This window comes from Psittacula echo, assembly GCF_963264785.1.
Source record: "Psittacula echo genome assembly, chromosome: 3".
NCBI lineage: Eukaryota > Metazoa > Chordata > Aves > Psittaciformes > Psittacidae > Psittacula > Psittacula echo.
In genome coordinates, this window is record NC_137736.1 from 45,016,865 (window position 1) to 45,135,322 (window position 118,458).

The window sequence follows — 118,458 nt, forward strand, 5'->3', positions numbered from 1 at the left end:
GAACAAGGACCTGGGCTGCACAGCAGTGCAGCTCCACTCTACTTCCCTTTGCTGTGCCTGTATACCCCAATTCAAAAGATGGCATTGGAGAGGAGAGTTGCTTTGCAACTGTAGGTACAGAAGGAGCAAGACAAGAACATCAGACTCTGAAGTCTGGGGAAGACTGCAGCAGACCTGCTAATCCCACTTGAAAAGATGGGCACATGTCCAATTACAGGGTTTTTCCAATTCACTGAGGAGGCCATTACACTGATAGAAATAGGATTGGTGCAGCTATGGCAGTCTTGAAAGCATTTAGGATATCTCTGATTAAATGATATAGCGTTTTTTTATCAAAAACCCCAACATGGATAGTTTTTTAATTAAAATGAGCTAATATAGCATCTTTATTTGTCAAATCACATGAAAATGAGAAAATTAAACAGAAGGATATGAGAGCGGGAAAATCCTCCTTGTTTTCTCTTCTGGCTGATTATCACCAAACTGTTTTAAAAGTCCGTTTGTTTCCCAGTGTAATCAGGTTGATTAAAATCCTCTAAAGAAATAAAACAGCTGCACAGACCTCCAAAATCACACTCCTCTCTACTACGTATGCGTTGTATTCTTTTCAACAGCTTTGTTCTCAAATTGTTCTTTTCCCTTCATTGCTTCTGAATGCCTATTACTGGATTTATTAAAACAAAGCCAAATAAGCATGCTGAATACAGACATAGTGATTGCCTCAACGCATGTTGTTCTTGCAAGGAGTACTGTGCTAGCAGGTCTGTTGCTAGTTTGGCTTTTGCTGAACTGACAGCAGAACAAAGGAAAACCCAGCTGAAATAATGAAAGTGTTCCATATAGGAAAGCTCCATATTTTGCTCTTTTATCACATGCTGAAGAACTAAAATAATAATTATTAGCTGGAGCCATACCATGACCAGGCTAGGAGGAGAAATGTTCTTATATTGTCTCTAAAATAACCTGACACCTTTCCACTGTCTCAGCCTGGGACCAGGTGGAGGCTGCTACATGCCATTGCTGCAAGCTGACCCTTTCAGTGGATTAGTCCAGCTGGAATGGCTTGGGAAAGGGCCACACTGCTTCCTTCCCACTCCTGCTTGGGCTTGTTTCACCTAGCTGCAGGAGGGAGAAGGAATAAAGGGAAGGTGGTGGGCACACTGGAGGCACACTGCATATGTGCACTGCACATGAACACTGCCCATATGAACACTGCACATGTGCACTGCACATCCTCATGCTGCACCTATGCACATTACATATATGCACACTGCACACCCAATCCCTTATGGCAGGGCCTAGCTCCAGCAGTGACAACACGCCCACAGAGACTCGGCAACCTGCTGTGAAATATAAGGGTGGGAAAACTGATGAACCCTGGTACTTGGTTAGGTGGCACACCTCTGCTTGTGCCAGTCTTTGCACCAATGGTTGTGTGAACCAAGATGTGCCCAACTGCTAAGACAGATCTCTGTGTGCAAAGCCTCTTCCTCCTTCCCATTTGTTTTTTTCATAGGCAGGCTTCCCTAAGGAAGCAGGAGGTTTAACCAAACAGGTTATACCTGGCTGTAAGGAGGTGCTGAAGCAGGAACTGGTGCTGGAGCCGCTAGGGACTCCTGTCCGAGCAGAACAGGGGGTCCACGTTTCTTATCAAGCCCTCCTTCTGCATTGCTCTCCCGATGGTGGGGGATTTTGTTCCTCAATCAGCCCATACAGCCTTTTGCGTCATCTCAAAACAAAGGGAAAGACGAACCTGCAGGCAGAGGCAGCTCTGCAGATGCTCATGGCTGTAATATCACTGGATCATGACATGGGTGCTTTTATTGCTGTCTTCAGTCAATATGGTATCTAGAGTTTTCCTATCTATCTTCTTTATTTTCAAAAGACAGTAGATGTCTTTGTTTTGCTAGGTGGTACCATTTAAAATATCTTGGATGTAGTGCAAGGTGCACAGGGCAAGCACTCACTGCCTTCCTGCCGAGCAGCTTTTGCTGTCTCTGGTGGATCACCTGCATCCTCCCTGGCCACCCTGAACCCAGGAGGGACTGTTCCTGCTGTGGGCACTGTTGGATTCCCCCATTATTCCAGTAACATGAAACTTTTCTGTCTCATCATGGAGACAAAAATGCCTCAGTGGCATAAATAAGTCTATATGTAGTTTGATAGGACATACTGTGTTTACTTCAATGGTTAATACAGCCTCATCTGGGTAAGTCAAGTTGAAAACCCTATTTTGCAATTCTGGAACAGTGATACAGTAACTTGAAGTATTTAAAAGGATGAAAATGCAATACTTGCTAGATAAGGGTAAACAGAGTCAGTCCTATGCAAATGACTGAGGACACGGCAGATTCTGAAAATCCCAAAGGCTGGAATTTTTTTTTCTGCCTAGAACAAAACGTGTCCCAAATAGTTTTAAATCAGTAATGTCTATGTGTATTATCCAGATGGACAAAAATCCTGGCCCCACAGACGTTAATCACCCAATGAAGTCAGCGAGGTCAGAGCTCTACCCTGACACTCTATTTTTGAAAAAATAGTTCATAATTCTGACATTTTTATAAAGACTTAAATAGCACAGACTTACAGACTTCCTGTGCTGTGCCTATGTATAATATATATTCTCTTTTATAGCAGTACTTACAGTAATGATTTATAAAAGCTTTCAATGATTTACAACACTGAAGAAAAGAGTTTCTAATTTCTCTTTATTGTCCTATTCAGGGGTTACTCCATAAGTTGCTCCACTCTGTCCACTGCAAAAGACTGAAGCTTCATTCTAGTAGAATGACATGAAAACATGTGTTAAGTGTCTGATTAGAGCAGCCCTATTCCACAAAATATGTGGGTGTTTTTAAGATGGATGCAGTGGTACTGCATTGTTTTGCAGCATGGACTAACAAAGGCACCATTTTTAATTTTTTTTTTTTCTTTTAAAATGTTCTGTTTTAAAGATTGGTTGATTCATGTGGCTTATGTTTGCTTGGAGAAAAAGGACAGAAAATATGCACAAAGCTAGAATTCAGTGGCAGAATTGCGGACAAGCCTTCTCAGGGGCTTTGGACACCCTAGAAAAGGCAGATAGTCCTTCCAGCCCCCTGGCTGACAGAGTGACCTCTGAGTGGGCACAGCACTGAGACTGCCCAGACAGACTGAGCTGTAACACCAGACACTCCTCAGTGAGCTACAAAGTCAGACAGGTCTCCTGCACTCAAGTGTTTTTCCCAGCAGAAATGATCTGGCAAGTTGGTGAACCAGTCCACCCTGGCAACAGCATCTTCCACAAGAGCCTTTTTTTAATTGCATATCATGGCATATATACGTATATTTATGTTTCCCTGATTGTCGTATTTGATAAGATTTTCTTTTTTCCTGGTTTTACTCAAATACTTGTCTAGTGTTGAAGTAAGAGGATGTGGTATCAGATTTTTTCAGATTCATGTACTGAAATCTCTGCTGCTCACATCATCAGAAGGGGAGTGTGTATTGCCTATATAAACCAACCATCACTGCCATTGCTCACAGCAGTGCTGATCTGTTAAATAAACTTTGTGGTAGAAAAAATTTGAAAATTCCCGTTGAAGCCCTCCCCCAAGCTTTGTTAAACAAACAGGTCACATTTTCACCAGTTCAAACACTAGGAACTGTGGATGTGACGCAATTGTTAGAGACATTTTTAAAATTTTAAGGATGAAAAAATGAATAAATAAAAACCTAAATTCATGCCCTTGTATGCATCTACGTATGTGTCTGACCTTGTGCGTAAAGCTGTTTCAGCTGTGGTGCTTATGGATGATTAGAATTATACCACTGTATCTCTTTCCTTGATCACAAATCACGCGTTATCTTGATTCACAGTAACTTCCAACTTTGGTGTTATATTTAATAAAACATAGTGCTCTGCTGGAGAATCCGTCAGGAATCTTTAACTCCTTTTCTTTTTTAAAAAATATATATTACATTTTAAATAGGGTTAAATTGTCTTATTAGTGAAGCCTGGCTCTTGCTGTAGCAGATAAACCCTGAATTCCTCAGGGCGATCTACAGCCATTGTTAAAGCATCTTTCTAAGATGTGGGCAAGCTCAGCAATGAGAGTTGAGCATTTTCCTCGCGCTGAGGCTGGTTTCATGCTGCAACCCCAACCTTTGCTTTGTTCATTCATCTTCCTTTATGCAAACTTTGCTTTTGCCTGTAGAAATGTTGCTAAGGCTGCACAGTAAAGTCAGTGACAGAACTGACACAAGCTTCCAAAACCAAAAGGGTCCCTGCCACTGCAAACCAAGAGCTCTGTGGAGAACTGCCAGCACAAATCTATCGGCTTTGAGAGGCTGTGTTACCACAGAGCATGATTCAAAGGATGTGGCAAGGCCAGCTTCAGACAAAGTCCCCACCAGGTACAATTGCTCCTTACTGTTAACAGGCTTTGTGCTGCCTTAAGGTGGGCCAGCATCACTGCCTATGGGTATCCAAGCACTGTCAGGAAACTGGTCAGAGCCCAGAAAACAGGGCACTTAGCCTGGAAGAGCCAAGTTGGTAATATATAAGGCATTGGCACTACCCCTGTGCCCAAACAGCCCTTGAACAAATGCTTGGTCAGGCTCGTGAAGTACGTGGTGAGGAACATCAGCAAGATAAGCTACTTGCTGTCACACCACAACCCAGGAAGGCAGAGAAACTGCTCTTTTGTGCTGGCTGGGAAGAGATGTTGCTAACCAGCAGCTCAAACTCAGGCATGGCACTAGGGTTATCTTGTTGAAAACACTTCTGGAAAATGCTTAAAAGCAATTAAAAAGCAGGTGAGGCTACACGGGGTGGGCCAAGACAGCAACAGACTGGGGCAAGAGAAGAAGAGTGAGTCTGACAGGCTGGATCTCCAGCCCTCTTCTTATGCCCTGACAGCTTCTGGTGGGGACAGGCCTGCAGCCTGCCCTGCTGTAATTTCTGCATCATCCAGCCCGTGTCCACAGTAGCTCACTCCATGTTCAGCTGCCTCCAGCAGATTAGTGAGGGCAACTGAAGCCTGATAAACTCTGGCTCAAGATGTCTAGACAGCTCTCATAGGGGAGGATCTTAGCCTGTCAGGCAGTAACAGTAGCCTTGAGAACCTGGGGCTGTGTCATTATGCTGTTTATTACATTTTATAAAGACTGCATGTTACATAGGTAACATTGTAGAGTTGTACAGTGAGAGGCCAAGCAGTTTTTGCCATACTGCAAGCATAGGAAAATATTTCACCACTTTGGCTTTTATTGGCTAACAAAATTGTCTTTAAAACAATCACTGCATTACACAAGAAGAAAAATTGAAAGTCGGACTGACTAGCAAAATAAAAATCCAGATTAAAAGACATAAACACAAAAGACCTTTTAGCTGACTATACTTCTGCTCTTGATTTGTCGGGCTTTTAATATTTCTTTGGCGATATATATATAAAACATTGCTATAAAATACACTTCTAAGCCTGTAGTCTGTTGAATAATACTAAATAAAAAGTTATAGGTAAGACCACCTGATTATTTTATAAATAATTCAAACATTTAGTGTCATGTGTCATATGTACCTAAAGAATTCTAAAGTCCCCTTGCACAGAGCTTTATAATGTAGTTGGGGTTTTCGGTCCTTCAGCATCCAGACCCAGCTTGGTCACCATTTATGTACCTATGCAGTTTACACAGGTGGATGGCACCACTGCCTTTTCAGAGAGCTACTTGTGAGTGTAAAGCTAGCTTCTTCACAATGCCATCAGCAGAAATACAATGTATAAGGTGGTGTTTAGCATCTTCAGGGTTGGGCCGCAAAAAGATGGAACAGAACAGCATAGCATAGCATAACATAGTATGGAATAGCATGGAGTAGCATAGCATAGCAGGTTTACATATTTTCAGAACCCAGATAAGAGGACATGGGACAGAAGTAGAGCTTGTTCCTTTATGTCTACACAGTAGAAAAATATCTGTTCAAATTTACACAGGTAAAAGTGTTTCATTCAGGTGATCCTTACCCTCCTGATCAGTGGAACAGAAGATTACCAAGCCAAAAGGAAGAAACAATTCTCAATATCATTGCAAGTAAAAAAAAAAATACAATTAAAGGCCCTGGGAGAAGAATATATATGATGAAGGATCTGTTTGCATAGATGTAATAAGTGAGCCTCATAGGAGCACAGGAAGGCATTGCTAACATAGACCCAGTAGGCACAATAAGAAAATAAAGCAGGGCAGGAAGTCAGGCAGAACAGGAACAATGTGTAGAGCGCTCAGAAACCATTACTGTATTTTGGCTATCTATGGTGACCAAGTTTAAAGAATATGTTTAGTTACCTTCTGCTTTGCTTTTCAAATGGTACCAAAATGGCTGACTCTAAAATGAACTTTGAGTTGCATCATTGGCTGTTTGTTTTGAGGTAAAAAGAAGGCAGATGAGGCAGGCTAGAATCCTTGCATGGACATATGCAAGACTGAAGCCCAAGGCAGCAAAAACCTGAGTCAGCGGCAAGGATTCCACAAACTGGCATCCATGTGCCAGTCAGCAAGGACTTCTGGCTTTCCTGACAGAGTGTAGGCACCTCTCAACTGCTAAAATCAGGGTGCAAAATCTGGTCATGCCCTCTCTTCCTCCGTCATAGTGCATGTCCCCCAAACCCTCTATCTCCTGGTTATTCCCCCAGCCTGGGACCAAGACCCCTGCCTGCTGCAGGAGCTGCTCTAGCAAGGATGAAAAAGTTTTGCTGAGGTGCTGTGCTGTTGTGAATATGCATACCACAGTTCAAAACCCCTTGGTATTAAACATAAAAGAAGCCTAGCAAAAGTGACATTTAAGGCAGCAAACATCATGCATTTTAGAAAAAAATTGCTATCCAGTACAGAGAAACAACCCTGTAAACCACAAAATTAAAGAATCTCTCCCACTGGAAAATAGCCGTGAGAGAGGAACTCTTGGAAATACATCTCTGATCTGAGAGATAAAAATAGAAAACTTAAAACTGACTGTTGTGAAACTGGCTTTGCATAGTCCAGTAATTTAGAAAGTTTAGATAAGTGTTTGAGTTGATGTCCTGACTTTTCTGAGGACAATGACCGTATTGGTAGTACCTTTAATGGGGCAAGGATATCACCACTGCACTTTGGGCTGTTGATCCAAAGCAACCAGCATAAGTCGTGTCAGTGCTAAGGAACTTTCCCATTAATAAGAGAATTGTATCATTTTGCTCAAGACCCATTTGCTTGTTTAAGGAAAGTCTCTATACAAATACTGCCATCAAAGTTTATGTGAAAAGTACCTCCAGGAAAAAAATTTACTAGTGGCTATTCAAATGACAAAGTGTAATCCATGGAACTCAGGAACAGAGCTGGCTCAGAGGAAGCAAAAGTGCTTTTCCTCTCAAGACTGACTTTTTCAGGAAAAAATTTTAAAAAAGAAAGTCCTGGTCCCATAAAACATAATACTTTGTTTCTAAGAAGTGACAACAGTGCCTTGGGTTCAGAAATGGTTGCTTCCTTCTCTCTGAAGGGTAGCTTGAGGGCCTATCTTCCCATAAATTACGGTTCCATGATGACACCCTACTTTATAAAGAAACAGAGGAAACTAACCCCAAACTTAGCTTCAGTTGAACCTTCCTCCACCTTGACAGCTGAACAATATTTAATCAATCCTTGTAAAAAAAGATTTATCTTGTTAACTTCCTATCTATATTGATAGAATAAAATTTAAGCAAATAGAAGAATTTATTATTTTTTGTATATATCTATAAATGTATATATATAAGATACATACATAGATTTGCAATAATTAAATCAGTCTAAAGAAACTCTCCATCTGAAACAATTCTACCATGTAAAAATGAATTAATGCACAAGGTATAAATAAATAGCAGTTAAATACGTATCTTTTTCCTGGGGAAGAAAGGGCTGGTTTTGGTTTCCTTCCCTGCTTAGTAATAGTTATGTGTTAAAGTCTTTCTGCTGCAATAAAATGTTTGGGTTTTTTTAATGAATATTGTTAGAAATCAAATTAAAAACTCAACTGGCCTGCATGTATATTGTATTTAAAAGTTCTCTGCTCCTGAGCTGCTCTTTTTTATTCAGACAAGTTGAATGCTGCTGGCACTGTTTATCAGTCATATATTCTTCTTTCATTAAAATCAAAAGCCACCCTGCCCTCTCTAGAACATGAGGACAAACATGCACACTGCTAACATTCCTCTGTAAGACCCAGACACTAAGAAATTCCTAGATTAAAACTGGTATAGCATTTCAGGCTTAAAATGCATGTAGGTGAAGCTACCTTCAGCACAAGGTAAAAATCACCCCTTAGGAAAAAACTGCCCACGCTGTAAATAGGAATAAGTGCTGTAATGTTTCTAAGTATCATGGTGCTGGGAATTCCCTCTGCAAGCCTCTGATTTTCACCATACATTGATTTTTACCATAAGCAGTTCTAAAATTAGAAGAGGCTATGATCTGACAAGTATGCTTTCTGTTTAGTCCTAGCAGATGGAAACCATGAGGTGCTTTCTCAGTTTGAAACTGTTCCAGAACCTAAGGCACTAATCTGACATATTAAACCTAATTTATATAAAGTCTTGTGTGTCTTTACATCATGCAACATCATTTATGGCATGCTGGGCAGTGACAGTTTAAGTTATGAAAATGCTGCATCACACGGTAGATCAGAGCTGCTTTATAGCAGGTCTCATGAATTCCTTCATCCAGAAAGAATAAATTTTGTGTGGGAACATTCTGCATAGCACCCCTGCAGAGCAATAGATTAAAACTGGATTTTAGCATTTACCTTTGGCCCAGCTATAAATCAGGAATTAGAACTGATAACAGCAGTTACCCATCAACAGCAGTGCAACTGAAGATGAGCAGGAGTAGTTTTATGGATAAAAAAGAAAACCTATCCTCTTCCATTTTGAGTGTTTCTAGGCTCTGAATAGAGAGTGATTAGATCCATGCAGGTAATGAGCATGGGTAAGGGTGATGCATTTGATGTAACAGCTCTCCAGGTTGCAAAATGTTATTCTAAAACCCTAGCAGCGGGTTTGAGCTCAGGTGCAGCAATTACATTGCAGACTCCTCTTGACAGAAGACCTGGAATGGACGTCTACCACAGCCGGCAGGATTCTGCCCCTCGGTTCATTGTTGTATTTGTTGGGCAATTGAAAGCTTTACGGAACTCTTCAAAGTTGCTCATGGCACCGATAACTCTGCAAAGAAAAGATGGAAGTGGTTGACATGCAGGTTGTCTTCTGTTAAACACCACAGGCGTGTGAGTGTGTGTTTCAGTGTGTTGACTTCAGGTTTACTTTTCAGGCTTTCCATATAATTTTTCCAAAAATAAACTCAAAAAGTTCAGGAGAAGCACTCCCAGTTAATGTGAAGATAATATTGTTCCATTCAGTGCTTTGAGAAGCATCTTACTTTGCTAGAAACTCGACAAAACAATTACACCTTGAGGGTAATATGCCATTTAGAGCAATCTGACCCTTGGCAGCAGAGGTAGGAGATCAGCGGTAGCCTTGCATGGTAGAATCCTTCTTCCAGTACCTGTCAAAATGCTGCAGTCCAGCAAGCAAGAGTGTGTAAAGACACATCACGGCTGTGCTAGAAGTGGTTTGATTTGGCTCATGCCAGCCAGGTTCTTGTAACAACATCCTCTGTCCACCTGTGCACACACACACACACACACACACGCTGGCTCCCTGGGACTTTGCAGCCTGAAGCTGGGGGCAAAGGAGAGCAGACAACCTCTCTTGTTGGCTAGCTCAGCCTTACCTTGTGAGCATCTCAACTCCTCTGACATTTTGGAAATACATCTTCTGAGGCTTCTGCCCTGACCAGCTCTAAAGCTCTATTGCTTGCACCACAGATGGTGTGTTGCTGAAAGAGCAGCACATCACTGCCTCATGCAAGCTAGACAATGTGTCTGCACCCGAGACTGGCACTTTCAGGCATAGAGGAAGAGCTTGCTCTTTGTATGCAGTCATCCTTGGCTCCTGCTTTCATGTCTGTATTATTTGATGCTGTCAGAAGGTGTTAATTTACCATTGCTAGTTTGGGATTGTGGTGTTTGCTGATTTTTCCTATGCTTTTCAAAATCTTGGAATTTACTAACCTGAAATATGTTAGAGTAAACAGCATTCTGAGTTAAAAGCAAAGAAGTATCGACTGAGACATTAATTGTATGTCTTTTCACCTTCTTTGCTGTGCAGTGGGAAGGCATTTTTCTCCATTGCAGACAATCAGCTTCTCAGCATAGCTCAGCATGGTAGCAAACATTCTTATTATATTGATAGACTTTATGTGAGTAAGAAAACTTGCAGCCAGCTGGCACAAAAAATGTCTAAAGATCAGTTTTGTAGGTAAAATTACAAAGAAAAAAGATATACAGTGTTATTGTAACAACATTGCAAATAGATATTCAGGGACTGGAACAGCGGGAGTTGGTCATGTAGAACTGCTGCTAAAGTTGGTGGGAGTTCTGCCTGCCATGCCAGGGATTTTGCTCTGAAACTGGCATTCAGCTACAGTGAAGACAGGTTAATACTGAAAATATTAGAATATAGTCAGAGAAAGATTATAATGTGCCCACGCACATGACTTTTCTACCCATGGTTTGATACTGTCAGAGATTAACTGTGGAGTCAGAGTGGGTTGTCTGGATTTCATCCCATTGAACTACAGTAGAGACACCTTCCCCTGCACGGGTCACCCTGAGCTCCCTTGGTGGTCAGAAGAAACATGTACTTGCAGAGTCTAAGTAATATAAACTTATTACTTACAGAAAGATGACAGATACTGATATACTTCCACAATGCCTGTTCTTTTTTTGGCTGTGAAAACCTGGAGTGACTAGCTCAGATGCACAGGCCTATGCTCAGGATATGTGTTGCTCATCTCTTACAGCTTTTATAGTTACTTTTTATAATTACTTTAAAAAGGACTCTTTGGGTTTTTTGGATAGCAGGAACTGTCAATGTTGAAACTAGCCGTACAGCTGTGACACTCATAATGGTCTTGGGACATAAAGCTGAGGGAAACAGATAATATGATTTGTTAGTCCAGTTGATACGATTTGCAAGAACAGACAAGCATCACAGTTTCTCTTCATGTCTGACACAGAAGCCTGTACTATCTTATATAAAAAACTAAGAAAAAGTTTTGTCTGTATTTTCTAGACCCCAAATTAATCTGATTTTCTCTGGAATTTTCTTTCTTAGCCTGATTCCTTCGTAAGTTTTCCCCATGAATGCTCTCTCCCCAGGCTTCCCTGTATATTTTGGGATTTGCACCATCTCATGGGAATGTAGCTATATAATGATTCAGAATATATAATCATGTGCATAGGTAAATAGATCTGAGGACTTTAAAAGGCAAGAGACGGTTATTTTACCAAAGTCTTACCAAAGGTAGGAACCATTGAAAATATACTAGTCTGTAGGCTCGAGATCAGCCTGAGACTTCTGTCCTCATTGTCATGGTGTATTTTCAATTGTTAGAAGGCATGCACATTTGCACACTGCACTACATTTACCCTCGCTACAGATATTGCAAAGGTATTGCAAAGGTACAGCAGTGCAGGCTTCAATGCAGAGTTTACAAGTCTGCCAAGACTGAGCATACACATCTGCAGTGTTAGTTTATATTAAATTTGTGTTCTCATGTTTCCAGTTTCATTATTTCTTAACCCATTCTGGTTATAAGTAGCCTAAGGCATGTTATGCATGCCAATTTTATATCTTCAGCTTTGATATGGCTGTGTCTAGGGAATATTTCAGAGTACCTGTGAAGCAACTCCACAGCCCCCCTGTGAAGGCACTGTTGCTATTTCTAGTTTACCAAGAGAGAGCTGAGGCAAAAGAGTGCTTATATCACCTAAATTAACCCATGGAGAAGGTGGAATCTCAGCTCCCTCTTTAGTCAACAGAAAGCAGCAGGAATTTCCAGAAGGCAACTAGTCCAGTGTATTAGAGATACCTCCACTATGAATCAGCTTGGGAGTTAACATCCTTCCTTCAAATACAGTGGTAATGTAGCACTCAACTGAGGATGAACACACAATTAAGTAAATGTAACTAATAAGAAACTCAACAGAAACAAATAGCTCTTGGTCACACAAACTGTGTGGAGAAGCAGAGATATAAACATTGGCTTCCTAATTCTTATGTAGTCTTTAAACCTTCCCTCTTTCCCAGCCTCTCCTTCTTGGGTTTCATGGATATCTGTGGCTGGGGAGCCTGTGGGAGGACTTTTGGGCAAAGACAGACACTTTGTTATGGCAGGACTACCACAGCTCCTTCAAGCAAAGTGTATATTGAAGGCCAGCTGAAGAGTTTAATCTTGAACTGAATTTACAGGGCATGTTTTTCTTGCATTATCAATATAATTCAAGGTAATAATTTTAAAGCTTTTAATTAATTCAGGAAAATTAAATCAAAGACCCTCTTAATATATACAACTAGAATTGCACAGGGGAAAAAAATAAAGATGAGACATTTTAGATACTCAGGCCATGATTACGGAACATCACAGGGATCAGTGTGTGTTCTGATTCAACTGCTTTTGAAGGTACATGCAAGCCCTTCATTTTTACAGAAGAGCAATTGTAATAGCACTAGATAACCTAATAAAAACAGTTCCATTTCAATCTAGGCCAAGAACACACGCCAATTTTGTGTTTGCTCTTAAACCTCTCTTTAACACGCTAAATTTCTGCACTTTGTGCTGCAGTGACAGGATCTATATGTACACTGCGTAAATACATTATTTGCACTTACCTGAACTCAGGAGGGCTGTGAGCTCCAACATATATTTGCTCTCTTGCAGATTCTGGTCTAAAGGAGTTGCATCTTACCTAATGAAAGACAAAAAGCAGGAATAGGCATGTTATCTGGGATGACTTCATAAGTAAAGCAGAATGTAAAGCCACTGTTTTTAAGATGCCTATTACTTACAGAATGCACAAAATAGAAAACCACCACAAACTTGTGTTTTGTTTTACCTTTGCTAACTTGCAGGTTTCTGTTGGCATATTCTCTTGGGTTTCAAATCCTGCAATGGATCCAGTCTTCATCCACTGTTATTCTTCACCCACTCATTCCCATCATTGACTCACAGCCACTTTACTAGTTCTTTTCCTGAATTTCTCTTCAACGGTAGCTTGTTTTTCAGCTTGTGCTGCAGCACCTTATGCCTTAATAATTACCAAGCCTCCTTCTTAGTCTCAAAGCTGTTACACATAATGGTGCTTATCATGTCTAGAATTGCAGCTATGTTACCTGATGTATTTATTCCATGTTGGAATGTCAGTTCTTTGGAAATTACACATTTTTCAAGTTTATATCAGTGGTCTCCAATTTACTATTCCTGATATAATACTTGACCCAATTGTAACTGACCATAAAACAGGCTAGAGAGAATATTTGCACATCTGAATAATTCCTCTTATGCTGTATCCATGACATGAAAAAATCCCATTTAACCAGCCCCCACCTTAACTAAGCTCTGTGTTGAACGTTTCTTATTGACAACATCCCTTAAGCCAGACTGCCCACAAGATATGTAGACTTCGGTACAATTTTGCCTAGCTGAAGACAGCCCTGGCAGTTTGAATGAATCTGTTGGGTGACTTGAGCTCTGTGGAAATAAGCTGAGCTCAAGGGTAACTGGCACACACTGCTCTCACTGTGCATGTGCTTCCCATCAGAGGGTCCGCTGAACATATGATTCCTGCAGCGGTCCTGTGAGACCCCCCAGATCTTCCATATGGCTTCAAAGTTTTCTTGGAGAAAAACTGACACAGTGTGAAAGTCAACTCAGCCTAAAGGACCTAAATGGAGTCTTTCAATTGGTCAATATTGTTAAACTGAAATGGCCACAGACACGTACAGTGCCACACTGACTCTCAGCAGAGAGATGATTTTTCAGCTGGAGTTGGCTGCACTGTTTGCATTAGGTCATGCTTCTTCAGTTTTCATGATTAATTTCTTCAACTGGTGGGCAGTTTTATAGCACAACTTTTACTTCTTATATAGGGAGTTTGTCCCGACTCTTAATCAAGTAAATGATTTCTGATTCTCTCCTTTGTTCTACATGTTTGTCTTTAAAAAGAAATCACATCATTTATCAAAGTTTTGCAGTCTGTAGTGGAAGCAGTCAGAAAATGCTGCATGTTGCAAGCACCAGAAATCTGGGAGGCTAAAATGGGAAGAGTCTAAGGAGTCAATACATGCAAAAAGACTCTTGTAATGGAGGAAAGCAGCAAGAGGAAAGAAAGCTGCTCTGACAACACTAAGCAAAACCAAGAATAATTTCAGCAGTTCTGGCACCACAGATAGAAGAGGACAAAGACAAAACAAGATAAAAGAAATAATAGTCCTGGAAGAACAAGTCTCTGCTTATACCCTGAAAAGTCTCGATTTGGCTGGTGTAGATTATTGAAACAAAGCAGTTTCATCTCTGCACTGCCAGCTGTGCAGGTTAATAGATGGGGATTTGAAACACATTTGTACTACTCACATGGGCATAACTCAGAAAGAAAAGCTGGTTGTGTGTGAACTCAAGGCCTGGCAGTAAAGGCTCTTCTTCTCCTCCCCTCTTTTCTGTAATCCATCTCCTGTATGCCTGATAAGAAAGAGATACTAAGTGCCTTTCAGCAGCATGGAGCCTAAACAGCTTTTTCCTTTTTTTTTTTTTTTTTAAATAATACTATTTCAGATATTTTTCATGTACTTACCCTGAAAGCCTCTCGCAAACCTCCATTATCTGCAATGTTTTCTGCCAAAGTCCTCTTGCCTTTCACCTGGCAGAGTGAAAGGACATCAGTCATTTGACCCATTTCTGAACTTCCTCCTTGATCAACTTCAAGAAGCAGGGGAAAAAATAAAACAAGGCAAGAACGAGCTGAGCCAATTTCAACCACCATATCTCTGGTTAAGAAAACTGGGTTTCAATGTGAAAACTGTCAGTAAACAATTTTCTGTGATGAGTTATCCTGGCTCTGGTCCTAGATGTCTGTAGCACAAAAATGTAATAGATAAAATACACTCAAGAATCCGGTCCTTGATCTTTGATCTGAGCACCAGTAATTTTCCCCTGAAGACTGTTTTTATCTGGTTACTCATGAGATCCACTAGCCCCTTCCTTAAACTTTTACCTAAAAGGTTATATTTGTTTCTCTACATAACTCTTTATGGGATTTTAAAACTAAATATATTATATAAAACTACTGGCATGCTAAAATAACCTTTAAGCCATAACATAAACCAGAGTAATTAAAAATAACTGTCTGAGACAGAACTGAAATTGATTCAGTGCTCTAAAAATAGCTGCAAAGGAGATTTTCCCCAGTATTAATTCCAAAAGCAAGAGCAATAGCAACAAGAATATACTGTGAGAAGCAGAGCTATCTAAACTTTGTGAAAAAGCTAGTCTCCTGGTATTACGAAGTGCAGTATCATTATGAAGAAATCCTCATTTCTGCAAGTGCAGCATTATCTCTGATCACCTGGCCCATTAAAGTCTTAGTGTTACTAAACTGTATTTGTAAGCAGTTTTATTCTCTACTGTGCCTCAAATAAGCACAGTAATTGAGCAGAGTTTTGAGCAGAGCTCTGAAGGTCAATGCTGGCCTGCAGATCCTCTGACGACAGGGTCTCCCATGCTGCAGGGATGAGTATAGGAGGCATTGGCATCAGTACTCACCTTCATTTCAGGACAGTAAAAGGGGAAAATGGGAAGAAGAAGTAAAAGGACCTAGGGTACACCCAAGTACACGTGCACAACCCCACCAGTCAGTGCAGATAAGCACCCAGACTGGACTCAAGGCATCTTCCTCAAGGGTATAATAAAGGAGATATGGGAGCAGCAGAGGAAAGTGCAACCCTTTCCTATCAGCTCTCTCTCCCCTCAGGAGGCTGGAGATGGAGGTGGGAGAGAGGCTTTAGGATAAAAAGGGCTGGGACAGCAGGGAATACGCACACACATCAGCTGCCTTTTTTCTGGCCTACCTACTTACACATTTTTTCCCACAGTGGGCTTGTGAAGTAGACTGATCTAGAGCATAACATGAGAGTAACCTAGCAGTGGCACTTGAGCCATAGGTCATTTTAACAAGTGGAAGAAGTCTTTCTGCTCATCTCAGGCAGCTCTGGGTCAGGTATCTGAGACTACCCTGTACAGTCAGTTCATGACAGGGCTCAGGAACCACGATAAGCCCTTTATTTGATCAGATGACTTTATGTGATTATTGCACTCTGAAGCTATTTCTGTATCCACTTTTTCTTTCATTATACTTCTTTTCTGGAGACATTTTTATTGCAACTCAGTGAGAAAGAAGAAAAGTAAATAGGTTTCTTGATCCATGAAAAATATTCGTACAGGGGTAAAATACCTGTAGAAAATTGATGTAAATGGCAGACAAAAAAAATAATAAAAAAGCTCTTTCCGTGCGTAGCTCTTTATACAGAAGCTATAAAATATGGCAGAAAATATGAAGATTATTCTTCTATCATCTAAAATGTATTTTAATATATCCCATGGAAATAGGAGGAAAAAGCCTTGCAGATGATAAAGCTGTGGATAACAGGATCTCTCTAGTAAGCCCATTCACAGAGTTCAAAGGCAGTAGCTATACTGGAAGGGAAATTCAGATCTACCCCATCTCAAGAAACACTATAGAAGGTAAACAGGATGGCCAAGCCAACAGCAGGAGCCCTTGGGAAAGGTTTTAGTTACCTTCTTTAAATGGAGTTTTTATATTAACTGGTTTTGTCCTGCAGACATTCAGGAATGAGCCTGGGAATTTTTAGTTGTAAATTAGCTTATATGAAGTACTTCGAGACTGAGTTGTTGGACTTTAGATTGAGCTACAATATGGCTTTGTTATTGTTGAGACTCATACAAACAGCCTAAGGAAAGTGTTAAAATTAAGGCTAAGCATTCAGTGTGACCTCTCTATTCTTAAAAGACAAAGACATAATTATATTTCTGATTCTAAAATGTAAGTAGAGGTGGTAGAATTAAGTAGGTGGTGGGGTATGTGCTTTTTCCTGAGAATTAAGATTAAAATCATGTCCCAGCTGGGAACTGGAATTTTAGCTATTAATTTCTTGAGGTCAGGGATTTAACCTGGTTTAACTTTGTCTTAGACACTTCTATAATGTGCACATTTTCAGGGAAGCCCATAGCTCTAATAGACAATGAAACAGAAACCATTCCTTTGCAACTTCTTTCTCAATCTTTTTCTATGAGCTACTGCTCTCATACTCTTTCATTTGAGATAGAAATTGGGTCTGCATGCACACATGGAAGAAATATCAAGAGTTGAATCTGAAATAAAGTAGAGTTTATGCATCCATTTTATAGCTGTAATAAATAACAGGTGGAATTGCTAAAGCAATCTATAAAACATGATATTATGTTCATCTTTTTAAAAACAGTGACTGCTCAGTTTTCATTAACAGACCTCATCTGCAGAAGACATTTAACATGCTCACAGTAATTAGACCAGCCCTGCTGAGTGGCTTCATCCTCCTCTTCTGATTTCAAAATGATGTGATGTGGAGAAGTGGTTTAACCCATGTCACCAAGGTGTGGGTAGTGGTATTTGGCTGGACTAATCAAATCTGACAGACAATTTTTATCACAATTATTCATTTCAAAAAATGATTTGTTGTGAGAAATGAAGTTGGTAGACTAATATCCCAATATACTGAGATTTATAACAGAAACAAAAAAAAAAGCCCCACAAAAAAACCCAAAACAAAAAAAGAAAAAAATAAAAACAAACAACAAACTCCTTGTGCATCATTGCTTTCAATCACTGGTATTTTACATACATGTAAGCCAGCTCTCTTCCAGTAGTAATTACTGTACTGATTAATCATGCATTTGGTTTTCTCTTTAAATTTTTCTTCAGAGTCAGTTGTCCACCACGGGTCTAAATTTCCATTTTTGTCATATTTACGACCTTAAAAAAAATAAAATAAACAAAACCAAATGTTTTTGTAGGAGAAAACCCCATAGTTTTCCAGTTTTGGAATCTATCACCTGTACAGAAATTAGATGTTAATGTATTCATGCAAGTGTGTGTACAAAATGTAAAAGACCAGTGTACAAAATCTTGATCCCACTCAAGTCAGTGGTGAAAAGATGGCATTCTATTTATTGTCATAATTTCCATGTTTAGAAAGAAAAAAATAGCAATGACTAATGAGTTCTATGTTTTATAATTACATAGTGTAAGAGGCATATGAGCTTTCTTGTAAGTATAATTGTGAGTATTTTTCATCCTCAGCCCATATGTCTCTGTTTCTGCAAACCTGATGATAACTAATTTGTTCTTAATTAATTATACGCTTGACCAGAAACAAAAAAATCCATTTGACGGAAACTTCTGAAGTTTCAATTTTTTTTGCCTTGGAGCAAAACCAGAACATTTGAATCCTGTTCACGGAAGCAAGGAGACTACATACATCCAATTCTCTAGGCTGATGGTTACAGCAATGGCTCATGGAAAATGGGGACTCAGGTCTCTGCTCTATCTCATTTGTAGGGGAGTAATCTCCATCATGTCTCCAGCCAGTCAGACACGAGACACAAAATATGTTAGGCCTTCTTTTTGAGAGCAGGTTTAGCTGTCCATGTGGACACAGACTTGCTCTGTGATTTGAGTCTTCGTTACAACTGCAGGAAAGGGAGGTAGGGAGAAACAATAGACATGATACCAAGTACTGAAGATGTTTTCTTTCAGTTTTTTATTTCTTTAATTTTTCCCTATAAGTTCTCTTGTTCAAGATGACAAAATCCTTAGAGATGTATTTTATTTCTATATTTGGAAGGTAAGAGCCTGGGCAAGATGTAGTAGTCTGCTTAGGGAGTCAAATCTTATGCTCCTTTCTGACAGGCTGGAGACACGATGGAGATTTGATAATCTACAAATGAGACAGGAGTTTGGAAGAAGCATTTCTCCATTCTGGAGTGTTTGGTGACACAAAATGTTGCATAGCAGTGCCAACAGGATACAGATTTTCCCTTTTATTGTTTAAAAGGTCTTCAATGTGATGAAACATAAGCAACCCAGCTCACTAGTTAGGCAGTGAGGCAGAAGCCTGCTTTTCCTTAAACTCCCTATGTTTTCAGTGGAAAGAGGTTTCTCTTGACAATGAGTCACAGTGGAATGTCAGCCACTCCGAATTGCTCCCTGGAGGAGGAGGAGGTTTGTGCTTCTATCTCTCCTCCCCACCTTCGCTCTCAGGAGCCTGATTTTAAAAAGAACTTTATTGTGATAGCCAAAGTTAGATGGTGGTAATGCCCTGCTCCACCCAGTTTTTCAGGGCAGTTGATCTGACATTTTCAGACCATTTCTTTTTTCTCAATTTTATATATATATAATTTTGCAATAGGTTTTCTGTTCCACTTTTGTTCCAGTGTTGTATTTTAATATTGGTACATAATCGTCTCTTGGAAACAGTCAAAACTTAAATGAAAAATTTTCTTGGCAGTCATTTTCATCAAACAGAAGTTATCCCTTTACCCTTCCCACTCTCCCCAGCCAGGACTTTCTGAATCTTAGTTTCCATCCTAGATAAGCATCAAACTTGTGGCACAACTTACCAAAAAAACTCCATTCAGACAAGCAAGATTGTAAATAAATTTAAAGATACAACTTTATAATTTTATTATTTATTTTTTTTTTTTGACACAATTCAGCACTGTTAACAAAAAAAAAAAAAAATACTCACCGTTGCTATCAAATCCATGAGTGAACTCATGGCCAACAATTACTCCTATGGCACCGTAGCTTAATGACCTGTAACACAAAGAAGTAGTTTCCTCAGAAAGTGTCCACACTCATAAATGTTAAAGGACAGAGATCTCAGCAAAGATTACTATTTATTTAAACTGGAGGAGGGGAATGGGTCTAAAAATCATACCAACACAATTTTGTCTTAAAGTTGTTGAAAGTCGGAATGTTAAACTCATACTTCTTTGAAAGCAACCTTTAATATCAAACTTTAAAAAAATTCTTCTAAATAATACCCTTATTAGCATCACATGAGCTCCAAAATGTATCCTTCAGCTTACAGCATTGTGTGTATTCTAACTAAGAATGGGACAAAGTTACAGGTGAAATTATTCTCTTAATATCATCATGAAAAAAGAATAAATCAAAGGCTGCAACAAACAGACTTGAAATGACTGGCTCTAGTTTGTAAGGCATTAAACAGATGTCCCTTCAGTCTTAAAATGAGAGTTCAGGCAATCTCCTTGCACCTGCCCAGGAATAAGACATGATCTATAGCCAGGTCTAATGCACTGGTGAAACAGAATAGAAAGACATATTTTGTATTCCTGATTGACAATTAATTATATTTTTCTTGTTATATCTAAATAAACATACACCTGGGAGAAATAGGGATGAAAGAGACAAAGGTTCAGGCCTTTTTTTATATAAATGCAGTGGATACCATGGGGTGAAGTGATCTACTAAATGCACCTTTCATATGTTATGTTGTTCTTTGTGATTTTATTTATTTCAGCTATTAAGATGCCATACTTCAAAGTAGCTTATAGTATTTCTAACACATTGTATAGAAATAGGAGAAAGGCAGAGGGTTTTGAAGTAACATGTTATTACTGGACCTAATGATCCATAGCGTGCTAATTACTCATCTAAGTCATGCCTAAAAAGTATTATATCACTTAATTCCCCCTTCTCCCTTGACAATTCTTCACTTTTTATTTTTCTTTCCTGAAAAGTAATTTGCATGTGATAAAGTCTTTCCTGCTGTTTTTTTTCCCCCAAGTACTATTGCAAACCTTTACTAAAATTATACATTTCAGGAAAGATCATCCTTTTGTGTGATAAATTTGTATTCTTGTGTAGCACAGAGTAATAATTACCCATACTAAATGTACTATTTAAGGCTTGTTTTCCATATCTGAAGTCATTATACAGGATCTTTTGCAGCTGGAGAAGTATAAAAAGAATGGCACAAAACACATTAAAAGGTCAAGAAGAACCAACAAGCCCTAATAAAAAATATATTTCATTTTTCCTCTAGGCTACCCCGTCATCACAAGCGGCAACGACAAAAATACAGGCTAGTGCCCAGGCACTCTTAGGGTTCTCCCCGGCTCCAAAAGATAGGGTGAAGTTTGGGATGAATTCTGGTCTTTTCTTCCGTGAACCCCTGTTGCATTTTGTCCAGCAACAGTTTTGCTAGAAATGCTCCCAGATCTGTTTGTGCTCTTCACTTCTGGGGCACAGCTGGACAGAGAAGGGTGGGATTATGTGCAGCCTGACAGGTACCATATTAAAGGTGAACTTTCTGGGTCTGGGGAAGCTCAAGAGGACTACTCAGGTAGTTTGAAGTCTATTTCAATATGTCTGACAAAGAAGACTCCTAACTATGAATTTGAACGATATTTTGTTTCATGTACTGAGACGTGAAGTGATAACTTAGCTTCCCTTTATGTGAATAGATACAATTGTTTTAGAGTGATTATGCTGGAACTGGACACTAAAATGCCACTAAGTGTTAAATATTTGCTAAATTGGTTTTCCAGCAAGTGCTGATGACTTTCTGATGATTTTTCTGTTCTAGTGCCATGTACTGTTTCTTTTAAGCAGACAGAAAACAGATCCAGAATATTTCAAGGACAAAAAGCAATTTGTTGTCTGATACAAAACAGCTACATTTGTTTAGTAAATTTCATTTTGATACGTACTCAAGCAAAACCAATTTAAGCCAAGGTAACCTTTAAAGAAGAGAAATGAACAAAGTATAATTCTTTGAAAGAACCACAATTTTATCTCTATCGCAGAAGGTCAGGGTACAGAGAAATCTCTTCAGAAAGCAAGGCTAGAAACAGGTCTGCAATATGTACAGCAGAAAATAAGTTCACCTTAACAAGAAAGGACTTTCTTCAACCCCCAATTACCACTTAGAAAGTCACCTGGCTCATAAGAATTCTCTTTGAATGCAAATTCATTTGTTCCTAAACTGATGTGTCTTTCTACATATATTGCCAAATATCCTGTTTACAAGGACACATCCAGATTGGAAGATGGCAGACCCAAAATGTTAAAAAATTTTGATTTTTTTTAAAGTAAGATTTATTAAGGATATGTTTCACCATTAGCTGACTTTATATAACTGCAAAATAACTTTCAGAAACTGCTGTCAGAAACTTTTCATGATCATATCCTGCCCTGAAATTAAAAGATATTGAACTGCATAAAAGCAGTGATTTTTCAAAATTAAATACATGTGACCTATAATTATTCTTCTTTGGCTATAGTAGCGCATGGGCCTGCTCAGTCAATCACTTATGCACATGGAGATATTCTCATGCACCTCAACAGGCACAGATGAAAGGCCATTGTTAATCTTAGATATTAGCAGAAAATGAACAATAAACTCATAATAAATGGCTTCTCGGGGTATTCACTTCTGTTCAGGAAGTGTTAGTTATCTGATTTACAATTCCTTTTAATACCTGCCATATGCACGCTGCTGCAACTGCATGCTATAGCACTGAAACACATCCACTCGGTTGCATTTAATTGGCAATTCCTGAGAGAAATCAGTCACCAGTTTAAGACAACAGCAACATAGACAGCTCTCAAGGGTAAGAAAAGTTATCCCACAAAGCAGCACTTTTCAAAGTATGTTTTTTCAACAGTAAAAGCAGGATGCAGCAGGGAAGAACTCACAACCCAAGGACCAAGCTTTTCCTACAGAATGACAACACAAAATTCCTGTGCGCCACTTGTTGATTGTCTTCAGCAGCATAACCTTCTTCTCCATGCCCTCTTCTTTTTCTATACGTATTTCCAATCCCTGTTTTCCTCATTTCCATTGTATGAGATTTCCTGATGCAGTACTTACCTAGGATACTCTGTTCCCCAAAAGAAAGGCTTTTGAAGTTCTCCTGCTGGGAATCCTGCAAAATAGCAAAAAATGACAGTGAGTTCAATACAGCTGAATAATAGCTGTATATCACAAGACACAAGGGTTTGGATTTTATGATCTTTTTTTTTTTAGCTTCAGAAGGGTTTGCTAGAGGATCTTCCCCTCGGGTGGTAGTTTCAGAGTGAAGTAGAGAGGATCTTTGAGAAGAAACAGAGATCCTCCCTTCCTCAGGACCACAATAGTAACAAGATGCTGCACTGTAAGAGCTTAATCTTCTTCCATGGCTACACACATGTGTAAGTGCATGTGTGCCTGTGAATAAACACCTAGTGTCTCCTGTGAAGAAAATTCTTGGGTTGCCCTGAGATATGCCAACAGATCAACAGGCAATATATATGTAAAATACAACAAGAATTCAGAAAGTATTAGCTTAGTGAGGCTTCAGTGCAGCAAGAGACTGCTCCAAGGTATGAAAGTGATAAAATGTAAGCCTTATTCTGTACATTCTATGAAAATTAAAGGTAAAGGAACATAAACTAGTCATCTCATTATAAAAAGCTGATCAAGGAAACTGTTCCCAGGATTTACTCCATCTTGTACACGGGGACTAATGTGATGCTGACTAACCTGTAGTTCCTTGGATAGGAGGTAGGAGTGACATTTGCTTTTTTTCATTTCTCAGGAACCTTCCCAATCATCACAACCTTTCAAAAATAGCCAAGAGTGGTCTCATGACAACATCACGAACTCTTTTAGCACTCAGGTGCACCCTGCCAGATCCAACAGGCTTGTGCCTGCACAGTGTGTTTAAATATTTCCTAACCTTCTTCTCCTCCACTGAGGGTAAGTCCCCTTGATCCTCTGGTGTCAAGGACCTGGGATTCCTGAAAGCCAGTCTTACCAATAAAGACTGAGGTAATAAAGGCATTGTGTACCTTGGTCTTTTCCATGTCATTTGTCACCAGGTCCCCTGCCCCCATTCAGCTGTGGGACCACATTTTCCCTATATTTTCTTCTGCTGCTGCTACACTTACAGAAACTTTTCTTGTTGCACTTCATATCCCTAACGAGATTCCAGGTAGTCTTTGGCTTTCCTAACCCTGTGTCAGGACCTTTGGACAGTGACTCTTTGCTGAACTTTCCTCTTTCCTTACAGCTCTGGAACACAGGGGCATTTCAGGCAGCGGAGTACATCTGTTTTACTTCAAATATTTCACTCTGAATTTATGCTGATCTTGAAGCTCTGACAGCACTCTGCACAGGACTATTTTTAACTTAATTGAAGGTTTCTAGCTTCATTTTATCCGTCATGAAATTTTTGGCCTCTCTCCTCAGCAAGGTGCTATATAAGTTGTATTTCAGATTTGAAAGTTTTGGGTTTTTTGTTCAATTTTACAAGGGCTTTACTGCCATTAATGAATGCATTTACCACCTAATACCTTCATAGTATTGCATACACATTTTGCAGATGAACACCCTGAGACTCAGTGTAATATTGTTACTTCACTGAGGAGACACAAGCAGTCACATTTCATCTGTTAGTTTAATGAAACAGTGCAGACTAAGAATAGATGAAATAAACTAAAAACACATGACATGGCTCACTAAATCATGAGGAAATTTGGAGTCCAAATTAAATATGAATTCAAACTCTATAGTTCAATTACATTATTCAGTTATATTGCACGGTATTTTTAACTAAGAAAGACAAGATCTACTAAAGCCTTATTCCAAGTTAGTGCATTTACAATTTCCAATAATTAGTTGGCTTGTTTAAATCAACTTCTGACAGGCTAGGGAATCCAGTATGTAAATAATGGATATGGAAGACAGCTGTGCTAAATTGTGTGATATACAGGGTACTCTGGCTGTTGTTGTACTGGCAATTCTCAGATGTGTTCAACAGTTGTGACTTGTTTTACAAGTGTCATTGAATGAATTCAGAGGGAGAGTTTTAAGAAGATAAGATATAAGCAGAAGACTAACTGCTGGTCAGTAAACAAAGGATAGTGATTTCACATAAGGAATTAACATAAAGACAACCAGGGTGTTCAGTTACCTAAAAACAACATGAAAGGCAAGATACATTTGTTTAAAATGGTTCCACAGACTTCTGTTTGAACAACTGAATCTCTTCCCAGTGCCTTTTGACTTTGCATATCCTGCCTGGGCAAGGGTCTCCTGCAAGTGCTCTCTCAAATACACCAAAAATGAGGAAACACTACGTATGCTGTAGAGCATCTCAGACGGCTTTGAGCACCCATATGTAGGTGATTAGGATCAAAATCTCTGTCATAACATGGACCGGAATCCTATGTTTAATTTCAAGTTTTGTGGAAAATGAGGATAGAAAATATAAATTGTGTAAGGCACAGTAACTATTCCATGTTATGTGTGAATACAAAGCTTTATTTTCTGATGAGTAGGAAATAAATTCATTAACAGATAAAAAGAAGTGGTCATCTTTAAAGAAGAGGTCTCAGCAGCCTCTGGTTCACAGGAAACCTATGAAAACATGTGTTTTTACAAGAAACTCTGTCCTTTATTTCCTGAAGGAAAAAACTCTCTGGATTCCCTAGAAGAAGAAGAAAAAAACCACCAACCAAACAACAACAACAACAAAAAAAAAAAACCAAAAAAACAAACAAAAAACCAAAACCAAAACAAACAAAAAAACCCAAACAAACAAAAAAAACACCAAAGAAAATGTTCTCCTATTTTGTACATTTATAGACAAGAATCTTAGGAAGAAGAAATAAAGAAAGGAGGCGAGGATCGTGCATCATCTCACCTGTGACCATAATTAAATAAAAGAGAATATTGGTCATTAGTAAACAGGGAAATTGCAATGAAGGCTCACTTAAGAACATTTAAAGCTTACTTAATAACAGGGCTCAGAAAGTGTTCAGTCCAAAACTGTTATGTATATTAACCTCCTGGAAACTAATGACACACTTGAAACTACTTCATCAATAACCTTCCAATTAGTCTAGTTCTTAAGAGAAGACAAAGTGCCCCTATGAGCAGTTCTCTTGCCCTCCCCTGGCACAGCACCATGTGCCGTTTGCCAGCACTTCCCTGGCTCCTGGCAAGATAAGAGTTCTCCCTTGCAACTCACAGCATCAGCAAGCTGCCAGCATCAATATCTGTATGCTGCTTTCTATAAAGATGATACTTACTGGCTAATATGAGCTCTCATCTGTGGTTCTCTCTATGGATGCTAATTCAAAAGTAATTTTAGAATTCTGGTTTAGATTATATCTTCTTCCTGTAACATGTAATGAAGCCGCTCTCTAAAGGGGCCTCTTGACTTTCACTAGAGAACTGCAATACAAGCACAGATGACTTAGAAGAAGCATGGGTATAAACTTACAAAGATAATATCAACAGCAGTTAATTATCCAATACATCTATTCAAGCTTATACCTCATGAATATGTTGCTTATATTTTCCTCAGTTCACTGTAAATCACCCTTTCATTACTGTTCACAACCCACAAATGGTACTTTTTTTGATATACTCTAGAGACATACAGATTTACACTTGGAAAAAAATTAAATACACCAAATGTCTAATGAGCAATTCCCTTATATCCTTAACATATTCAAGGGCCAATATTTTAGTGCTGTAATAAAATAAAACCTTTTCTCCAACAGAAGTATGCTAGCATACTTTGATCATCACTTGTATCTATTTTCAGCACATATTTGTTGACTGCTTTTGAGTGCATTACAATAAACAGAGCCTTTCAAAAAAGGTTTTTGTATTCCATTTATCATAGTTAAAAAGATAGTATTCATGCTGCTTAGACTATAGGAAGTGCACTCAGATACTTTTTTAGAATCTAAAGGCAGTGACATGTACCTTTTTTATTTTAAGTACCCATACATTTGGGGAGAAATTGATGAGCAAATGCAAAGAAAATAAAATAATTATCCAAACTAGGATTAAAAAAATTTATTAACAACCACTATAAACATGCATGGCTGTTAATCTAAGACACTTTGTATTATGGTAAAAGAGGAAATAAATAAATAGAACTCATGTAAAGAAAACCTCAGGAGTAAGCTTGTATACTAATAAGATAAACTATATGTACCACTTTTTTAACTCTGCTCTTTCTGGCACATCTTATTATACATCTACTTATTTCTCCTTTGGAGATATTAACAGAATTGTTGCCCATTCAAGTTATCAGTAGTTTAGTAATGAAAATTAAATGAAGCAATAGCAAACATACGGCTGCTTGCACTGAAGTGCAGCAAGATTTGTTACAATTTACTGCATATGCAAGTTTTGCTGTATTCTCAAAAATCTAATAATTTTCTAAATTATCAAGTTTCTACTCTCTATTAATTTCAGTTTTAGTGAAGAAAGACTTTTTCTTTCAAGTAATGGAGTAGTCAAGTGGTCAAGTTAAAAACACTAACATTTTGCCTGTGTATGAAGACTGCATAGACTTGTATGGAGATTGCAGTGATTTCTTATTTAAAGTCTACATCCAGTGATACAGACTACAGAGGCAAAAGAGCTTCTAATCCTTCCAACAGGAGTGTATGAGAGATCTGTCTGTGCTCTGAGCACAGAAAGCAAAAACAGCTTCCTAAAATTCAGATGTGATCAGAATCTTCAAGTTCTCCTTCACTTCTGCAGATACTTCATGACAGCTCCTTTTCAGGCTCTATGACTCAAGGCACTGATGTTGTTTTTTCTCTAAACTCTTTCACAAAGCCTTCAGTAACCAATCAAGTTTAGCCTTGCTGTGTTTATGTTGATAACATCACACAGTACATTTCCATTTCCAAACTGAACAGTCTTAATTTTTAAAATCAACTTTGGGACGAAGTATTTTCCAGTTAATGTAGAAGCTGCTTTCCAGAAACAATTTTTATTGTGCATTTGCAATTTCTTGTTCCTGAAACTGTCCTTCTTACTAAACTCATTTACCAAGAGCAAAAATAGCAGTGACCAGTTGATGTGTACGGAAAGAGCGTCAGGCACCTATCTGTGAAGTAATCTTTCTACTAGTATATCGTTCTACCCTCCAGCAATCAGTAGCAGAGAGACCTGTCCTCCTGGAACAAGTTTATATCCGTCTGTTCTTTTGTTCAGAACAGAATGCCCTCTATTTCAGATCACCTGCTCCCCAGCACAGATCCTCATAACTCCTATTTTGAAAACAAGAAATCTTTCTTTCCCAGGATAATTTCCAGTTAATAGCATTGGGAAAGTGTTCTATGGAAGTAAATATAGTACATCATGCATACTTATTCGCTTTCTAAACTTAAAAAAAAAAAAAAAAAAAAAAACAAACCAAAAAAAACCTCTAATAGTCAAAAAGAGCTTTATTTTTTTCTAAAAATTCTATCATATGCTTATTCATTCTCTTATTCATTCATGTTGTGATCACAAACAGTTTCCTTCAAATAGGCTCTAGAATGACTTTTTACGCAGATCCCTCTGGACTCTCTTTTGAAAAATAGCATTGCATTCAACATGTGCCACACCTATTCTTCCTGTGCTAAGGCATAAGTGATAAGCTATACATCGAAGCTGGTTGTTTGGCAATTTCTTGTCTAAGGTCCTTTGAAATACCTTGGACAATATAATCTGGTCTTTATATTTGTCACAGTTCATTTATGAATTTCTTATAAAGTACCTTCTATTGACACTAAATTTGAATTCATGGGACTTACTTCCCATCAGAAAAACCTCCAGGATAAGAACTTCACAAACTTTTCCAATGCAAAGAATTATCTTATTCTTATGCTTATTTTAGACACTCTCCTCTTTCAATGTGTTTGAAAAAAGGTTTTATTATTATTTCTTATGTTCTTAGAAAGTTGATCTTCAAAATCTTTTTGGGCTTGCTACATCACAACTTTATATTTTATTTTATAATTTCTTATTGCTCATGCTAATTTCTTATTCTTAACTTACTCTCTATTGTAGAACTTTTTTCTGTTGTTTAGCTAGGCTTTAGAAAGACCACAGTTTTTGTAGCATATCACCAGCCCTGGCAGAACTTTGTATGTATTACTACTGAAAGCTTAGCTGCAAAACAGTAAGCTTCTAACTGCTGTGAGTGAGATTTGCCTGGCATATACATCACGCAATACAAGTATGCACGGGCTCACAAACTTCAGTTTCCTGCACTGAAGTTCTTTCCCAGCAGCATTCAGGGGAACTCAGCAGTGATGTGCTGAATATTTATCAGCAACTTCAGGCTTGACCATGTTCCTCCCACATCTGTCAGAGCCTCTTCCCTTGCAAATCACATCAGCCAGCAGCAGACTTTGTACTGTGCCTTTCTTTAAATCTTCCTCCATAATGTACATTGCTTTTAGGGCATGATTACATTTGTACCGTTCTCTCGGGTAGGAGAGGGTTTTATTGAGAAAGGGCCACCTAAATCCTTTTCCTCTTAGGAACAGTCCTAAAGACAGTGAGCAGCACTATCCAAACTTCAAGGTCAGATGGCAGCAGTATAACAAGGTCAGCAGTTATGATAGAAAATACAATTGCCTCAACACCCGTGACTGGTTACATTTGACAGCTCTCTGCTTTGTGACACTGTTAAACACAGTGAGTGAGAAACTTAGCTTCAGTCACTCCAGCCTCTGTTACAGCTTTCTCTAATGTGCCATGGCAGAGAGGCTGAGAGAGCTGAATGGTACTGAAACTTGAAAGGACCCAATATTAAAGAAGACAACAGCAACGGTTCTCATTTTGCAGTGACTGGTCTTCCTGTCTGTTCACACAGTACATCTGAAGCAGCAGTGGTGGCTGGTGCTTAGTTCAGCAGAAAAAGCACCTCTCACACTTCACAGGTACTTCTGAGCTGTGATCAGCTCAGGGAAATCTGCCTCCAGTGTTCCTTCAGATGATCAGCAAAAACGTGGCTGCTTAGTGATGGGAGCCCTCTAGTTAAGGTAGAGAGATCTAGGCCTAGAAATGAGTTTAATCAAAAGAACTGCTTAATTATCAGACACACTTTACAAATGATCTCACTTAGAGACAAAAGAATTTAAGTGAGTGGTCTGACACCAAAAACTGTTTACAGAAATTGGTAAGAGAAGATACCAGCAGACCCAGATTGCAAGTCCTCCGCTGTAACCTCTTCAGTGTGATACATTCATGTTGTCCCTGTCAAAAACTAATTCTCTCTGCAACCAAAAGAGATTCAGAAGTAAAAGGGGAAGTCACTCAACAATTTTAAACACGCCTATCATTGGGGACTGAGCCAACAGAGATTATGGCAGCTGCCTTCCAGACGCTGACAGCACAGAACTAAACACAGCACAGAACAGGCTGATTTAACTCATAAGCCTTATAAGAGCAAAGAGTGTCAGAGTAAAGATAATGCTGTTGTACATAGAAATACTGGTGTAGACTTTTACAGCCAGTTAGAAATTTCTGATGCGAAGTCCCATTAAAATAAATGGGAGTGAATATCCAAATCCACACACATCTTTGAAAAACTCAGCTCTTTCATCTCATATGCTTCCAAATCCAGATTTATGCTCTCTAAAAACCATGAGTAACTAAAATTAGCAAAGAAAGGTTTTACTGTACATACAAGATTATTTCATCAGACTCTACAGGTAAGAATTTTAAGTTAACTACAGATACCACTCCTTGTCCTTGAAGGCATTGAACAAATCCACTGGCCACCACTTCTTAGATTTTCTGGTCTGTCTCACAGTGTTCTCTAGTCATGCTTATTGCTACACATTTATTAAAACTGGAGGACTGAGGACAGCTATCACTGTATATTTATGAAGGTATATGTACACATCTTTTTGCTACAGAAAACAGAAGACAGAAACATTAAGCTTTAATAAAAATGATATAAGCTAATGGCTACTGCAGCTCAGCTGACATGTGGTGACTTGTTAAGCAACAGTAATTCAAATCTGTGAGAACCCTGGGTTTTCCAGAACTACCTTCTCACTTATTTTCAGTCACAAACACACAAAACTGTACAGACATTATCTGAAGCTTGACACACACAGTTCCTAAACAAGCACTTTATAAGGAAGCTCAGAAGTCAGATACTCACTGATTTGGTTGGTAGATGCACTATAAAAAGCATTTACAGTAGTTGGGCTTGTAAACCACCTGTAGTAAGAGCAAAAGAAATAGGCTGTCAGTACACTTACACAACTTTATGAACAGAATGAGCAAAGGTAGAGAGTGAACTCAGTGAAAAGGAAGCAAAATGTCAAGGACAGGCTACATTAAAGTTCAAGTATTTCTCCATTTCAACACGTTACCTAGATGCTTTCTGGAACATTGAAATCTATTGTTTAATGGCTTTTATTTTAAGTGCAATGAATGTTCAAGAGAAGTGATTGTTAAGTTTCCTATTACTTAATCTCTTTTAATTCTAAGTGACTGTATTGCTTGTGAGATCTGCCAGGCTGATGAGCTGAAGTTCACTCAACAGAGGCTGCAACACTGATAGCAGCTGTGAAAACTCTGTTAGGTGCCTTTCAACCACGTGTAGAGAAACTCCCTCTTGAAATTAGAGTAGAGAATTTTGAAACAAGTGAAGTGGCTTCAGGCGCTTTGCTGAACAACTACTTGAATAATTAGGATGATGCCAGAAACATGGGCAGGTGCTTTCTAGGAACCTAAATTCAAAATAAACTGATTCTGTACCCCACTCAATGAAAATGGCCATCAGCATGCTTATAAACAAATGGACCTCTTGCAAGACAAATCAAATTTTAAAAGAATGTTAGGATTTCTTCTCATAGTTAGATTTCTTGTACATACTGGAGGGAAACCTAGATTTGAATAGCAAATAAGATTTATGAATCTGCTTAGATTAACCTCATCTACACTGATATTGATTTCACCCATATGAGTGGAAAATCTCAGTGCCTTCAGCAAAATCCAGATCCCCTCAGATGAAACTCTGAGTTGAGTCCAAGATTTCACTTTGATTTTATAAGGAAGAACTGAGACAAAAGTAGTAAAATCATGAGGATTATGAGTTAATTCATAACAAATTAGAAACGGCTCAAGTAAATGTCCAAACAGGAAGATCCTGATGTCTTTAGCAATGCATTACTTGGAAGTTTTGTAAAGTCAAATGAATGGAATGCAATTGATTCGGAAAATTTCTTTCAAAGAGAAGAAATAAGAGCTGCAAAACAAAGAGTAAGACAAAGGAAGGTCTATCAGAACATGGGAAGTGTGATGTCAGTGACAGTGACACACACTATCTGTGCTTTAAAAGAGCACCATCAAATGAATGAGTTATCTGCAGATCCTGACTGGTTTTCTGGCAACTGATGTTCTCACATAAACCCAAAAAAAAAAGAGGGGAGTTTTAGTATGGCAGCATTCTGTCTTTTCTCAATAAATTTATCTACTTCTCTCATCTCAAAGCAGAGTGGCTTATTTTATAGTGCAGCAACAAGAAAAACTAACCAATGAAAGCAAAGAGTGATGTCATGTAAATATCTTAACCATCCATCACATTATAGGCTCTAATTGCCACAGATCACTCTCCCTGGGTTTTTTTACTAGGAGATTCTCAAGGGAAGGAACAGGGGGAGGTTGTTTTCTGTTTCCTCTACAATAAGGAGACTAAGTGTTAGAGGTAAGGTAATGAGTTACTGGAAAATTGAAGAAAAAATGCTTATGGTGAGGGGATAAAGTAAAAAGTAGGGAACTTAATTAACTACATATCAGTTTCAAGTTTGTTCACAGCAGCAATCAGCCATACTGTTTCGAAGGATGCAAGCCAGTCACCTGTGTGGTGGCACCTGTTCTCCAGGATTAGCAGTGGCTCTGGAGGACTCTATCCCTTTTTTCATGAGGAAAGAAAGCATCTGACACACTCAACACTTTAATTTAGATTTTACTGTAAGTTTGAACGAAGACACATAGTGTTGTGACTTCTACCTCACCCTGTTGGCTTGTTCTACTTAAAACAGCCTTTCTGTGCTCTCAAACCGCAAGTTTTAAGCATGAGAAAGGCTTCCAGGACAACAAATCCTCCCTTTTTACAAATCCTTCTCAGAACAAGTATCTTATAGGGCCTCTCATTTCCAGTCATAGGATCAGCAGTCTGAGATAGATAACAAATACTTCAAAACAGACTAATGTGCTTTGCTCTTCTCCCCACCCTCCTAGCTGCTCCAGCCCCAGGAGCTCACCACAGGTAGTTCAAGACAGGAACCACCACAAGCAGTGGTCAAAGTGCTCTTAGCTGACATGGAACACCCCTCTAATAGAACAAGTTTGCACCCATTTTTACTGAGGAGCTAACCAGTGATGAACATACTTGCCAGCAGAGGTGCACCTCACTCTACTGGAGAACAACTGCAAAGGCTGCTGCCGTTTGGTCCGCAGCTACTAAGGGAAGACATCACACCATGCTTTCATATTGTGAACTCATAGACTTGTAACTGGTAGGCTAGCAGCTAAGACTCATCACAACATTCCCATCCTGAGAATGCTTCTTTCTTTATGATCTACCACTACAATAACAGAGCCCATACTGTTTCCTGAGCTTAATATGAGCCAAAGACTGATAGCAGCCTCCATTTTCCCACTATAAAACTGTACTAAGTTCTTTCCAAGTTACTCTTTCATAATGAGGCCTCAAGAATGACCTTGTATAAAGTTTGTTATGTTTTTATGCAGCTAGGAAGAGAAGACTTAGCAGCTGAGACAAGGAGTTGGGAAGAATAGGATTTTTCCAGTGACAAGCAGAGTATGCTGCTGAATTTCATATTTGATGTTAAGACACTCAGCAAGGAGCATATTTTCAGTCCAGCATTTTGTTGTATCATTCTGAGCCACCCTCAAAAAGATTTAGGAAGCATTTTCTGCAAAAGAACAGAAATAACCAAAACTGCTTCTATTCAGATTAGCAGAACAGCTTCACCTCTCATCTGTCATCCTCTTTCGGTGAGCTTCTTGAATTGACTGAACCTTCAGTGACAGACCTTAACTAATAACACATCGAATTACTATATGAAGGTCTGTAATAAATAGATGTCACTGTTAAATTTTAAGGTGAAGCAAATTTAGAGATAGCTCTCCCATTCCTATTTGGAGTTAGGTTGCCTGGGCATTTGCTCTGGGTCTGGTTACAATTTCATTTGATCTATTAGCAGAAGGATAAAAAAAAAAAAAAAGACAGGTATAACAGATGTTAATCTCTTCACCTATTTAACCTCTAACCTTTTTAAACTAAATATAAAAACATCTAGAATTGTTTACACTGTTTTCATTTGCTATTAACATGTGAAAAAGGACAGCTCTGAATGATGTGCCATAACATTACCTATTACCTACTGCTTCAGACAAAACCTAATCTGTAGACTTGACACTTGTAAGTTTGAAATTTTTTCCTGTAGAATTAAAATCTGAAACCTGCACTGAGATAGAAAGTGGGGCAGGTACTCTCTTAGGTTTATGTTCCTTTAGGCTACAGTTTTCTCTGTGATATCTTCCTTTCCAAGTTAAGAGTATGGCATAATACATTGCCAAGTGTGAAGACGGGTGGCTAGAAACTTTTACTGTACAGGGAAAAGCTTGTTAATTTAATTGTCTGTAAAGCACAAAATGAATTTTCAAATTTTTGCTGTCAACCATTTTAATTAGAAGAAATCTCTCAAGTGAGGCAGGATTTTGTGTTCAATGTCCCAAGTAAGTTTGGGGTTTTTTAACTCATATAAGTAAAGAAAAAGAACTTGTGAGTGTATAACACTTAACCTGGTTAGGACTGAAAGGCTCCACTGATGGATAAGCAAACACCACTAAACCCCTGATTCTCCTTTATCTCTCCCTTCCACATGGCCACCACTTCCCTACCTACTGCCTTTCACCTCCCTCTGCTCCAGCTGTGCCTCACCTGGGTTATAATGGCCTTCACACCTGGTCCCCTTTCTCCCATGCTCCCCTCTTCCAGCTTCACTTTCTCCATTCAGCTCCCTCAGTTCAACCTGAGGAATATGCATCGTATTCCCCAGCTCCTGCCACAAATCCCTTTTGTACACTTCTCTCCTGATGCCTGAGCACTTCTCTTGTTTGACAGAGCCAGCTGTGAAGATGACAACCATCTCCCCAGCCAGCTGTTAGGATCACAGCTGGCATCCAAATCAGGTATTGAGGCCAGCAAATTGTACCTCCGGCAGCTGTGGTGCCCACAGGGGACCTTGGCCCCTGGGATTGGCAGAATAGGAAGCTTCAGTGCCCTCATGCCTTGTCACAGCTTCTTAGTGTCAACTGGGCCAGGTATGTCCCCCCATCCATGCCCTGAGCAATGCCTCAGCTGACTTCCTCCATACTTCTTTTTTCCTGTAAGGCAGATAACTGCAAGGATGAGAGGGAGCAGAAAAGAGGACAAGGAACTTTCATAATTACTTCTGTTTTGGGGGGAATTTCCTCTTTTTAGATTACAAAACTGTTGAATTTCCAGAATAACTGATTTCCATTTCGATATTCACATTTCCCCTTGCTTTCTCAAACTCCAATGTTTTGTATCTCTCAGCTCCTATGTGGTGTTTCCTTGGTGCTTTGAGTGAGCCATCATTTTGATTTTCCATTTGGTTGACTATGGTGAGGAAAGTGAGTCCAGTTTGAAATAATATTGCTGAGAAATCTGGACAGTAAATATAGCGGTTTACATTTTTGGAGTAATATTACTTTACTACCAGGCAACTTCTTTAAACACTCATTTTCCTATTTATCTTTTCCAGTCCACAATTTGGACAATCTTATAATATCGATCTTGAAATATATATATGCTATGCTACAAGCTATTGAACTAGAGAAAAGAAGAAATGAAGCGAACAAACAAAACCCCAGGGGTCTCAACACAGCGGCAAGCTTTGGTGTGTACCAAAGATCTGGGCGTTCTATGAAATACAAAAGCTTAAACACCACCCCCCCAAAAAAAAAAAAAAAACCCACACACAGAAACCCCCCCCCGAAAACAAAAGCAGGGAAGAAAAGGAAAGAAAAAAAGAGAAGTAAAAGCGTAAGAAAGCAGTAGAGTGCGATAGTTAAAATGTGGCAAGTACTGATATTTTTAAGACCGCATTTGACGTGCCTCAGGCCAGTGGTTGGGAATTACTGGTTTATTGTAATATTTTTTTTTAAAAAAGCCTGGAGATGGCAGTGACTGTCAGTGCCTTCACACCCCTCAGCAGACACAGAAAAGCAAACAGTGTGACACCACTTTCAGAGCCCTTTTCTATCACCAAACAGACACAAAGGTAGAATAATCTCCTAGCAAGAATAATTATGACAGAGGGCTCAGGTGGGGATTAGCCCCAACCCTGCAAAGGCAGAGCATATAGTTATGCTGACAAGGGAAAGACAGCAAAAATCCAACTGGGATCCCCCAGGCCAGAATGTGCCCTGCGGGATGACAAGAAAAGCAAGACAATGTGGATGAAGGGACTGATGTTACGTAGTCCCTGAAATAAGATGGTAAAGACAAGCATGACAAAGTGTTCAATCTTCTAGTGGGCAATCAGGTACAACTTTCATTTTTTAAGCATACCCATGCAACAGTTCTCACATTACAGCCCTTGAGGAGTACAGTCAGGGATTACCTGATAGTTAATTTCCTTACAGGAATAAGATTTCCCACTGTGCCAAGAAGCTGTGGGATCTGTGTTAGTGCTGGCCCAATGCTGTTCAAGAGGAAGAGGTTACTGATCACCATGGCTATAGAGAGGCAAGTTATTTCACTGCTTTCATGAAAACTATTGGTCTGAAGAGAATGTAATGTCACAATCTAGCCCTGGCATCCAGGGCAGAAGGAAAGGCTGTAAATTCATCCCCTGGGATTAACCATAGCAGTGTCAGAGAAGGGTGTGATAAGAAGGTAAAATTCGCAATTAAAATTATCTTATAAATAACCTCTCAAAAATAAGGGGCCAAGTTACAATATTCTAATCAGGAATCTCTTGCTGGTATCCTTTACCTGCCTCACTCACAACTCAGTTACCCCCAGAACAAGGTATAATTGATTCTGTGTTAGAATTTCTGGAGCCCTAAGAAAATACCACACAGGAGCTGAGCAGCAGCACCAATTTCAAAGTCTGTGTGCAGAAGGAATAATTTTTAAGTAGCATGATTAAACTAATTAAGTTCTGTTTAGGTTTTAATTTGCATTTTGAGGATTTGATTACCCACCAGTAAGGAAAGAGATTGATTCTCTCATGTATTTTATGACAGTATGTGACACAATCTGCACCCTGATGTTTACAAATAAATAAAAACATATGTAAATTGTATTATGCTTTATTCCATATCATTGCTATCATCAGCAGGTAACTAACAATGCTGATTATTATTCCCAATAATAACGTTATCTCTTACTCATTATTCCATTCCTAGAAAATTTCTTTCATAATCCGTGCTGTAACCATTCCAAAGTTTAACTGTGACCAAGAGACATAATCCATTTTTAATTGAGATTTAATTACCCCTTTTTTCATTAAATTAAGCTGCAAGCATATGACTACTGTGCATCAGAACAGGCATACCTAGAAATTAACAAAAAAACTACCCACATGAGTTTCTGAATTACTGGAGGGGTTCCCTGTAGGCCTTTAGTATCCTAATATGTCACTGAGTATATAATTCTATAAAACCATAAATTGTATAAATCAAATTATATGAATTAACATATTGATAGAAGATTATGTAGATTTGCCTTTTGTCTACTCACTCTGTTTTTGGAACTTCTTTTCTAAGCCAGTAGAAATCAGATTGAGCTGCATATTTGCGAGTTTGCAATACATTGCCAAAATAGTCACTTTCTGTAAACTTCAGCTGTACAGACAAAGCACAGGCATTTTTAAGCACATCCAAGGAAACAAAAGCTAACAGAAAACAAACATGACTTTCATTTTAAACAATGCAATCACCTAATTTTTTAGCCATTATGAAAGCAAGTAAAATGTTCACAGTTGGTAGGAGGAAAAAATATTACGTGAGCTTAGTTAAGAAACAGTGGCTGAACAGATTTACAAAAGGGACTGAAACATTGGAAAAGCTCTTCCCTGATCAGAGAGGAGCTGAGGAAATCAGAAGTGCCCAACGATGAATTGCAGACTGCACATTTCTGTGGCTGTTATTAAGACAACCTCTTTTCCAGAAGGAAATAGGTTTACTTTTATTTTTAAAAGTGCATTTTAAAACCACTTAAAAAAAAAAAAAAAAAGGAAAAAAGCCCTCTTTTTCAGTTCATTTTGCATTTTATTACAAATCCTTCATACTCTGTGCTCTCCAACAGTTCTGCCACTGCTTTCTTACTGTTTCATACATTAAATGTTTACAGACATAGGACTCCATGCTTCCATAAACCTCCAAATCTAACAACAACCCTTACACACGCAGACAATTAACCATGCAAGAAAAGGGGATGTTACTAGTTTCTAAGTCCAGATGATATCCTTGTCACCAGTTTCAAGCAATCCTGGGACTTGTAAGGATGTGGCACTTCAGATCTAAACTATGGTTTTGCACCTGTGATTAACAAGTGGTTTTTACTAGACATTACTACTTATCTGGGCAAAAAAATCTTCACAATGAGTGATAAAGTTGGTCACATCCTCTCTCTCATTACACTGCCTTCACAGCACCATCTTACTCTGCTCTTTCCAGGAACAAGAACTAGGTTGATAGAGTTAGTTCTTCGAAGTTTTCTGAAAAACTATGCCTCTATTTAGTGTCTGTTCATGTTCTCTGGCTAAGATGACTAGCACTTCTGTATCTTAGCAGTTCAGGATCAAGTTGTGATTCTACTTTGTCTGTAGAATAAAATTAAGGACATGCATGCCACATTTTCCCCTTTGGAAAATGGTAAAGTATATTATTATTCATCATCTACCTTCCTGCCTTAGTTAGGCTGAACAGATAGTGAGTCAGGAAGGAGTGCCTCCACAGCATCCTTGTCCAGCAGCCAGCACACTAGGCCTATACATCGGTTAGGACTTCTAGGTACAATTATAAGCAACAACCATAAAAAAAAATTTCATAGCCTGGAGAGAAGACGAGAACTTACATAGGCATCATAAATTGTGGTATTTTAAGGAAATATGCATTACTATTTTTGGAGACCACTACTTTGAGGATAAATGCTTTTGGTTTGCTTCATTTATATAAGTAATTGCAAAATTTATGGCTGTGTATGTTTAACCTTTAAAATGCTTATTAGCAGTAAGGTTCTTTGCACCCAGGCACATTTTATTCCCAGCAGGCCTCATGGTCATCTCACTTAGACAGACAGGGATCAACAATTCAGACATTAGAGCTAGCATGCTTAATTCAACATCTAAAAATAACCAGGCAAGCAGAACTCCAGATGCATGCCAAACAAAAGAGAAGCTTTGATTTTAGATAGCAGTGAAACAGAGCAAAGAATGGATGCAATATGTAAAAGATGGATGCAATATGTAAAAGAAGAAATCTGAAAGTCTGACACTTACTGTTTTGATGTCTTCATTAATATATGTGTCATTCATTATAAACTGAGGGTAACCAACTTTTGCCATAACTGCCTTTGCCTTTGAAAAAATTAAAAATAAAACAAAATGTTGGCAGATATAACTATTTCTCAGCATATGGTTTTTTTTTCCCCTCAACAGTCACCCAGAATCTTTGTGGAAACAACATATTTCCAGAAGAAAAGCAGCAGGATACAAAAGGGTAAGGCAACATACCAAGAAGTCAATATTACAAGTACAAAGAATAAATTAAAGACATGATGGACTAAAGGTAGCACAAAAGGGTAGCACAAAGCTTTTACTTTGTATGTTTTCAGGATGCTAAATATAATTTCACCTGAATTCTTTGGAATTCCCCTCTCCTCTCAGAAAGCGCTCTTCTGGAAATTTTTTCTTCAAACTCAGATGTCTAAACTCAAATGAATTTTGCAAGATGTGAAGTGCTATAAATGGACTGGTCTTTAAACTGACTGCAGCCATACCAACCAATTCTGCTCTCTGCAAGTAAAGCCTGAACCTCTCTGGGGTCCATCAACTTCTCCTTCCCTCTTGCTGCAGCAAGATCGTTCAAGGGACGATTCCCCTGGAAGATCTCCCTTCCTGCCCAATTAAATTCTCGCTCTGTTCTCCCCATCCAGACAGTCTCGATACAAGAGGGCCTCCTATGACAGCAAGAATTAGAATGTCTGTTCCATGACTGTAAAAAGGAAGCTCATGGAGGATTGCCTTCATTTAATCAAAATTATTTTGTCCCGTCTTTTATTTTTCAAGAAGGCCTCTTTGCTTCATCAAACTTCAATTTCTTAATTGCATTTCCAACACAGTGTCATAATCCTCCATTTGTGACATCACAATTAATTGTGGTTGAGATAATTAAGATGTCACAAACAGAAGATTACAACTTCAGGTAGGCAATTAGCAGCAGGAGCAGATGATCTCTTAAACAAGAAAGATCCCATTGTCATGCAAATGTCCCTAGTGATAAAACAAAAGCAATGGAAGACAAATGCTGAACAGGAAATATGAAATGAGCCAAATTAACTCTCAACAATGTTTTCTCAATTTTCCAGAAGGTAGAGCAGCCTTTCAAGATATTTTAAGTCCCTGGGCTGGGGATAAAAAGGTGGTAGTGGGTGGAAGCATAGTTCATCTGCAAGTCTGTATATAATCAAGAGTGTCTCTTTTTTTCCTGATGGTGTTGTCAGGTTCAGCTGACTGAACTTTGCAAGTAGTTTTTTGGAAATTTCCTTTTCCATTTCCAGTGTTTTAATCCTAGTTTCAACTAGCCTTGAGAAAGCAAAGAGCAAAACTCATCAGGTTTAGTTTCTACTAAGTCAGCTGCTTAAACAAGTCTGGTGAATCTCTAATCTTCTGCTTGTGTTCCCAAGTACCCATCTGAATCACAGTAGCCTTGTGTTGAGTCTACCTAATTGAGCGCCTTCACATTTTGATTAAACAGATTTAATCTAAACCCCAACTTACATGATGAAGAGCAAACCCTCTAAAAACAATTTATAGCACAACTTGTGAAAAATCAAGAGTCTTTTAAAGAAAAAGTAAGGATTATCATTAATGATTTAGCCAGTACAGTGTCAATCAAAAATTACTGATTTTTTTTTCTTGGCACATAAAAGAATATTTTTGGGTTTGAGCTGTGTTATATCATTTAAAGACACTCTTAATTTCTTCCTGTCTTCCAAATAAAAGCTATTGGACTGTCTTCCAAATAAAAGCAAATAAATTCATGCCTCACTGGCTGTAAACACAGAGGACTATGAAGCCAGCCTAGATCTGGCAGTGCTTCTTTGTTGAAAGAAGCAGAGATGGGTCCTGCCCTGAAACCCATGGTGCTAGTTGTTTGGTTGTGACCACAGTATGTCCATCTCCACTTCACTGCATGAACATTTTGGGGTCTTTGTGGAATATCTGCCACATCCATCTGGATCTCTTCTTCCACAGCAGATTCTTCCCACAGGCTTTGCATGAGGTCCAAGCCTATTCAGTCGAGCCCAGCAAACAGCCCAATTTACACAACAGACTAGTTAGAAAGCATTGTATTAAGAGCAAGTTTCTAAATTTTCATGTTGGATATCACCTGCTTACTTGGCTCTTTTCTGTTCACTTGAGTAATATTTAACAGCATTTCAAAGATTCCTTATTCATACAGCACAAAGCAAGTGGATAACTCTTCTACAACTGGCTTGCTCTTTGATAATGAATTCAGTATTTTCCCCTTGATAAGATTAAAAGCATGTTTAAGAGACTGGCCTTCCAGGAGGTATGCACATACAGGGAAAGCAAATGAAATGTGACAAATGTACAAGAACCAGCCGTGAGGTAATTGCACATGAATCCGCCGTAAACACACCGTGCACGACTTTTTATGGTTTAAAGGCTCATTTAATTCCTTTCTTTAATTTGCATATTAAATAACCATGTGTACAGGAAGAAAAGAGGTGATGGGGTTCTCTCCCCAGCTATTATTAAGTACTCAGCTTACCTTAGGCTGTCGAGTATATTAAGAAAACTCATCACTGCAGGCTTCCTCCCCTGCCACTAAAAGCAACAGGCTCTTGCAGGGGGTGACGCAGAGAAGCAGCGTGCTTTAGAGTAAGTCATGATAACAGTTTTCTATCCCAGCAGCCAGAGAGAGTAGGCTTCAAGGCAGAAGACTCAGAGTGGGACTACTCCCTCTACCGCTAATTACGCATGGAAGTTTCCCCACTGATTTCCACAGTTAGGATTTTATCATCAGTATGTCTTTTTGTCAGGATGAGAGCATTGCAAGTCAGTTTACTACAGACACAAAATAATAAATGACTTTTCACTTTTGACTTAACAACTTGCCAGCGTGGGAACGCACATGTTTTTCAATGCTACAAAGCATCCCAATTTCCAGTCTAGTTGAATTTTCACTTGACAGCCAAGCTTGGCATGTGAGCCTTCTGACAATCAGAATATGATTTGTGTATTTTATAGGCCTACTAACAACATCACTTACTGATGTATTGTACTTGCTGTAAAAAAACCAAACCAAAACATACATCTCACCCTGACAAAGTTTTATGAGTCTGACACAGATCTTCCGTATATCAACTTGACTCACAATAACTTTGTGAAGATAATTTTCAAGCTTCTAAAAATATAAAAATTTAATACAATTACAGTTCACTGAAAAATTAGCATGAAATACATTCTGAAAGCTAAAATAATTCACAGCAAAGTAATGTTCCATTTAATTACAAAGATTAAATCAGCCTTTATGTACGTGTGTGGTCTTTTCATTTTTCATTGAAAACAGATGATTCAAGAGCCATCTGCTGAAACTACTGCATAAATATCACTGCATCTATGTAGATTTTATGTATAGAAAAACTAGAAAAATACAGTGCAAAATACAGAAAAGTTCCATCACAGGGCTAAAGCTCAATCGTACAGATATCGGTAGGAAGTGACCCACTGACTTGAGTGGGAGATGGACTGGGCCCACCTTAATGGTGTGTATTATTTCATGCATTCATATGCAGGGGCCACATAAAATGTCAGGGATTTGCACATCATCAACTGCAGTCAAAAGTGAAGTGGTAACTCAAATACGAACAGTTGGCCTGAAATGATTGTTTTTAAGAGTGCCTGACCTGCAGTGAACTGACTAAGCCATACTCCAGAATATAGCTAATCATATATAACTACTTATTGTTAAACTTTGGCTTTAACTTTTCTCTTATAATTGCATATCACAATAATGTAAAGTCTGTAGACTTTTCAAGATTTACAGAGCCAGTGTTTCATTTAATAATAATTCACATACCACCACCTCACACTGCACCATAACCCTCCCCTCTGTATTTCAGTAATCGGTTTTGATGTTCTAAATTAGTCTACTATGAAGATGGAAAATACAGCTATCATTCCATTCTTGTAATAGCTTGAGGCTAGGGGTTAAAAATAGATAGATAGATAGATAGATAGATAGATAGATAGATAGATAGATAGATAGATAGACTTATGTGAATAATCACACTCATCACATACACAAAGCTGTTTTCAGTAAAATATACACTGTGGTTTTAAAAGTAGTTAAGCCCATCTAACAGCTTTGTCCTGCCAGATGAAAAGAATATGTCCTAGTCCTCACTCTTCTCCCCTGCTCTTCACATCTCTCTCCATGCTTCTGCTCACCCACAGCCTCCAAAGGCTGCCTCAGTTCTCACCACATCTTTCTGGGAGACTGTTTAGCTCACTAACAGAGCATAAATCTGTGCAGGTTCTTCCCCCAGACAGATCAATGAGCTGAATCACTCACTACACAGAGAGACCCAGCAACTGTTGGCACTAGTACAAGACAAGTGCTCAGAACATATAATGGGGAAAATTGAGGAAGGAACAGCAAATGGGTTGTGCGTTACATTAGTTACCTCTTCGTCTTCATCATCTTTTGAAACCAAAGCCTCATTCAAAGAAAACCTACCGACAAGAAAATACTACCTACTGCACTTCAGAATACCATACCATACATTACCATCCTAGGAAACAGAGGGGAAAGGGACAAAATTTTCAGAGCAAACTGTTGGTTGGGATTATATATTCAGTCTTAATAGCCACAATTAGACAATAAAAGACAATATTGTTATTACTAAGCTTAAAGTTGCAAGCACCTAAAAGTTTACTAGGACTGCCATGCACAGAAGAGTGAAAAGCAACAATATACATCAAAATGTCACTCTTCCCAGCCCTAAATCCCTTTTGCTTCTGGCTTTCAGTGGTTCAAGCACTATGATGACAATTTCACTGGAATTAAATTTTCAGTTTAAACTAATCCTGTATTTTTATTTTTTTTAGCAATAGAACTGAACTATATCACAGAAAATGTGAAACAGTTTTACTTCTATAAATACACAAATTCACTGTGAAAATTTCACAAATGTAACTCCTCAGTTCAATGCAGCAGTATAATTAATAGACCTACTCATATTTTCTCCTACCAGCTTGCTTCCAATCTCATTCTGCTGCCAGCTTTGCCTTAATTTTGCGAAGAAAAATAATTCCATTTTATTTAAATTATATTTTTCATTTATAACTTCTGTATGACAATTACCACAATTCCGTTATTTTATACATAGAATATTATATGTGGCAGACATAAATGCTGTCTTTGATGAACAGAACCACAGCTCTGTAAACGAAATAAATTTCTTCATGGCATACAGCAAATGTCTTCTTTCTCTGTAATTATACAATACATACATGCACTTGCACAGCAGAGCAGCACAACTGAGTACCTGGCAAAAGATGTGTTTAACACATAACCATTACTGTCCACAGCTCTTCAGGCAGATTTAAGGGTCTCTGGGTTCTCAGAGGAGCTGGGATCATGCCTACAGACCAGAAGAAAGGATAGTGCACAGATATGCAGAGCCTGCACTAGGTCCAGCTATGGCATCGCAGCACCATGGCAGCAGTGACAGGTCCACTGCAGCATGGAGATTTCTGCACTGGATTCCCCTCTAAAAACCTGTGGATCGCTTAGGGCATTACTATACTGGGGTGTATGTGGACAGTAGGAGCTCCTCCAGCTGCACTTCAAACAAGCCAGCAACAAGAGCTGGAAGCACAGACTATCATTAGTATTATGCCGATATATATATATGCTTCTAAAGCTGCCTTTGATGGGGCTGTAATAGCCCATGCACTCTAGTTAATACTGGATACATCCTTAGCACTTGGGAAGACTGTACCTTGTCATGCCTTTATTTTCAGGCAATCCTCTATGTTTTCCAATTAAATTTTCTCTTAAAAAGAAACCAAAACACACACACACACAAAACCACAAACAAACAAACAAAAAAACCCTCCAACAAACAACAAATCACAACCAAACACACATCCCCAACTCAAAATTCATGTATGTCTTTTGAAATTACATTACAGATCCTTACGCAATAAATTTTGCACTAGAATCCTAAGGATTTGCAATGACACAACAAAAAAGCTATCTTTAACTGGGCTTTGGCATGTTAGTGAGCTGCAGAAATTACTATATTGCATTTTTTTGTTGAAACTCCCTCCTGCATTCATTCCACTGTTCACCCCCAGAGCTTCTCATCAGTCAATCTGTACTCCCACTTTCATGCCACTTCTTGCTAGAAACACACCCACCTTGCTGCAAAATCTTTTCTGCTGTTTTTGGTTTAGCTCTGGGAAAACAACAGGTTTAACATAAAACACTGCACTGACAAAATAAAAGTCCCAAGGACCCAAAAAGCCTGGTGTGCTGAAAAGATCTCTAGCACCAAACACTGAGAGAGGATCAGCCTCAGGGACAAGGAAAGGGCAAGGACCCTCTCCCTCCCTCACAGCTGTATGGGATATGGGTAACCACAGCTTTTCCTTTGGCAGTTTTACGCAAAACTGAATAACCTGTTCCAGGGAAGGACAACTTCTGACCTTAGCTTCTGCTTCCATCAGTTCATATTAACTTTTTCAAGGTTGTCTGGGTTTAAGCAAAGGTTGTAGAACAATTTATTTCTTTTTTTTTTTGTTAATGAATAGGATATGAAAAATTCTCTTTTCATTTCTAGCCATAAGTGAGAATCAGATCCAGTCTAGATACAGCTGAGAGCAGGCATGGTAGAGACTTGTTTTTACATGATTCTAAAACTGAAATAGGGACCAAGGACCTAAACACAAGCATTACTTGGCTCAAGACTTGAAAGTTTTCTCTCTGGAGAGAAATTCCTTTTGCTTGAACAGAGATCCTGACCAGCAGTGTACCAATAAGGATGTCACTGCAGGTTGCCCATGCCTTATAATATATGGGAGAAAGCAAATGTATACATAGGCAAAAATGTAGGCTGCAGAATGTAGAAAAAACATATGGAGGAAATGCTCTAATTTCTACTCAAGACCAAATCCCTCATTATTTCCAAACTTTGCATATTTTTATTTTTTAGATAAATTATACATGTATATTTATTTTCACTTTGATGGAACTCACCACTTTCCCAGAAAACTGGGCACAAGACACTTCACGGCTCCCTTACAAAGAAGGGCAGCTGAAGAAGGCTTTATTCTTAAGCACAGTGTCTTGGCATCTGAAAGGCCTCTAAAGGAATTACCTCCTTGTGGTAAAGCACCTCTAAAAGTAAACTCTAACAATACTAATACCTGAAGCCATTTAAACATTTCACAGCTTTGCTTCAAACCTCCATTACTAGTACAATACCAGGGCAAGCTAAAGTGCTGCTCAGGCTCCTGTTCCTGGACAGCTGGATGCCCAAGGCTGAGGATTCATGTGGGAACCCCAGCCCACAGCCCTACGTTGCTGAACTTCCTGCTCACTCCCAGTGGGCAAGCAGCTTTCCTCTTGGTGGCTCAGGTGGCCTGAACCCAGGACCACAGGACATACGGATCACCACAGTCAGGAAATGCATATTCATTGAAAATAGAGAGGTAAGGACAAGTAGACACCTGGCCATGAGAATGGGTCTCACATACTTCAATATCTGTTACTGCTGAGCTGGGGGCACTACAATTTCTTTGTAATTGTTCCTTCACAGAAGGAAGTTTGACTTGGTGAAACAACAAAGATAATGAAAGCTAAAGCTGCAACTGCCTGAGACTTCAGAGGCAGCGGAGGACTTGCTGCCCTTTGGAAGAAGTAATCTGTCTTCTGGCATACCAATGCTTTCGTGTTGCTTTTCTGCCACAAAAACTTCAGATTCGCCCTGGTCCCTGGTCATCTGCAGGTGTGCCCATCCATCTTTCTCCCTCTTTCTATTTCAAGCATGAGATTTGCCACAAGTGTTTTAATGTCATGCACCCATTCTAGCCTTATGGAGTTATGGCCAAGTCTGAAAAATGACAGCTGCAAGATCAGGGTTAAAAACAATTTCCTCTCCCTTCACCTGTTTTCCACTATCTGTTTGCACGGTGTTCAGGTTATTAATGGAACTGGCATCCCTGCACACCTGAGTGAGCAGTAGCAGGAGCTAGATAACAAGGAAGAAGCTGACAGCAGTGATCTAACCCCAGAGATAAGAGATAAACAAACGTGCCATGGCTATTAGTTTCAGCTCTGGCCAGTGGAGAAGAACATCTCCTGTGGTTACTGAACAGCAAAGCCCAGTCCTCCTGAGAAGGTTATATTAAATTCAGGATGTGAGAGAGATTATTCTTTAAGTTCAAAAATTAATGATTGCAATGAAAAGTAAACATTTGACTGAAAAAAAGAAAAAAGAAAAGTGTTGTTAATCTGATGGAAAGTGAAGACCTATTTTTTATTCAGAGGAAAGTGTGGAACACTTCTACGTTAGAAGGAAAGCACATTGCATTCTTTGTATCTTCCTGGTGAAAAACGTTACTCTAAACATTGGCATTTTCTAACAGCTTCTCAGGGACAGTGTAGAAGCAGTAGCACCAATGTCCAGACCAAATTCCAAAATAGGAAAAATAGAGCAAACTTTTCAAATCCCCTACATTGTTTCCAAGCAGCACAGCTTCACTTCCTTATTCCTATCCAGTGGTTCCCTTCTCTTCACATGTCCATGCACACAGCAAAATAAAGATGAGTTACATCATGAAGATAAAAGATAGAAGCTCCTGGTGATATATTTGATTCCAAGGGAACTTTAGAAATGTAGGAAGACAGTTAAGATGTGAGTCTGCCTTTTCTGAACTCTAACCCATGTTTCAACTTTATCAGGAGACTTGCTCATTGTTCCCTGCAATGCAACCTCTACAGTACAGGCAGGACCTTGAATTTTTGCATCCAGACAGAGACTACCCTAATTTCAGAAACCTTAATTCCACAATGGAAAAGAGTGGCCAATGTTCAAGTGGCACTAAGCAGAATTTACAGTTTAGAAATTACAAGGTTCTTTCAAGAAGATCTGAATCAAAGTTTCAGTAAAAGCAGTAAATTTGAAAGTCAGCAGTCACCCCTATTGTCTTTAAACACGAGTCAAGTGCCCAAATGCCTTTCAAGAGGCTTTCAAAATTTCTCCTTCTTTTCCTAGGTCTTCTGAAGTGAGTCTGGCAGCTTCTGTTAAGTTCTCTGAGGCAGTCTTACGCTTTGCAAAGTTCTCTGAAACCTTGAAGCGAAGATACAAAGTCATCTTAAAAGAACCTGAAAAGAAATGCCATCCCCTCTTTTACCAAATGTAGTGTTCTGTCAGCCTTATACTAGGCTTCATTCTAGAATAAGGCCACTTGACATACGGGAGGCTGGTTCCTCTGTCATATTTTTGCATTATTTTACACAGGATGGGTCCACAGACCCCACAAGACACAAAAGGCATTTTTCTTTTTGTGGAGCAGCCAGTGACCGCTCATCAGATTGGATGATTTGTCATCTTTGTGCAAAGTTAGCGTGGCATTAAGCAAGATTAATTTCAGTTCTTGAAGCTGTGGTGTCTGGCCTTTTTGTCTGGGTATGTCTCAGATCTTAATTAAAAGTTATTTTTCAGAACTGTATCTAGTGCACACCCTGGACAGTCTATGTGAACAAATGCAGGAGGCTTAAATACTCCCTGGACGTATTGCTGTGCTAGCGTTATACAGAAGCAAGAGTGGGCACAAGAAAAGAACAGGCAATTATGATTCTCTTGGTTTCCCACTACAAGAACATAGGGGGAGAAGGTGACATTTTCCAGACAAGCAAAAGGAGATGCAGTAAGGCAGTAGAACTCACTGTCTTGGGAAGTTGTGGATGATAAAAATTGTGGGTTCAGAAAGTCATTAGACAAACTTACACCAGAAAATTATGAATAAATACAAAGACACTACTTCTGGCTCAGGAAGCAACTGAGCTGCAGATTGTCAGAGGCCTGGAGAGGATAGTGGAAATATATCTCTTCATGCTTGCCCTGTCCTTATGTTCATCTCCAAGCATTTGCTACTGTTTGGCCACTGTCCAAACCAGACACTGTACCTCTGGTCTGAGCAGTATGGCTGTCACGTTTGTAGTGAAATCACCCAAATGTGGGGAGAGAAAAATGATAGAGAACTAGGAAAGATAGCAAGGGCTCAGTTAATTGACTGGAGGGCTGGATATGATCAGTAAGCTCCAGCTGAGAAGAGAATGGCTTCAGTGGGATAACCTATGAACACCTACCTCATTTAAAGTAGCTATACTTTGTTAAATCACGGTTTATACAGATGGCTCCTGATTTCCTGAGGGCTATTGCCCTAAATTACACTGTTATCTAGGGAGGTTTGATGGAGCTCTCTGAAGCAGCAGAACAAACCTCTTAGGCTAAGCAAAAGTACCTAAGGCTGCCTGAGAGAGACATCTATAGCTATGGACTGTCCTTATATTTTCCTGAGGTCCTCTTGCCTCAGTTTTCAGACTCAGAGAAATGCAAAGAAAACAAACGTTGCATATGCAACTTCCTTAGAGAGAAATACAGCCAAGCAGCAGGCAAGTTCAGAAGGCAAAAAAAGACTGTACAGTGACCTTGGAATTTGTGTTCTGTGACCTAAAGAGGTTAATAATGTTACAGAAAAATCTTATTATAGGAAAAACAAGCTTTTTTTGGCTTATCGCCCATACTTTAAAAATAGTATTGCAAAGCAAAGGAAACCTCACCAACTTTTGTACAATACAGGCTATTTTACAGGAGATTTGCAAACTTTCAAAAACCAGACATTTGTGTAAAAGTTTCTTTTTCAAGCTTCCAGTTAAACCCAAGCACAAAGGGTATTTCAGGAAGGAAAAATAGTGATTAATGGCACCTGTTCAAGAAAGGGAACAATTTTACATCTCAATCTTCCACTGAATTATCCTTTAAAGAGCAGCAGCAATAAATTACTATTTTAAAGATGAGAGTCCTGATACACAAGTCATGTCAATGAAGTTTCAGTTGCAGGTTCTCCCATTTCCCTGCACCATTACAAAATGCAGCTGTCAATACCATTTGGCTGACATAGCTGGCTGCAAGCTGCGCCTCTATTGCAAGTGAAACAAAAGGCTCTCCTCTCTCTCCCACCTCTCTTCACCTGCTATCCTTCTCTGAGGCTGCAAGGTGGCCTGAGCTCACCAGGTGCCTGGGCAGCCGATGGGGGAGTCTTTCTGCACTGTCTTAACTGTGTAACTCACAGACCACATACCTGAAGGCTGTTGCCAGACACACCCTTGGAGATGCACTCATTTGAATAATTTCTCTGTTCTTTGAATGAGGAAAAATTTAATGACCCTTACAAAAAAAGAGAGGCTAAATCAGCAAGAAGATTAACCTTTGCTTGTTTTTTGTTTGTCTGTTTGCTTGTTTTAAAATCTGAGATCTCCGTTGAAAATTCGAGAGGTTGACAGGCACGGTTTAGGCAAATTTCAGATGACAGACAAATACAGAGCAATAAAGCAAGGTCTGAACAGAGCAGAGGAGTAAGGACAGGGCAGAAAACAGAGCATCACAGTGCAGAGCCGACTGCTGCTCTCCGACTCGGAGCTCGTTTGGAAGCAGCATGAGCTCCATCCAGAGAGCTAGGTGAGAACTGCACGCGAAGACAGATCAACTCACCTAACCTTGTTAAAAACTTTCTTTGCAAGATTGGCTTTCAGATGGTCTGGATTAAATCCATGTTTCGATCGTAGAAAGAGAGGAATGGACGAAGGATAGAATGAATTTGTTAGATGTTATCTCATTACATTGTTTTGTTACAGAGGGAAACTCAAACCTTAACTCCAAAGTACACAAGGGCTAAAATGACAATTCTCGGAAATCTAAACTGCAAGATAGTTGTTCCCTAAATCGCATAGATTTGATCCTTTTGATATGGTTTGTCCTCATCAAATTAGTGGTATCCCCTCTGAGCAACTTAAAACAACAGGACAGACACAAAGAGAATCACAAATGGGAAAACACTGCTGTGATTAGATAGAGCTGACAGGCTGCCTAAAGCAAAACTCAAGCATCGATTCTACCAGAGGGCCTTTTGTAAGTCCTTTGGAGGTCGATGGTCCCTTTGATTGCAAAACATCAGGCTGACAGCAAGGTATACAAGTTTGGTCTCAGCCAAGCAAAAGAAAGGTGGGCACCAGACAGAAAACAGGCAGCAGAAAACATGGAAAACAGTGAATATCCAAATCACAGAGATGATTTGCAGCTAATTCTCTTTAAAGCTTGCCAAGCCATTTGCATTACAGTGTTGTCATCTAAAGATACAATCACCATAAGGAACATAAAAGTTTTTCTAGGCAGGCTGTCCATGCTCACAGTCCAGACATCCAGATCCCGCATCGACCTTATTCTTCTTTCAGGAAATGAGCAAAAATTTTGTTAATGACCAAAATATGCCTGAAGTTAAAGAAAGGACTAATGACAAATTAAATGGAGCAGTAAACGAAACTCGCTAGGTTTCTACAGTTCCTTTCTTTCCAGAGCATTTGAAAAATTCAAAAATGCAGTGAGATTAAAAATACAGAGAAAAAGCAAATTATAGGAATCAGTTATTTCCATGAAGCATACGGTTCTGCCATAGAACTCTACTCTGCATTGCTATAAGGGACAATGTGACAGCTACTGATGAAAACAAAAACTCAAGATATTCTTTACCTAATAACTTCTTTTCTTTACTTAATTGATAATAAGAAAAGAAGAGAATAGAATATAGAATATTTCAGTTGTAAGGGACCTACAAGGATCATCTAGTCCAACTGCCTGACAATTTAGGGCTGAGCAAAAGTTAAAGTATGTTGTTAAGGTCATTGTTCAAATGACTTAATCACAGACAGGCTTGTCTAGGAAGCCTTTTCCAGTGTTTGAACACCTTCTCTGTAAAAAAAATGTTTACTAATGTGAAGTTTGAATCTCCCCTGACACAGCTTTGAACCATTCTCACACATCCTACCACTGGATACTAGTGAGAAGAGATCAGCACCTCCCTGTCCAATTCCCCTCCTCAGGAAGCTGTAGAGAGCAATGAAGTTGCCTTCATCTGGAAGAAGCCACATTCAGCATCCCACTGCACTGTCATAACACTGGCCTATATTTTGATAGTGGTCCGGAATGTAAACCTTAGAAGATCCCCCCAGAAAACACAATTTGCTTTTCAATTCAAGAATAAACTAAGTTCCTTCCTGAGTTGTGAAATCCACAGTACTTGCACTATCTTCACGGGTGTGGGTGACAAATATCGGCAAAGAAACATCACTTTTACAGGTGCATATTATAAAGTAATCATAGAATCATAAGGGGTTGGGAGGGACCTGAAAGATCATCTCATTCCGACCCCTATGCCACGGGCAGAGACACCTTCTACCAGACCAGGTTGCCCAAAGCCCCATTCAACCTGGCCTTGATTTTTTTTTTAAACAACCAAACAATCCCCACTTCCAAATTCCTGTTGCCTGTGCTGCTGTATCAAAGTCTAAGTATTTAAAAAGTGACAGCTTAAAGTGCAGGGCTCATGGGATTGAACTGGAACACAGTAACAGATTTTGATGATTACCCCAGTGAATTATCTGACAATACATTTAAAGAATTTATCTCTTGAACTAAAAACATGCCCATCCAAATGTCCCAGGACAAAACCAATATCTATCATTAGCAATAAATAGCATTTAATAAGCATGCACAAACTGCATGTCTGGAAATCTACTAGGATGTCTCTCTGAAGCCTTTCTTTCTAGCCATCTAGCAGTTTCTGTGAATTTAAACTTAAACTTATAAGCCCTACCATGTAATTGTTGGTGCAATTTCTAAGTCATCACATAACACTTGTGTCTTGCAAGCTTGACCTTGTTCTTATGTCAGTAAATGATAAAATTTTTTTTCAAGTCATTTCAATCCATTTTCAATGAGAATGGATTTAAACAATTTGCTATTTGTGGTACTATGTCTTACTGTATTGCTTGAATTTAGTTTGTCACGCGTTGTTCAGCGCAGACACACCCCATCAACTTCAGAAACTTAAAGGAGATGCCTGAATTGGGAGCAAAGTACAGAAAGCTTGCTCAGTGTGTCAACAGAGAGAAACAGGCATCTCTACCTATGAAAGATCTAACCTACCTTTTGAACAAAACTCTTCTTAAACTGGGAAAGGGAAACCTTTTTAGAAGGGTTTTTTTTAGTTTGCAGCAATGCTTGCATTGTTTCTCTGCTGAAAGGCAGGTAGAAAATTTTGAACAAAATCTTTAAGCAGATTGCTAGAAAAATCAACATCAGATGTGCATACGCCTGTAAAGTTATATATATCTGTTAAGAAAATAATTAGAAAATCTTCCTGCTCTTATTTTACATTAAATTTGTCAAATATCTAAATTAAAGATCATTATATTTCTAAGTGTATTTCTAGTAAAAATCCAAGCATAACAGCCAGTAAGAAGTAATAACTGCAGTCTATTTACCATCAGGTTAGCAGAAAATAAATGGCATCTTCCTCTTGTTCTTTTGCTATTGAGTTTATTGATGCATTTAGGCAGCTCTGTTTCATTTGCACATCTGTGAAGAGCACTGCTGTATAAAAGTTAAATGGGCTGTGTATGGAATTTAAAACTTTTCAATGATAAAATGTCTCAACAGCCCTTTCATCAGAATTACAAAAAAAAAAAAAAAAAGAAAAAATTGAAGTCTGTATCTGCTTTTAAAACAAAACACTGCTATTTTTATTCAAGCACAGCAAGCAGGAACAGCTCAGCTACATTTGCATGTCAGTTTATTCAAAGAGGCTACTTGCTAGTTCACTGGTATCCCATTGCCTCAACAAACAAGGAGACAGCCCTACACTTTGCTTTCCACTCTTCTTTGTTTGTGCCTTTTCTGACTGCTGATCTGGGGCAGAGCTCTGAATTTGGACAAGCTCCCTTGCAACTTATCACATGTTGTAAATGTAGGAGTAGAGGGAAAAGGGAGCTTTGAGTACTTCTGCCGGCCTTCGTCTTTACCTCCTGCATTTTACTGTCACTCCATCTGAAAGTAATCAGGACCTGTAATGCCATCCTTGATCATAGCACTTCATAACTGGCATTATTTTACTGGCAGATGGGTGTCAGCTGGATGGTCATTGCACTCCTGGAAGATGGCTTTCAAGGTAGGTCTTCCACCATGGCACTAGACAAGGTACAGGACGTGGACCATTCGCATATTCCCTTCTAGATTGGATCCTCCATCTTCATGCCAAATACCCTTAACTGTCCCAGATATTTTAGACACCGTTTTCAGTTTGTAGGTTGGTGTGATCCTAACATCCCAATCAAGATGAAGACCTTGTCAAGAAGAGCGACCGTACAGGCAAATCTGAAATAATCTCTAAGTATGGATCAGCCAGAGCTAGATAGGGAAATGGAAGGGAGGAAGAACAAGGTAATAAAAATAACTTCAGCAAAGAAGCAGGAGCTCAGATGGCTTAAGTTCTAGCTGTACAAATGTGGCACATGTCCATTCATGAACAAAATGGTGAGTAGGTAACTGGAACTGCAAGTACAGTTCGTGACATTCTGTTTTCACTCAAGTTAAGCCTTCACCATAACAGGAATTTACCCATTCAACATTTATATTTGTTACCTTCTCATAAGCTTTTCTCTTTGTTTCAGAGTCCATCCAGTCATTTTCCTTCTCCAACATGTCAATAAAAGCCCAGCGAATTCCTTCAGTCAACTCCTCCATCTGAAAAATATTTAGCAAAATCCTCCCCAGTAAAGCATGTCATGGCAGAATCATTATAAGAAAAGGTTTGATGCATGCAGGAGTAATGGATTTGGTTAGACCAGGAATGATTCCAAATCAGACAGTATCTGCTGTTTTTTCTTGAAGGCTAATTTGTTTTTTCTCCAGTTCTCTGGAGAAATCCAGAGGAGTGTCAAATCCAGACACTTCTTCTGAAAATAACTTTCTTTCCATTTTTCTTTTCATTTAGGTGTACCACACAACCTGTTCACTGCTGATCTTTTCATGTCACAATTGTGAGAATGTCTATCTTAAAATCATAAAAAATACTGGGGCATTTACAGTGATCTGGGGAGACTTCTGATACTTTGGCTCTAGATCACTAGACCATGCAGAACAAGGAGCTAGCTGCAAGGCATTTGCACAAACAAAGCTTTTTCTCTAGAAACAGCATCTGTAGCCTTGTTTGGTTTATGTCAGACTGAGACATGCCTTATTAATACTGCCAAGGGCTGGAATTTGGGCTAACAGTATAATGATCCAAATACAAAGCAGTATGCAAATATTTGGCCTGTATTTAGCTGTATTTGTGAAGGACTCCTACCCTTTACTTACTGCAGGAACAGAGGCCATGGCTCTCAACACTGAGCAGCCTTAACTGCTTCTGTGGTCTTGAACCACCAGTGACAGTCTGCATTTCTGCAAAGCTAGGGAAACTGGCAACCGTTTTAGCTTGACTGCTTCTTCAGACATCTATACAAAGCCACGAGCGTATCACAGGCAAATAAAAAATAATAGTAGCAGTGTTTAGTGAGTATGCACATTAAGAAAACCCTGAAATTACAGAAAACAAGAAATCTATTCACTAAGACATGCATTATATCAGTCTAAAAAGCAGAAAGCCCTCATGGCTATGTATCCACCTGGTAGCACAGACCAGAAAGGCGTACACAATCAGCTGCTTCTATTTATATGTCAATAGATGAACCTCATAACGGGTAGCCACTGAGAACAGTGTGAGAGTGAGGTAACTGGGGGGATCCAGTCGTTGCTTGAGTCCTTTAGCACAGACCAAACCAAAGCTGAGATAGCACAAGACATGACAGATAATCATTGCATGATCAGTGCATAATCTTTACTGGATCTTTGTGCTATCAGTTATATTGCATTTAATAATAATGAAAACATCAAGTACCAGAGTTTTATATAATTTTATTTTATGGATCTAGTAGCTCTGAAATGTGGGGACTAAATCCTGGAAAATAATGTTACCTTTACCTAAATTACCATATATATATTGGCTGTATATTTTAGTCTGGAACTCTTCTTATCTGTGGCAGATCCAGACAAAACATAGCAAAGCTCCACTGATTACTCAGTTTTTACTACTCTTTTCAAAAAACATTTTCTTATTTTTAGAGACAGTATGGAACAACTGGAACGGGTCTAGCATTAAATATGTCTGAACAGTCAACAGTCACAGTAAACTGCATCCCAGGGAATAGGGCAACTTAAAGATATTGATGGCAGAGCACTGACTCAATTAACTTAGTGCACTAATGAGGTGAACTCCCTGTATTTGGAGGTTGCAAGTTCAAACTCAAGCTCTGCAGCTGGGCTCTGGTGTATACTTAGGCTTTATGCACCAGTTGTAGCTGCAGGGGGCAAGGGGAGAAACTATTCCTGCTATCAAAGTTATTACTGAAACTGCTCAGGCATAGCTGTAAGAAACACTGCAGGCACTCTGGGCTAGAAACAGTGCTATATTTAGACACAAATAATGTCTTTCTTGATAAAAGGAGTGAAGTGTCTAAGGTATGAAACATCAGGCACAAAACACGGGGAAAAAGAATCCGTAACTCAGGATTTGCTTACCATAGACAGATATATGCCATGAGCCAGAAGGAAAAAAAAAAAAAAGTGAAGGAAAAAAAAAAAAAAGGTGAAAGAAAAAAAAGTCTGTACAAATAAGAGTGCTTTTCTCAAGTGCTTCCTTAGTGCTTAATAAAGAGAAATAGAACTGAAATCCAGTGAAACGAAAACTGTAACACTGCAAATGGCTACCTTGAAAAACACACTTTTAAACAGATTGAAACAAATTTCACTTGTATCTAATTTTATCTCCAAGGGCAGGTCACTACAAGTCTGAATCTTTTGATCTACACTATAAATTGTATATTAATTTCTTACTATGGAGGCTATTGTGATTTCAGACAATAGTTTTGTAAAAAGTTGGTCTGAAATGAATATACATGCTAAGAAATATTTTAATTAGGGCACATTTCAACAGAAAATCATTCTCTATCAGCTTTTCATAGTTTTCCCTCCATATACAAACATGAAGAAGTTTTTCCTCCATATCTATATCCCCTCCATAAAGCACACATTTCTTATAGTCTCTTCCCTTTTATCCTGTGCAGAAGTCATACTGTGTATCCCTGAAATGTATTTGCCACTAAACTGCCAAATAGCACATTACAAACTCAATCTAGAAGCAGGAGACTGAAAAGCTGGATCTCAGAGAGGAAACTCCAGCTGAAGGCAAAAGAAACATTAGCTGTAGCAGAAGAAATGCAGGACCTGAGAGGGAAACACATGTCACAGATATTTGGACAAGCCAAATCAGAGTGTTGGTCTATCTAAAATGGAGTCCTTCCCTGAGAAAACAGTCAAACTAGATAAAGTCAAACAGACAAGCTGAGGCTACTGAGCCAGGGCAGCGAAGAGCTGTCACAGAGCTGTTGCCCTCAGTGCAGGATGGTATTTCACGTGTTTTCTAAATAGTTTTGGCTCTCCTGCACTGAGTTAAGTTCAATGACTAAATTAGCTGATTTTAAACTGATTATTGTCAAGAAATCAATGGCTAGAAAAGCAGGTATTGGAAACCTTTATGAGAAAAATGTTTAACTGAAAGTCATAAATTATTGTGAAAAGTAATTAACCATTTGAATATATTATTAAGAGAAGGGATAATACAGCTATGTTTGAAGTTTTAGGAAGTGGATGAATGTCCAGCTAAAAGCTGTTTGCTGAACTCAGCAGCATGGAAGACTGTTTTCCTTCACCATGGAGCAAAAGAAATTTGAAAAGATCTGAATCACAAATATAAACTGTATATGGCTCTAAGCTTCCTTTAATTTGGGCCACACATCAGTTACACTTTTCTTGTTTAGACTACAGGTGTAGCACAGTCAGCTTTTAAAAGGGTCGCCCTGAAGCAGTCTTGACCAGTCTTTCAACTAGTCAGCTAAAACTTTACTATAATGAGTTATACTAGCTATACTAAACCATTTCTCATCAATACCCCTCACTCTGTTCCTGCATAGCCTGATTGTCGTCATTTACACTAATTATGTTCAACCTAGTTTTGATCTGGTTATATATTTGTCTAAAGAGCTGCAGATGGAAAGAATGAGAAGTGCCCAGATGGACAGAAAGGTGACAGTTCTTCAGATTTGTTCCACTTTCTCCCTATATTTTTTTTCTGTATTCAAGTATTTTTAAGATTCTTGTCTCTCTTTAAATTTTGATCTAACATCAGGGGCAATTTGAGAGGAGGAAGCCACAGAGATCTCAGAGGACTCACCATCTCTTTCTTGTCTTCTTGGAAATGGGCATTCACAAACATCTTACCCACAACATAAGGGAGAGCATTTTCAACAAGGTCCACACATTTATCCCACTGGGGCAGCAAAGTTGTGGTTCCATGGATCACCTGTTGGCAGGTGCAGGTAGTAGGTCATAACATTATACTGTTTAAGAAGAACAAGTCTGCATCTGTATACAGGATAGTCTAAAGCGCGCTTGTCAAATAGTTACCAAAAGGAAACAATAACAATACTTTACAGTTATTAACGTTTTCACCAAGTGCTATGACAAATCTCTGAGCTGAAGCACATTGCTGCTTTTGTTTCTGTTTCTTATGAGAATAATGTTACTGCGGATGCTTACCCACTCAACATTACATTTTCTCATCAAGGTAGAAGTTCTTTTTTTTAAGAAATACAATAAAATACAAGATGGGTCCATGTAAACAATAGCAGTGCTGATTTAAAAAACTTTTTTTTGTTTCCAAGGTTCAAAGAGTTCCCTTTCCACTTAAGGAACTTCTTAAGATTTTCCACACAGAATAAGCAAAATCACAGTTCAGTAGTTAACACCAGTCAGCCATGTAAAAGCAGACTACAGTCAACACCAGATCAGGTCAGGAGGGATAGGGATTTTGGCCTTTCACAGATTATTCAAGCCTTTTAAGCATTGATTAGCAGGTTTTGAGCCTTTTCTTTTTCCCAGTTTTCTCCTCCTTTGAGCTCAAGATCAAATTTCTGGCAAAACTGGAGGTTTTGGATTTGTTGTTTTCCAATAGGAAAGAATTTCATTGAAAAATTCCAGAATAGCTTATCCCTCAGCTATTGAAGGTCAGATAATTTGGTAGTTCAAAGACTGATTTTCTCCATCAAATTGTCTGTAATTAAGCTTAATCAATGACTTGTACTTAAACCCACCAGTGAATTGCATTTTCAAATGCTCTTTATTAATACTGTATGTTTGTGAATAGATTTTCAATGACAGAGAGAGAAAGAGCACTGCTTCTATAAGAAAACCACATTAGCCAAACCAATACATAATTAGGTGATAGTTTCCTAAACAGAGCCAAGTTTGAAAATAAACTCCTTTTCTAAAACATATAACAAAGCATTGAAAAAAAAAGAAAAAAGAATTAAAAAAAAAGGAAAGAAAAAGTGAAAAAAGTAGAGAGGAAAATTTCTCTCCAAGGTCCAAGCAAAACTACAATGGAGCTTTTTCCTGATGCAGAGAAAGAAGGGGAATCATGGCATTAGTCATCAGAGCTTGAAATTCCTTCTGAAAGCTTTGACTATACATCAGCCACAGAAAAAAGTTAAGAGACAGAGCTGGCTTTTAGAATGTGACGTATTACTATTTCAACACAATAATTATCATTATTTTGAGAGTGGCTTGACTGTAAGGAGGACAGAAAGGCAGCACAGGCTGTGAGACCAATAAAAATAGAGCCTAGAGGAATGGATTATACCTCACAGTTGGTTTATTGATATTTATGTTACAACAGCCAACTGGAACTCCCTTAAAATGGTCCTCCTAATATTAATATACCACTCTAAAACACAATACTCCAGGTAGTAACAGCAACTATAAATAGCAGGTTTCAAGCCCTCCCAGACAATTTAGAGCTCCCCAGTACAGTTAACTGATCTTTTCTCCAGGTGTCACTGTACATTTGCTAGCACTCAAAGCGCCACTGCAGAGGAGCTGCTAGTAGCTGCTGATGTAGTAATCAAAGCATTTTTTCTAGAGTCAGCAGGTCTGTCCTGTTTCTCAACCTGAAGATTTTTGAAGTTTCATCATGTCTTTTTCCCCCTCTTTGCAAAGATTTTAAGTGTCTCTATGCAAAGATGTAAAAAGCACCAATAGAAAATGAAAACCCGGTGAAAAAAATACTATGCTTATGATGGGTGAGGCTGAATGAATGAATGAATGAATGAATTAATTAATTAAGTATATCCTTTTCTTTAAGGGTCCCTGATTCATCTAATTGTCATGACTTTTAACAAGTCATCCAATGTTTTCTTCAGTTACTTAGCAAGGGGTTGCTGGGTTCTTTTTATGATCCCAAAAGATCTGTGTGCCTTTAGTCCTCCAGCCTCTGACAGAACCAATCTATTCAACAAAGCCTTTCAAGCCTTTGTCTTGGACTTCATTTCTCATGTCCTTTCTGCTGACCTCTGAAGTCTGTTCCCCTGAGCTGTTTACTGCACTTAACCTTAGCTATTAACTATTAGCTATTGCTGTTTACTGCAGTTAACTCTCCATCTCCAGATCCCAGGGGCAGATAATGGGAACGAGCTGCTGACTCACTGCCATTACTGCGCTGTTCTTAAGTTTTCATAGCCACTTGCATGAAAACCGTTGATGACATTGTTAATAAGGACTGAACCAAAGTGAATTAGATTCATCCTTAAGCTTCTGGAGAAAGTACCCACTGTCAGCAGCTAGTTACCATATCAAAAAGCTTAGCATTCAAAGCTTAAAGTTTTCTTTTAGGGTTTTTCCTGGCGATATTATAATTCAATATAACTCAGTATTATGCCGCAGAATGGCTAATGGCCAGCATCAATCTATTTTACCTGCCCAGCTAGGAATACCCCCGGAGGGGAGACACAGACTTGTTGCTGTGGTTCTGACAGGCAGTTTCCTCATATTTTTGCATGAAGGAAATGGTATCTTTAGCAAGACTGATCTGAATATGATTTCAGAAGTGTAAGAGGCTGCCTTTCCTGTGCAGTTTCCATCAAGATATTTGAGTTAATTTTTAGACATGTGATCAACTCAGAACTGTTCCACTACTATTCAAGGAAAGACATTATGGGTGCTTTAGTTAGGCACCTGCATGCCTCACTAGGGAGAACAGAGCATCCACACCTCTTGTATCACATCACTGGCAGCATCATGCCAGACTCAAGTTGTCATGATGTCACCAAGCAGCTAATTTTCTCAATGACAAACAAAAAGTTCCCATTTTAAGTTGTGGTAGCTTGGAAACAAGACAAAGCACCTTTCAGTTTCATCCTTGGCTTGCTTAAAGAGCCCCTGTGCTGCCCACAGGATTATCAGGGTGGCTTTCTGTTCAGGGTTCACTTAATCAAATAAATGTGTTTTACATAAATGCCCATATAACTTAATAGATAATTAGGTCTACTCTCACAGCCTGGGCTGGTGACTAATGTGTTCTGGGGCTTCTGCAGGCCTAGGCTGGAAGGCACCTGATTGGTTTCTCTGTAGAAATGGCTGGTGTATGTATATGCCAAAGCTCATGTAATGCTGGTACTAGAGCATGAGAGAGGTTTGAGCAAGTCTTCAACAACAAATGTTCATTCAAAAAATTTACCTAGCATGGAAAACATTCCATATTTTGCAAAGGTATAAGCAGCTATAAGGGAAATCAATAGTATCAACACTGGTACCATTGTAAATGCTATAAAAGCTCTTACTTACCCGAGAAAATTCTAGCCACCGATACTGAAAACGTCTGCTGAGGTTAAATAACCTTGAATAAACCATTCTCCACACCAGATAGTTAGCAAGAGTCCTGTTAAATTAGACATATTTTTATCAGACATCTAATGGCATATGAGGTACTCCAAAGTACTCACATAAATATCTCTGCAAACATTTCAACTGAATGGTGGAAATTTCACCTTGAAAATTAATGAATGATGACCAAATTGATAAATCCCTATTACACAGAAGACTATGTATGAATGCAACCACCTAATATATAATTGCACCATGATAATCATCTTCTAGGGGATATTTATAATGAGCCAATTTCTTAGTATGTTATTTTCTGGAAATTATTTTGTTTCAAAAGACCTTTTTTGTTTTCTATAGAAGTAGCAAGAACCATGTCATAAGAATAGTTGCATAAAAGTTCTATTGAGAGATAAGAAAATAACTGAGTTTTCTAACTATGAAACAGAATAGATAAGTACATCTCAAATATCCTATCAATATCTCATATTTGTATCTTTCATTACAAGTTATCAGTATGCTTTTAAAAGTTCTTACTACCCATACAGTTGTTAAAGTACTACCCCTCTTATTTTGTCAGATGGATAATTGAAATACCAAAAACTGAGGTCTCAGTAACAAGAATCTCATAAAAACTGAGGCTGAGAGATCCTGGAAGAACTTGTTTAAAATTCCCAGGAGACCTGACACCCATGTCCCTTTTCTAAAACTTCAAGCACTTGACTGGAGGATTTATTTAGTCTAGATTGAGCTCTCCCCATGCTCAGCAGTGGCTCTGTGAGGTAAATGTGCATTGTGAAATACGCAATTCAACTTCAGCCCCAAAACAAGTCCAATAATCAACTACATGTATTATTCTTATCTTGTGTTACACGATATATTTTGCAAGGATAGCCATTGCTCTAAAGTTATGGATATCCACATGTTGTTTGCTCTACATTGGAATATATATAACATTTGGAGCAGGCCACAAACTTCTCCATAGGGAGGAAAACTGCTTCTTTGTGACAAATATGCTGTTATGGACCACTTCTAGCCAAGCTCCAGTACACCCACACAAAGCCTCCAGCTCAGGATATGTTGCTGGAAGCTTATACTCTTTATCACCTCCCTGGCTGGGTGTCCAAGAGGTGAAAATGCAGAGGTTTAAGGCAAACTATAGCTACATATTGTCTATAGGTGACTGAGCACATGATGACCCAGTAACTTCAGCAGCATGCACACATCCAAGTGGGACACTACACCAGGAACAGATGGGTGGCAATCTCAAGCCAGCTGCCACTTCAAAGGCCTCATACTTACTAGTCTTTGTGACCAGTAGCAGCTTCTACAGGAGAGTAGAGGATTGCTGTGATTTATATGAAAATCCTGCCTGTTATACACCTCATCTCTCACACTGAACATATTCCATCTTTTGCTATACAGATATATCATATAGCATACACAAATTTCCACAACAATTGTAAAATGGATCCGAAAAAGCTCTTTTTAGCATGAATAATGTACATTTATAACACAGTACATGTTACAAAATTTAAAACAGTTAGCTCTGCTTAGATGATCAAACCATTCTGAGATAATGCTTTAGGGTCTTCAAAAATTAATTCCAACCTATGAAATACCAGAAAGTATAGATTTTCTATTTAACATATTTCTGACAATATGGGATTTCCTTACTCAATAGCAACTGAAGCACCCTAGAAATGCTCAGCTCTTGTTTTTTTTGTAAATGACTAGAACTCCACAAGCCTCATAACTCTGCCCCATGTTTTTCAGTAGAGCTGAATAGCATCCATGCTCCTGCTGTAACTACTCTGTGGATCTACAACAGTACTTATGCAAGTCCTAAAGATTAACAGGTTTAATGACTTCATTTCAATCAAGAGTCTTAGGTTAAAAAACCCAGCTAAATAGATCTCCATCATAAACCAATTATAGGTTACAATTCAGTATTTAATTGCTACAAAAAAAAAAATCAATTCTCCCTTCTGTGTGCTTCCCGTTCTCATCCAGTGCTGTTTGTCCTTCTGGTTAAGCTGGGGAATCTCTGTCAAATTGGTACTGTATAAAAGACTAAAATTTGTAAAGGATGAGTCTCCAAAAGGTGACTTATTCACAGACACTAATACCAACAGGAATTCAGAAACTTTTGTATCAGACATAAATAATGAAGGCAGCTGTCAGTTTCAGGAAATATCTCACAACTAATTGAGGTTTGTTTTAATTTGAAAAGGGAAAGAAGGCTGACACATCCTAAAACCAAGCAGTCTGATGAGATTAGAATAATTCCTGATTGCAATCACACCAGAATTCGCCGATGCATAAGATGCAAAAAACCCCAAAAAACAACAGGAAGGCTTTGCTTCTATTTTATGGAGTGCAGCAATGTGGGCAAAGCCTGAGGGGTTTTGTTGTTGTAAGTTTCTTCGAGGAGCAGTGTTCTTTATTTTGTTTTTCAAAACAAAAAGAAATCATATTTTGTTTGAATTTGTTTACCTGTTTTGGGGGTGATCATTTTACCTTTTTGGCTAACTATACAAAATCAATTGGTCATCTTCATTTGGTTTAGAAACCGACACATTTTGGTTAGGAAATGCCAACGGTGCGTATCGTGAGGTGATTTTCATCCCAATTTCACAAGTAAGTACACTGAGGGTCAGAGCAAAATCCAATGCACACATAAAACATAAAAATCTTCTCTACTCTTTCGATAAAAGCAGAGCATTTGTTTTTGTAACCTGTCAGAAAAGTACAGCACATAGTACCCTATTTTAACATCAAAAAGACTGTTACAGAAAGTGTAGGCTTTTTTTAACCAACATGACCATTATTGTGATACGCACTCCCACAGGAAGTGGTAGAGAGCTTGTTTGCTGGGACAGTTAAAATTACACCAGATCTTATGAATATTTACTAAGGAACTCTCTATCCTGTCTGGGAATAAAGTAGGCTGCTGATGTTAAATTTTGTGAATTTGTAATATTTTAAACAACAGACATGGTAGCAATTAAAGAGGATAAATTAAATATGAGATAGCTGGACAAATTAATTGACATTTTAAGGAAAAGATCTCTTTCACAAATATTTAGATCTGTTTGAAAATTGTATTCAGAATTGAGTCAGGAATCAAATTATAAGTACTGAAAAAATTCCACCTCTATTGCTAGAGGCACTAGTTCAAGTCAAGTTATCGTAACTTCTCTCTAATGTTTCAGATGCATGCTAAGACCAGAAAGGAGATCTAGTGCTCTCATCCCTCTCTAAAGAAAATGCCTCTCATGCTTCGGGAATAACAAGGTGCTTCTCTATTAATTGTCCTATACTACAAAGATAGAGGCTAAGGTAAGGCAAAGGAAACCAATTATTAATTCTAACATCCATAAGAATGATAAAGCTGCTTCCTTCAACAGCTGAAAACATTTCCAACAAGGACACAATTTACTGTGTCCTCTTTATGGCTTACACATAAAGCTCCAGCACACAGGTAAACAGGGAAGGGGTATAAGGGGCTCCTAACAGGTGCTAGCGCAGTCCTGTTTATTGTCTCACATGGCACAGCTGTATTTGAGCTCTGCCATTATCTTATTGATACCACAGCTACATTTATGTTTTCAACAATACTCTTCTTCCTGTAATAGATATAAACTCAATTTAAAATTAGTCAGTACACTAAAAAACTAAAGAAATCCCTGAAGACTTCTTACAAAGTTTGACTTCAGAGCTGAACACCTGACATGATTTAGATTAGCTAGCTCAGGGCTAATGGAAACTCCTGCCAGGCTAGTAACCCAGCTTCTTGGGCAGCTTTCTACAGAGAGCCATGCTTCTAGGCTGGATTCACAAGAGTGCCCTGACTTGGGAATTTCAGACAGACCTCCAAACTACACAGCTGCACATACTTCAAGCTGTACACAGTGACGTGATTATATGCATCAGGGTTGTCAAGTAAATAACTGCCTTATTCTACAAAGTTCACTCTACAGCCTGTCAAAGTGCTATTTTCTAATAACGTTGCCATGTGAATGATTTCACAATTCAAGATTATTCAGCAGGTTCTCCAAGGAAGCAATTTTTAATATGATTATTGTGAGTCCATAAAACTTGTCACCTTCATCATGAAGAACTGCTTCTGTAGTCAGACTTTATTTTCCCTGCATTCTTCCCTCCACCTGAAACAAACTTCACAGAGTACTTTGACAGATCCCTAGGGCATGAACCACTTTTTTTCTGCCATTTTGAATAGTACCCATGACAGCAGGGTGTGCTCATCTGGGAAGGGGACACACAAGGCATTGGAATAAAAGCATAATTTAGAGATAGAAGGTTTGTAATGGAAAATTATATGAATTTGATGAAAGTACCTGCTTCTTCTAATGACGCTGCATCTCCTGAAATGATGAGAATTTAATTGACATTCTAATCACTCAAGTAAATCCAAAATTTTGGAATGCTTTACTACAAATTTGATTGGTCTAGATACTTACAGTAACAAACCAAATTCATGTTGTTTGCATTAATTTAACCTTTAAAATATCATATGGAGAACAAGAAATGAGATTACCTAAAAGAAAATGCCCTTTCTAAGCTTTCAGAGTTTGCCCTACATGGAAATATTAAGACCTCATTGTTAGGAGTTTGCATTAAGATGATTTCCTAATTTTCTCAGACTGGATAACAAGGTTACTTCTGGAGCAGACTGTGACATTTTAAGTAATGAAAATCATCATCTAATAGACAAACATGATCTTTGTTACCATGCAGAGACTATTTGGATGGGTTTTACAAACAAGAATTTGAAGCCTGCTTGGATTGAATTTAGTGCTATTTGCAACTTCTAACATTTCATGATGCAAATTTCTAACGGTAAGACTGAGAAGAAAATGCCCGAACCATGATCATCTATAAGATATGCAGCATGAATATACTTGAAATCAGACACTGCTTTTGCCCACTTCCTGAGTCAGGAAGCTGGTATTGGGCTCTGCTGAAGACAGGTATTGACATTCTTTCTGGTCATTATTCCAGCCTCCCTCTGCCATGTCACCACCTGGCTTAACTCTTTTTCAGTACTCAGATTTTCCTTAAATAAGACCCTAATGGAAAAAATCTACAGGTATTTACCCTGTAGTTATAAAACAAATTTACATTTATTTGTAGATAGGCAATAGCTAATTATCTGTTGTCTTGCTATATATGCATCCTCTTAAATCACCACTTTATGCCCAGTGACATAACTAACTCTGAGATACAAAAAGCATGGACAGCTCAAAACATTTAGAAGACTTTCTTCAGCAGATTAAGGTTGCTGGCACACTAGTGATATCTGTCAGAATTTTACAAAGAAAGGATGTTTTGTTTATCTGAAGGCAGATCAATCATTTTTGGTTTTTGTATTGTTCAATCTGTGTGTTATTTTTACAGGTACTATGAATTAATGTAAACATTCTGTCACTGGAGACACAGAGCAACAATATAATGCTTCTGAATTAGTCTTTTTTTCTGAAACATAAACTTAGTTGTGGCCATACTCTATAATCAGCAAAGAATTATTTTTGGAAACAACAGTCTAACAATATTTTTTTAAAAGCTCAGCAACATGCCTCAACAGAGATCAAATTATCACAGAATCACTTGGATGACATCAATAATGATGTTTTGAAATCGGTTGTCATGTTCACATACACTTTTTCATCACACTGCCCAAATGGTGCGTTGCTTCCCTGTGCAAAGCACATCTACTATGTTTAATCTAAACTACCTGCATGTTGCAACTATGTCCCACGGGTGTAAACAATTTCACAACATACAAGACCCCATACAAGTAAGAGATGCTGAATGCACCTGCAAAGAGCAGCTTTAATGCTACACATTTTCCATAAATGAAGGTGTTGAAACTGCAAATTCTCCTGCTACACACAAGCTAATATCTATATCTCCATTCAGACAAAACCAAACAGACATTTTGCCTAGAGACTTGAATCCAAGATTATCTGAAACACATTAAAAAACAAACAAACAAACAAACAGGAAAAGCGATGTCCTCTCATAAATGTGGGCGAAACCATCATAGGATCCTTACTTTTTCCTTTCATTTTCTAGTATCCTGAATAAATCTTTGAAGTACTGGGGAACACGAACAATCACATTTTCTGAAGGACCTATATCTTTGAGCTCAGGATAGAGTCTGGTGTCAATCACCTTCTTGATGTACCCCAGCCAGTCAAACTGCAATGACAAAGAGAGGCTGGTTAAAGCAGATTATGAAGACAGATGATTTATTAACTAAGGTGTACCATTGCGAGTAATGGTATCAAGTCATATTAAGACCTTATAAACTATTGCATTTTGTCTTTACACGTGTTTTCAAAGCTCAGTAAACTTGTAACTGTATTTAAAATAACATCTATCGTAATTGAGTACACACATTCCTGATGATATTCCTTTAACATGCTGCTCTGACTACTGAAGGCAATCTAAATTACATAGGTTAGACATTAAAAGAATAATTTTGCAATTATTCCCAACGAACCTGTGGAATCATGGCACTAAGCTCCGATATGTTCATTTTATTGTACATCACCTCACTTGTTCGATTTTCATATGGAATCATGATCTGGGGGGAAAAAAAAAATCAAAACCAAAACAAAATCATCAAAATAAGGATTATCTTGTAAGTACCTGCTCTTACATTATTACTGTCCATCAGTGCAGAAATATCTCACCACCTGCTTTCCAAGCAAAGCATTAACTTCCCTTTCTGAGGATGATATTTAACTAGGAGAAATGGAACACAGTTCATTGTCAGTTTAACTCATTACTGGGCAATTATTGAGCTGCATGTCTTCTTTGAACATGTTAGACCAATTTTAGCTCTGATTGTACTAAGGAAATGCATGCTGATTCATAAGAGATAAAAGAATACCTAGACCACCAATATTTATTCATCCCATCATGTCAGGTAGAAGCCAGCTCTAAACTATATGGTTTAAAAGGTCAAATCTGAGATAGGTATGGTGGAATTGCATCTTGTCTCTTGGATTTGAACACGTTCTTGCTATGGCCTGTCTCCATCTGAGGGAAGAGCTGGATACACACAAGTTTTTCCTCATTTTACTCCACCATCCTCATTACCAGGAAAACCGGGTATATAGGCCACATATGATCTAAAGCATTCTCCAACTAGGCCTCTCATCTGGGTGACCAGAAGAGCCAGACCCCAGGATTTTCTGTAGTGTCAAAGCCCAAGGACACACCAAAAGAAACCCTAAACACAAAGCAAGTCCTTTTATAATTGACAAGGCTCATTCAGATTCCAAGATGGCAGTATGGTTCATAACAGAAAAACAAGCCAAGCACAAGATAGAGCTCAAAATTTTCTCAGTGTTCAAGAAAAACAAGAATTCCTGATGGCAATTCCAGCCCTGCTCTAAGGTAAATCCTATACGACAGGCTGTTTGCTAGGCAGTTTAAAGAGGACAGAGGTTGACGCCAGGCTAACCAGACAGCTGGCGGTTCTCCAATCAGAATTCTCCAGTAAGTGTCTGTGGTTTTACTATTGGTCAAGCCACTCAGAAAAAAAAAAAAAATAACTTTCTTCTCCCTTTCTGCTAATTTTATTTACCTGACAAATCTCTAAACTCTTCTTGAACCTGTCTGTTCCCTTCCTCTCAAATCTTTTCCCCTTCCTCCAGAAATTCAAACCTAATTGAAATCTTCCTTGTACATAATAAGCTCTCTTGAAGCATGACACTTCTTCCTATATCCAAAGTATCCTTCCTTTATCCTTCCTGTCTCTTCCTGGGCACATAAGTTCTCCATTACCTACATTCACTTAAAATGAATGCAGAGGAACACAGAATACAGTACAACCCTAAGTAACAAACAGAACTATCTCTTTTGAAATCATGGTAAATGTTTATATAAATCATTGTGCTCATTAGGGATTATCCAAAACCCTTGTCCCTGGACTCATGCCTAATAATCTAGATATATTTTAGAAGGAATATTCATACTAAAGGGAAATTAGGTAACCATGAGCAAGTCAAGCGTGGCTTGTTGCATAACTATGCGTTACAGAACCTGAGAACATTCCAGTTGCATGACTATGCATTACATGATCTATGTCATTGTATATGGCAACTGCACCTATATACTTTGTGGATTAAAGCTCTGTAAGACATTTGCCAAGTAAAGCATTAGAGCTACCAGAAGCAGCAATTCATCTTCTTATCACATCACCAACAAATGCAAGAAAGTTTCTGTTTTTCAAGTCTACTGGGTCACTATGAAGTATATGCTCATTAGTCCATCTACACTGTGCATCTGAAGCTGAATAGTGGGCTTTATTTAAGAGTTTGGCAAAATGTCATCTGTTTGGCAGAGATGGAAATACTGATTTACTATTACTGTCAATGACCCACAATTCTGTATACACCATTAAGAAGCATCACTGCCTTTCCTCCTGTAGACTGCAACAGCAGAACCCAGGGAAAAGTATTCTGCTGCATCACCTGTCCTATGCAACAGGTTTCTCTGTTAACAGGATACCCAGCATTTCACAGGGGGGTAGCTTATTTCTATGGTGATATGAAGAAATAACTCAGCTGACAGTTCTGCAAATCAGTGTCAAGTTTGTAGCCTTAACTTTTGCTGGTTTCCCAACATTGAGGTTAACTCTTCTCTCTAGCTTTAGAAGAAGTGGAAATGATAGTGGATTTGCAGCTCTGAGTAGCAGGATTCCTGCAGCAGCCATACTGGAACAGGGATATGGGGAAGCAGAAATGCTCCTTCAGCCTGCAATAGTCGTAATGCATAAATTAAAGTCCACAAGGGGGTAAATAATGTCACCAAGTAAATCAGTCAGAACCAAGTACCAGATTTAACTCTGCTTAGCTATACTAAATTCAGTTGGTCTCCTAAATTAAAATTCATGGAGTTTCTCAACCCCTCTCCCAAGGTGCCCCATGAAAGCAATTGAGGAGCTAACTGCCATGGGACTGTAACCACTGCCCTTTCGCTACCAAGCAACAATGTCACACCTCAGTGTTACACTGCTTTTAAACTGTTCAGAGAATCAGCCTGATCTGCTTCTTGAATACATGGCAATGTATTCTCAACATAACTGCACATCAGGGACTCAAATTCTGCCCAAGCTCAAAATTATAGAATCATAGAATCACAGCATTGTTTAGGTTAGAAAAGACCTTTAAGATCATTGAGTCCAACTGTAAACTTAGCACAGCCAAGTCCACCACTAGATCATGTCCCTAAGCACGTCATCTGCACATCTTTTAGATACCCCCAGGGATGGTGACTCAACCACTTCCCTGGGCAGCCTGTTCCAGTGCTTGAAAACCCTTTTGGTGAAGAGATTTTTCCTAATATACAATCTAAAACTTCATACACTTGGCATCAGCCCATTGATCATAGGTTTCCCACTGCACAATGGCTTCCAATGCATTGGTGTAGATGCACTTCAGTTGAGCTATTGATGCCACCACATTCTGGGGGGGAGAAGCCCGAATTCCTACATGACCATTCTCAGGTGTTTCTGTGGTTTCCAACAGATCAATAACCCTTGTGTCTTTGCTGCTGCATGGATCTCCATCCTTTACCTCCACTGAGATGGTAGATCAAGGGACCTTGTTAGGAGAGTTCCTCAAACACTGGAATGCCAACCCTAGGCTTATCTCTAGTTGAGTCTGGTTAACATATGGTGGCGCTGGAACAGGTTGCCAAAAGAAGTGGTAAATGCTCTCCCCTGGAAGTATTCAAGGCCAGGCTGAAAAACTATTGCTAAGGTTGTTGATATAATGGCTTTCCATTTTGAGGAAGTATTGCACTTTTGTTGGGTAAAAGCTAGCTTCAATCCTGCATTAAGTTACCAACCTCAGCTATTTTAACTTCCAGTCCTAGAACCGACTTCATATCAGACTCGGCTCGTGAAGCATTTGCTCCCAGAAGCACTGCTGTATCAACCATGAACTGCAAAAAGGCATCTCGATACTGTAAAGAAACAAAAAGAATAAAATTATCACTGAATTTGTCGTGAGCACAGCTGTATCAGTTGACCAGAAATGCGTGGCTATTGCAAAGGGTATAATACTTTGTACTTTCATGATTTAGCAACCAAAATTGTGCTTTCCTTACTTTGAATGCCTGTTGTTATCAAGGTAAAAAGGAGAAATAACACTGTAAACATGTGGTCCATAACAGACAGATACCCACTGTGGTTCACGGAGTATAAATCTCAGGAAATGCAAATGACACTTCTGGGTAAGACTGACAACACTTACAGCTCTTAAAGTGGGATTAGACAATGTGTACGAAGATCGTACTTAACCTGCCTGATTGCCTTCTACAATTACCTTAATTTCTTGGTGAAAGACAGGAGAGAAGTTTTGGTTGTTTGCCAAGTTAAAAAAGTACAGGTTAGAGAAGCGCACAGTGAGGTGGAGAGAAAATGAGCTGAGTCAGGTCCAGAGGATTGCGATCAGCAGCACAAAAACTTGGAGGCCAGTCACTAGTATTGTACTCCAGAAGTCAACACTGCTTGAGCAGAAGGATTGGACAACATGAACTCTGGAGGCCCCTTCCAAGGGAGAACAAAAGCAGGGGGACCCCAAGTCTTACAAAAATCTTCATTTGAGAAATTTTGCAAGAGTGTTTGTAGTGGTGGTATTTTCTGATAGAAGATACCCTGAAAATTTTTAATTCAAACAAGCTGCATTCTTTTCTGAGTTTGGAGTTCAAGAAAACAAAAGCAACAATAGAAAAAATGTTAATGATACTTACAGATTTGGCTTCTGTGGTGTTCTCTAGGTAATCCTCTCGAGATGCAAGAGAGAGGCTTGCTTGGTCGAACTGTTAAAAATGACAAGAAGCAGCATTCAGTATGTAAATTCGTCAGAATTCGAAGGTAGCCCAGTAAGAAACCTTGCAAGATTTCTTCTGACAATTATCATAGGTGTGTGCAAATATCTAATACTGAATACATTGCACCAGCCTAAGTTTCACAGGATTTCAAAACAACGGAAAAATGTTATACTGTGCTGACAGACAAGACCTAAATCACATCACTGTGATCTGGGGAGCCTCAGATGCCCCCTGCAATATCTGAACCACCTGCTATGGCAAAGAATCACCTACGCAATCTGTGTTTCTGACTCTGTTAGCAAGCAGGTAATGCACTAGCGCTGGGTCTACAGTTGGTGGTGATGACCATTCATCCTATATATATTTCAGGGGTACAACAGTCAGCTTGAGACAAACACTAGTCTAGTACACGGACCGAATGCTCATTAGGTACAGGAGCATATTTGCTGCTGTGTATCTGGAAAGCATCGCTAGCCTTTTTGATTGAAATTAGGTTACATTTTTAATCTTCACCCTAGACCAGCATTAAGTGCTGTATTTGGGTTTATTGAACAGATGTACTAAAGCAGCTGGATATTAGCCACAGAAATGACTCCATGCGTGCACAGGAAACTGTTATGCCTCCAGTACATTAGCTAAAAATGTCTGGTAATTCTAGGTGGATCTTTGACTTCTACTTATATTTTTGACCTAAACATGGATCAAATTTGTTGGTCTACAGTCACCCATATATTGGAATTAGGTTCTCAAGATAATTAAACCAGACCTGAAAGTTCATTGAGATCTGCACTTAGCCTTTTGAGTGAAATGACTACATGGAAGAATTTGCTTATCGCTTTAAGTTCCTAACCAGGCAAAACTCACAGCACAGCATGTATCTTAAAATCACTACTGGAAACTGAGATTTCCCAAAATATTTCAATGCAACAAGGTCAAGTTAGGGTATGGAAGCTGAAGATGAAAAAATATAGCCAACTTCCAAACTCTGAATAAGATACTAACTGGAGCAGAAAGAACAGTTTTAATGTTATAAAATTGTTATTTTGATGCTGTATTTGCTTTTACAAGATAGGTCTAGTGAAGAGAGACTGTATTTATTAATATAATTTCACACAGTTTCTTTTAATCTAAATCCTGCATCATTTATGTTTCACATTTTCTACATTAATAAAATAAAATAAAATAAAATACAACTTAGAATCTAAAATGAATTAATAAATGTAATTTTTTCCTCTACTTGTTGATGTTCTCAACCTTTAAAGCATACCAGAAATAAATAAATAAACCACCCACTAAAAGGAGAGTAGCTGTGATGCTCAGTGCAACCCTGATTCTTTGAAAAATAATATCACCCTCTTTTTTCATATCAAAGCAGAAAGAATATACTCTTATGCTCTGCATGTGTATGCCCTGGTAATAGTTGACTTCAGATGATTTGATCTACTTCAATTATGTGATTGTTGCATAAAATGTTCCTGGCTTAAGGGTTACATCTGACAACAGATTGAAACCAAGAAAGCACAAATATGAGATATAAACAAAAAAGTTCACCAACTTCTTCAGCTCTCAAGAAAAAAAAAAAAGACCATGTTGAAACCTGAACAAAGTTTTATTTGGAATTTCTACTTTTTTTCTGACCCACTCATGATTTTGCAATGCTGAACAAAAAGAATTTTGCAATAGAGCCATTTTCACAGGCATATTTGAAATACTCTGTGGTATTACTCTGCTCCCCTGGGAATTTGTTAAAACATGGACAAAGTAGAATACTGGCGGATACATTCTGCAGATCAAGACTTCATAAAATTTACAACAGAATACCCTATGGAAAAACAGATCATTTATACCATGTAGTGCTTCAGTTATTTAGATGTCTAAGTTTTAGGTTTCACTAAGCATACTCAGTGAAGATACTGCCAGGCATAATTCATTTCCAAGAGACCAGCAAGAAGGATGTAACTGCCCAGCCTTTCGTTTACAGGTGACTTGGCCTGAAATATCATGACAGGAGATAACTAAACAGCTCTCCTGATTCTCCTGTTTCAGTTCTTTTAAAGAAATCTCCAGGCAAAGCGGTCCTGACAGGATCTGAACAACATCTTAGCAGTGTGATATCTTTAATACAGAGAACTGTTGATCTGCTGTTGACCTGACTATTCAGGAAAATGTCCTAGAGATGGGGAAAAGTCACCCTTCAAATTTATACCAGGTTAATGCCTCAGTCGAAAGGCATTTCAAAAACTGTCTCAGAATTGACATCCACTCTAGTACCACCACAGTTAACTGCTGTTTGATCCTCAAATACAACGTATTCCTGACTACATCCCTACAACTAGCCAAGATGCTAGCAATGTAAGGATCATAGATCCTATTTTGCTGTGATGAATGGCATCATAACATTCTTCTTTGTCCTTTCTCTCTTGCTTTCATAAACTATTCTCTTGTAGCAGTGCAGGGCTGGTCTACTCTGGCTACTCATCTCTACTTCTTAAACAGCAATGCATCCGGCCCAGGCAATCACTCTTGCCACAGTGACATCTCACAGTAATAAAACTCTCCCTGGAGTTTTGTCAGACTACAGTGAGGCAACATTTCTTGGGTCTTTTTCTCAGTAATCTAAACTGTTGTGTAATGCCATGCACTGTTAACAAACTGGTAACCCTTTGGTCCGAAAGCTATAACGTTTCAGTAAAATGATCAATTCTGTATTTCACATTTAGTAGTGCTTGGGATACACCTGTGTCGTTATGTGCAGTATAGGCACAAAGCAATGTGTTTCCATCTCAAGAAAAATAGCTCAAGATATATGCTATTGATGCATCATCATTCTTCATCTCCACAAACACAAAACATTCTTCATGCAACTGATGAGTCACGAGCAGCAGTGATAAGCAACACCCAAGAACACCACCAGGACTAGATGTGCACCTTTCTCATTTTCATGTATCTACACCCTGGACATTGGTCCAATGAGAACATGTTTTACCTTATTTGCCATTTGAAAGGAGAAAATGTCCTTTACAGAAATATTTTTCAATAGCATGTGGTTCCTAGTGGTTTCTACATTCCCAAAAATCACCTCCTATGTACCTCTGTAAATCAGTAGATAACACCAACAATAATCAAGTGTAAACACTTGGTATGCAAACATGTTTTTTTAAAAAATGAGACCACAAGATACCATGCAAAGTAATCCATTAGATACGTTATCCAGTACCTTCAGGATATAACGACTGGAGATTTTGTCATCAGCAGCCACATATAAACGGATGAAGACAGAGTTACTGTGTTGACCACGAAGAGTTGCCAAGGCTTGGACTAAGCTAAACCTCCTTTCTGACCACAGGCCTTCAGGTCCAATGCTGGATTCCAGCACAGGCCAGCGGAAAGGTGAGTGTCTCAGTATACTTAACAGGGGTTTCACGTCAGCTTTTTCAATTTTATCTGAAATGTCGAAGTGTGAAAACAATTACATTCCAGACAATTCAAATCCAGTAGCAGCCACACAAGCACAAAGATTTATTGGTGTTGATTGACTTCTAGGCAAGATAAAGCACAAAAGCTGAAACTCAAAGGCTCTGCTATTCCTGTAAGCACGGAAGAATGGGAGCCCAACCCAGTTTATCTGCATCAAGAAAAAGAGAGACAAATCAGCGCCTTTCAAAAAGGGCAAGGGCTAGAATTAAGTCAATTAAAAAAAAAATTCCTCACTTAAGAACTAGCATAGAAACTTCACTGTTTCTGAGAGGGAGCTATTGTATGTAGTCAAAGCTAGAGAGGTCAGCATCTTGGCACTAAGGCTGCAGGGCAGGCTGTCTCAATTGCTAACAGTCAGTCTCAGGCTGTGCTGTAAGAAAATTGTGCAGGAAACAAAGTCTGAAAGAGTCAGAAGGACAAAGGGCACTCCCAACTCCTCTTTCACCCACGCAGCTACATAAAGGTAGTGATGTGTCCCAACGTAGTGTGCATCACCTTACAGCAACATTTTAAGTTCAGGAAAATCATTCCACATATGTGGCAATAGGCGTCCTCCTCCAAACTTGCTTGACTCATTAGTTCATTTTAAGCTAAAGAGTCCAGGGCTGTCTGTACCCAGTCCTGTGGCAGTGTTTTGATTAAATGGATTTAAAGAAAGGTAGAAGATACTAAGCAATAGGGTCTTGAAAGTGTCAGTATGAGATTTAATCAGAGGATTCCTCTGATTTACTAGGCACTACCCCCACAACTCCAGGGCATGGTTTGGCATCCTTTTGCAGAGGTAAACATCCCTTCACAGTTTTCTGACAAGCAAAGGTCTCTATAAAACTGACTTCTTGTGCCTTGGTGTACCTCAGTCTTGATAGACAGCTTCAGAAATGTGTAGAACACCCTCCACATTCAGTTGAACCATTGAAATCTCTGCCTCTGCACAAAGCTTTACTGTCCTCAGCAGAGAGCAAAAAAGTCTGCTTTATAAACACAGGTAATATATATGTGTCCCTCTCAAATCAGGCCACTTACTCTCATTCATGCAGGATGCATAAAGGATCTTGGCCTTCTGCACAGCTTCACTGTCTCGTCTTTTGCTGATGGGTTTCTCAAGTAATGCTGAAAAAAACAAATTAAATTATTTTCAATGCATCACAAAATGTAGAAACGGTTCATCTGTCCCAGCATTTACTTTAATCATAGTGTTTAATTAAGGATGAGGTTCCATGTATATTTTCTTAAGCAGTAACAAAGACATAATTGCACTTATTTTGATCCCCAACAGAGAACCACTATTTATATATTTATTTTTAAGAAGACAGATATAAAGGCAGGTAACAGATACGGCGTGTTACTCATCCTCTCAAACAGCAACCCTCAGCAAACTGAGGGGATAGCGAATCATGAGGTGAGCGTGGAAGGGAAGCAGTGAATAGAGCAGGGAGTCAGAGATTCTTTCAAGTGTCTCAGCCTCTGGTGTTGGTATGTTATGAAATTGGGGTCTAACAGAGATGACAGAATCCCAGGAATGAGACCAGTGGCATTCACTTTCGCCAGATCTGCTGTTGTTGAAAAAAGCAGCAGAGAACTACCCTGTGGCTGTCAAACACATACAACCTCAGTCTTGGAAATGACAAAGATGGCCAAGTGTCCAACTATTATTTGAAAAGCTACACTACATAGCTCCCTTACACTGTAGGTGTCAGCCTCCTTGGTGCCTGAAAGCCAAACTAGCTTTTCTAAGCCATCATCTCTCTATATTGCTTGCATTCCCTACATTTTCTTATGGAAGTGAAATAGCGTGAAAAGTGCATCTGAATCTCAGCAGTCCACTCTCAGCTGCCTCAAGCCATTTTATCCAAGTTGTAAATCAGCCATGATGCAGCTGCAGATACCCATACTACAACTAAATGCCGCTTAGCTTCAACAACATCTATCTGCTAAGGTGCAGCAGAGTGTAAGCACTTTCATGGCCAAGAGAAGCAGAGCAGTACTTAAGCACAGGACAGAAACACAGCTAGTAAACCCTGTTGGACCTCACCTGGTTTTGTAAGACCCAAACAGGTCCTTCACAGCATTAGCTTATTGTTACTGGGACTACTGGAGAGAGTGGCTTTGCTGGAACAATAGAATCATAGAATAGTTAGGGTTGGAAAGGACCTTAAGGTCATCTAGTTCCAACCCCCCTGCCATGGGCAGGGACACCCCACACTAAACCATGTCACCCAAGGCCTCATCCAACCTGGCCTTGAACACCGCCAAGGATGGAGCATTCACAACCTCCCTGGGCAACCCATTCCAGTGCCTCATCACCCTCACAGTAAAGAATTTCTCCCTTATATCCAACCTAAACTTCCCCTGTTTAAGTTTTAACCCGTTACCCCTTGTCCTGTCACTACAGTCCCTGATGAATAGTCCCTCCTGCTGTATGCTCAGCCAGAGCTAAAATGTCTTAAAAAATTCAAAAGTGCCTTCCCTATGCCATACTCCCCAGTGCTCTTGGTTTCAAATGAGCAAAGGCACAGTGCAGATTGGGCCTGTGTAGTGAGCTAAGAAGCATGCCATACACAAAAGGGGGAACTATGCGCAACAGAAGATTCTCAGGTCCATACTGCTGACCTCAAACTGTTTAGTAGTCAAAGAATACCCTAGTGATGAGAAAATGCCACTTGTACTCTCCCTTCAATCCTTTTTCTCCTTAAAAAAAAAAAACAACAAAAAAACCCCAACCAAACAAACAAAAAAACAACAGCAAAACCAAGCCAAACTCATTTGCTTGGATCCTTGAGAGATGCAATGAGATCCTTCTCTCTTAGTTATAGATGAGATTTTTCCCTAAAAATACTGCTGGATACAATTCCCAATAGTTTTGGTTTCAAATCCTCAGCTTGTTAAATACAATATCAAACCATCAACACATATCTTCAATGTCCACAGTTCTTAGTAGAATAATTGGACCTGTTCATGTTTTAAGAATGGCATTTTAAAAGAAACTGTAACTGAAACCTCCATAAAACTAAGGATGAAAAAAAATACAGTCCTATTAAAGCCATTGCAATAACTTTTGTTCTTTGCCAGTGAGCTGCACAGCCGTGAAATTTTGAAGCTAATAAAATTCAATGGCTAAAGCCCAGCTAAAGCTCAGGAGAGATGCAGAGGATGAGATTCAGTAAAATAAAATAAACTCTAGGAATACACTTGCATCAAATCCTGTTAAAATCAGACCTGATGTTTTCTCATCAAGGCATTTCATTATGCAACAGAAGAAGCTGTAACACTCCTTGCACTATTGCAAAGAATGAGGTATGGTAGATGCTGTTAATTTGTTAAGAATTAATTTATGAAGAAAAGTCTTGGTTCTGATAATGTACAGTCCAGTGATCAAACAATGAAAGCTTTGATAAGGTGGCTGAATCCTGCAGTTACTGATACAAAGGATGTGATCCAGGACTGCTCTTCAGGCTACGGAGTTTCCACAGCCTTAATCTTAAGCTTCCAGAGAGCTTTATAAGCTCAAACTTGGAGCAGTGGTTACACCCACTTGATTTCTGCATTAGCTAGTATAAAATCTAATACAAGGTCTAGAATTTCACTTCTTATTTAACTCAAAAATACATATGGATTTTATATGTCCTTGAATATTTAACTTCTTAAAGAAGAAAAGCAAGAAAAGATAAGAAGCAATGCATGCTAATCAAAAATACGGGTAATCAATTAGGCTACCTACCATTTGCTGTATCCATGGAAAGAAAGTCATTACTGTGAATGAAATCAATGTAGACACATCAAGCTATCTTTAAATTAGCAATGTCAGGTACTGTGAGTAGCTTCGCCATAGCAGCAGGTTGCAACAGCCCCCCTCCTGCACTGAGCATTTCTGATCATGTGAGCCAGTGCACATCGAGTTGTGCAGCACAGCATTCTGAAGAGCTTCAGCCCCTCTGAAAAAATTCAGCTCTTAACTATATCCGGCTGGAAAGATGCTTCCCACCTTGAAAAATTTTAATGGCTTCAGATACTTTCTCTTTGGGCACCAGAATGAAAGCAAAACCTACAAGGTCTTCTAAGGGATAGGAAGAGAAAGACCATCACAGATCAATTAATGTTCAGCCTCATGAGATAATCACAGACCTGCTGTTTAGTTCCCCACTCAGTCTTTCCAAGCACCTGCTCTCACCTCTCAATAGGGGATTCTGTATTTGTACAAATAGACTGAGAAGTTCAGTCTAGCAGGCTTTTCACAAGTCCAGGAGCTAGAGTTAAAAACTGCGGCCAAGTTAGGGAGATCAGGGTTACCAGCATTTTGACTAAAGCAGTTTGCTCAGTGCTGAGAAGGATATTGAGTTTGTTCTTATTGCAACTTATTTCTTTATTTCTTTTTCTTTAACTTAGTCTTTCTTCAAATTAAAAGCTCCAATTCCCCAAAGCAATATTCAAGTTTAGGATTCCAAACATTTATCTTTAAGTAAGATTTTTTACAAACAAATGGCTTTGGCCAGACAAGAAACACACAGCACCCCAACGATATAAAAAAATAACCCTTGAAATAATAGTTCATTTGTTAGCTACCAGTTAAATGTTACAGTTCTAGAGCTGGAATTTAGCTGCAGAGATTAAAAAATTCCCACAATCTAAGCTACTTTACAGCCTTTTGAAAAAGAACAGAATCATGATTAACATGAACCACAATTTAACAACTTATTGCAGCTACTGACCTTCAACACCAGCCTGCCAATAACACGAAGCAGAAAATCATAGCAAAAAATCACCAGGACATGCAAAGAGAACCAGCATAGCTTAAGCCACTTTGAATATAAAGTCAATGATCATGTTTCCCCAGCCAAACATGAAGCACATGTTTGAACGGCAAAGCAGCTCTTATTTAGTCACCTCTTACTTCCTTCACTTTCAAATTAATTCCAAAGTCATTCTTTAAGACAAAAGGGATCTTGGCCTGTGCTACTGATCTCAGCGCCTAATTGTCCATGTTTCCATATACACAGGATGTCCACATGCAAAATTTATGCTTTCCTTCGCTTAAAACTTAGTTATGGCAAGTATCAAAACCTAATGGTAATTCTGCTCCTCAGCACTGAAATACCATAACTCATCTTATTAAGCAACTACCACTTACACAGTCAGAAACTGGCTAAAGGTGTTCATGATATCCTAAAATTTCTGAGGTTGTAAATTGCTTCATCATCCATTTTCTTCTACCCAGGGGATGAGGGCAGGGAGGTTCCCATTGCAAATCAAAGTTCTTGTACTTCTGGCAGCCCAGATCGGCTTTGCATCATTGCTTTCCCTGGCTCTTGTACAAAACACAAAGACTCAGCACCACCAACAAAAAAAATACTCCATAGCTGGGAATGACCTTCAGTTGTCTGAATTGTAGATGCTCAGATAGACAGCCAAGAAAGAAAAGCCACAGCTGGGATAGGGGGATGGGGAGCTGGGGTTGGGAAGGGAAGGAAGAGAGTTTGAAGAGTTTATATTGAGTTGCCTTCAGACACTTTTTTTTCCAGGGCTAGAGCACTAAAAAGAGGGAGCTTCCTGTGGTTCACTACCCTACAGTAAATAGCAATCATCTGCTATTAAAAGTGAGAGCAAGGCACTTTACAAAGTAAGCTTTGCTAGTGTGTGTGTGTTTATTTAACTGCATACTATTCTGAAGCTGCTAAGAATAGTCTTGTGGCTAAGTGTCACCTTTAATCTTACTTTCCATTTCTAGCCCTTGTTGATTTTTCAGCGTACTGTCTTTCAGAGCTTTACTTTGGTTTTCAACCATTGCATTTTATTTACGGTACTGAGAAATCCTGTACCTTTCTTCAGGCTTGGAATGCATTAAAAGGGGATTGTACAGCCATATTTGCAGGGAAAAGAATCATGCATACCATTTATTCAGATTAGAAATATTGATTCAATTTATCAGTGTGATCTGCAGATTGTATATAATCTATACGCTATCAGACAGTATTCTAACATATACAGTTGAGTTGCATTCTTGAGAGACACTGTGATTTACTAAGTTTATTTCTTGTTCTAGAGGGAAAAAAGGAAGTTTTCTCTGCAATTTCCAACCCCAGATATGGAGAATACGTTACATCTTCTGTATCTGGAAAATGCAAACTGAAGTGTTTGCACAGTGATATATGATGGTGATCTGAAATACATTATAATACTTTATATCGTGAAAAAAAAAAACCCAAACAACTGCATGTGCAAATGTCCCAGTGGGAATATGCTCGGGCTTTAAACAAAAAAAAAACAAAACTATACAAGAGCCCAAAGGGTACATCCCATTTCCTCCAAAGTTGTAACCTGGAAGGAGTGAAAAGCTAGAAACAGACAAGTAATTCAGCGTGAACTCCCAGAGCAACACAAGCATCAGTCTTGGACTGCAAAAAGAGAGAAGCATCAGATGGGGAGATTATCGTATTGTTGTACACAGACTAGTGGGACAGACTAGAACACTACCTGCCCTTTGGCTGTCCATATTGTAAAAACAATATCGGACAACTGGACAGGGTGCAGAAAACATCACAACCATTTGGTTTTTCTTTGAGTGGAGTATCTTGAGAAATAGAAGGGCAGGGGGAAGCCATGTAGTGAGGGAGCATGATTTGTCTCATGAGAGATGGTGGAAGGGTGATTGGATCACAGTATGAAAGTACTTCACCCTTAGAAAAAGCTTGGTGCCAAAGAGGTCTTTATCGAAAAAAGGCACAGAGAAAACTAACAGTTGGAAGATGAAGACAAATTTAGCAGTGACAGTGATTAACCACTGGAGCCAAGTGACCAAAGATAATGGTTTCTCTAACCCTTAACGTCTTCAAGACTTGATGCATTTCTGGATGATCAGCTTTAGCCAATGTGAATTATGTTTTATCCCAGTACAAGCTATTGAGCTTCATTACATGGGTAATGTGATTGTCTGTGATACAAGAAAGGTCATAGGAGATAATCTAATTGTTACTCCTGGAGTTACACTCTATACATTTAGGATAAGGATCTCAAAGCACTCTTAGACATCTGGGTCCAAGCAGATACAGACATTATCCATTGTTGCAGATAAAGAAAGTGAGCCACAGAAGATATATTCCTCCTTATCTAATTCATATCAGAGTCCTACTGATTGCAATGGTGAACTTTTATGAGCTTGCTGAAGCTGATCCAAACACTCAAAGGGCTTGATGTTTTGGAAATGGTGAATGCCCCTTTAGTCCCTTTAATGTCAGTGACAGTGGGAGTTGGTCAGCACTGCTCAGATGATGCTCAGTACTACAACTGAAAACAGTTTGTAATGTATTGTTTTCAGAAGCAGATCCAGAAAGCAGCCCAAAGACTTCTCATACACCCATGCTTTCCCATTCACAGGGCCAAAGACAGAAGCTGCTCTGTTGTACACAGTAAGGCCCTATAAAAGCCTTAAAGCAATAGCACATCCTCCCTTTGTTTTGGGTAGCAGTACCCAGCAATCAGATATTTGCTCCATATTGCATGTTTATGAGCTTCGGTTTCTTAGACCAAAAAAAAAGGAACTTTGCCTGCGGAAAAGAATTTCTTTGCAAAATAATGATGACAGAAAAGGTAGATTTTTCTTTCAATTCTTGAACAATACTTTGTTCTTCACCCTCCTCTCTATGCTGGTCTACACCTATAGAGGTCAGGTTTCTAAACAGATGAGAAGAAAAAATAAAAGACCTATCAGCTGTCAGTCACAAGCTTTGCTTCCTTCTCAGGTTAGCGCTATTATGTGCTACCTCTGTGAAGCAGCAAAATCCAAGTTATCCTTTGGAAATTTGAAAGAGATCCTCTGATGCCAGCAGCTGGATGTTTTAAGGATGTCCTGTGAGGAATTTCATCTTAAAAGTAGAGAAAAACCTACTCAGAACTTGGTTTGATTGCCAAAATCTAAACAAACACACAACACTTGTGTGCAGAATGTCATTCCCTGAGAACCCTGAGCCATAAGTAAATTATGATTAATCTAGTCTTCATATAGAATGTCTAACCCTTAAATCCCATATTTTCTTCACACTAAAGAGCTATGGCAAAAGAGTTCCTGAAAAGCAACCATAACCCCTAAAACTGAAGTAGAAAACTCCACTTGTGCCACTGAGGGTATCTAAGGAATCCAACTGTGTCATGAAGGCACTGTCCTTTCTTCAAACTCCTGCTACACTGGATTTAAAAAGTCAAGTTTAGTACAGTTCACAGAGCAATGATTTGTCCAGGATGCCAAAAGGCATACAAGAAAACTTCAGAACCATGCTGCTGTTAACGGAAATCACAGCTAGACTAATGTATAGTCTTAATTACTGCAATGGGAATTTACATGTTCCAAGAGTGATTATTTCAGAATGGTTTGGAGTCAGCTGACATTCATTTAGAATATTTGGTTTCCAATTTCTTTTTTTCAGAGCCCAAAGTCAGTCAAAGGAGAGCAAACAATGGCAAGTTTTATGATGAAGGCCTACCAGATGCACAATGTTCTACCTCAAAATAAAAAGCACTGGCCACATCATCTCAATATTATACACCAGACTGTTGTGATCACTTGACCAATGGTAACTTTCCTGTCTTGTGACGTGAAGATATGAGTTTAATATACTGCAACACAAGCAGTCCAGGTTACAAGATCATCCAAGTAGAAAATCTGATACGAATATTTTTATTCTCATCAGTTTTAAAACCTAACTCCTATAGCTGGAGAGGTATAGAGGGGAGAGTGAAGAATATAAAGTGTGTGTGTGTGTGTGTGTGCATGTTCTAAAAGGAAGTGACAGACTTAACTGACATATTTCAAAGCTGCATGTATTTCTTGGGAACAAGACAAGTATAGTCAAGACAAAGTTATTCTTAGATTTAAATCTGTTCTCTTAGAGCACTCTCCTGAAAAAGACATAGACATCTCCTGCTGTAGGTCACAAGGTTTAATGTTTCAGTACAACTTTATCCCTCTTCACAGGCTTATTAGCACAGGTCAAACTCCCACATTAATGCACCTGCCCATCTTCCATTTCAGAGCTGCTTTGCATCTGGAAGCCTTGGGAGAAAAGCAGAGCAAGTTCTCTCTTGCCTGGAAAACACCAGAAAGTCAAACCTCAGTGTAGGGTCCAGAAGCCTACTTACAGCTCTTCCAACACCAGTGTAACCCAACTTCAAGTATATAATTTCAAGTTTGGACTAAGTTCCTTTATGCCTTTAAAAGACAAGTTATTCTGAGAATTTCTCCTGCTATTCAACTTCAGTGTATAGTACAACCCATTTCCTCTATTAACAATTGACAGCAACCTTCGGGTTTTGAGGCTTCCCTAAAATACGAACTAATCTAAATTCATCTATTTTTTTGTAAACTACCAGTTCTGTGAATCATTCTGCAGTGCTTCTTGCTACTTCAGGTGTCTGGTGCAGACTTATAGTCTGCCGTGTACCGTCTGGAGTCCTCATCTCCACCAGACTCTTTACAAGAAGTGAGCTGCAAATGATCAGTTTTTAAATAAAACTTTGTTTCCAGGATTCAAAAAAGGAAAACACGCTGTTTAAAGATGTAATTTTCACTCCCTCACAACTAAGATGACAAATAAGGAAAATTCTCTCACCACTGTAGTCAAAGAATTTTTAAAAATACCTTACTGACATTAAAGCTCTTCCTCCTCTTTGTTTTTCTTGGTGGCTGTGAACATTGTTCAGTTTCAGAGGACTGGAAAGGAAGCACTTAGAGCCTAATGCACTACAAAAATCATTTAAATGCATTTTATAAATACCTACTTTGAATTTCTAATGTGGTATGGTCCAGATTTCTCTTGTGTTTGCTAAATATATACATGGGAAAACAAACTAACATCAAAGGCTTGCAAAAATCTTTCTCCATATGCTTAAACTATCCTTGCCTAAATAAAGCTTTTCCCTTTGAGTCTAAAATAAAATCAAATAGCTAGTAAATACACTTTTTTAGTGCTTATAATGTAGCTTTTAAATTTTACCAAAGCATATATTATTTCCACTTTCACATATTTTGTGTTCCCTCCTTAATCAGCCTTCTGCTATTTCTTATCTTTTTCCCCTCAGTTCCCCATAATCAGGTCACCAGAATCATTTTACTGGAATACATAACTCAAAATAATCACTTCAAGCAACTTTCATACAAGCAAACTCCTTGTTCACACAGGAATATGAAATAATGCAGGGTACTAGACACAACTCAGATTGTCCTACCACCTGCCATATTCTATATTCCCACCTCTTCAAAAGGCTAGCAGACAGGATGCCAATCAATGTGGTTATTGGTCCCTTTTGGAAGGCCTTTTTTACATAGCCTCAGATATGCCTTAAAATATAATCATTTCCATATTTTCAAACCATTAAATTTTTGTTTTGTTGCTTGAGTGGGTTTTTTTGTTGGGTTGGTTTGTTTGGGTTTTGGTGTGGGTTTTTTTTGTTTGTTTGTGGGGTTTTTTTTTAATTTTCAATAAAAGCTACCAGTGTATTCTGAACCTCCAGAAGCTCATTCTGCAGAACAGCCTTTGTAGAGCTGATGCCTTAATCTAGGCCTGCCTTGTTTTGATAAACTGTCTTCCCCCCCCCTTCTTTTATTTTGTGGGTTTGGCTGGCAGGGTTCTTTGTTTATTTGTTTGTTTGTTTTGCTGGGTTTTTCTTAAAGGCATTTAATGAGGATCAACACATCATTAATCAATTCAGGCAAACATGTTTTGTACTTGATACAATTAATGCCCATCAACCTATTTCTTGATGGCAGTGTCCATGTCACTGTGGATAGTGACTCTTGAAAATAACCAGCCCATCATTACTAACTCCTCTGACATTATGATAGAACATTTAATCATTATGAATTAATTTTGCATTAATGAGTATGTAATTAATATGCATGTGCACAGGAATTCATGAAGATTTAGTAATTAATTAATTCATATATGTTCCCAGGTAACATAAATCAAACAAATCAAAAAAATGTTCCCAAACAGCAGCTTCATGAAAGGATGCTATATTCACACAAACCAACCCAACTAATATGCTGACATTTATGGGTTCCCCCTCATCCCTTGAGAAGATGAAGACTTTGCCCAATCCTCTTCTTGAATATCCATTTTGGCAGTATGGAAGTTTCCATGGAAATGGCATTCAGACAGCTGTGCTTACGTAAGTGCTTCCTAATGCTGCTCAGTGCCCAAATATACAGTGTTTCCTAAATGACAATGCTGTTGGTTTCTAGTTTCAGCATTTTGTAAATTCTCTGAGTTTGTATATGAAAAGATAAGCACATCATGTGAGTTCCTCCAAAAGTCAATTAACATAATTGTACACAAACTGCAACAAAACCAAAAATCATCTTATGGGGATGTGAGAGCCTCTGTTCATAAAACTAATTTCAATAATGTCTTAATCCATTGAGCAATATTTCCCCCCCTTCTTTACCCTGTCCCTCTAACCTCCCAGTATTATGGTGCATGAGATAACGCATGCATTAGAATGTTAGGCACAAGAGCTTAAACTGCATTTAAACAAGAAGATTGCAAGATCCCCAACTGTTATAATATAGGCAGAGCTCTGTAGTAAATGGCAGCATTAGGTTTATTTTATTATATTAAGACTTTCAACACATACTTATGTAATTATTTTTGGTACTCAGAAAATGGGAATAAGATGTGGTGGGTTGCCATACCTTCCAAGGTACGAATCTTCTTTCTGCAAAGCTACCAGCTCAAAGTACAGACCTACAGGTATTCTGAAATTCAGTATCTGTAGATATAATAAACATATCATCCTTCTGCAGGCAACAGCCAAAACAGAGGTTCACTGTAAATCCAGGGGAAATGTGCTGCAAGTGGAACGACAGTGTGCTGTAAGCCCCACTACCATTCCAGTGCCGGGCTCTGGATGCCACTGTGGTGTCCCAACAAAGGAGGTGCTGTGGGAATCCTGTGGCTCAGTTAATCTACTGCCTTAAAACCTCATTTAGGAACCAAAATTATCTCCTTTCTGTATTCATGGTTTCCCAAAATCACCCATTACAAATACAATTTTCATTTTGAGCAGCCACAAAGCCTGGAAAAAGTCCTAACTTCTCCACCTTTAACTCAGGTACTTAATTATAATGAAAAGCTATCAACTTTTTGCTCAGAGATATTTACCTGACTTGTCCACTTATGTTTTCTCTTACATTTAAATGAATAAGCCATTACAGGAAAGATCTGGATCACCAAGAAAAAAAAAAAAAGTCTGCACCATTGAAAAGAGATCCATTTGTGGTAGAAAAGATCAAGCAAAATCGCATTAAGCATTGTTGCTGATTGCTGCTATCTTGTTATCCAGGAGCACCTATCCAACGTGAAGATATTGGAGGTAATAACATAAATACCCTCTGAGTTTTGGGGTTTGCTTTGTTTTTTAATTACTGTTGGTATTCTCCCTCTCTGCTAGGGACAGGTCTCAAGCAGATACCTCTGAAGGAAAAGAATCACAGGATAGGTCAGCTAATACAGAAACCTAGGGATGGGTGTCAGCATCTACATTACAGATTTCACGGACCACATCCAAGCCATCCCAGTACTCCCAGCTGAGCACCTGTTGAAGGGTAGGAGAAGAGAAAACAGCCCCAGAGAGCCCTGCTGGACAGGGTCCTCCATGCAGGACAGCAACCACTCAACACTGACAGCAGCTACTCAACACCAGCTTCTGAGATTTGTCTGAAAAGACTATGCTATGGCCAAACAGTATGAATTTCCACACTGAGATATTTTTACCTTACTGGTTGTACTTTAAAAACAAATTATTTTCTAAAGAACACCACTGCAGATCATCTTGGGAAAAGCTGTCTACACTGCCAAGTTATTTTGTTTGTTGTCTGTCTCATGTTCTTTAAAAACCCACACATCATATTCTCCTAAAAGTCTCCATTTCTTTCTCTTTGCCACATTGGAAATTCTCACTTTAAATTGACTGTCATTTGGAAAAGAGCCACACCAGAAAGCTTAGCGCAGCAAATTAGTCTGAAGTAGGTCTCTCACTGGGCCAGGATCAGTATGGAGATCTAATCTGTAAACTGGTTTCCACAGACATAAATCAAAGTTAAAAGGCCTGGAAGACGCATTCACAAATGATTCATATAATTCAAAGCAGCTCATTTGCAGTGCTGAGATTTAGGAATGTTTGTGTGGTTTGTTGTTTTTTTTTTTATTTTTAATTTATTGCTTCCTGCATGGTCACTTGGAAAAAAAAAAAAAGAAAAGAAAAAACAACCAAGCAAAAACCCCAGTTGTACATCATTGTTCTGCAGACTTCAGGAAAAGAAATTGCTTGGTTCAGGATCAACATTCACCACAGGCAATAGGCACTGATTTACTTGCCTCAGACTTCCAAGTTCTGAATTATTCACAAAAAGCCACTTGCATTTCAATAGTAAGACAATAGTGCTCCTAAAGTCTTAATTAAGGTCACCAATCAAACTGGAAAAATTCAGCAGGAACACAAAGAGCTTTGCAGGAACTTTTATGGCAAATGGAAAAACATTTATTAACTCACAAGAGACATTGCAATCTTGACATAAGGCTGAAACAGTTGCAGTTTGAGGTAGCTTTTGGGTTTTGCCACATTCAAAGCAATTTTTTCCATTTTGAAGTACTCCAAGAACTGCCTCAGAAGCTCATCGGCACTGAAAGTGTTTGTGCTTAACCAGTGAGAGGCACTTTTTAACAAGCTTGCGGCGTATCAGCAAATGAAGGGCTGTCTTCAAGTCACGGACAGCCTGGTTCAGACAGGAATGCTTAACTGGAAGTAGGAGTACTTTGATCCAGGACAGTTCAATAAGGAACTAAAAGTTTTAACCTAAATATTAGATGTCCATTAGCTGGATCTGGGCCATAACCAACCCCCCAAATCTCTGTTTTTGACATATCTTTGGCTATCTACAATTATCTTCTGTATATTTCTCCACAATGCATGAAATCCTGCTGTTGACATCCAAGGAGAGACCTACCACTGCCTTCACCAGGTTAGGACTTTACATTTTGTATAGCTAGGAGACCAAAGTGAGTTACACATGTGATTTGTGGAGTCCTCTGTGAGGAGAAAAAGAAATCCAAGTGACCCTCAAAGGATGGAAAATAAAGAGAAAATTGTTATTTGATTTTAGTTTGAATCCATCCTAAAACAGCCAGAGAAAGCCATGGGAGCAATAAATACATATGATTGCTGGTTCATAGTCAACTTATCACCTACCAATACTCCCAGGTCCTTCTAAGCTGAACTGCTCTCCAGTAGGTCAGCTCCCAACCTCCTCTGGTGCTTGGGGTTCTTCTTCACCAGGTGTAGTACCCTACACTTGCCCTGTTGAACCTCAATAGATTTCTCTAAGCCCAATTTTCCAGCATATCAAGGTCACACTGAATGGCAGCACAGTCTTCAGGTATATCAGCCACTGCCCCCAGCTTTGTATCATCAACAGTCTTGCTGAGGGTACATTCTAGCCCTTCACCCCGGTCATTGATAAACAAGTTGAATAAGACTGATACAGAAAATGTTCTGTTCTGAAAATGTTCGCTGATACAGAAAATGTTCTGCCCTTTTTTGAAGCTGACAATCGCAAAGTTGTATGCTCTTGCATGTCTGCAACCTCAAAAAAAGGAAAAAGGAAAAAAAAAAAAGCTTCTCTCAAACCCAGTAACACTTATTGCAGGGTTCATTACATTATACAGCTACACCTACCACTTTTTGGTAAGGCAAAACTAATTTTTACACTTGCTACCCATTATCCTTCTGTAGCAACTGCCCCTCAACAAAAAAATGAAGCTTCCAGAAGACTGAAGATACCCTTGTGTAACAAAGGCTATACACAGGCTTTTGCACAAATACCCAAAATCCCTTTCTGCCTAAGGCTCAGGAAAATTTAGGGACCACAAAAAGGATTGGATGTTTTCAAATAATTTATTTTAAGTAACACCATTTTTTAACATATTGCCTGAATAAATACTTCCGTCTATATCACATTAAAGAATACCAAATATGAAAAATGTGGCTTTCTGGCCAAGCCATGTTATCACTTGAAGATTAATAATTTTCTTTAATGTGATAAATATTTCATAAAATAGAACTTACTTAATAATCAGCTCTTTAAAGACTGGGTCTTTTTTCATCTACTGAATGGCAAACGGGGACATTTACAGTGACGTATATAGGTCCACTAAGAGTTCTTTAGGAAAGAGAAATTAAATTGGCTTCCAAGGTCTGGTCAGCCATATATCAGTTTCCCTATGCAAGAGTTCTTCATCTTGCTAAAACTTTTGATAGCAAGGTTTTGGTCATCCACAAATGAATAACTCAGTATCAAGGTAATTTATTGAGGTAACTCAAGCTGAAATACACACACAGAGGCTGAAGTTATGCCTTGTTATTTCAGGTACCAACACTGACATCCAACGCTTTTTTTTTTTTCTTTTTCTTTTCCTTTTTTATTACCAAGAATATATTTTGGAAACTTTATTAAATAGAAAGCTAAGGAGAGGATGAAAAATGTTATATTAAATGAACTCCTCTACACCACCCAACGTTTCACATCTTTGTCCCTTTACCGTGCGAAGGAGCAGTTTAGGCCCCGTATTATTATCTGGCACTTCATTACACCCCTTTTTTGATACAGAGTTTCCATTAAGCAAATACTTCTCACTTAGATGTTTCTTTCTATGTCTTTCACTTTACTAGCTATGGATTAGAAACTTCTAAAGGGACTGCAGTAAGAAAACCATATAAAAATGTGGCATAGCATGATGTCCTTGATTAGGCTCTGTAAAAAGAGGAAATTAAGGATGAGTCACAGCTTACTACTCTATATTCAATTAGGACTGGCTTCGTTGTGGCTGTGGTTCGTGCAGGATGTGCAGTTATCTAATACAGCCTGATTCTGGCAGCAGAACAATTAGAATGCAAAACGTAACTTAAAACAGGCTCTGGCAATATTTTTTCCTTTGTGTGACATCTTTCCTCCTGTGACATCTTCAGCAGACTCAAAACAGCAGTCATCAGATCATATCCTATCCTGAGATTCCAAATTCATATTTTGAAACCGAATGCAGCTTTAAAAATACTCAATGGTGGAAAAATAGAATATGATATGGCTGAAGAAAGCAAGTGGAGAAGGGCTTTGATGCCTACACATGCACATATGTACAAAATCTAAGAGACAAATAAATGCTATAATTAAACACAGCATCCTGAAACTGACCTCTGTTCTGTGGTGAGCTCAAATCAGGCTCTTATGTCAACAATGTGCTCAAGGTGTGCAATGCTCAAGCAAACCACCAACAGTAATAAAATCTTGCACATCTCCCTTCTTATGCATGACTCACTTTTAGTGAAGATTATAAGAATCTGGCAGGGTTTTCCTAACTAACAGTAATCATCACCCTTTCTCCCCAGCTGGTCTGCACAGCTTCCTGATGAAGCCTGTGGCCTTGCTGCAAAGTATAGCACAAAGTAAAGTCACATGCACATTAAAATACCTTTCTTCCTACACGTTTCCACCCCAGGGCTATTTTTTCCTCCAGACACACATTCTTAAGCAGCATTCTGTTTCACTGATGACAGCTCAGGTACTTCAACGGCAGCTTAAACTGCAATGTGAAGGAAACTCAATACCCAAACAACCTCTGTCTCCGGAAATCTGTAAATTGCCTCCTGCCAAGAGCTAGGTAAGTGTACTGGAAAATATCACTCTGGTTTGCCTTATTGTATTTTTTTCCTGCTATTGGCCGCTGTTACAGACAGAGCGTTCTCCTAGCCTGATGTTTGTCTGGATCTGCGACAATCTTAATTGTGAGTGCTATGCTCCTGCACTCCAGTCTACCCATCTACTGCAAGGTAGAAAGAGTTCAAATCCCCTAGCCTTTTCTTTTGGTATAAGGAATATCTTTTTTACCTCTGTTCTTAACTGGCAGGGTTTTGGGTAGCTGTATTCTTCCTCCCAAATTCTGATTCTGTTATAATTCACTTTGTCTCAATGTTACTTTCGATAAGAAACCAAGAAGAACATATTTAAAAGAAAGCATCCAGTTGGGCTGTTGGATATTATGTAATGATCAGAAAGAAGCTTGGAGCCTTCATTCATTTCAGAGCCCATTAACAAGCTACAGTAACAGGGCAACCAACCAATTTCAGTAATGACATACTTACCCTTTAGTTTGAGGTCTACATTGTGTCTCAGCCAAGGGTAAATACCATAGTTTGACATGTCTTCAGGAATAGGGTGATTATATATCCAGCCATCACACGCAAATCGATAAAAATTCTCACACGGATCTACAGATTGATTTATCCTGCTTAGGATGCCAGCAGCTGTAAAAAAGACACCACACAGATTCTGTGGAACATTTTTAACTAAACAGAGAATTCCATAAGGCCACATTCCAGAAACAAATACTAACATCTATCAGTCTCTGCAGCATGATGCTGACCTCACTTGCAAGCTAAGCCTTGCCTGTTCTGGGACTGATGTTTGCCATGATCTCTGCAATTTTTTAAATAGCATCAAAAATGCCACCCAGCTTCTCTAGCACCCAACAGTGCCTGCATGGGAAGCAAAAAACCCCTGCAAAATATCTGCAATGACTGTCCCTGAGTGCTATACAGCAATGACCGTGGAATCACTCAGGAATGTGAACTGCTAGAGCCAGACACCTGAAGACAGGCTCTTCATTGTTGCCATGATATAATTAATTGCCTGAGGAATTTAGTAGCATACATATCAATCAGATTGTAATTAGTATTCCAGAAATTATGCACTGTTTACCTTAAGCTGAATAGGTGCATATGAAAACAAATCAAGTTCTCATCTACCATTCACTGGAAAAGATAATTGTAGTATTTTCAGCTCCATTTTGTGACTGCATCCTCGCTAGTTGCTATTGCGGGTGAGACTGGTAAGGGAGATCAGTCAGACAAGCTAGAGACTTAATAGTTTTTGAGGATCTAATCATAGAATCATAAGATAGTCTGGGTTGGAAGGGACCTTCAGAGGCCACCTAGTCCAACTCACTTGCAATGAGCAGGGACATCTTCAACTAGATCAGGTTGCCCAGAACCACATCCAGCCTGGCCTTGAATGTCCCCAATGGTGGCACATCCACCACCTCTCTGGGCAACATGTTCCAGTACTTTACCACCCTCATAGTAAAACATTTCTTCCTTATATCTAGTGTCAGTCTACCCTCTTTTAGCTTAAAACCATTAGCCCTTTCGTGCATTATAGTGACTGTGCCATAAATCTACATTGGTTGAGTAACATGGAATACGTGGATACTGGACATTTTTTGGCTGAATGACCATGTGTTTTGAGATTTAGCCAAATAACTGATTAAAATTCCTAGCAGGAGTTCACATAACTTTTACAGACTTTATGGTACTGTTTCTAGCATCCAGTAACTTCTTCATACACTTAGAGTAAATCTTCCTACGGTATTTCTACGTCTCAGCTGCAATTCTCTTTCTCACATTAGAAACTCTCAAACTGACTACATTGAAGACATTTCGGTCCTTGGTAATTTTCTCTCTCTCATGAAAAGCTGTTCAACATGGCAGGGCTCAGGCCTTGAGATACTATGCAGTCACTACCCAGTGCACTTTGAGCTAGAACATGCAGGTGTCCAAGTCTGCTTTGGTTAAAAACCCAGCTCTTGCTGAGAATACCCAAAATTCTGTTATTTTGTGTGCATGGGAGAAGAAGAAAGCCAATTCAGATTTAAACTTATAACTGACATTTTTTTGTTGTTGTTGTGAAGCTCATGATGAAGCCCCTACAAATGTTTGTTTTGGTTGGGTTTTTGGCAGTGGTAGTGTTTTGATTGGTCATCCCACCTTACTTAGGTATTTGCACTCATTCAAGAATCAGCCACAGAGCGTGGTGCCTACAGTGACGAAGAGCACCATCAGTGCAGCACAGAGTGGAAGCAGAATGACAAGAAACATCCTGGTAATGTTGAGATCTGCAAATTTGTGATTTTGCAATTTACAGAGTCCCACAGAATTTGTCAGGATTTCAAACACATGCCAAACACCTCACAATATCAGCTTAAAATGGCTCATAATGGAAATAAATACTCTTATAAATTCACACAATGTCCACTTTGTTTCCAATAAAATAACTCTAGGGGCATATTTCCAGATGTGGTAACTACTGTTTGCTCTTTATACTCAATTATAAGACTTTTAATTGATTTAGTGTGAGGAAAACTCTCAAAACTGACCAGCGCAAAATTGGTGTCTCTCAGGTCCTACCAATCCTGGTCCCTTTAACTCACATTTAATACTGATAGATGTCCCAGCTCTGTGAAGGTTACCACATGTATCTCTGTGTGGGTAAAAGAGCCTGCTGATAGGGAATTAGCAGATTTTGACTGAAAGTCACCACATTACAATTGTGCAAATCTGTGCAAGATCTGGCCCTAAAGCATTTCTGCGCTTAGCAATTCACTTGCTAGTTTTCTGACTACTGGGAAGGAAACATCAAAATACACCTGAAGGTCAAGTCACTCAATATTTTGTTTCTAGTTCAAAAATAAATAAACCCTATGGGAAACTTTGAGTTAGCCTGGGTAGAATAGAGTTAAAGCAATTTAAAACATTAATTTCAATTGCAGAATATAAACAGATCTGTAGCAACTTAAACAGTGACTTTCTAAAAAACTTTGTTGGGCTTTTTTCCCCTCATTATTAATGAAGATTTCTGCATAAAAAGTATCATGAAAAAACCTAAACAGGATAATTATCTCATTAATATACTACAATTGTGATACAATAGAGAAGATAAAATTGTTGCTTACCAGCTTCAATGCATTCTGGAGTCAAACAGTACTGTTGTTTCGGCTGAAACTTTATAATACCTTGGCTAACTGCAAAATGGAAAACCATTATGAGATCATTTGTAGTGAATTTTGACCATTGCAGCCAAATGTTTTATACTTGGTCATTCAAATGTCTGTGCAAGCTCTGGCTCCAACACGTCTCTGACTACGTTGATTTAAAACAGCTGGAATGTATATTAAGTAAATACTGCAGATTGTAACAAAAACTTTTGCCCTCCTGTGCCTCATTTCTCTGCCTTTGCTTGTAGGCAGGATGGAGCAAGGGCTGTCCCTCAGCATATGGTTTGCACAGCACCTGGCACAACATTTCAGCCTTACTCACTGACACAATGCAGACAATTAATCATTGTCACTACCATCCTCCAGAGATGCAACTTCCACAGCTGGCAGTGCAACATGGAGTGATCTATCCACCTTCCACAGGGTATCCACAGCTCCTCCTGAGCTGTGGGGCTTGGACTGCCTGGCAGCACCATGCTGCACAGCCCCACCAGCATGACCCAGCACCAACAGGATGCTTTCAGGGTCCCCTTATTCCAGCCTGGAATACACCAGTTAGCAATGGGCATTGGGATAGCTGTGTGGTTTATAAAGCACAGCGCAGTTTCTGTCTGAATTGTCTCCCAAATGTATTGTAACTGCATTTGCTTCCAAAACCTTTGCTGATGATAACTATGAAATTGTCAGTTATTTTTGCCTATCTTTTAAAAATTTGTATTACAGCTGCCACAGAAGCTTAATTGCAGACGCTGCTGTCAGGCAGCAAATATGCAGATAATTGATACTTTGGATAAGGATAGGAGAATCCCAAGAGATAGATGAACTAAGACTCAGTAAATGTGTTCAGTAGACAAAGAAATGTCTAATTATACTAATAACTTGGTCCATGGCAAAAATAAATAATAAATTAAAAACAAGAACAACAATGGAATGTATCAAGGTATCATAATTTCACCAGCACTGATAATTATAAAGCAGTTTCTCCTGTGGTCATATACTGCTCAAAAGGGATAGGAAAATATGAAATGATATTTCAGCACAGGAAAATTCTACTATAAAAAAAACTAAAGTAAGAGTTTAATCTCTTCCAGACTCATAGCTTTAATGACAATTAATTACAGAAATGGCTGGATTACAATCAGATTTACTCAGAAACTGAGAATGTAAAACTATTTCTGGATATTACCAAAACTTGCATGAACGCAGTGAAACCACCTTTGTAAATTAGCCAAGAAATACATGAGATTTTGAAGCATATAAAGATTGAAGAATAGTAAAAAACAAGAGAAGTGGAGGTCTCCAAAATATGATTTTGAGCCACATGAAGCACAAATAATGGATAATATGCCTATTAATTGTTGCTCTCCTCCCAATTCACCTTGTCCCTTTTTTAAAGTTAGCATTTTACAATCCATCCAGGTCTTGAAAGTTTGCTAGGTTTTTTTTCTTAACAAAGCACTTCCTTTTGCACTTAGTGGGAAGTGAGGGAGAATGAAAATGAATCAGTAGAGAATCTGAAGTAGCCCTCATAGTTTTGATACTTATAAACAAAAGCAAAATACCATTTCAACTGGTTTTGTTCCATTTAAAACATCACCATTAGAGCAAACTAAATGACAGTAACATTTACCTTTCAATGAACAGCTAATATTGATTGAAAATTTTTACTTGGTTTTGTTCTTCTACCTTGTTGTTGTTGTTGTTAAGAGAACTAACCATTACATTATTACCTACAGCTGTTATAACACTCAGTGTCTCAGCTTCTTCCTTTATAAACCTGTTTCCAGATTCTTAAGCAAATACACATTGTAGTTAAGTTCCCCTAAAAAATCTGGAAAGGGAAAACACCAATATGCAGAAGCAAATAGTGTGGATGTTCCTAGAATCTGAGAAATCCAGAGTCTACCAAGTCAGGAGGAGAGGCTACTGAATTGAAGTTCAAAGTTGCCTGACTTCTTTCCTGTCCAGAGGAACTGGAGAATTAATTGCTTCCTTTTGCTCTGACCCTGGCTCCCAAGCAGGAGGTGGCTCCTCTCCTGCTCCAGCCCACACCACCATCCAGAGAGCTGCAGGCAGGACCCAGCCTGATGCCAAGTGACTCTTCTGGAAGCTCCCTGCTGGAGTCACAGTATGGCTACAGCTGGAAAGACTGAGCAACAGTAAATAAAAATACATAATTCTCTCAGATTCCTTCTTAGAGTTGCAGGAACTCATGAGAATTAAAACAAGAGAAGCAGGAGAACGCTACGTGTCACTCCTCAGTGTGGGAAATTGAAGAGAAATCATTTCAGGTGTACCAGAAACAGCAAGTTTTATAAATTAAATGAAAACTGAAGAAATCATTTTGAGGTGCCTAAAATGTTTCACATGACCAGTAATAACAGTTTCCTTTTCTACAGCTTAACAAATTGAAAAAAGAGCTGAACTCAAACTTACAAACAAAACAGAGTGTCACAATGAAACTCTGAAACATTGCATTGATAAAATGTTGAGCCAAAACAATTTACCTTTTTTCCTTTATTTTTTTGGTTGAAAACCTTGGACAATTCCCAGACAAATCCTACAAACATTTTTGTTGACCCACGGCCAGCGTTTTTATTTTCTTAGCAGTTATGCCAATGAAAATTTTGACACTGGCTATGGAATAGACCTCAGCACACTTAGAAACGAAGTCTAAGAATTAATATATTTGCTTGAATTTTCATTTCTGGTCTATGGATAAAACAATTCTATCTCTGACAAGCTATGGTGGTAAATGTCTGCTTTTTACAAGCAATAAACAAACAACCTAGTGCTAAAAAAAAAAAAAAGGAAATAGGTCTCTTCATTACCCTCTGGTGTTTGATATTTTATTCTTGAGGTGAAAAACATTGTTTTTCATCTAGAAACAGTATTTTGCACTAGCAAGTTGAAGATCCAAACCTACTCACATTTATAAAGGCTTCTGTTGAACCAAGTGGGATTACTCACTTGTACACAAGCTACTTGCCTTCAAATGTTTGGAGATTTTGCTCTAGAACACAAAAACACTAAGTACTTGCAACCCTGGTGCTTTAAATATCTTACATAGAACCTAGCATAATTTTCTCTGTTGTGATGATAAGTAAAACAGGCCTTTTAAACAAGATTGCAAAATTATAAAGGATTGGAGGGAATCAAAAAATGGTTAGAGGCTACATTCCCTCCAGTCCAGGGAAATCTGTGTTGGTCTAAAGAAATTAAGAGTTGGGCTGAATTATTTTCAGACAGTATCTGCCTCTGAAAGTTCTTACAAGATATAACACTGTTTTCTCTTCTTTTTTCTGCTTGGTGGCTCTGGGTTCGTTTATACTTCTTCACATCATTTTATAGGTGTAGATGTATGTTTCCAAGCGATACTCCAACAAAACCACTCTACAGATGAGTCCAAATCCTGGAAAAGAAAAACTAATTCCTTCTCTATTTCATCCAGTTACAGCTTATGAATCTGATCAAAAAGTTTTAATCTTATCCTGGACATAATCTTTCTGATTTTTGCAAAGCTGACTTTGCAATTCATCATAGAAGAAGAAAAAGATCTAAAAAATGTGCAAGCATATGCACTATTGAAGCCTTCTACAGGAATTTTAGTCAAGCCCTAAATGAAAACCAAATGAAGGAAAACCCAAAAGATTCCATAAAGTGTGTGCACTACAGATTCATTTTTAGGAAACAGAGAATATTATTTCACATTGGTCACAATCTGTGCATTTGGAACCAGCATTAGTGATATGCATAGTTTCACCCGTTTCTCTCTGTTTTGTGAAAGAACCCAATTCTGGCGAGAACACATTCAACTGAGTATCCAAACATAAATTCAGCATTCAGAAAGTTACATGAGCTCACATTGCATCTTCTAGCTCTAGCGTTCCCACAACAAATCCTTCTCCTGACACATTTCCATTTCAGCATAAATATAAAATGAGGGGAAAAGAAGAAGAGACTAAGATTTTCACAAAAACAGACTGTGGAGCACAAACGCTGGCATCAAAAAGCGAGGCTGGGGAGGGTTGCGTTGAGGTTAGCCTCAACCTTTTCACTTACCCAAGAAAAGTGCAGTGCCAAGCACAACAGTGCCACTCACAAAGATCCCAAGAGCAATCCGCGTGGCTTTGCTGGCTGCTCTCCTGGTCTCAGGTACCGTTTCTCCTTCCATCGGGATGGCCTAGGACGTGCTTGCTCTTACAGAAGTCTGGGTTTCCCCTGCTGCTGTAGTATCAGTATTTCAACTTTCACAAACTGCACCCATGAGCTCTCCTCCTCCTCTCCTATTTACAGCTCCAGGTTTCTGTCGTGAACCATTTCCTAGGCACTTCCTGCTCTCTGCCTCTCAAAGGAAAATCGCGCGTAAAATAGTCGCTGTCTCCTACGTTTTCCTCTGACCAGGAGGAGGAAAGGCAAGTGGTGACCACTGAGTGTACAGCCCTTGCTGCCTGTAGAGCCAGTATGAGCCAATCACTCAGCAGTCCCCCTTATCAAGGGCTCCGAACATGACGATTTCACAATGTTGCTGAACAGATGTTTTAGCTATTCAAACATATAGCTGTAAACCCTTTGCAATCAAAGCAGGATTGCTGACAACTTTTACGAACACAAAACTGATGGAAGGTTTCCTTTTTTCTCCTCATGCTTATTTAAAATGACTAATTATCTGCTGTTTAAAGTTTTCTCCTCTTAAACCATTCCTGCGGCATCATTTGGCTTCACCAGAAGAGATACCAACTCAGTGGACAAATCCCTTTTTAAAGCTTCCGAGGAGCTCTTAGAATATCATGTAGCATTTTATTTTGGGAATTTGGTATGTGACACTGCATGCCAAAAATCACAGTCCTGCAGCACAAAGCAATAATCAGCACAACCTACAAAATAGTGATGCTTTAAAAGCTAGATTTTGTATTTTTTTTCCAGTCAAGTTATTTTAGTCCTTACTGATACATAATGAATCTTAGGAGGTGATCCTTTGCTTCCAAGTCAACTACTACTATGACTTTAGTGGAAAGTATCTATTTGGCACTTCAAGTTGGTGGGGAATAATAATAATAAAAAAAAAAAAAAAAAAAAAGCAGCTTTATTTATATGGATTTTTCAGTTTTTGGCTTAGACTTGATAATCATTTCAGGTTGAATTTCTCTGAGCTGACTGTGACATTCAGCCTTCTGAGGAGCTCTCACTCCCTCCAGAGCTGGACTCTCAGGTAACACATAAAGATGCAAGGAGAGGCATTGCCATGTTCATGCTCCCATAACAGTTACGTGTTTGATTTATTTCTGTGCAGATTTAGGAGTTCTTTTTTCAGCCCCCACCCATGTGTTAAAAAAACCTGCACAAATAGAGAGAAGAAAGGTATATATCACAAACTGCATATGATGGCAAAGTTGCCAATTTAGAGACTGAATGTTTCTTCCCCATGTGAGCCCCTGCATGCAGGTTTTCCTGGATACCAGATGGGAATAAAGGGAAAACCCACCCCCATCCAGAAGAGTTTGAAGGTCCTGAAACCCTCAATTCTCAACCCCTGTACAGCCTAGCTGCGGTCCTGCAAACAAAATGCCCCCATTTACTTACTCCTGTCCTTCTTTACCAGCAAGCTCCAGGTGGGAATTCTCATCTCTGCTTGGCACAGAACAGCAAAAAACTATTTATTTATTTTCACCTGCCTACTTTTCCCACATTTAAACCATAATTTCTGACATCCTTCTGCTGAAGAAAGAGGGAAAAAATGCCATGAAACCAAGAGGACCATGTACCTTCCAGGACAAGAGTTCCCATTCACACATGAATGACTCCATGGGTGTGAGCAGATCCCTGGAATAAACAATGCTTAGCACAAGGGTAGCACACGTTTGAGAAGGTATTTAAGTGACACTTGTGCTATTGAGTCTTTATATCAGAAATTACTAGAAGTCTCAAAGGGGCTGCCAAAAGGGCAGGGTATTGACACAGAAAATTTATAGACATGCTGCGATCTCAACACTGAATCAACTTTGCCCATAATCTGAATGCTGAGTAAATCTCAGAACCATCTGACAAGCATTTGCTCTTGGTTGCATGATGATTTTCCTTCTATGCCAGTATTGAACCACTGACAGTACAAATGCTGAACAGTTATTAGACATATGTGTACTGTTGATTATCTTTATATGACTCCAACCAACATTAAATGATCACACACTTACTCAAATTGTCCCATACTTTATAACTTAAAATTTTGCTCCCTAGAGAAGTGCTACCACATACTGAATATCATGCTCTGTTAGTGTTTCACTAACAGCATTTTGCTTTCAAGGTGTGATCTCTCCCTAGGACAACATCAGGCCAGAAACCAAGAACAGCTTTCAACGGTGCAAAGCAGCAACCAGGTATTTGCCTTGGGAAAATTAGGGGGGGGAAGAGAGAAAAGGAAGACAGGGAAGAAGATTAGAGAGAGGCTGGACAATTCAGTCCCCTCTCCTGCACAGCCAAAGAGAAGGTGAGGGCTATGGGAACATGGAGATAACAAGAACCAGTAAGCTCCAACTACAGGACTTCTCTGGAGGGTCAGCCTCAAGCAGCACATGACCCATCTGGCAAGAAAATCACAAATCAGCTGCCAGAAGCAGTATGACTTCTCTATGTTCATGTTTGTGGCCTTATTTACATTGTGGCATAGTATAAGAGTCCTTCCCTGTGGCTGTAGAGACTGGCTGTAGTCACTCATCTTGGTTTCTCCAGCATGTACAGAGCCGTGAAATCAGGCTAAAACACAAACAGCTGCAGGCAACAGCTGCAGAGGTCCGTTTCTGGCAGTATTTGTAAAGGTGCATGGAGCACATGTGAACCAGCTTCTGATACTGCTGATCAGTAACAGAAGTTTGTGGAATTTGATACGTGTTTCTGATGAGTGTGATAGGATTTGGTTGGTTGCTTGTAATAACTCCTGCAGCTCTTTGGCAGGTACACAATACATGGCCACGCTTACTGTTGGAAAGGCTAACAGCACTTCTGGCTATTTTTGCCCAGTAAGGCACTCAGTGAAGCTAGGCAAAGATTCTGTTAAACATTCATAAAATTTGAATAGTCATAGGGGGAAAAAAAAGCAATAATTAATTGCAACATGTTCTGAATCACTGTTCGCTCACTCAGAATCGCCTCTGATCAAGATCCCGCTCAAACAATGGGACCGCTCTGGCACTTAAAACAATGGCAGGACAATGCGCAAATATTTCCACCCAAATCCATATGCAGGAGCTGGCAAATCCTCTGGAACATGCGCTGGCCTGAACCACAGCAAGAGTATCCCCGCTTCTAGAAAAAGTCTGTCTACATATGTAAATGTGTGTACATGCACATGAACATTCACTAGCAAATACAAGCATGTGTGTATGATCTTGCTCTTTCACAAGCAAACACAGTTCTCACTTCCAACCACTATGCCAGAGTCGGGCAAAAGTGCTTGATCAGAGCCAAAATCAATAGTACTATGTCAACTTCTCCCTACATAGGCTGGTTCAAAGAAGTTCACATTTCTTGATGTTTGATGATTCAGTAGACACACAACCCCGCAAGTTTTGCCTAGCTTTCACTGGCAACAGTCAAAACCAGGGTTGCATAGATGCTACTGAACTTCTGGAACAACAAAATCAGCCTGAGGTCAGCAAACGTTCAAGCCCAAGCCTGCTGAGAGACCTGCTTGCAAAGTTAAGTGTTGTAAAACATTTTGTGTTTCTTGCATTTGGGTAACCATAGAATGGTTAAGGTTGGAAAGGATCTTAAAGTCCTTTCCACCCCTAACCATTTTATGATTCTATAATTCTAACTTCAGAATGTTTTAAAACAATCAGTGATACTTTTAATGCAGACAGAAAAAACAGTTCAGTTTTAAGTGCAAGAATCAAATTAAGGCATGTAAAACATACTGGGTTACACAATACATTAGTTACAGAAGACATTTCCTCAGAGATGCTGTCCACATGGTGCACATTAAATACCTGCCCTATGTGGGAGGCAACTGAAGGTTACCTTAGAGGAATTAGTTGAGCTTGATGGAAGCAGTTCAGAATCAAATCATCACAGCTTTGATGATGTCCTGTGAGCACTTATAGCTCATGGTAAAAGGAAGAACTTAGCCACTACCCACTGTTGGTGGCACAGCCACCAGATACAGCTTGAGTAGCTTCAGCAGAAAAGCAGAGGTATATGCTGGCTTTGCTGAAAGATATTAATAAGCATGAGATTAATACAGCTTGACCATTTGTAAAGGCTGCATTCCATTTCATTTCAAGTCTTCCACTGTGGGGCCTTGAACTTTTTTTTCAAACAATGCAGCTGCTTGTAGCCAGAATTGGCCAACTGGGCTTCACTTAACACGGTGTGCTTGAGAAAAACCCAGCATGTTGCATTTGAAGACAGCTTAACCATTTGTCCTCAGATCTCTAAATCTTACAAATGATACTCTCTTTGCCACAAACTCCTCCAAATGTCCATGCTGCAGCGAACAGCAACCCTCTGGCACAAACTCACGTCCTTTATTCATGTGACAGATACAGCTGGAAATAAATAACTCCATTGTTTTCTGCTGGTACAGCCACATCATAGAAGGTCTCTGCAGCTGTGAGAATGCGGGTCATTAATTAAGAGCCAATACAGAGCCAACAGTCCTTGCAGGGCTCTGAACACTGCTGGTGGCAAGCTCTTCCACTAACTATAACCACAACTGTGGAGAGGACAGCCTGCAAAAGAGAAAATTTTGTTCTCCAACACTTTATTCTCTAAATCAATTATTATTTTTCTTTTTTAATTCCAAGTAGGTTAAGCTGTTCTTATTACTCCAAGAAAAACTTGTTCCTGCTGTAGGAAACACTGCATTCTCTGACTAAAAGGTGCTTGTATCTAACCCAAACAGCAACTCATTATGAAAGCAAACATCTGGGATGATTAAAGTTAAACCACTCAATTTTGCAAGCTTTTTTAGAGCTGCTCTTGAAAAAGCACTTTAATGAAACAATGCATATATTCTTGAGCAGAAAGAACTGCTTTAAGTCTTCCAGCAATTTTTCTTCAAGAAGCAGATTACATTATAGCTAAACACTACTTCTCCTAAAGGACACATTCACACTATAACATGTGTGTCAGTCATCATATGCATCTCTCATTCCATAGATTAAACCTGGAGTCCATGTCCAGTGTACATGTTGACATGGACTCTAAAGAGGCATGTTAAATGGGGATTAAGAAATATATAAAATAACCTGAGGTAACTCAGAGCAATTGTTTTTGCTTTCTCATATGATCTAACTGAAAAAGCACTGAAAAAGACATTGCTGGAAAATGTGACATTTCCAATGGCCAGAGCTGTAGGTGCAGGGGCGTAGATAGGATACGACTATCGCATTTATCAATATTGCATTAGGGCCACCAGAGCTTTATCCACTTATTTTGCTCTGTTCCAGAGGTTCACTCACAACTGTCAAAGACTATTTATATGAACAGTGGAAGCAAGGAAGCTTGGTGTCCAGTGAGTTTGTGCCTAATGGATGAATTTCCAGGTGTATAATAAGAAATACTAGAAAGAGTCAGGAATGTTGTAGACGCAAATTTGAGAAGTCTGCTGAGGACTTGGACAGGTCCACTAAGGATTGTCTGGACCAAAAGTCACGGGCTGGGAGCTTCATGCAGTTCTAACCACATAGATAAAGCCCAAAGTCTGAGTCACACTTCAGCACAGGGAGGTTGAGAGGGTGCAGGGAGCTGAGGCCTCTTTAGACCTCTCCTATGAAGACAGGCTAAGAGAGTTGGGCTTGTTCAGCCTGGAGAAGAGAAGGCTTTGGGGGGACCTGAGGGCAGCTTCCAGGGCCTGAAGGGGCCGAAAAGAAAGCTGGAGAGGAACTTTTTACAAGGGCATGTAGGGATAAAGCAAGGGGAAATGGCTTTAAACTGAAAGAGGGGAGATTTAGATTAGACATCACGAAGAAATTATTTACTGTGAGGGTGGTAAGGCACTGGCACAGGTTGCCCAGAGAAGCTGTGGCAGCCCCATCCCTGGCAGTGTTCAAGGCCAGGTTGGATGGGGCTTTAAGCAACTTGGTCTAATGGAAGGCATCCCTGCCCATAGCAGGGGGGTTGGAACTGGATGATCTTTATGTTCCCTTCCAACCCAAACCATTCTATGACTCTATGACTCTACATATTCACTGACATTTGGAAACAAAAGTGAAGGAAAGATACCAGGCCTGCGTGTGGCTGCTCCAAAGAGATTCCCCCACTGTGCTCCCCTGTCCCTCAGAGAAGCATGGCTGTCTCTGCAAAAGCAACAGCTCCTGCAGACTCTCACACCTGGACCTCCAGCAACATAAATCTATCTTCAGAAGCCTTTGTATCAGAAACAAGAGACCTTTTCACCAGGGCAAAAAGTTGTTAGAATTTAATATCTTTGAGCCCAAATTCCCTCTTGTCAAATCTGGTTGAAGTTGGCTGACAAGGTCCAGTGTTAACTGAGCAAGGCTGGGCAGGAGGGATTGGGCACACAGTAAGGGAAAGCACAACTGCATAACCTCTGTCTTCAGAGGAAACAGGCTGGCGAAAAAAACAAAACCAAACCAAAAAAACCCAACCTTGCTCTTCCAGGGTATTGCTACAACCAGCTTGGGATCTTCTTTAAGTTAGTTTTGATGCATTTCACTCAAGTGGATTCTTTTTCTTCTCCCTCATCTCAAAATGAGATCACAATTAACTCTGCACACAGGCAAAAACCATAAAAAAATCCCACTTTAAATATGATGTCGTAAATAAAATGCCCATGACAACATGAGATTTATGGATGCTATACATATACCTCAGCAGAGGTATTTCTAGCTATTATATGTTCTTGTCCCAGTCTTGGTCACGCACAGCAGGCCCTCAGGAGGGTTTAAATGCATTTGGTTAAGTTCCTGGGAAAGGGAAGGCAGATCAGATCAGGTTTAAACCACAGCACCGTCATCAAGACCAAACATTTGCTTTCCTGAAGTCACAGAAATCCTCAAGAACCAAATAGTTAGGCACCAAATATAATCATCTTTACAAGCCAAATTGCTATGTCTCTGACAGCCTTTCCCTACAATTTCCAACATCTCTATTTCAAATAAAGCTTTCCTGTTTTGCTTTTCTATTGGCACAAGGCTATAAAACATGCACTGATTTGTCACTGCCCTACATTTTACCCATTTATAACCAAACCTGATTAAAACCAAAACAAAATTTGAGTAAAACCTGTGGACATTCACACGGACTAATTACTGTACTCATACATACCTTTCCCAAATTTAGTGCTAAATTTGAGATGAATAGTGTACTGGTTGGGTACAGGATTTATTTAGGACCAATAAGAAACATGCAGCAATTTTCTTTTGTGACTTATCTGCATACACCAGAGTAGGAAAGTAGGTGTTCTGGATTACTTGGTTTCTAGCATCAGAAAAACCTTGCATGAGGAGAGACTCATCTGAAAGGGGCTTAAGTAAAAATGTCAAATATTGTTTCTGCTCTGAGCAGAATAATTTAAGAAAAACATTCAATACCTCTGTAAAAGGCAAAAATTGAATAGAAACTTAGCAGTAAAGTTAAAATAGCATTAGAAAAAGTGGCTGTAACTTGTAAGGGGATCCAAAGACTCACGGATGGTACATTGCTGAAGACATTAACAACTTTGCCTTAGCCCTCACAGGCCAAAAGAAGAGTAAGTGAAAATTTAAAGGGATGCTCTGACAAAGAGATGTAAGCCTGCAGCTGCTGAGAGGCTGCAGGATGTAAGAGTCAGCGGCAGTACAGTGTCAGTGTCTTTATCTACCCCTGAGGAAAAAGGCAAAACAGACATCAGAATAAGGACTGCAGTACTGAGCTTTGCATCAAACACACCCAAATTACTTGTCAGATATCAAAAGCTGGATTATTTGACTTTGCTCCCAATACATTTTCACTAGAACCTGAAAACAAGTATTTGGACTAGGGACCCTCTGATGAAACTGCCTCAGCATGCTTCTAAACTAGCCACTCTTAGACATTGAAACAACTGTGCAAGGAAATTTGCAGCACTGTTAGCAAAGCTAATAAATATGACAAAAATAGTCACAATCAAGCATGCTTACCAGAAAATTATATTGACCAAAGCTAAATCCTTTGTGAAGCTTGCAGAAAGGATTACACTCTTCTGAAAAAAGTTCCCTTAGCTTCTTCAACATGCACTTCTCAAGCCAATGCCAGAATCTCAGTCCTTTAAAAGATGTTGATGAATTCACAATTCTTTAACATTTTGATGCTATTTCTGCTTTTATAGTTCTTGAAAATTACTGCAAACATGATTAGCCTTCCTTAGCTGAACTGGTTGACTGAAATGGGAGAGTCATTACCTGATTTCACAATACTCAAGTCAAACTGTCATGAAGATTGTGCTTTTAACAAAAAGTGATAGTAATGATAAGTATCTTTCAATTTAAGACTATGAATAGAAGTAAGATTGGCCAGAACACATTCATAGCATCTGTTTTACCTAGGCAAAACTGCAGCCAGGAAATAAATTTTCCCTTCTCCAGGCTGAACAACCTGTCTCAGCCTGTCTTCATAGGAGAGGTGCTCCAGCTCTCGGAGCATCTTCACGGCCCTCCAGGTACTCTCTGGAGAGCAGAGGGGCAGAATCACCTCCTTCGACCTGCTGATCACATTCCTTTTGATACAGGCAAGAATACAGTTCACTTTTTGGGCTGCGAGCACACACAAGAAGCCAGGTCACAAGCATTATCCAGACCTAGCCCACATTCTTCTGCACTCCTGAATAACACATGCTTACTACAGAGAAGCACTCTACTAGGTGAAGGAAATCACCTTGAAGTGCTTCCAGCTGAAGCTCACTGAGCAGGTGCTTTCTTTTGTAGTAACATGTGATAGTGCTCCTTCTGCACATGGATCTAAAACCATGTTGCTGACTCTGCTTGTAGTGAAAATAAAATTAAATAATAGGTCTTGCATTTCTTTTTGAAGAACATAGCTGTCATGGTTTAAGCCCAGCCGGCAACCCAGAACCATGCAGCCACTTGCTCACTCCCCCCCCCTTTCTCCCCCTGCTCCCAGAGGGATGGGGAGGAGAATCAAAAGAATGTAACTCCCACTGGCTGAGATAAGAACAGTCCAGTAACTAAGGTATAACACAAAACCACTGCTGCTGCCACCAATAATAATAATGATAAGGGAAATAACAAGGGAACAGAATACAACCACTCACCACCCGCAGACCGATACCCAGCCCGACCTGAGCAGCGATCTAAACCTTCCTGCTAACTGCCCCCAGTTTATATATTGGGCATGATGCACTGTAGTATGGAATATCTCTTTGGCTAGTTCGGGTCAGGTGTCCTGTCTCTGCTTCCTCCCAGCTTCCCCTCCTCCCTGACAGAGCACGAGACCCAGAAAGTGCTTGATCAGAGTAAACATTACTGAGCAACAACTAAAACCATCGGTGTTATCAGCGCTGTTCCCAGGCTGAAAGTCAAAAACACAGCGCTGCACAAGCTACTAAGGAGAAAAACAACTGCTACTGCTGAACCCAGGTCAGTATCCACCCCTTATTCCATAATATTCACATCAGGCTCAGATCCCACATTTTTCAATATACCATCACTCTTGTCTCATACATATATATATACCTCCACACACACACAAAGAGAGAGAGAGATCATTCCTTAGTGCATAGGCCAATTCCTATAAAGCTGCTGAGTCCATCCAGTCCATGGTATCGGGCTCCATCTCTTGCAACAGTCTTTCAGAGCAGGAGAGGCTGTGTGCAGTGTTGGATCGTTGCCTGCTGATGATACCACAGAACTCGTCTGGCTTCATCAAAGTTCATTCTTTGTTGGGATGATGGTTGGAGGGAAGTCAGGGCCAGTTGCTGGTGACCTGAAGTCACCTAGTTGGTGGGCTATAAAAGTGCTACATAGCAGGCAACAGCATACAATTGCGTTCATTGGCTGTTTTCCCCTAAAATCAAATCCCCTTGAGGTATACATCGAACTTCCCCATCTTCCGACATTACCCACCAAGTATATCCGGGTCTCTGAGCAAAAGCAATCCCACGAGTGGGTTTGCCTTTACCTGAAGCAGGAATAACCCAGACTGTCTTCCACAGCAAATTCTTCATGTGCACCACAGGAACTTTGTCCCCCTCTACAATATGTAAAAGTTCTGACTGAGCTGGGCCAGCCCGGTTGGCAGATCCTCTGGTGTTGACCAACCAGGTGGCCTTTGGTAAGTGTGTATCCCAATGCTTGAAAGTTCCCCCACCCATTGCTCTCAGTGTAGTTTTTAACAGCCCATTGTACCGTTCGATTTTCCCAGAGGCTGGTGCATGGTAGAGGATGTGATATACCCACTCAATGCTCTTTGGCCAAAGTGTCTATAAGGTTGTTCCAGAAATGAGTCCCATTGTCTGACTCAATTCTCTCTGGGGTGCCGTGTCGCCACAAAATCTGTTTCTTAAGGCCCAGGACAGTGTTCTGGGCAGTGGCGTGGGGCACAGTGTATGTTTCCAGCCATCCGGTGGTTGCTTCCACCATGGTAAGCACATGGCGCTTGCCTTGGCGGGTTGGTGGGAGTGTGATATAATCAATCTGCCAGGCCTCCCCATATTTATACTTCAGCCATCGTCCTCCATACCAAAGAGGCTTTAACCTCTTAGACTGCTCAATTGCAGCACATTTCACGCTCGTGAATAGCCTGGGCAATAGTGTCCATTGTTAAGTCCACCCCTCGATCATGAGCCCATCTATATGTTGCATCTCTAGTCTGATGGCCTGAAGTGTCATGGGCCCACTGGGCCAAAAATAATTCACCTTTATGTTGCCAATCTAAGTCCATCTGAGCCACTTCAATCTTAGCAGCTTTATCCACTTATTGGCTGTTCTGGTGTTCCTCAGTGGCCCGACTCTTGGGTACATGGGCGTCTACATGGCGTACCTTCACCACCAGGTTCTGCACCCGGGCAGTGATATCTTGCCACAGTGCAGCAGCCCAAATGGGTTAACCTCTGCGTTGCCAGTTGCCCTGCTTCCATTGCTGCAACCACCCCCACAGGGCATTTGCCACCATCCATGAGTCAGTATAGAGATAAAGTACTGGCCACTTTTGTCGTTCAGCAATGTCCAGGGCCAGCTGGATGGCTTTCACCTCGGCAAACTGACTCAATTCTCCCTCTCCTTCAGCAGTTTCTGCAACTTGTCGTTGAGGACTTCATCCGGCTGCCTTCCATCTCCGATGCTTTCCCACAATACAGCAGGACCCATCAGTAAACAAGGCATACTGCTTTTCACTTTCTGACAGTTTATTATATGGTGGGGCCTCTTCAGCACGCATCACCTCCTCCTCTGGTGACATTCCAAAATCTTTGCCCTCTGGCCAGTCCATGATGACTTCTAGAATTCCTGGACGACTGGGATTTCCTATTCGAGCTCGTTGTGTAATTAGTGCAGCCCATTTACTCCATGTCGCATCGGTTGCATGATGTGTAGAGGAGACCCTGCCTTTGAACATCCAGCCCAGAACGGGCAGCCGGGGTGCCAGGAGGAGCTGTGCTTCAGTGCCAATCACCTCCGAAGCAGCTCGAACCCCTTCATAGGCTGCCAGTATCTCTTTCTCAGTTGGGGTATAGCTGCCCTCAGATCCTTTGTATCCCCGACTCCAAAAGCTGAGGGGTCGACCTCGAGTCTCCCCTGGAGCTTTCTGCCAGAGGCTCCAGGTAGGACCATTCTCCCCGGCTGCGGTGTACAGTACATTTTTTACATCTGGCCCGTTCCGAACTGGTCCAAGGGCTACTGCATGAACTATCTCACGTTTAATTTGCTCAAAGGCTTGTTGTTGCTCAGGGCTCCATTTAAAATCGTTCTTCTTCCGGGTCACATGATAGAGAGGGCTTACAATCGAACTGTAATTTGGGATGTGCATTCTCCAGAGCCCCACAGCACCCAAGAAAGCTTGTGTTTCTTTCTTATTAGTTGGTGGAGACATTGCTGTTACCTTGTTGATCACATCTGTGGGGATTTGGCGACGTCCATCTTGCCATTTTATTCCCAAAAATTGAATCTCCTGTGCAGGTCCCTTGACCCTACTCTGTTTTATGGCAAAACCGGCTTTCAGCAGGATTTGGATTATTTCCCTCCCTTTTTCAGAAACTTCTTCCGCTCTATCACCCTACACGATAATGTCATTGATGTATTGCAGGTATTCTGGAGCTTGCCCCTGTTCCAGTGCATTCTGGATCAGTCCATGGCAGATGGTAGGGCCGTGTTTCCACCCCTGGGGCAGTCGGTTCCAAGTGTACTGGATGCCCCTCCAAGTAAAAGCAAACTGTGGCCTGTACTCTGCTGCCAAAGGAATTGAGAAGAATGCATTGGCAATATCAATCGTGGCATACCACTTGGCTGCCTTTGACTCCAGTTCATACTGAAGTCCTAGCATGTCTGGTACGGCAGCACTCAATGGTGGTGTGACTTCATTCAGGCCACCATAGTCTACTGTTAGTCTCCACTCTCCGTTAGACTTTCACACTGGCCATATGGAGCTATTAAAGGGTGAGCGGGTCTTGCTGATCACCCCCTGACTCCCCAGTCTACGGATCAGCTTATGGATGGGAATCAGGGAGTCTCGGTTGGTGCGATACTGCCGCCGGTGCTCTGTTGTGGTTGCGATTGGCACTTGTTGTTCTTCGACCTTCAGCAACCCCACAACAGAAGGATCCTCTGACAGACCAGGCAAGGTGGACAGCTGCTCAATTTCCTCAGTCTCCAAAGCAGCAATACCAAAAGCCCATCGGTACCCTTTTGGGTCTTTAAAGTACCCTCTCCTGAGGTAATCTATGCCAAGGATGCATGGAGCCTCTGGACCAGTCACAATGGGGTGCTTTTGCCACTTCCTCCCAGTCAGGCTGATTTCAGCCTCCAGTACAGTCAACTCTTGGGATCCTCCTGTCACTCCAGAAACATAAATGGGTTCCACAGCTTGACGGCATCAGGGTACCCTGTGCACCGGTATCTACTAGAGCCTTATACTTCGGTGGGATTGATGTGCCAGGCCATCTGATCCAAACAGTCCAGAAAATCCGATTGTCCCCTACCTCCACCTGGCTGGAGGCAGAGCGCCTCTAACAGTCATCACAACGTTGGACACTTAAGTCTTGCAGAAAGAGGATTATTCTTCATTATCACAGGAGCTGGAGTAAAATCAGCTCTTCCGCTCCATCTGGGAACCTGCTCACCAGAGACTGAAGCCACAGCTTTCATGGGATGATCGTCCTTGACCTTTGTTCTCCAATTCACGCACCCGTTCCTCCAGAGCTGAGGTAGGTTTTACATCCCGCTTCCTCATGTCTCCTCCATGATCTCACAGGTAAAACCATAGGGTGGTCTGTGGTGTATACCTCCTATATCTTCTCTCTCAAGCAGTAGGATGTCTTTTGTTAATAGCTGAGACGTGGGTTGGTACACATGGGGAACTGGATAGATCGGATAGATGATCTCTCCATTGTTTGAACTCCTGAGACAGTTTTTCCACAGCTGAAATGATAGAAGGGGTGAGATTGTCTTCGAACTCTCGGAGTTGACAAATCATTTTCATCCACTGTTAGTGGTAATATGTTATTCCAGGTTATTGCTGCCAATGAGTGAGCATATGATGACGGTGCATTCCGTGTAAATTTCTGCCATATGGGTCCGACTTCAGTACATTTGACTTCATCTGGATCTATGGGTCCTTTCACAGGATCCTGCTTGGGATAGATCATTTCTACAGTGGCTGATTCCCTCAGAGACTGGATGCCTTTCTCTAGAGTAGTCCACTTGGCCGAACGACTCATAACATTGTCCTTGTATGGAAACCTTTTTTTCACAGCTGCTAAGAGCCGCCTCCAAGGGCTGACAGACTGTTTCTCTTTTGCAATTGCTTTGTCAGTTCCTCCTTTCCTAGCAAGTGATCCCAGCTGCTTGGCTTCCCTGTCTTCTAGTTCGTGACCGTCGGCCCCATTGTCCCAGCATCGGAGCAACCAGGTGATGATGTGCTCCCCTAGTTGACAGGTAAAATCTTTTTGCATATGCCATGGCTCTGTTGAGGTCCGGGGTTGAGAAGCCACCTCTGCTTCTTCGTCTTCTGATTCATGTACTAGTAACTCCTGATCAGATGCTGTCCCGGGTAGTAAGTGCATTGTTTCTTCATCTTGCTTCATCTTTCTTGCCTCTTTATTGCTTTTCCCCTTGCGTACAGGGGCAACTGAAATTGGCACGAATTGGTCCTCTGGTTTTGCTGCAGTCATCACTGTGGTTGGAGTGGCTGCAGTGTCTGTTGTCGGGGTTTGGGTAGCTGCTGTACTTGTTGCTGAGGTTGGTGTAGCTGCTGTGCTTGGAACTGGATTAGCTGTGTTGTCTGCTGTAGTCAGAGTTTGAGTAGCTGCCGTACTTGTCACTGGGGCTCGTGTAGCTGCTGTGCTTGGAGCTGGAGTAGCTGCACTGTCTGTTGCAACCAGAGTTTGAGTAGCTGCTGTATTTGTTGCTGGGGTTGGTGTAGCTGCTCTACTTGGAGTTGGAGTAGCTGTGTTACCTGTTGTAGTCAGATTTTGAGTAGTTGCTGTACTTGTCACTAGGGTTGGTGTAGCTGCTGTATTTCAAGTTTGTGTAGCTGCTGTATTTGGAGTTGGAGTAGCTGGTTTGTCTGTTGCTTTGCCATTAGATCCAGAGACATTTTTTTCCCTTTGAAGGTGCTGGATAGTGTTGAACAGGGCTCTGTAAGCATAGGCCAAGCCCCAGCACGTTGACATGATTTGTCCCTCTCTGGTATGACCAGGACGACAACACACCTCATTTAAGTGTTTTACTAATTCTTCTGGATTCTGCACTTGTTCAGTGGTGAAATTCCAAAGCACTGGAGGGGCCCACTGACCTAGATACTTGCCCATACTATCCCACACACCCTGCCACTCATGACTGTCCAGCCTCAGGGAAAATCTCCTGGTCCTCCTGTATCACCGTCTAACCCTAGACAAGGCCCAAACCCAACTCTGCCTAACTTTTGAGATCAGACAAAATGGTAATGGGTAAAACACACTCTGTATGAGTGTCAACATGGTGATCCTCATCACAATCAGCAGGCAGGTCTCAAGGGTACCCCAAAGGCCATTCGAAACCTTCAGAACTCTCAAATGATGCTGTAAATGGTCTGGTGGGGGGGCTGGAAAGGTAAGGGAATGTCTCCTTCACTGGTTGATCACCCAAGCAAGGGAAAAAAGATGTGTAATTGCTAAACACTGCTATTATATACCTCCCAAAGTATAGAGGTGGTGACCCCACTGGGAATACAAGTCAGAACAGTTTCATGATCAATGACTCTATTGTATTACAAGTCATTATCATAAAGTACAATGAAACAAGAACCTTAGCCCAAGGCCCCCAGCCGACGAACACCAACACAGCAAATATCAGCTGTGAGGTACAACATGCTGAAACTCCAAGATCAAGAGCAACAACTTTGACAGCCAATAAATCAGCATTGTGATGAGTGACTGTTAATCCGAAACAACAAATGCTTATCAAAAAATACAATTAGACATACTCTGGTCAGATCTGTCATTATCTCAACCCTTCGCACCCCACATTGGGCACCAAAAAGAACTGTTGTGGTTTAAGCCTAGCCGGCAACCAAGAACCATGCAGCCACTTGCTCACTCCCCCCCCTTTCTTCCCCTGCTCCCAGAGGGATGGGGAGGAGAATCAAAAGAATATAACTCCCACTGGCTGAGATAAGAACAGTCCAGTAACTAAGGTATAACACAAAACCACTGCTGCTACCACCAATAATAATAATGATAAGGGAAATAACAAGGGAACAGAATACAACCACTCACCACCCGCTGACCAATACCCAGCCTGACCTGAGGAATGATCTAGCCCTTCCGGGTAACTGCCCCTAGTTTATATACTGGGCATGATGCACTGTGGTATGGAATATCTCTTTGGCTAGTTTGGGTCAGGTGTTCTGTCTCTGCTTCCTCCCGGCTTCCTCTCCTCCCTGGCAGAGCATGAGACTCAGGAAGTGCTTGGTCAGACTAAACATTACTGAGCAACAACTAAAACCATCGGTGTTATCAGTGCCATTCCCAGGCTGAAATCCAAAAACACAGCGCTGCACCAGCTACTAAGAAGGAGAAAAATGACTGCTACTGCTGAACCCAGGACAACAGCAAAGTAGATCAACATCCAGAAAGTTTGTGTGCATGAAATGGGTGATGTCCCTGTCCTCTTTTAAACCAAGCCCCTCATGACAAAATGTGTCCAAAACTTAAGTGGCATTATGATAATTGTTTTTAACTTCAGAAAACAGAACAAAATCCATCCGTTTACCTGAAATTAACTGGGAGAGTGGAATTCCTGCCATAAACAAAATTTTGTTTGAAAGTTTTGAAGGTATGAATGGCAAAAGGCCTTTGGCAACATGGTCTGCTGGGAGATGTCCCTGCCTATGGCAGGGTGGTTGGAACTGGATGATCTTAAGGTCCTTTCCAACCCAAACCATTCTATGATTCTGTGAACAAGTAATTGAAAAACATCACACCTCTCTATAAAAGCTACATGCAGAGTACTGACATAGATAAAGCTCTTAAATTCCATTAGATCAAAGTAGCATGTGGTTTCTGCTGGGTCACCTTTTAGCTGCTCCCAAAAATTCTAACTATTTGAAACCTCTGGATAACTTAAGTCATAATGTAATAGAGTACCTCAAGCTGGAAGGGACCCATAAATGACTCAGTACATGGGATTAAAGACCACCACCAAGAAACAAGGTGGTAACTCCCTTAAAAATTCCTCCCATATACTTCTTAAAGCAGTTATAAACTAGGATGCTACAGCCTTTACTTTGAACATTTTTTCCTTATCCTGCTCCCTCCTCTGACTTGCTCCCCCATTGCCAGTTCACGTGCCTGCACACCATGCAGGCCTGCCAGCACAACTGCTTGTCTGGCAACACAACGAACCAGACAGGTCCATTTTAAACAAATTGGGTTTTTATCAGTTTATTTCAGCAGTGCAGCTGAAGCGAGATCAGTTCCCCATCTCCCTTTAATGTTCCTGCTTGCTCATTTTTAACCTAGTTGGTTTGCCATATGGTCTCAGAAGAAGTAGCTGCACGTCTGTCAGCAGAGGAGCTAATGCAGGGTGAGAACGAAGAGGTGGAAGTGTAGAGAAAATGGCTGGGACCGTATATATGGCATAGGTACCAAAAGAAATGCCTACACAGAAAACCCCTCATACAAGCTACAGGGTTGAAGGGACTGGGTTGCGTAGATTTTAGAAAGCACTCCATTCAGTCAATAAAGTCTGAAATATTTTTGAACTCTGAGAAGTTACTGCCAATTAAATTTTTATACATCTCTGCAAATTCACGCGTATTTGCAGCACATCTAGAAAGAGAAGTTCAGAGACACGGGAGACAAGGAGGACTATACTTTTTAGACTCAGCAAACCCAGTAGTTAGGCCTGTCTTGTAAGCAAGCTCTTAAAATAGCTCTACCATGGCCCATAGACCAAATAAACACACTGCATAAGAAAATCTGTGGAAGCAGTTCACTTCTGTAGATTTAACTCAAGGCTGGGACAGTCAGTCACAGTGACTCCCCATTCTACATGCTGATGGTTTTGGACTGCACACAGAAGCAAGCTCTCCATAGCTCACAGTCTGGGCTCTATACCAGCTCTAAGGCGCCTCTACATTATCACAAGCTAATTGTGAGAATTGCTATCCATCATCAGGTGCTGGAATGTGACAGGACCATCTGTTTTGCCCTATTAAGACATGCAAGTGACAGCCTGGACAGTTTTGATACAAAGTCAGTGTATGTGATAGAATGAGCCAGTATTTTATCTCTAAGTGTACTGCAGTCCACCACATGCTAGTCCCATTTCCAATGTTTTGGGTTAGCTTGGGTCAGCCTTCTGCTTTTGAGGTACCTTCAGCAGTTTGTAGCTCACACCTCATACAGGGTCTGGGACAACAAAAACTGTGCATCATGAAAACATATGATGTATTAAGATCATCAGGTCTCCAGGAGAGGTGGAGGTCTTCTAGCACCTGCAGAGATAAACAGTCAACATAAGGCAGA

General features: G+C 39.6%; 1 protein-coding gene across 1 annotated transcript; it reads right to left on the minus strand.

The window, feature by feature from the left end:
- Positions 1-9,106: 9,106 nt before the first annotated feature.
- PHEX (phosphate regulating endopeptidase X-linked) lies at positions 9,107-100,476 on the minus strand (the record flags this gene model as incomplete). The annotated part of the gene is made up of 22 exons (XM_080613897.1): positions 9,107-9,209; positions 12,780-12,856; positions 14,521-14,625; positions 14,738-14,803; positions 17,841-17,971; positions 19,746-19,813; positions 22,899-22,953; positions 30,985-31,043; positions 37,633-37,736; positions 39,395-39,472; positions 54,916-55,017; positions 58,604-58,732; positions 62,050-62,143; positions 68,165-68,310; positions 68,615-68,698; positions 71,974-72,090; positions 72,880-72,948; positions 76,178-76,404; positions 77,461-77,547; positions 93,616-93,777; positions 96,261-96,329; positions 100,365-100,476. The coding sequence occupies 22 exons, from the start codon at positions 100,474-100,476 to the stop codon at positions 9,107-9,109; spliced, it is 2,244 nt and encodes a 747-aa protein (XP_080470023.1).
- Between the last annotated feature and the right edge of the window lie 17,982 nt (positions 100,477-118,458).